This window comes from Tasmannia lanceolata, unplaced genomic scaffold (genome assembly GCF_043159265.1).
Source record: "Tasmannia lanceolata isolate RefF3 unplaced genomic scaffold, GAP_Taslan_0.1 ptg000021l, whole genome shotgun sequence".
In the NCBI taxonomy this organism is placed as follows: domain Eukaryota; kingdom Viridiplantae; phylum Streptophyta; class Magnoliopsida; order Canellales; family Winteraceae; genus Tasmannia; species Tasmannia lanceolata.
The window spans coordinates 6,380,197-6,524,375 of record NW_027518698.1 but is presented as its reverse complement, the minus strand read 5'-3'; the positions used below and the strand labels follow the sequence as shown (position 1 = coordinate 6,524,375).

The 144,179-nt window shown below is 39.8% G+C and overlaps 2 protein-coding genes across 11 annotated transcripts; one reads left to right on the top strand and one right to left on the bottom strand.

Moving 5' to 3' along the window:
- Positions 1–32,535: 32,535 nt before the first annotated feature.
- On the top strand, positions 32,536–108,566 carry LOC143855500 (uncharacterized). 10 transcript variants are annotated; one of them, XR_013237896.1, is made up of 7 exons: positions 32,536–32,708; positions 45,499–45,756; positions 82,833–82,920; positions 98,851–98,917; positions 104,487–106,465; positions 106,566–107,931; positions 108,014–108,152. XR_013237896.1 is itself a non-coding variant. In XM_077365629.1 (6 exons), exons 2-6 carry the CDS (start codon positions 45,612–45,614, stop codon positions 108,165–108,167), a joined length of 507 nt encoding a protein of 168 aa, XP_077221744.1. In that variant the 5' UTR covers positions 32,551–32,708; positions 45,499–45,611; the 3' UTR covers positions 108,168–108,566. The 10 variants fall into 10 exon arrangements, 4 of the variants coding, with proteins under 4 accessions (XP_077221744.1, XP_077221748.1, XP_077221745.1 ...); XR_013237895.1 differs by having other exon boundaries at positions 104,487–107,634; positions 107,785–107,931; XR_013237898.1 differs by having other exon boundaries at positions 45,504–45,756; positions 104,487–107,931.
- A 3,135-nt stretch (positions 108,567–111,701) lies between these two features.
- Positions 111,702–127,150, bottom strand: LOC143855518 (ACT domain-containing protein ACR10-like). Its single transcript, XM_077365664.1, has 6 exons — positions 126,581–127,150; positions 125,728–125,949; positions 124,701–124,806; positions 113,948–114,293; positions 112,523–112,807; positions 111,702–112,006 (listed from the first exon to the last, which is right to left on the bottom strand). The coding sequence occupies exons 1-6, from the start codon at positions 126,732–126,734 to the stop codon at positions 111,869–111,871; spliced, it is 1,251 nt and encodes a 416-aa protein (XP_077221779.1). The 5' UTR covers positions 126,735–127,150; the 3' UTR covers positions 111,702–111,868.
- Positions 127,151–144,179: the final 17,029 nt, after the last annotated feature.

Sequence of the window (144,179 nt, the reverse complement as noted above, 5' to 3'; positions counted from 1 at the left end):
CCAAACAATCCTGGAAAAATCTGAGAATCGTGTACCTACTTGTAGTCGAGATCCTCGCCCAATCCAAGAGCCGAAAAATTCGAAAGTCACGCCGCCGCTCGATCCGCTCCGTTTCCTTCTTCTCTTTTTCCTTTTTTTTTAATTTTTCCCTCTGTGGAGAGAACGAGAGAGATGAATAGAGAACAAGAGAAAGTGAGAGAGAAAGGCCAAGAGAGGTGGAGTGAGATGGGATGAAAGCCAAGGAACAGAGGGGTAACAATGGAGAGAAGAAAAAGAACAAAATAAGGAGGGATAGGCACTCTGTTTTTCGAATGGGAGAGGGTGAGAGGGGATGGTGTGTGAGAGGGATCGTGAGAACGGAAGATATAGAGTGAGGGAGACAGAGGGAGGGTGAGAGGGATATAGAGAGAATGAGAGAGAGAAGCCAGAGGGTGTGAGAGTGAGAGGGAAACACAGAAGTGGTGAGAGTGAGAGGGAAACACAAAGGTGGTGAGAGTGAGAGGCTGTGGTGTGTGTGTGTGTGTGTGTGTGTGTGAGAGAGAGAGAGAGAGAGAGATAGAGAGAGAGAGAGAGGAAGAAGAAAAACAGAGTATCGGTGAAAAACCGATACTCTGTTTTTTTCTTTTTCTTTTTTTATATATCGTTTTTTTTAGAGGCTGCTGTTGGGGGGTAAATGAAGGAGAGTGACGGAGAAAAGTTAGAGGGATGGAGGAGAAGCCGAATGGGAGAGTGTGAGGGAGAGGGAAAGAAGAGAGAGAGAGGACCGTTTGCGCTCTGTTTTTTTTAGCGTGGGAACGGGTGAGATGGAGAAGGCCGTTCGTGCTCTGTTTCTGAGCGTGGGAGAGGATGAGATGGAGAGGGGAGACCAGAGTTGCAGTGGGCAGCGAGAGAGATGGCCGAATCGAACAGAGGGAGAGAGTAGGGGAGAGCCAAAACCGTGGGAGTGAGAAGAAGGTGGTGGGAGCGATCCTATGGTGCCGCTGTTCCGAACAGAAAACAGAGCCAATCCCTCTTTCTTCCTTTTTTTTTTTTACTTATGGCCCACCTCCCCTAGGAAAGTTGCCGAGAGTTCCATGAAATTATATGCCTCTCTTCCTTAAAACAGATTCTTTTTCACCCTTTGTTTCTTATTTTTCTTTTATTGCGATATATTTGCATCAATCTAAAAATAGAATTGTTTGCAAAAATTTCTTGTTCCCACGTACACTGACTTAGCAATTGCCTTATGCCCATATGATTCCATCCGATTCTTAGAAACTGATCCTAGCCATCTATTTAACCACGACAAATTGGGTTGCGCCCTCATAAATCAATCGCATGGGCTGATCCAAACCGCCCAAATAGTTAGCCACAATATAAATTGGGCTATGGTGTAAATTAGGCGCGCCTCACAGTCTTTGTAGGATGATCCAATCCATTCAATTCGGCCTTATCCCAAGTGGGTCCCATGTTGTATGGTTAATTCCTACATCTTGCCTTGTTATTACTATCATTTTAAGAAAATGGTGGGGCCCACTCCATAGGATAACCTGAACCACCCGATTAATAAGTCACTAATGGGATATGCTCAATAAATCATTTCTTATAGATCATTCATAGGATGATCCGAACCGTCCATTTCAAAGGGCTACCGAATAAATGATTTGCTCCTCTAATTCATTGTCGCAAGCTGATCTTGGCCGTCCAATTGATAGGCTGCCATGTGGATCGGTTACACCTCCTCGTGAATCACTTCATATTGTTTAATTGGTGGCCCACAAATCTTTTCCGTTAGATTTAAATACAAACCCCGAAGAATAAGATTGAATTACCTCGGGTGGGCCCCACACATATTTAGTGGGCCACTCCATTTTAAATCCCTCAACCACATGCTAGGCCTACTCCTTGGCTGAATTTTCCATGAGATCCATTCATCAAAATTAGGCTGGTCCGCTTGCTTCAACCTAGTGAACCCCACCCCATGTTGGGCACACTTATTTATAAAATTTAATCGTTAATATCCATGATAAACTCCGCAGATAACTTGAATACTTCTTACATAGGCTAACTTTCTCGATCCCAATTTAATCCAAATGCTCAATGCTGGCCCACCAAACGGGTCCCAATTTTCTCTTGCTTGAATTCTTCCAAATAACCCCTCTCAACACTTAGCGGAAATATGCGAAACACGACAGAAATGACCGAAAAAAGATCAATAAAGCATACGAGGCGGACACGGGAATGAAAAACACTGAAAAACTGACAGCGAAAAAAACTAACTTCTTTGTTGATCAAAGCAGAGCAAAATGGGGGTGTCTACACATGTATTTAAGGTTACTTTGATACATTTTGCTCAGTGGGTCCCACTTATATGGACGAATCACTTTTGGGGCTAAAAATGCCCTAGCAGCCCCCACTTCATAGGATGATCTAAACCGTCCATTTGATAGCCCCCAACAAAATTAGTTGTGCCCCCCACTTAATCATTTCCGCAAGATGATCCAAACTATCCATCGGATGGGCCACAATACAAATAGATCGCACCCCCTAAATTTTTCCCATTGGATGATTTAAACTGTCCAATTGATGAGTCATGACTTGAATTTATCGTGCCCTGCACATTACCTCCGTAAAATGATCTGAACGGTCCATTTTATTGGCCGCGGCATAAATGGGTTGTGCCCTCAAATTATTTTTCAAAAATAATTTTAACTATTCACTTGAATGAGCCATGGTGGAAATTTAGCCGCGCCCCCGTAATCATCTCCCTAGAATGATCCAAACAGTTCGATTGATGGGCTACGATGTAAATTGGGTGCGCCCCCCTAAATTGCTTTAGTGGATGATCGTGAATCACTCCGTTGATGGGCCGCCACCTTAAGCTTGAATTACGACAATAATGGGCCCATGCTAGAGTAGTTGAAATACACTACGCCCACCATGGAAATCGGTTTTGCTTATTAGATCCAAAAAAGTTCAAAAACTCATGTTTTTCATGAAAAACAATGCAGGGCTGTAGACACCCCCATTTTGCTACGCTTTAGAAAGCGAAAGGTTTGTTCGGTCTGTGTCAGTCATCTAGATTAGGTTAGACATTCTTGCACTTTAGGGTGAATTTCACCTCACTTAGGTGCTTTAGTGTTGATTCGCAATCCTAAAAGTCTCTAGGGGTTCCATTCGCCTCTGAAATATGAAAATTTAAGTTTCCGATCATGTATGAAAACCTGCTATTTTTAGAATTTCTCAAGGTTTTTCCTATTTTTCATCATTTTTTTTTTGCACTACAAGAGTATTTTGGTCATTTCCAGTATGTCCCATTTGACACCCAAGTTGTGTCTGAGAAATCTTGAGTGATTACCTGAATTTATAAAAACCTTCTAAATTTAGAACTTTTCAGGGGTTTCACTTGATTTGGAAATTTTGTGAGACGAGGGCATTTTGGGCATTTTTAGGGGATTCCAAGTGATCCTGTTTGATATCACCCACTAAAATGAGCCAACTAAAAAACTTTCTATTTTAAAAGTTTGACAATGAAGACTTTTCATTTTTTAAATTTCTCCTTCAAGGGCAATTCGGTTTGAGGGCATTTTGGTCACTTTTTGATATGTGTTTATCAAACGAGGTCATTTGGGCAAAAATAATTTTTTCAATGGGTGAATAAGGTTAGGCCATGTGGGTAGGACCCACCATGTGCATCACATGGTGTGGGCCCACCATTATAAATTTCGAATTATTCTTTGAAATGGGTTGGATTTCATAAAAGATGAGAAAGAGAAAAGTGCTAATATGGTCAGGCTACTAAAACGGCCATAACTTTTTAACCACTAGTCTTGGAAATTTTTTTGTGTACTTGTTGAAAACATCTCGAGAAGCGCTATAACTTTCTAGTTCACAACTTCTCGTGATTCTTGCACAAAACAAGTCAAAAACGAGCTTTAAAATCAGGCAGTGTCATTTGGATGAAAATTTCAGCCCACTAAAATTGTTATAACTCTTCAACCGATTTACCAAATTTAATGTGTAAATATGCGTTGGAAAGGCCTTTCAAAGGGCAACAACTTTTTAGTTTACGACGTTTCCTGATTCAACCTCTAAATAGGTAAAAAATGAGCTCCAACGTTGGGCAGTCCTTTTTGGACAGAAATATTTCATTAAAGGGTGTGTTTCCCATATGTAAAAGCTTCTAGAATAATCTTAAAAGATCTCATTTGGTATAATTAGAATGGAATTCTTGCTTAACAAGAAATTCTATTTAGAAAACAACTCTATTTTAAAAAGTAAAGGAAAGAAAGAAAGAGGAAAATATTAGAAACTTATTAAATATGGAGTCCTCACAAAGGAAACTTCTTATTCAATTCAAACTCTTGATTTTCTACATAAACAACACACCAAATCTTAGATGGGGAGCTTGCAAAAATGTCCAACTTGGCCTCCTTCTTTTAAAAATGTCCCATCTTGATTAGGGTGTGGAGATCATCTTCCACACTTCATCTTCTTCAAAGTTCAATATCATTTCTTCTATCCTTCATCTAAATTCAATATATTGGAGATTATTGGATTGTTCTTCGGAGCTTTTTCAGCATTTATAAGGGTGTGACAAAGCGAATATCCCGGATATACACACCCTAGAGACAAGGAAAGCAATCAACGGTTAGTATTCGTCTCTCATGTAAACTAGGAACTAGAAAAGCATGCTAGATTAGATTTTTGGTTTTCTTTGGTTTCATAATGCATATGGATGTGTTTCTAATTGAATTTTTGATATGATCTAATGTGAATCATATTCTTTTTAAATCCAAATTATTGTTGGAAAATTAGTTTTTCTTGATTTAAGATCAATTTCTTTCAAATCTCTTTTTATATGGGTTTAAACACGATTCTCAAAGTAAGTGGTTTAAATCAATAGTTTTCTTCAAATATGATTTTTTCTGAAATTAAAACATAATAAAAAAATTCTGCAAACATAAATTTTCAGCTAAGTTTGACTCGTTTTGACACGGATTTCGCTCTTCGAGCAATTGCCGAGAAAAATGAGATTTCTCAAAGAGAAATATTAAATATATAGCAAACCAAGTTGGAATTGGTTGACATTTTGACTCCATTAGTTTTCTATTATTTCTAGATCACACAAAAAATTTTGAGATTTTTTTATTTAATTTAATACCTTTCAAAATTATTTTAAAATTGAGTACATTATTAAAAATACCAAACGAATTCAAAAAGCTATGAAACTTTTCAAATCAATATTTTAAATATATTTGGAGGTTTTTATTGAGAATTTTTTAAAAAATCACTTTTCTTCATGGTTTTCTATTCGAAGCATCGTTCTACGTGCGATTAGGATCTTCCATGTAAAACTGAGATTTTTTTAAAAAAAAAAATTTCAAACCAGTTACTTATGTTACTGGCATGATGTAGAAAAATTTTAATTAATTTTCACAAAGTTTTAATTTAAATTTCGAATTTTATGGTCTTTTGAGTTTAAACTTTCTAGGAAATTATTAATTTTTCATTGAAAATTAAATCTTCAAAAATCTACTTATCTTCAAAGGCTGAAATTTGGAAAAACAATAATATGATTCATATTTGATCATCTGTGAATTGTTCATAATTTTAGGATTACAGTAATTATTTGTTTTTATTTTTCTCTCAAAACAGCCAGATTTTGTTAGATTTTAAATTGGTATCAAATCAAAATACAATTTGATGAAACTTTTACAGTAGGCGTTTAATATTCTTATTGCATTACTGTAAAATTTTGAACTGATTTTGTGCACGTTTTTCATGTGATGTTTTGTAATGTTAACAACCTAGCTTGATTTTGATTAAATCATTAAAAATTGAATTTAATCCCAAAAATTGTAAAAACTTTCAGAAAATCTAACTTTCTAGTATGTATGTAATCGTGAAGCCACATAGACAGAAACCTTAAAAATCAATAACTTCCTTCACAAAATGCTAATTTGGCCTAAATTTTGAGAAAATCATTAAAAATTGAATTTAATACTAAATACCATGAAAATTTTCAGAATATCATAATTTTTCAGAAAGCATGTAATTTGTAAGTGACTGAAACAAAAACCTTAGGAATTATTAATTTCCTTTGTAAACTTGCTATTCGAGATGCAAACATTGTATTCATAATCGTATCCTAATTGCGATCAATCCTTAACAGTTTAAGCATTTAAATTATAATATGTTGTTGGCTTCGAAGTCGTTGTCCACGAAAATCCTGAGAATATGCCAGGCAATAATATATTATAACTTATGTGCCAAATTGTATAAGGATGGAAAGCACAATTCCCTTCCATGAATGCAACCCAAGCATGAGACTTGTCAGCTTTTAGAGCCTTAGATTCTCCCTGAATTTTAGGTGTTAGGAACTCTTAAAAAACAGAAAAATCATTAACTTAATAATAATTTTGGGTTGGGCAAACCTAAGTTTAAGTTGATCTTGGAAGCGTTGGATTACGGTCCCACCTCTTAGAAACCCTTAGAGCCCCTTTAGGAACACTTACATTACGTTGTGCTCTAGGTCTTAGGGTGTCCTAGAGTTAGGAGTCCAGCCTCATCACGGCCGGTTGCTATTGATAGCAACTGCGCCTTATATTAGATTTCACTAGTTAACATCTTTTTTCCTATAGGACATGCCTAGTTAACCTAGGATGTAGGGCCCACTTGCATTAGTCTAGGTGATGTTTTGTACTTAGATAGGACCATATAGCATTTTAGATGGAGTCATAGGATAATAATACCTACCCAACTTGAATTAAATAATTTATCTAAAACTGTTGAAACAGTCTATCAAGTCTAGGTCGGTGTTCTAGATGTCTTAGGCATGTAGCTTAGTTTAGGCCACTGAACTACGTCGACTCTAATCCCAATGAGGCTTGGGTACGTAGGCACCTTGGATGTTTGGATGGCATTCCATGCACGAGTCAGCCCTACACACTTCAATAGGGTTTTTAGAGTTTTATTTTGTTTATTTCTTTATCATTTTCAAACCCTAAATTAACTTGATTAAATCACTTAGGATTTTCTATGAAATTTGATTTTATGAGAATTTTCACATAGATCGAATTAAACCAATTTAAGAGAATCAAAAGACGCATCTAGGAATCACATTGAGATTAGATTTTAGGATGCATGTCACGTAGATCACATCAAAAGAGTTTAAATGAGCATTTTAAAAGAAATTCAAGAGAGTTAACCTTTGAAATTGAAGACCGAATTATTGGGCAAGAACAGTGCATGTGGTTGTAATTCTCGTACCTTCTATTCTCGTAATCAGGTAACGAATCTAGACTTCTGGGATCGAAGATCATTGCAGTGTCACTCATGGGTCCTAGGTCTCTTACTTAGGTGGCGACTCTGGTCATTCTCTTTTGAGTGAAATTCGGATTGCTTTTGTGATCCCAAGTCACGAAAAAGATGATTTATATCAATAATAAAAAAACACACGTCATTCGCATGGGTACGAGAGACCAAGAGAAAGAGAGACGGGATGCGCCCCTCTCGCGGGATCAGGTTCCACAAGGGCATACTTGCTTGATCCAAATTTAATCAAAATATTCAATGTGATCCCACCAAATGGGTCCAAATTCTCCCTTGTTTGAATTCTTGCAAATAACCCTTCCCAACACTTAGCGGAAAAATATAAAATATGACGGAAATGGCCAAAAAGATTGAGAAAATGTAAGAGACGGACATGAAAATGAAAAACACTGGAAAACCGATAGAACAACACTAATTCCTTTGTTGATTAAAGCAGAGCAAAATGGGGGTGTCTACACCCAAGAGGGAGGTGAATTGGGTTATTTAAAAATTTCTTATAAATAACTACAAGTAGTGTGAGATTTAAACCTAGATTATGCTAAACCTTGTTCAAGATAAAATTTCAAGTTAAGGAAAGAAATTACCAAACACCAAAGAGAGGAGAAAAAGAGTAAAGAGACCACACGGAGATTTTTATAGTGGTTCGGTCACAAACTGTGGACCCCGATCCGAGAGAGGCGGGGGACGTGCCCCACACTAGGTCTCACTGGATCATCCACGTGAAAGGAGAGCTCTACCAAGGAACTCTCGAAAGAAGGTGCCCCTCACAGCATGAGTGGCGATAAAAGGTGAGATACATCTCGATTCGGGGACTAGCCCAGATTCGAGGCGTACCTTAAACAAAGAAGAGTCGCCATCCAAGGAAGTGGGCCAAGGATCCCATACTATGCTCTGTTGCAACGGATAACCAGAGATTATAAAAGAAAGGTTTGTGCCTGGTTACGAATTTGGAAGGTCCGAAGAGTACCTCGTCCGCCCAAGTGCAAGCACCTGGTCTCTTATGCCATTTATTATTGATTTTGAAGAGTTTTGAGCGAAAGTCATATGAAATGGGAACGAATATCTCCGAGAAGACGTCTATCTAATCATGCATGTCTCGGAGATGAATAATAAGCACACACAAAAGAAATGAAAGAAGTGTCGCCTAAAAATAGCTAGGTTATAAATGTCATACCTAATTGGTGTCTAAGTTCTGGTGTGCAAATACATGCATGCTACAGCTAAAGGTATAGGATCTGTACATGAAAGTAAGAAAACACAGCAAAACATACAACACAAATCAACTCTATATATGACTGGACAAGATGAATCCTAAAACTCTAATGTGACTTGACTCGGACCAAGATGGCCGTCCATCCCAGCTGCTCTACGTATCCCGGCCTCGGGAAGAATCGGAGTCAACGTAGTTCGATGCCCTATTCTAAAATACTATGCCTAACCATCTAGAACCGCTATCCTAGACTCGATCCACTAGACTCGACTGATTTTTAAAGTTTTTTTGCACGATTGCTTAAATTCCTGTGAATTATAATTTTTAGGACTCTCTATATGCCCTAACTAATGCAAGTTGATTAGCCTTAAGCTAATGCAGGTGGGCCCTATGTCCTATGTGTATCTAGGCTGTGCATCCTAAAGAAAACCATGGGCTGACTATATGCTTCCTAGTCTAGCCATCGGTTCGACCAAATGTCTAACCGATTAACTTGAGGCCTCCTAACTCTAGGGACACTCACACGACAGGACAAACCATATCAAACAAATCAGGACAGCCTCCTAACTCTAAAACACCCCAAATATCTATGACAGATTCTTAAATCTTGGGGAAGATCTTTTTGAAAAGGTTTTGAAGAATTTTTGTATTTTTGAAAATTTTGAAATATTTATTTGTAAAGGTTTGGCTGGACTTGGGATGTGAATCCCAAGCTGCACTACGTACCCTATGGGAATGGATCAAGCCAACGTAGTTCGGAAACAGAATTTCCTAACTACTACTAAATGACTCAGATTTTGAGAAAGCTTTTGGTTTTTTCAGATGTTTTTCAAGTTTTTAGAATTTTCAGATATTTTTGATGTTTTTAGAATTTTCAGATGTTTTTCAAGTTTTTAGAATTTTCAGATGTTTTTTATGTTTTTAGAATTTTCAGATGTTTTTGATATTTTTGACTCAAGAGGACAGCATCCTATCATCATAAGGGTAGGACAGACTCCTGATATCCCGCAAAGGTTGGACAGCATCCTATGCTTTGCGGGGGAAAAGGCAGAATCACGACTCTGCAAGGGTTGGACAGCATCCTATACCTTGCGAGAGTGGATAAAAAATCACATGATTTGATGAGAGGTTGGAAAGAATCCTAACCCCTATGATGATAGGACTGACTCCTGAAAGAATGACTGACTCTCTAGCTAAGGACAGACTCCTAGTGCACAACCCTAAGAGGGGAGTGCTGATGAGACTAGGTTAGTCTCCTAAAAGAAGAAGAGATAAAGAAGGGTGCTAGTGAGACTGGGCAAGTCTTCTAAACATCGAGGTAGACTCCAAGTATCCTTATCATTGCCTCTGCAATGAGGAAAGGATCAGGACAACTATCAGACCAAGTTGGTCTTCAACTAAGAAGTGAGTTTCTAATGATGAGGCTAAGCAAGCCTCCTACATGCGACTCACTAATGAGACAAAGCCTGTCTCTTAAAGAGTATGACTCTCTGTTGAGACATAGCTTGTCTCCCTAAAGGGAATTGACTATCTATTGAGACATAGCTTGTCTCCTTAAAGGGTGGGCTCAAGATGTCTCTTTCATTGCCCTTGCAATGATAGAGGGAAACCTAATGTCTTAAGGGATATACATCTAAAAGACTGAGCAATTTTTTTAAATAAAAGAGATGAGTGCTACTTGGACTGAGCAAGTCCCCTAATGATGGGCTTGGGCTAGTGCCTTCATCGCCCTAGCGAATAAAGGGTTACTAATCTCTAAAAAAACTAAGAAAAATCTTCTAAAAGAGATGGGAAAATGACATTAATATAACTATATTTTTATAGATAAACCAATTCATTTTTAACAAGATACTTTGCAAATTAAACAAAATATATGGTCGGAAGACCCAAAACCAAATCCTAATAATCATAATGACCCATCTAATATTTCTTTATCGTATACTTAATCATATTTCTTATGATTCACTAATTAAAAAGGACAAAGATGAGACTGAGAAGACCACATAAGGTTTGCATAGTTCCTGGACGTGACTATTATTAGTTTACTACAAACAACTCACAGCTGACCTGAACAAGGAAAGACTTTGTAATCTCATTAGCGTAAGATAATAATAACATGAACTGAAGAGTACTTATCTGCACACTTTTGTTTTGAAAAGATATTTGTCACCTACTCTCATGTTGATCTATATAAGCAACGTATCACTAACAGGATACACTATCTCAATAAATTGTGTAGCAAGTTGTCATAATTATCCATCCCATGTTCTTGTAATGTACACATGCTGTTTCATTCTAAGATCAAAGAATATCTCAACCTGGTATCATTCAATCATTCTCCCACAACCAACACAAAACTTCTTCTATGCCTTCCTTTAAAATGCTCATAGGTCATCATTTAATATAAAAAAATGATGAATACTTGTTGAAATTATCTTAATACTTGTGATGCATTCCCTGGTTTAATTCAACAAATGAAAACCAAAGCATCTATACGATTTGGGACATAGGCATATTCACTATGATCAACAGCTTGTATTTTAGCACAATCCTCCAAGATCAAAAGGCAAATATAAAACATAAGTAACCAACCTCCATTAATCACAAATCTACGAGTCACAGAACTATTGAATGATATTGTAGTAATCTACTATTTTGGAAATTCAAATAAAATTGAGGTCAAAGAAATGGAGAGAAGAAATACAGTGCAGCTATAGGTAATGTACATGGTAAAGGTTTGTATTTATTTATTTATAACACATGAAGCAAATTATAAATGAATAAGCTGACTTCTTAAACACATAAGAATAATATGGAATAAACTGCAAATATGTAAGCTAAATTTATTACACAGAAAAAGGAAAAAAAAAATTGGATTAAAGGTAAATGAATGAACTGAACATTGATTCTAAAACCACGAATTGTGATACAAATAAGATGAACTGATCTGAAATAGAATATGGCTGAGCTGAAATTATTCATGATACCGGAGACATAATTAGACTAAAATGAGATGTTATTCATGAGAATCTATTCTCAAAATCCCAGCTTTTCATCAATAAAATTGAAACTCTAATCAGCCATTCCCTCCATCTTAATTTTAAACATTGAACAACATAACAGACACAGTTTCTACTCTGATCAGAAAATACACATCTAAAACAGAAAATGAATATGTCTACTATCATGTTTATCCTCGGGTCATAATGATTCGATTGGAACTATTCTTGCACAATCAAGTTATTTTTAAAAAAAATAAACTTGAAATAGTGTTATGTATTGACACTGACTGACAATTCAAATGACACATTTTTATCAACATTTGTTAATCTTCATGGAACCAAATCATGGGAAAACCATTGTTCATTCACTAATGCAGAATATATTGACATTTCAAACTTAAGATTTGAATTAAAAGAATGTCATGGGAAAAGAAACCTAAGTTAAAGAATTCCACTAATATTCACACAAAGCAGAAAAATTAAACAAAAGAAAACACCATAGGAAATGCTTAAAACAAAGGATCCATACACCAAGAGATAAGTTCTAGACTAATTAGCCTTAATATAAAAGAGGAATAACTACATTATTTTATCTAATTTTCTTTAAAATATAACCACTTCTAACTCCTCTACATATATCATACGACCAAACAAACATTTCTAGATCAGAAAACATTAGACTTAAATGGCGAAACAATTCTTTATTAGCTCACATAAACCCACAAACGGTTCCCTTTCTTCCTCTCCATAAATATACTAGTGTCTGGGGCTAAAGAGAAACCTCAAATCAGCTTGAGACAAATCTCAAGTTGCAAGTTTTTGAAGTCATCTGTTATCAACCAAAACTTTAAAAATGCAAGTTTCATTCAAAGAATATACCACTTGGGTAATTAATTTTTTTTTTCTAAATTCAGTAAAAGGAATACACTTCAGTAAAGCATACAAGAATTCAACAGAAATAATTTTGTTGCTCCTATGAAAACGACTAGCCCCTTTTTTTTAAGAGGAATTCCTTTCATATATTTTCATTCACAAGAAAATTAGAATGCACCGAGTATAATTACATAACCATCACATTCTCAAATATTTAAGGACTACTTAGAATTTTTAATAATACAAAAGATATGTATTTCATGCTTTTCAGAAACCCTTTTTTTTTTTTTTTTTTACAAAAAAAAACTGGATGAATAATATCTTAAAGAAATTTCTGAACATGTGTATAATATCTTAAAGAAATTTCTGAACATATGTGTAGACACCCCATTTTGACCTGACCCAATTTTCGAAATCGAATAAATTCCCGAAAGCTGAGTCCAGAAATTTTTGAAGAACCGAGCCCTGAATGCGAAGAAACCCCAAAATTTTATTGACCCACAGTATTCACTAATTGATACAAATTTTCCCAGGATGGTTAACCTCTCCGAGAGCGTCCCTACAAATTTTAGAAAAGTTGGACGAGCAATAGACATAGGCCATAGGATCGAAAGGAGAATGGATGGCTGATATTAGGAGGAGGGTTTTAACCCTAGCTATAAAATAAATAAAAAATCTCGTGGACACCAGGAGAGGGAGAGAAAAAAAGGGATTTGCAGCCACCTCATCTTCTCCTCCTTTTACCACCGCCTCCAACCACCACCCCCAAACCCTCTTCCTCTTCCACCGCCTCCAACCACCACCTCCAAAACCGCACCACCCAATCACCACCACCCCTCAAAACCCATCTCTACCGCACCGGCCACCATCCTCAACCCAAAACCCGAAACCCAAAACCCATATCTACCACCGCCTCCAACCACCACGCCCAAACCCTCTTCCTCTTCCACCGCCTCCAACCACCACCTCCAAAACCACACCACCCAATCACCACCACCCCTCAAAACCCATCTCTACCGCACCAGCCACCATCCTCAACCCAAAACCCAAAACCCATACCTACCACCATCCTCCACCTCCATCTCCACCCCAACACCACCCTTCGAAAATCCTCCACCTTCACCTTCCTCAACCCCCAAAGCCGAAACCCACTTTCTGCACCTCCGAAAACCAAAACCCATACTCACCACCATCCTCCACCTCCATCTCCACCCCAACACCACCCTTCGAAAACCCTCTTCCATCCTCCACCTTCACCTTCCTCAACCCCCAAAAACGAAACCCCATTTTCTGCACCTCCAAAAAACTGAAACCCACCACCACCATCCTCCACCTCCATCTCCACCCCAACACCACCCTTCGAAAATCCTCTTCCATCCTCCACCTTCACCTTCCTCAACCCCCAAAGCCGAAACCCATTTTCTGCACCTCCAAAAACTGAAACCCACCACCACCAACCACCACCAAACCGAAACCCATCTCCACACTTCGAAAACCCTCTTTCACCCTCATCTTCTCCAACCCCCATCTCCAAAACCGAAACCCATTTCTACCCCAAACCCACCTCGAAAACCCATAGCTACCACCACCGGCCTCCCTCAAACCCTCAAACCCTCTTTTTCTTTCTTTAAAAAAGAAAAAAAGAAAAAAGAAAACAGAGCAAGAGAGAGAGAGAGAGAGATAAGAGAGAGAGAGGGGTTTTGCAGGATTCTCCTCTCCGGCAAGCTCGTCGGTGCCGGCTCCCCACCTCCGCCAAGGCCGCCCACCTTCGATCATTTTCCCTCTTCCCTCCTACCTTTGCTACCTACTCAAACCCATTCCACCTCCATTTCCATTTAATAGACCTCTCAAACCCAGAAAACCCTCTTTGATTTTTATCTCCACCATCAATTTCTAGCAAATTCCTTCCCTTGCCATTGATTCTTGTCAACCCAGCATTTTCTCCATTCTCTTATCTGGACAGAGAGCTCATTTGCAGCAGCAACAAAAAAAAAGCAGAGGGAGAGAGGGAAGGTCTGTGTAAATTTTAGGGAGAAGTAGAGAGGTTGCAGCAAAGGGGTTTGACCTTCATCTTCACCCATTTGGAGAAAATTTTACAAGAAGGTAAAACCCATCTCACTTTCCCTAATAATTCCTTTCTAATGTATCATGCTCATGTGGCTTTTTGGTTTCTTGTTGCCTGACTGATTTTTGGGCCCTTTGATGTGTGATTTCCAATTGCCTTAATTTTCTCATTGATGTATCCATTTTCCTAATCCCCCTGTAATTTGCTGAAATTTGATCACCTTGTGTTTCTCATCGGCAGAGGCATATGTTTTCTGAGTTTTGTCCGATTGATTTGCTTCTCTCGATTTTAAATCCCATTGGTCTCCTCTTCTTAATTCGATTTCAAGAGCCTATGGGAATTGTGTTCAATGAATATCAGGATGTAAGGGTGTTGATACCATATTCTCATGTCAATGGGTTTTCCTTTTAGCCATCCTTTAGGTTCTTCCTGAGTTTGATAATGCACATATGTGATGGGCCGTGTTGGCTGAATCGGTGGAACAGGTCTCCACCCTCATCCAAATCAAATCGGTTTGTCCATGGTGAAACAAACGGGTTTGAGTGATTCTTCATTGAACACAGTCGGGTTATGAAGTTATCTGCATCTGTTGAAGGAGAAATCAAGTGAAAAATGGCACCAGAGTTTATAAGTTTCATTATTTTGATTATGCTAGGTTGTTGGTGAGAGCACTCGTCAGGATCAGTCAAAAATCCGTGAGTCAGTTGACAAGTCAAAATACCCAAACTTCCTCATTCGGTTTGGCTTGGTATCCCCCCTTTGCCTTTCATGTCTACTTTCTTATCTCGTCACTTCTCATGGGCTTAAGGGTTCCATCTTTTCTTATATTTACCACCTTCTACATGGTCTGGGGTTTATTTCTTTCTTTTCTTTCGGGTTCGTTCTTCACGTTCCTTGGGATACTCTTTGCATTTCGGGATCCCATCGATTTTGGGAACATCTTGTCGGGTTTCAGGTGATGACGGACGGCAACCTCTTGAGCCAAAACCCCTCCTTTCAATCAAAAGGGATAAAAAATACATAAAAAATCAAATAACAAAAATCCAAAAAACAACAAAAGCGTATTTCGAAAAGCTTTCGAACTACGTTGGCTTGATCCCTTTTCACAGGGTACGTAGGCAGCTTGGGATTTTCGTCCCAAGTTCAGCCAAACTTTTCAATAAAATCATTTAAACCCTTCAAAAAAATCATTTCAGCATCTAAAAATATCTTTCAAGCTTTTTCAAAAATACAAAAACCAAAATGGGCAAGGATGGTGAATGCCAGGTCATTCGGAGCCTTCTTTTCATTTCATTTCTGATTTTGATCGTGGTTTGCCAGTTTTATCGGTTTTCCGACGTTTTATCGGGTTTTGGGATGGGCGGCGACGTAGCGTGGCCCCTTTACAGGGATTGTCCTCGCTGAGCCCAACGATAGACTATGACGATCGCGACACTTGTCCGATTTTTAGCGGATCAGGATCGCTGAGCTCGATTCCTTTAGAATCGCTCCCTGAGTCTATCGTATGTCCCATTTTCTTTTCCTTGGCATTTTGGGTTTGCACATACCGTCTATTTTCTGAGTCCTTTCTTCCCTCGCATCTTTTAGTTTATCGTGTGTTTGTCTTTGGTTCCTTGTGTGTTTACTTTCAACTTGCTTATTCCTTGTGCGTTTAGTTTCACATGCTTAGCTGTAGATATTTACTGATTTTCTGCTTATCATATCTGCTATTACTTGCTTAGCTGTAGCTGTGCATGCGGACGTTATTGCTTTCCTAGATGTGATGGGTTAGGAGTAGATGTGGTGAGTTAGGATTTGGATATTTATCTTCTTTTGCCCATCCTCGGGTCATGCATGCTTAGATAGACGTTTCTTCAGGGATACTCGTTCCCATTTCACATGATTTTAACCCAAAACTCTTCAAAATTAATTAAAAATGGCATAAGAGACCAGGTGCTTGCACTTGGGCGAATTGGGGGCGCTTAATACCTTCCCCATTCGTCATCAGGCACGGACTTTTGTATCTCTGGTTATCCATTGCAACAGAGTATTTCATGGGATCCAGGGCCTACTTCCTTGGATGACGACTCTTCTTTGTTATAGGTACATCTTGGTTCCGGGCTGGTCCTTGAATCGAGAGGTATCTCATTTATATCGCCACCCATGCTGTGAGTGGCACCATTTTCATAGTTCCTTGGTAGAGCTCTCCTTCACATTGTGGAGATCTTAGAGGACTGGCGCGGGACCTCATGTCCCTCGCCCAGCCGTCCTCGGGATCTGGGTCCACAATATGCCATTTCGAATATACTAAAGGGAGATCAATCAGAAAAACAAAAATAAATGCTTGTAGAACTTATGAAATCCTATAGAAATAATTTAAAATTAAACAAGCATCAACACATTTTCGTCCTAAATAATCAATGTACTGAAAAGAAAGATAATCATCTAATCAAATGTTAGAAACTTTTAACCAAACAGAGTATAGCTACAACTTAAGGAATGTTCATAAGAATACAATTATCATTAGATAAGCAGATTTAAGAAATTCTAATGCTAAAAAATCTACCTACCTCCAATTTCACCAAGATCCAAATGACTTGAAGTATTGGATTGATCTTTTCTTCCTTTTATGCCTCAGATCTGAACTCCAATGACCATAAATGTCTGAATCCAAAAGCTTTTCAATATAGAGAAAGAGAGAATTAAGAAGATCGTTCCTTCTTTCTTATTTTCTTATGGATTTCCCTCTTTTTGTGCAGATCTAGGGTTTCGAGACAGATCGGCGGTGAAAGATGACCGGAATCCAGTCGAAATCTGATCGGAGAATATGAAGCTTGGATCGGAGATCAGAAATGATAAATGAAGGTAAGGCAAAAGGAATAAACTGATAATGATGAGGTTGAAGAAACGACCGGATTCCGGTAGGCTTTCACCGGAGAAGATCGGAAAAGATGAACAAACTTAGGTTTTCTAAGATATGCAGTAAGAAAAGAGTGAAGATCGATTCTTTAGACACACAAGAGAGAGAATGGCCAGAGAAGTGACGGAGATTGATCGGAATCTCACCGGAGTTTGACCGGAGAAGAGGGAGAAATGGCCAGATCTAAACTCTCTCTCTAAGCTTTCTCTCAGATTTTCTCTCTCTAAGCGAAGATTCTCTCTTTTTTCTTAAAATGAGCTTAAATCGTATTTATAATTTTTTTAGGCGATGATATCGGCACTACTAACTTGATGAGCGTGTGGTTGCGCAAAGAAAATGATAGGCGCGCGGTTTTGCGCATCCTATATGGCTAAGTTCAGCCCTCCCCAGGATAAACTCACCCCCCTTTTCTGGTTTATACTACGGCATTCCCTCGGCTCGTTTGCCAGGCAAACGCGCTCGGATTTCGACGAAAATTTACAGGGACCTAGCTGGGACCCTAACCTACCTTGGGAGTGAAATTTGGGGTCTTAAAGCATTCATTTGATGGGGTTTTGCTCAAACATGGAGGGATTAGGGTACGGTCAAGATGAGATGTCTACACAAACGGACCTACTCCACTACCCAAGTACTTGGTCTTTTCCTTCTGATTTTTCTTTACTATATTGAGATTCCGCAGGACGAATCTCCGGGTCTTTACAACAAAATCCGCCTCCAAGGGAACAAACCCTCTTCGCAAATACTGCCTCCAAGGAATCAACCCTCTTTGCACATCGCCTCAAATGGTACAACTCCTCTTTGCAAATATAAGAAATAAAAGGAAATATAAAGCTCACAAGCCTCTAGATATGCAAATACAAATTACTCAAAGCTCTCAATCACTCCTAATGATTACAAATCAAAGGCCTAGGGAGTGCCTCTTGACAAGAAATAAATGCAAGAATAAATGCTTCAAGATGAGGAAGAAGAAACCTTTTGTTTTCAAGAGAGAAAGCTCTAGGGTTTGCAAGATCAATGTTCAAAGGTTGGAATGAAGGTCTTTAATGGTGTTTAAATAGCCCTAGCACATTTAAGACCGTTTGGGGGCAAGATCATAATAAACGGGTCAAGTTTACCTACCCTGCGCAGGCCCCAACGGCTCTTTTGCCAGACCGAGATACGACGATCGCCCGCCCTCATCGGGCGCCCTTTTTTTATTTTCAAAATTTGAATCGTCGCGGTCGCCCGCCAAGGGCTATTTGTTGTTTTAAAAATTTCGACTCAAAAACTTTTTGCGGTCGACCGGGTGATTGCGGTCGCTCGCCAAGACCTTACTTTATAGTTTCTTAACTTTAAGAAACTCCATCCGCGGTCGACCGTGTGACCTCGGAACTGGCCCGTCTAAGTTCAGGAGATGCTAGATTTCCAGCCATCATCCTGTGGTCGCCCAACCTAGCCCGGTCAACCGGCCCTGTTTTGAATTTTAGTTTTACAATTAAAACCATGGGGCAATAGGTTGAGGTCTGAGGGCTTTTATCCTATGTTTTCAAACATGTTTATAAGTTTGTCAAAATGTATTTTGAAGAGTTTTGAAAACATAAATCAAAGCAAATGACTCCATGTCAAGAGGACTCTATTACACACTACTTGAACCTTGAGTCTTCTTGAGTCTTTGTCTTCTAGGCACTTGCATGAGATGTTCACTTGGAAGAGTCTTCTATCTTGCTTTAGGTCATGTGGTTTCCTTGAGTCTTCAATGCTTGTAGGATGACCACCATGGCATGACTAGCTCCAAGTTGAGCCATTCTTCTCTTTGCTTCTAGTGATGACTTTGTTGATTCCTGTCTTGATCACAACACTAGAGCAACCAATAGTAATCTACCATCAATTTGGGTTTGTTGATCATCAAAATATGGGTGGGTTGCACCCTTGGGCTTACATTGTGTAATCCACACATATGCAAGTGTTGCAGAGGTTCATGGAAAGTAGATGGTTGACCAAAGGGAAGCTTTTCCTACAAGTCAGAACGACGCAATGGTTTCAGTCAAGACTATAGGATCGTTTAGATTGACTTATTTTAGAAGTAGGGATTATTATTGATGGAGACTACTTATTAGTACCCTTAGGAATAAGAAATTGGATTTCTACTATTCAAAATGTTTTACTTTGGATACAAGATTGCTTTTGATAAAAATTATCTTTATATAAACAAGGAGATTTAGATGGTGAAGGGTACTTGAATATATGGTCCATCCCTATTCAAATTAGGTTAACATTACTGAGAGCATAGCAGTTAAACAGTGTGAGTGGCTCAAAAAAGGCAAGAGATGACTCGCATCAACCAAACAAGCATGGATTCTTTGACCTTGAATGATTCGGGTTCTCAACTGATTCGCCATGAGTCTCGAATGGCATATGCTTCTTTGTTTGGAGAAGGGGATTCTGAGAGTTTAATCACTAACTCAATAACTGACTTGGTTGCTAAGCTGATGCTTCAACAAAATTCCTTGTTGCCAGATGAGAAAGATAATCTTTCTTGAGAGGGTTGTAATGAGCCTATTCATTATATTACTTGCATATAAAGAGGCAAAGTGCACATCAACATTCTTGTAACCCCAAGGGTTCTCATGGGTTCAATCATTCACCTTTACCTTCTTGTTTTGATGCTAGCAAACCTAAATTGATTAGTCTTTATGGACTAATATGTTGTATTTGAGTGTTGTGTCTTAGACAGGAACTTGACATGTCATATCGTCATTACACAACTCAACATAACACATGGCTTGAGGATACACACACACAATGAACCAAGAGCTTGTACACACAATGGAGACATCATCCTTGGAAGATGTTCAAGTCAAGAGCTCAAGTCAAAGATCCCACAAGTTGCCTAGCAAAGTGCCAGTAGAAGCTTGGAGTTGAACAAGCATCGGTGACACCTCATGGACCATTCAACATGCTCAATGAATGGGGGATGTCATAAGAGCCAAAGCAAGTCGAAGAGTTCACTCGCAAGTTCAAGATGTCCAAGAAAGTGCGGAGGAACCAAGACAATCCAAGAAGACTCAAGGTTATACATTTTTATATTGTATTTGAAGTCCTCTTGTTATTTGCACTTTCAAAAAGGTTTTCAAATGGTTTTCATAAATAACTTTAACATCTTTGAAAACTATCTACACTCCCCAAAACATGTTTGAAAATCTTGGACAAAAGCACAAAGACCATGGCCCAAGCCCCTGAGATTTTTAACTTTAAAATGAATCTTCAAACAGGGCCGGTCGACCGGGGTTCCCCGGGCGACCGCGGTAAGGTGGCTTGAAATGCACCAAATAAAACTAAGCGGGCCAGTCGACCGGGGCATATCGGGCGACCACGGATATGTTTCTGTCGATCATAAACAAATCCAACACCGGGCGACCGCGGATAGGGATCTGGACAAAAATTAAATTTTTTCACGTTGTTCACCACAGGCGACCGCGCCAGTTCGGAAAAGTAGCCGTTGGGGCCTGCGCAGCTTGACTTTTTCAACCTAATTTTTTACAGTTTTGCCCCCAAACAGTCATATTTTCAAATGGACTATTTATACCCTATCCAAACCTAACTAAACAACCTTTTGGAAGATTATTTTCATATCTTTGTGAGCTTACACTTTCATACCAAGGGTTTTTCCTCTTTGAGCTTTGATTTTGCAAATCAACATTTATCAAGAGGATCTCCATAAGCTTCTACATTTGTATTTTTATTTGGAGAGATTGTGCGCTTGAATCTTTGTAATCCGCCTATGAAGAGGCTTTAGAGTTTTTCTTTTATTTGTTCTTCTTTATTGAGGGTCTCTAATTCGGCTCGGTAAGAAAGCCGAATCAACTTTGTGAAGAGGGTTTTCGCTTCGGCCTTTGAAGGAGAAGCTTGATTGTAAGAGGGTCTCCGATTCGGCCCGTTAAGAAAGGAGAATCCAGAGCTAAAGGGTTTGTCCCCTCGGAGTCGAAGAAGGTGCTTGTAACGCTTGGAGATTAGGCGTGTAAAATCTCAACATTAGTGGAGTACCCAAGGAGCCAACTTGGTAGAGTGGAGTAGGTCTTGTTGATAGACCGAACCACTATAAATCTTGGTGTCTCTCTTCTTCTCTTGCTTTTCGTCTTGCACTTGGTGATTGGTAATCCCTAACCTTCTTGTGTGTTTATGCTTAATTGAACAAGGGTTAGCTAATACACATGATAGTAATATCCAATCCCTAATTTTATTATCTTTATAATAGAACAAGGGTTAGACTTAAATAGATTAGCTAGTGATTAACTGGTAAATTGATTTTAATAATCCACCTATTTAAGCCAAAAGTTTTTAATTAACCAATTCACCCCCCTCTTGGGTTGCCTCACTTGCATTTCATTTGGTATAAGAGCTAAGGCCCTTATATAGATTTTTTGAACTATCAAATTTCTACTAGAGAAAAGATCTATGGCAACCCCTATGAATTTTGAGAAAGGTCAATCCTATCTTGCTCCTCCATTCTTTGATGGAACAAGCTATGGATCGTGGAAAGTGACAATGGTGTTCTTTCTCAAATCCCTAGATTTTGAAATAATGGATATAATTGAAGAAGACTTCACCTTGCCTAAAAAATGCAACAAGCTTGCTTTGAAAATATTTTCTTTGAATTCTAAATCTATGATTGCATTGTGCTTTGGAATTTCTAAAGATATTTTTGTAAAAATCTCTTCATGTGTTAATGCAAAAGAAATTTGGACTACAATTGAAAACATCTATTAGAAAAATATTAGTTTTAATTAGACCTGGCAAAAGCGACCCATGCCCGCGGGTCGGCACGGGTCTAAGTTTTAGTGACCCGTCAAAACTAACCCGCGGGTGACCCAACCCGCAAAAACACGGGTCGGGTCGGGTCAACCCGCGGGCACCCGCATTTTTACTGTATTTTTTAATTTTTTTTTGAGAATGTTATCAGCACTACAGTTTTTTATGAGGGAACTCCTCACTTTATAAAAAGTACGGTATGGCCCGCACCATAGGATTATCCAAACCGTCCATTAGATGGGCCATAGCCTAAATAGGTTATGCCCCAAAATTATTTCCATTGGTTGATTCTAACCCTCCGATCTATAGAGGGTTAGGATCAACCCTCTAACATTCAGATTGGATGGTGTAGGATCATCCTATGGAAATGATTTTTGGAGCATAACCTATTTAGGCTATGGCCCATCTAATGGACGGTTTGGATCATCCTATGGTGTGGGCCATACCATACTTTTAATAAAGTGAGAGTGCGCTCATAAGAAAACAGTAGTGTTGATAACATTTCCTTCTGTTTTTTATTTTATAAGAATTTGCTACCAAACTTCTCCTATGGCAACTTCTCGGCATGTGGCCATCGTGGTGCAAAGATGCGCACATGGCAAATGTTGCTAGCAAACAAAAAAAAGTAATCATTATACAAAAAAAGTAAAATAGCTAAACTTATAAAGTTTTAAATGAAAATTACCTAGAAATGGTTATAAAGTTGTAAAATTACGAAAAAAAATACCAATAAAATATAGAAAGTTATGACAATTACGGAAAAAACAGATGCGGTAAATCAGGAGAATTATTACAATCCCCATATTTGCGGGTGACCCGCGGGTTGACCCGGCCCACGCGCGGGTCACCTAAATTCTAACCCGCAAAAATGCGGGTCATTTCCTCACCCGACCCGTGGACCCGCTGGTTGACCCGGCCTGACCCACCCGTTTGCCAGGTCTAGTCTTAATGCATCTATTGATGAAAATAATATTTGTGGACAAAACAAAGTTTCTCAAAACTTTTTTGCAAATGAAAATAATTTCAAAAAGTCAATTTTCGATTTGCAAAATCAAATTGAAATTTTGAAAATGGAAGTTGATGAAATTGTTTCAATAAATGAAAAATTAGGTCAACTCAACAAAATTTTGATAAACAAAAATGTTGACTTAGTTTAAAAATATAAAGATTTAAAAAATGAAAATATTAAGCTTATTGAAATATTTAATTTCTTGAAAGAAAATGAAGAACAACTAAGAACTAATTCATCTCATCAGAGAGATCATCTTGAAAAAAAAATAGAAGAGATGAAATTAGAAAATGAAAAACTCATGTTGGAATATAAGAGACTACAAGATGAAAATACTAAATATGTTTGTAAATGCTCTTGTAGTTCATCTTTATATTCTTTTAGTCTATCTACTTGGTCTTCAATTTCATGTAATTATTGTGGTAGGATTGGATATTATAAATCTAAATGCAAATTTAGACTTGTAAATAGTTCTAAGTTTGTGTGGGTTAGAAAAGACTCATTACATCACACAAACTTAGTTGGACCCAAGATGGTTTGGGTTCCTAAACCCCCTACTTGATCTATTTATGACATCTAGTAGATTTAGGGGATGTGTTTAAATTTTTTTGTATATATATCATGTGCTTATTCGTGTGTTAATTCCCGTGTATCTATGCATGTTTATATGCTTAAACTTGTGTACAATGAGACTTTGACATGTTGTACTTAATTGCAATATCTATTGTAAAAGGTTCCCTAGATATTCCATTTTGATATCTAGTTTATATTTGAGCTTTAATGTGAAAATCATTAGAAAATATGTTTCTAGATACATGTGTTCATCTTAAACTATCTCTATGTATCTAGGTTGAGCCTAATGATGACATCATTAGAAAATGAAGTATATATACAATAGACTTATGTTGTTTGATTGGTACATATCTATATGTATAAGTGCAAACACCATAACTTATGCCACCTTGCACTTAGTATTCATCCACATGACAAGTCATATTAGAGAACTTAATGTGAAAACCATATCTATACTTAAATGATTATCAACCACTCCATTAGCCCTTGAGTTCAACTTAAACTAACAAATACATTTTCTTCATATTTGAACTCTATCTTGGACAATATGGCATTTGCTAGATCTCATCTCTAGCAAAAATTAATGAGTTAAAATTCATGTCTAAGAAAATCCATTCAAATCCTTTTTTAGACATCTCATGTGCCCTAGGTGAGTAAATATGTTTATTACTATACACCTAGTTGTCCTTCAAACCCATTCTTGCGTGCTTAATGGTTATCATTAAATGGATAAGAAGTTATAGATGGGTTAAAGTAGACGTGTTCCAAAAGCTTAAAATGGATATCTTCTCATGACTAAGATGAACCTTGAAAATTAGGTGAAATTATCTAGTCATGGTAGTTCATTTTGGAATACATGTGTCTAAGGTGTTCTCAATTGATGAATATTTTCTAAGTCCTTGGATCATTCCCTAAATTCATATAAGGATTCAATGTATGAAACTCATTTGAGTAAAATTAAAAATGTCATAGGAATCTAATATCATTATTGGGCATTTACTCATTATGGTGGTTGGCATACAATGCTTTATGATGGGAACACTTGTCTCCTACACATTTTGGTTTTCCATAGGCTTATGTACTTTATGCTTAATGCCGTATCTTTATATAGGTGGTTTGTAGATGTAGACATAGATGTTTGGACCATGAACCTTATGTGTCATGTTCCTTGTGTTCAAACATGGTAGACTATCCATGAATGCTTTAAAATGTCATATCTTACTCATGATTTTCCGTAGTGATATGCTCTCACTTGCATGAGCCATGGATGTCTTTCTCAGACATAGTTCTCTATAGTCTATTCCTCCTTTGTCTGAGTCTTATAGATTTGAGCTAAATTGGCATATTTATATAATCTATAGTTTTAACCCCTTGTATGGTATTAGCTGAATGGTAAGATGTTGAATCTTAAAGTTAAAAGCTACTCAATTGGTGCTTTTAGTCTTCTTACTTGTTAAGAAGGAGATTGTACCATCACCTTTAATTAATCCATCTAATTACTTTGGCTTCTTGCCACCATCTTCACCATGATAAGTCATATGTGCTTTTAATTGATATATATATATATATATATATAGTTAGGGGGAGCATATGCTGCTAGGATGCCTCACCATCTGATTTGATATCATTTGAGAATCCTTAGCAAACATGCAAATGTAGCCTAAGGATTGTTTTTCAATTATCCACCTCTCAAACCCTTGGTGACTCTGTGTTAGACAGACCTTTGGATTCATACCTTGCTTTTATCTTATCATATGTTGTTTGATATGTATACTTCATTACATATGAGAAGTACACTCTTGGAGCCCCATTGCTCCATTTGTGTTGTAGATAGGGATTGTCTTATGCTTTCACTTTGAGACTGTTTCTCACTTATGACAAGTTCCCTTAGCCTGAGCCTCAGTGTCACATCCTCTTAGGCTTTATACTTATCTTGGATGAACTCATATCGTATCATCATTTCCAATGATAAGTATCTTGTTCTAGAGTTCAGTTTTGAAAACTCTCTAGAACTCCCTTCATAGGATCTTATCTCACTTGATTAATCCCATTTCCTATGAATTCTTTCTCTTATTATGTGCTTTTGAAGGTAAATACATCATTTTTCATGATAAGATCCATTAGCTATGCATTCACAGTCATATCTATGGCCATTCTGTATTGTCATGCCTTACCATATTAGCTTTACCCAAGGCCAATGACAAATACTTAGGGGGAGAGCTTCATGGTATTATTTTCATGTTAAATGGACCATAGTGATGTGCTCACAATGTCTATTTCCCCATTTGTTGTGCTTAAAATGTAAATCTTTTAGATTCAAATTAAAAAAAAAAAAAACTTTTAGATTTAAATTAAAAAAAACTGCTTATCATGCACTATACTTAATAAGCAATTAGATGAGCTTCAATGTCATATATTCATTAGTTTCATGGGTTATAGAAGTCATTTGTAGTACATTTCCTTTCATCTATGCCCATTCGCATAGCAAACATAGAAATGCTTTACACTGCCATCATGTTCTCTATGTTTGATTGCTCTTATCATGTATGTTTACTTTTAATTATTTCATATCCATGATAAGTAGATAGAGGGAGTAAACATGGCACTAGTTTGAACCTTCACAGTCAAAATCCTTCCTTTTTGCTGCTGCCAAAAGGGGAAGAATTTTTAGAATTGATTAGGCAGTCCATAGTCTATATGCATTGTTTGTTTTATTGTGTTATATTACAATTGTGAATATAGTGAGGGAGAGATATGCTTCATTGTTTATATCATGTGATGCTTATTTATCTATTGTTTTGATATCTTCTGCCTCCTAATCAATTTTTATTTGCCATCATCAAAAGGGGGGAGAACGTAAGGCGAAGGGTTCCCATGGGTTCAATCATTCACCTTTACCTTCTTGTTTTGATGCTAGCAAATCTAAATTGATTAGTCTTTATGGACTAATGTGTTGTCTTTGAGTGTTGTGTCTTAGACAAGAACTTGACATGTCATATCGCCATTATACAACTCAACACAACACATGGCTTGAGGATCCACACACACAATGAACCAAGAGCTTGTACATACAGTGGAGACATCATCATTGGAAGATGTTCAAGTCAAGAGCTCAAGTCAAAGATCTCACAAGTTGCCTAGCAAAGTGCAAGTAGAAGCTTGGAGTTGAACAAGCATTGGTGACACCTCATGGACCATTCAACATGCTCAAGGAATGGAGGATGTCATAAGAGGCAAAGCAAGTCGAAGAGTTCACTCACAAGTTCAAGATGTCCAAGAAAGTGCGGAGGAGCCAAGAATATCCAAGAAGACTCAAGGTTATACATTTTTAGATTGTATTTGCAGTCCTCTTGTTATTTGTATTTTCACTTTCAAAATGGTTTTCAAATGGTTTTCATAAACAACTTTAACATCTTTGAAAACCATCTACACTCCCCAAAACATGTTTGAAAACCTTGGACAAAAGCCCAAAGACCATGGCCCAAGCCCCTGAGATTTTTAACTTTAAAATGAATTTTCAAATAGGACCGGTCGACCGGGGTTCCCCGGGCGACCGTGGTAAGGTGGCTTGAAATCCAACACCTACCAAAACTAAGCAGGCAGGTTGACCGGGGCATGCCGGACCACCGCGGATATGTTTCTGTCGATCAGAAACAAATCCAGCATGGTTGGACCGGTCGACCGCCTTAGGGCCGGGCGACGGCGGATAGGGATCTGGACAAAAATTTAATTTTTCCAGGGTGCTCACCACTGGCGACCGCCATACCTCGGTCGACCGCGCCGGTTTGGAAAAGTAGTGGTTGGGGCTTGCGCAGCTTGACTTTTTAAACCCAATTTTTTACAGTTTTGCCCCCAAACAGTCATATTTTCAAATGGACTATTTATACCCTATCCAAACATAACTAAACAACCTTTTGGAAGATTATTTTCATATCTTTGTGAGCTTACACTTTCATATCAAGGGTTTTTCCTCTTTGAGTTTTGAATTTGCAAATCAACATTTATTAAGAGGATCTCCATAAGCTTTCACATTTGTATTTTTATTTGGAGAGATTGTGAGCTTGAATCTTTGAAATCCGCTTATCAAGAGGCTTGAGAGTTTTTCTTTTATTTGTTCTTCTTTATTGAGGGTCTCCGATTTGGTCTGGTAAGAAAGGTGAATCAACTTTGTGAAGACGGTTTTCGCTTCGGCCTTTGAAGGAGAAGCTTGATTGTAAGAGGGTCTCCGATTCGGGTTAAGAAAGGAGAATCAGGAGCTAGAGAGTTTGTCCCCTCGGAGGTGGAGAAGGTGTTTGTAACGCTTGGAGATTAGGTGTGTAAAATCTCAACATTAGTGGTGTATCCAAGCAGCCAAACTTGAAAGAGTGGAGTAGGTCTTGTTGATACACCGAACCACTATAAATCTTGGTGTCTCTCTTCTTCTCTTGCTTTTCCTCTTGCACTTGGTTATTGGTAATCGATAACCCTCTTGTGTGTTTATGCTTAATTGAACAAGGGTTAGCTAATACACATGATGGTAATATCCAAACCCTAATTTTATTATCTTTATATTAGAATAAGGGTTAGACTTAAATTGATTAGCTAGTGCTTAATTGATAAATTTATTTTAATAATCCACCTATTTAAGCCAAAAGTTTTTAATTAACCAATTCACCCCCACTCTTGGGTTGCCACACTTGCATTTCAATTCTTCTTCTTCCTCTTTGTAAAAGAGGGTCTACGATTCGGCCCATGAAGGAAGGTGAATCCGGCTTTGTAGTGAGAAGGGTTTGTTCCCTTCAAGAGTTGTGGTTGAAATTGTACAACTTGGGGATTTGGCTATAGTGGAATCCTACCTTAGCGGACTGCCCAATGAGATAAACTTGGAAAAGTGGAGTAGGACATGTTGATAGACCGAACCACTATAAATTGACGTGTTCTTCATTGTGTGGTTTTTATCTCTACCTCCTTTCATCCTTTCTAGTTGTGCATCCTCATTTCTAGTTAGTGTGTGAACTATCGTCACATATCTAAACTTGCTAATTAGATAATCATCTGAGAATCAAATGTTCAATCTATAAATAACACTAAGGGATTATTGAATCTACTTGATCTAATTCAACTTGATTTGCTAAAGATTAAAACTAGGGCGATTTCAAAAAGTATTAAAAAGGCAAAAAAATTTAATTACAACCAATTCACCCCCTCTCTTTGTTGCCTAACCTGGATTTCAGAGAGAGGGAGGGTGAAATAGGGAAATTTTATCAGCACAACCATGCTTTTGTAGTTGCAAGGTCCCAATTTTTTTTTTCTTTTTTAAATTGGCTTGTGAGAGTTTTTTGGGAATTGTAATAACCTATTGACATCTCTTTAAATACTAAAAGACAAGATGCTTTCTGGAAATATCAAAACATGATTGTGCTCATATCATTTCTCATGAAATATTGTTGTGTTTTCAGTAGGGTTAGTAGATGTTACAAAAATACACCTCATGAATAAAAAATGAACAAAAAAAATTGAAGAACCTTTTCATAGATTGTTGACCTCCATCTTGATCTAGGATACCCCATGGGATTCCGCGCCAAGTTTGGCTCGCAATCCAAATTAATTTCATACCTTATCATATGAATCTAATGGATGTAGTTCGGATCAGCTATTGTACCCAAATCTTATCCATTAATGTTCAGATTCTTTGGATCCATCGGGCGTCTTGGTCCATTGACACTCCATGTAGGAGATTTTAGGAGCTTTATAAAGAGCATCACCTAAAATCCCGAACTTCAGATCATGGATTCTTCAAGTGTCCCCTGTTAGCTGATCTCTCCTTTTTTCATCTTTTCACTTTATTAGTGTAGGTGCCACATGCTAAGGTGTAGCCCACAATTCAATCTCATGCCAAATTTGATTGTAGTCATTATATCAAGAAGCGAACCTATACATTCTACGACATGATGTCACCATTTTTAGAGGACCATTTGATATGGGATTTGAAATACGCCAAAAACATTTTTATGTTTTTGGGAGGGTATTTTCATCCCGTATAGAATTAAATTAATAAGGAAATTTGTTTAAATTAAAAATGTAATTTAATAAGTTTTCAAGTTGAGCCAATTAGGGTTTCCTAGTTAAATTTAACAAAGACTCATTATTAGAGTCTATAAATACTCGTTATACCATAAATTACACATCAAAAAAATTTACCCTAGAAAATTCCTGTGGAGGCTTGGAGGAGCAAACATGTGGAGTTTTGGGAGAAACCAACCACTAAAGTTATGTGACTTGATTAAGTCTAATTTCCATGAGTTTACTCTTTGATTTCTCCATATCTTGTGCAAGAGTTTTCGGAAGATTTGATCAATGGTTTGTGATTTGGTTGGAAAGATCCTCATCCAAGGGACTTTATCTTGTTTAGATCACAAACAATAGATCAAACCTTGAGTTTTCCATGAGAAAACTAGGTTCCTTGGAAGAGAACTTCAATTGATTAAGGGTTTGGGGTTTTGTGCGTGGTTTTGCAAGAACCCCATCAATCTCTTCATGTTCTAATCACCCTAACCAAGTAGGGATTAAAGAGAAACTAAATTGAGATATTTCGTGTGTTCTAAAGAATGGGGAAAATAGGATTTTTGGGTGAAAAATACTTGAGAAGTGAGGCTCTCGCTCGTTTTGGAAAACCCAAAAATTGCGGGTTCAAATGCCTGAAGCGTCTGGGTCGGACACTCAAACCCATGCACCCAACCAAACCAGAGACATGAATTTTTACAGGGTGGATGTTCGGACGCCTGAATGGGGACATTCGGACGTCCGAACCCACTATGTTGGGCAATTTTTGGGGAATATTTTTCCGGGCAGATTTTAAGCGTGTAGTTCCTCCCGTGGGTTTAGAAGTTATTTCATAGTGTTAACCCAAGGATAATATGGATTGTACGGTAACTTTACGCAATCATACAAGTGTCTTATTCGTGGGAAAATAACTTCTAACGACATCACATGTGAGTAGACATGTTCTAATTCTTATTGTTTATGCAAGATTGCATGTGATTGATTATGTTAAATTGAATCAATAACGTATGGATCTCATGAAGCTCTGTATTTTTGGACTATATTGCATGACCCTAGTCTACAAGTGCTTGATAATTAATTCTAAATGTAGAATTAATTGAATTGCATAGATATATATTATACGACATGGGTATGTCCAAGTGAACTTGAGAACAATACGGCCTATTGCCAAAGTTTAGATCTGTAGGATTGTCACAGTTTGAACCTAGTTTACCCTTTGGTCTATAAGTAGTCTTGGCATAAGTCACAGATGGAGTCTCTCACTGGTTTAGCAAGGACTAGTCTCTCGCATGTATGGCGAAGAAGGGCAACCGCAGACAGTTGTTTACTATAAGTATTGCAGGGACTGGATTAATCGTAGGATTGCAAACAGTATTTTTCGCGGGAATTGCCGGGATCTCTCACAAGTTTGGTGAGGACATAGTTGCCTCTCACATGTATTGTGAGGACATGATCTTCCACAGGTTTGGTGGGGAATGGGTCTTCCACAGGTTTGCTAAGGGCTTGGCTTACCGTGGGTATAGCGGACCTAGACTAGTAGACCATTTGGGGCAGTTGAGATGCCAGTTATATTTATTGCCATTTATTGCACTAGTTTTGTACAGCCCTGATGTTCTAGTTTTACAGTTGTTGTATGGATATGCCAGTTATAGTATTGATTGATTATTAATGCTCGTCATGCTTAATATTCATGTTTATTTTAGAATTTGTCTATTCATTGAGCGTTAGCTCATTTGTTGTTAATTATGTTTTACATATACTAATCAGTAGGAGATTTCGTCTTTCGAGACTGGAGAGAGAGCAATTCGAAGGATTTAGGACTTAGTTTACCTTTTAATTATTTCAATTACAGATAGTAGTTGCTATTTGGATTGCTTAGTATTCTTGTAGCGCTTGGGGCAAGTTGGTTGATCATAATTTATTTCGTACTTTGATAGTTAATAGTTGATTAACAAAATTAATAATTTAGTTATGCTCTCTTTACATCATAATCATTGTGATGCCTTACATATTCGTGATTGTGATCATGAATGTGTGACGCTGTTATGTGCCTAGGTTGAATCTCAATTCGGGGGCATGATAGTTTTGGCGACGGATAGCCCACCATATCATGAGTTAAGGGAAACGATAAATTCACCACTTTTCTTTACATGGCCGGAACAGCCAGCTCAAGTGTATGTGGCAATCGGGCATGTTGAATCCTTCCCACATGAAGTACATTAGATACACGGGAGCTGGCTGTCCCGAGTGAAAAAAGGGGTGGATATATCACTTCTAGGGAAATAATATATTATCCCCCTTTCTTGCCCGGGCCACCCCTTGCAGTGTAAAAAATTGTAGCCATAGATACACTAGATGGGGGTGGCAGTGGAAGTAAAAGGGACGAATATATCACTTCCCTAGTTAATGATCTTGGGATTTGCTAGCGTCCATCGTAAAAGGCATTTCGCGGATGGGCTGTTGAAAAGTGAGGCTGTGTGGTTGCTCTCACATGTAACAACCCATATGCGAAATGCCTTTTGCGATGGAGGCTAGCAAATCCCTCTTATAGGACTGTTGTCTCCACCAAGTAATTGCCCGGTGTGCATAGTGATCAAACATCATCACAGTTCCCACGATGAGGAGGTGATCTGAACCGTCAATCAGGAAGGGTAGATGTTTCTCTTAGTTAAAAGTTTGATCTTTACCTACCAAAAAAGTTTGATCGTCAATAAATGCTGGCACATATTAAGACGACCATATCTCTGTTCAAAACACAACTGTTGGCCCTTCATTATAACCGTACACGTGTCATTCCACTTAACACCATAACTTAAATAACTACTAATTACATCCTAATCCAAATAAGCGAGGAGTGGGTCACATTACTTGCAGAGACAGCAACCTCAAAAGAAAGCAGAAGGAAACAAAACCGTCTAAACAATCAAGAAGAGGTATGGATCCAATCCATAGCAAAATCTCTCCATTCTATTTACATTTTGAAATGGGTTTTTCTCTGGTAATCAAATTTTGCTTGTAAAAGAATGGTTTCTTTATTTGTTTAGGGTTTTTTGCTTGGATTTTTGTTTCTTTATTTTTTCCAATGTTCTCTAATGTAATTTTGATTTGGGTAGATGCAATTTTGTGAGATTGGATTTTATCTGGGTCCATGTTGTAAAAGTAGAAAAGGGAAAAAGAATGCCCATTTTGTATCATTATTTGAAGTTGCTTATCGATGACCTGATTGGCTTTCTATACAATGCACCTCATTGGGTTAAGGAGTATGGATCATATTCCTCTTTCTCTAACAACAGCTTCACTAGTTTTATGTAATGTAAGGATTTCCATAGATCGAAATTGAGCAGAGACTGTTACTGTGCCATAGATACTATTTGAAGTAGGCAGATCACCAGAGTCCAACAATTCAAAATTATAAATAAAAGTAATATGTGTTGGAAATTGGAAATCAAAATCAATGTTTATAGTTTTGTGGAAAGTCTTTGTAGTCTTCTAGGATAGATATTATCTGTGGAAAATGTAAAAGTCATTGTATGTTTTCTAGAGTTATTAATGTCTAGGCTATATTATCAAATAGTCAATGGGGAGCTCCCATGATGTTGCTTAGGATACGTAAAGGACTCATGAAGACTACAACATGGTGTTTAATGTATTTAGCCATGAAGACTACAACATGGTGTTTAATGTATTTAGCTGTTTTAGGAGTGTCTTGTGTCTATAAGTTTGAAGTGATTTCTGTAGAGATTGCAAGCTTAAAGCTTCAAGGGTAAGCTTCATGGGTAAAAGTTCAAGGGAGAAGAAGTGTAGAGATTTTAAGGAAAAAGGGAAAAGAAAACCAAGTCTCTTGTAATTTGTTTTGATATATAAAAGTTATTTTATTTTGGTGGTTTATTTGTGCTTTTAGTGGAGCTCTACACGGGCCCTTTGGATGTATATCTCCCAAGCTCCCTTACCTTGGGGAGCTCTCTTATGATCACAACAATGCATAATCGATCCATCCAATTGGGGCCAGCAGTACAATGACTGTTTCTGGATAACAGTTCTATTAAACTAATAACAGTCATATTAAACTATACATAACTGGAAGGTTTGGATCAAGAAAGGAGTCGTAAGATAATAGAAAACGTCACAACTACACTGAAATTTTCATTTTTACTGTTTTTGGGAAGTGCACCCGTCTACCTAAGATCAAGGTCCTTCACGTGATGATTTGTTTTCCAGTAACATAGATTTAAAAAACTAAACTTTTCCTCTTTTTAGAGAGGTTTTAGGTGGTCTTTGGCTGATTTTGTTGTGGACCAATAAAGAAGAGTAATCAAATGTCTGCGTTGTGGGTTAACATTTCAACCATATGGGGCCAAATATGGTTACGGCCCTGGAGAGTGGTCCCCCATAGATGAGTACGGAAAGATCGGGATCTGGTTGGATAATTGATGTGGGGACAAAACACTGAAGAAAGAATTTCCATCCGTATTAAAGGCTTCATGCGCAATGATATTTTGGTGGCTGATTCTTATTGATGGGTGAACAATCTAGTCGACTGGAACTTCGGATTCAAAAAGAAATTTCTTTGAGAGAGAATTGGGAGAAGTTTCAACTTTTTCTTTCTAGTGTTAACTCAACCTATATAAAACCCACCAACAAGGATAGAGTCTGGAAATTTAATCCGATTGGCACATTCAGTCAAATCTTTTTATGAACATTGGGTTTTGAACCTCAGAGCCTCACCTGCTTGTCTAGTCTGGAAAATCAGAGTCCCAATGAAAATTAATGCCTTTTGTTGGTATACAGCATTTGACAAGATTTTCATAGTGGATCACCTGCACAATAGACGGACCACATAGTTTTAAAACTTCCCCGCGTCATCGTGTACTCCCCCAAGTCGACTACCATTTCCCTTGTCCGAGTTTTTCCCTACAAGTCAATAAAAACACTTTTGACTCTATCAAGTGATGACCGCATCAACTGAGTACTTAGCCGCATCAACCGCATTCTTGGCCTCGTCTGTGCTGAGTTGACAAGAATTTTTGTTGGCCACATTTTGACTTGCATCTGTGTTTTTAAACACTTGTTAACCATTGTGCCTTTTCCCTTGCGGAGGCCTAGTCGGTGGACCACACCTCCTTTATTGCCAGTTTTACTCGGGAGTTATGGTTCTTTATCCTATTTTTTTTTGGAGTGTATCGTGTTCTTCTAAGCAAATTGCAAATTATATTGAGTAGTGGAGCTTTTCTACTTGGTCCTCAATAAGTAGGACTTTGTGGAGCCTATTCCTAGCTGCCACTCTTTAGATTTTATGAAGGAAAGAAACATGAGAGTTTCCAAAAGTACATCCAGAGACATGGAAAGCATACAGAGACAAATCTTCTCAATAGTGGCTCGGTGGGTATAGCCGTATAGGTACTCCCTATATTCAGTGGAGTTTCATTGACTTCCTTCCATAGGTCATGGAAGGTGATCTGGCTGAGTAGAACTCATTTGGAGGGCCCCAACCAAAATGGAACCCTCCTCTTGGGAGACTGAAGTTGAACTTTGGTGGTTTGAGTATTGGCACTCCAAGCCTAATTGACATTGGGGGGTTATTGAGAAGCGTAGACAAAGAGGTGGTTTAGGCTTTTTGGGGCCCAATTGGTGATAGGGACTCTTCCAAGGCAGAGGTCATGGATCTTCTTTTTGGGATAGGATGCACCTCCATTGACCAAATTCATCAAATGATCATTGAAGGAGACTCCCTCAGTGTATTAAGAGGGTGAGAGATGGGACTAGAATTCTTTGCCTCTTTGCAAATGAGATAGTGGAAATGTGGGATTTATTGGAAGGATTGATACGAAAATGCGACATGTTTGGAGATCGGTGAATACGGAGGCTGATTCACTAGCTTGATTGGGAGTGGGGAGAGAGGAGACCATCTTTCTAGATCACTTACCACCCTGAGCAGTTGGTGGTAGTTACTCTTTTGTGGTGTTCATTTAACTTTTGTTACTTCTACATCCTATTTTCCTCTTGTATATTATTAATGCCTTGTATTATGCCCCTAGACCATCCAGATCTTTGTGTTTTTCTTTTTATTTGCTTAATAAATCATTCTCATTTCGCCATTAAAAAAAGTAATACAGCAGGTGAAGCTAGTAAGAGAGATGAGCATACCTTTTTTGTTTCGCTATTACCAAATCACAAGAAAAATGTCAAAGATGCAAGTCATGATTTGACCAAGCAGGAAAGGGGCGGAGGGTAGTGATTGGGGGACCATCCCTAAACCTTTCAAAATTTGGGTGTCAGTGTCATTTTTTGGGGCCCTAGTAGCATTAGGGTGTCCATATCAATATTAGGTGTCATTATCAAATTTGGGTCATATTTTCGTCAGTGTGTCATTACTAAGACTGAGTGATAATATCACTGTGGGGCATTATTATCATGGGAGTTCCATTATCAATAGTCTTTATTTCCCATCAAAGATGTTTGGCATAAGTTATGTCACTTATGTGAAAGATGACCAAGTTTCGGGCTTGTAGCTCAATGGTTGAGGCTTTGTTTCTCAACCTTGAGGTCGCAGGGTTGATCCTAGCTTACCTACCAAAAAAGTGAAGGATGACCCACGAGCAATTTCCGTACTTTAATAGAAGTCCTATATGTAGGAGAAGTTATTAGATGAGTTGTAGTAGGATTATTTGGAAGTCCATGTAAAAGGACTAGCGGTTTAGATTTAGTAAGTTGAAAGAATCTTTAGACACTAATCTTGATCCTATTGGTAGATTTTAAGAGATTAGATTGCTTGTAGGTGGTGTCCTTGTAAAGGGTTATTTAGAATAAAAGTCTTATTGCAAGTAGGGGTCTTATGGTTGTGCAACCAGGTGTAGGAGTTATTTTGCAACAAAGATTGGGATTCATACTCCTATTTCTTCAAATTTTTGGAATGCTTGTATGGCCCATAAATTTGACATGCCTATTGCCCCTAAATAGAGTTACATATGAATGAAATTTGATGCTTTCTTATGTTGATTGGGTGTGTGGTGCCTTTTCTGAAGTGCGATGCTTCATATCCCATGGTGGGATGCCTAGATCTCTGATGTGATGTCAGGTCATCTCTCTGTCCGTATCCCCTTTTTTTTTCTTTCTTTCTTCTTCTCTCCTTCCCATTGTTCTTTTATTCTCCAAACCTAAGACCTATCTGATTCCCCTTATGAAACATCCCTACACCCTTTACCTTCACCTTCCTATTAAAGCCCACAAATCCTTCACCCAACGAACTGTCTAGAAATCTCAAACAAACCCACAGCCTAGGTCTGGCCTTTGATCTTTCTGGATCTAGCGCCAGACCTATAGACCCCTGTTCTCAGACTACTGCTCCTTCAATCCGTCACCTGTAGCACCAAACTATTCTCAGTCAATGTACACATAGTTCCCCCATCCTTTTGGTCCATTAAACCACAACACGCCCCTCTCAAAAAAAAAAAAAAAGAAAAAAAAAGAAAAAAGAAAAAAGAGAAAAAAAGTCCATCCTTTCAGTAAAAATCATGGGCCTGTAGTCCACCTTTTTATCTTCAATTACCCCACTAAAAACCCTTGGGGGTCCTAGAACTTCACCTTTGAACCCTTCTTCAATTAACCTAGCATAAACGTAATCCTTTAGAAGACTGTAACAGATTTGTAATCTGTTTCAGATTTTTTTTTGAGTGGTTGTAATCTGCTGTCCTTTGTATCCGTCACAACCTGCCTCCCAGTCCCTCGTTTCAGCGAACCCAGTCCTTCCTTTCAGTTAACCAGCATAAACCTCTTCCATCATTTGCATTTGTTTCGGTGTATGACCTGTGGGAAGGATGAAAGTGTGTATGGGCATGGAGAAGAAGCAAACGGTAGCTAAAACATGGGAACCCCTGCCTGTAGGATTCCTCAAGCTAAGTTTTGATGGATCTAGCTTTGGAAATCTAGGTCCAGCTGGAATAGGGGGGTGCTAAGTGTTAGAAATGGAGTTAGGGTTAGAAGAGAGGAAGAAGAAGAGGAATGAAGAGTCTCTACTAAGGGAGCTCATATATATATATATATATATATATATATATATATATTATATTTATATATATATATATATATATATATATAGAGAGAGAGAGAGAGAGAGAGAGAGAGAGAGAGAGAGAGAGGAAAAGGAGTGTGCGGTCGACCGCACCAAGCTTAGGTGCGGTCGAGGGCGCCAAATTCATGTGGGCTCACTTTGTTAGGATGATCCAAAGCATTCATTTGAAAGGCCCTTGCATAGATGGGGTATGTACAAAAAATCAGCTCCATAGGATCATCCGAACCCATCCAAAAGTGGAGGGCAAAATGGACAGACACCGTTTGCCACAAATCTGCCCATTTTTTCCCTCCACTTTTGGAGGGGTTAGGATGATCCAATGGACCTAATTTTTTGTACACACCCTATCTATGATGGGACCTTGCAAATGAATGGTTTTGATCAGCACAAAAAATGTGGGACCCATGTGGTTGGGCTCTCGACCGCACCTAAGCTTAGGTGCGGTCGACCACACAATCTTATTCCTCATATATATATATATATATATATATATGAGAGAACGGTTCCTACACACATGTGTAGATAAGTTATCTACACACTAGCTTAAAATACAGTAGGGGCCACATTATTTGGGTGATCCAAACCATTCATTTTTAAGGCCCTCTCATAGATAGGGTGTCCACAAAAAATCAGATCCATAGGATCATCCTAACCATTCGAACTTTGGAGGCAAAAAATGAACTAATTTGTGAAGGTTTAAAGACATCCATTTTGCCTCCACAAATCGTAGGGTTGGGATGATCCTATGGATCTGATTTTTTGTAGACACCCTATCTATGTGAGGGCCTTTAAAATGGATGGCTTGGATCACCCAAACAATGTGGGCCCCCACTGTATTTTAAGCTAGTGTGTAGAGAACTCTCTACACATATGTGTAGGAACCGTTTTCTCGATATATATATATATATATATATATATATATATATATATATATATATATATATATATATATATATATAATACCTCGGATAGTGCCACAATCTGTTCTACGTACAACAATGTGTTGAACTACTTCAACAAGTCGACGCGTGAGGTATCCAGCATCTGATGTTCGTACAGCAGTATCCACAACTCCTTTGCGAGCTCCGTAGCAAGAAATGAGATATTCCGTTAAAGAAAGTCCTTCGCGTAAATTGCTTTGAATGGGTAAATCAATCATTTGTCCTTGGGGATCCGACATTAATCCTCTCATATCGACTAATTGGTGTACCTGAGATGCATTTCCCCGAGCTCCCGAAAAGGACATTATATGGACTGGATTAGAAGGATCCGTCATCCTAAAATTAGGAGAGCCGTCGACTCCAACTATCGTCCATGTACGATCCATACTACATCTGACCAACTGCCCATCCTACCTCCTCTACGTTCTTGACAGCCCGTCTTTGTCTCAGTAGAGTCTTTCAGTGGCATGTTTCGGTCCTCTTCCCCATTACTTAGAAAAAGTGAGCCACCGGTTCAGGTACAAGATACTATCATTACTGTCTGGACATATATATATATAGGCCCAAATAGGGCATCCAATGTACAATGACTACAATACCAGTAACACTACAAGTAATACCTAAACTACTACCCTTACATGATATTCAACACTACCTTTCAAGCTGGAGTGTATATGCCATGGAACTCTAGCTTGGTGCAAAGAAAACTATAACAACAATTAAAAATAGCAAAAAAAGTACATAATCTCATACACACATCTAGCTTGATATAACACTCCTCAACCTGATGTGGTAAATACATGATGAAAAGCATAACCAAAAGACAACGGCCACCATGAACATCACCGAGATCAACAACCATAAGAAAAAGAGCAGATCCCCTTGAAGTAGGGTGACGGTGAGAGCGATAAAAAAAATAGGGCCTCCTCCTGAATTAGAGCCCAAAAAATACATCTGCAAACCACGAAGGATCGAATGGTGATACCTCGGTATGGAAAATAATAGTGATCCATCGAGCAAACTAGGCACACCAAGGGTGCGCACATAAGCAACAACGAAGCACCACAAGTAGGGACACCGACTAAGCAGCACAACGCCAAAAGAAGATAACCACTGATGGGGAAACCATCGGAGACAAGGTTGACGGGGAAACCGTCACCTGGAGAGAAGAAAATGAGAAGATAACCAACCAACGATGGCGAAACCATCGTTTGGTGACAAGGTCGACGGCATGAACATCGTCGCCTGAAGATAAGAAAAAAAAGAGGGAGAAGATAACCAACCAATGATAGGGGACACTATCGCCTTGAAAAGAAGGTTGATGAGAAACAAATCTGTCGTTTGTAAAAGAGCCGACCAACGATGGGGAAATCATCACCCGGAAAAGAGAGGTCGACGGGAAAACGAAGCCGTCGCCTATAAAAGAGTCAACCAACGATGGGGAAACCATCGCCCGGAAAAGAGAGTCGACGGGAAAACGAAGCTGTCGCCTGTAAGAGAGCCGACCAACGATGGGGAAGCCGTCGCCCGTAAAAGAGAGGTCGACGGGAAAAAAATGAAGCCGTCTACTGTAAGAGAGCCGACCAACGATGGGAAACCATCGCCTGGAACTGGAAAAGAAGGTCGACGGGAAAAATGAAGCCGTCTCCTGTAAGACAACTGACCAACGATGGATTAACCATAGCCCAGAAAAGAAGGTCGATAGGAAAAACGAAGTCATGCCTGTAAGAGAGTTGACCAACAATGGGGAAACCATCGCCCGGGAAAAGAAGGTTGACGGCCTGAACATCGTCACCTGAAGAGAGGTCGACGAGGAAACCGGCACCTGAAGAGAGCCAACCAACTATGAGGACACCATCGTCTGGAAAGAAGGTCGATGGGGACACCATTGCCTGTGAACTGACCAATGATGGGGAAACCATCGCCTGATGAGCCGAACAACAATGGGGATACCATCACGCGGTGAAGATAAGGTGTAAAGACGGAAAAATAAGATGAATGCGTAAAAGCTGAGCCAAGAGAAGACATCAAAGAGGAAACTATGTACAAGAAACTGGCAATGGAAGAACAACCACCAAGGAGACAGACGAAGAACATAAAGAGAAGACGTTAACACTCCCCCTCGGGTGAGACATGAGCTCGGAGATGACAACAAGACACACTAATAAAATAACAGTATAACACTCCCTCTCAAGAAAAGACAACAAAAGAGGACAATCACAAGAAAAAGAACAACATATCAACACTCCACCTCAAGTTGAAGGCCAAATACCTTCAACTTGCAAAAAAAAGAAGACAATCAAGGTGCCAAACCTCTCTTGGACATTTCATCGAACATTTGGTGGGCACCTTGAAGATGAAGACAAAGGCCATGCGCCAAAAAATATGAAAAAGAGAAAATAAAGAGATTTACAGTTGAGATTTGGGAATGAAAAAGGATTTTTGGAGAGTAGATCTACACAAACACAAGCGATGAAGGCCTAAAAAATATAGAAAAGATAAAATAAGGGACTTGGGGTTTTTGGGGAGTAGATCTAGGGTTTTGGAGGATGCCAAAAGGGATTTGGGAAGAAGATTTCTTCCCAAATGAATTCAAAAGAGAAAGAAAGGGAACGGTAGTTAGTGGAGGACACCCAAAATAGGTTCTCAACAAAAGAGAAAGGAATAGAGGGTTGCAGATCTAAGTTTTTTTTGTTTGTTTTCAGTGGATTTACGACAAACAACAAAGGAGAACGGTTTTGGCAAACCCAACAGGGTTTCATGCAAATCTGGTAATAGAGAGAGAGAGAGAGAGTAAATACGGCAAACCCAAGAGGGAGAATACACAATGCACAACAACGCACTCGCACGAGAGTGATAGATAGGGATGCGAGAGAGATTTTCTAGGGAACATGAGAGATTTTTGGGATTTTGGGTGAGATAAATTAGGGAGAGATTTTAGGGTTGCGCAAAACAAAGAAAAATAAAGAGGAACAGGACGCACGACACATGCGGACGAGAGATATAGAGAGAGAGAGACATGGGAGAGAGATAGACTCTTCTTCTTTCCTTCTTCCCTTAGATCTTTAGCTCTGATTAGAAATGGAGTTAGGGTTAGAAGAGAGGAGGAAGAAGAAGAGGAATGGAGAGGATGGAGTCTCCAATAAGGGAGCTCCTCATGTATACGATGCATATAGGCCCAAATAAGGCATCCAATTTACAATGACTATAATACCCCTAACACTACAAGTAATACCTAAACTACCCTTACATGTTATTCAACACTGAGAAATGGCCAAGGGGGGTATTGTTTGGGCTTTTATGGGTCCTATTGGGGTAGCGGATGCATCGGAAGTAGAGGTCCGGGCTCCCCATAGCAACCTCTTATCATCGAATGGGTTGGATCATGTGGTGGTTGAAGGCGATTCCTTAAACGTCATCTAATGGCTTAAAGATCCCCCAGAACCCCTTGGAGGTTTGATAGATTTTTTGATGAGATCTCATACTCTAAAAGAAGTATGGCTCTATCCTTCAAGCATGTTCGGAGGGTCGGCAAACGAAGTGGCTGATAGTTTTGCTAGACTGGAAGTCTCGAAAGAAGATTTGGATCTTTTTTATTCTCTTCCCCCATAAATTCTTTTGGTTTTTTTGTATCTAGCTTTCTTTTCTCTCTTTTGTTTGTACTTTGACGCTCTCGGTCCCCCCTTTTTTCAATTAAATTGGCAATCATTCAAAAAAAAAAAAAAAGACCCTCCAAAATTCTGCACATGAACAATCCAGTCTTTAACTTCACCACAACTCGCTTAAGCCTAACCCTTGTTGAATATTTCTAATACCCAAACCTATCTCTTATTCATGGTTGACTGTCTCAAAATTTACATTTTGTTACATCCATGACAATCCTCTTTATACCTGCAAAAGTCAGAGTTTGAACCTTAATCATCTATCTTTATGCCTACTGATACCCTATCTTACCCATATTTATTTTACTCAGTTACTAATTATCTGTCCAGGCTTATTACATGTCCTAAACTGACATAAGTTCTAAATATTTGAAATTTCCATTTGTCTAAACCTGTTTCCATTTAATCTCCTCTAACAATTTCCAACTTGTAATTCCCTCTATTAAATTTCTCACCCTTAAATTTCTCAATCCATTAACTATCTCTCTCTCTCTCTCTCTCTCTCTCTCTCTCTCTCTCTCAAGTGAAGCGGAATATTTTTATCATAGTTATTGTGGCAATCCAGGTCCTGATATTTTAAGCTGATTATTGACGATCATGATTAGTTGCTTGATGGGAGAAGCCCTCTTCTAGTGTTTACTGAAATCATAGTTATTGTGGAAATCCATGTCCTGGGATTGCGAGCTGATTACTGATGAGTGTCGTGAGATTGGCTTGTGCTAGCCTTATTGGAATTAACAACTGAATTGAAGCATTTAGACGTAGCTCTTTTGGAAGGTCTAAATGTTTTGAAGCATTTATTTTTGTTCCGCTTAAAAGGAAGGTGACCCGACAATGTTTTATGGAAGGGGAGTCATACGGTTTTTGGCACGACAAAGATTTGTTGACCCAAGGTTTCAAGTCTTTCATTTGATGACCCAAGGTTTCAAGTTTCAGTTTTTGTTCGGTCTCTAGTCTCCACAAAAGTGGAAGTAGTTCGTGAAAGTCTATGGATGTCCACGAAGAAGTCTATGGATTAATGGATGTCCATGTTACATGGATTCTTCTAAATGGATGAAGAATCCGTGTTGGACACGTCTCGGATTCCAATGCTTTAGGATTCTTTGACACACTTCTAGATCTCTTTTATTTGTTTTTTCTGAATACTACGATCACAACTATACAATTACTGCATATTTTGAGTTTTACCCATCCTAATAGTAAGTCTCTTAAATGAAAATAAAATATTACATCTACTTAATGTATTAAAATTTTCAATATATCACTTGCTGTAACCATATTTTTATGTTAAAAAACTAAAATTTGAGAATTGATTAAAATATTTTGGCAAATCCACGAATCATTCTTTTTGAGGTTTGAGAATCCAACACTTGATACCCGTGTCGGATTCTGACACTCGTATCGGTACGGATGCAACATAGATGGATGTTCATGGAAATCCTGTAAAAATCATGGAAGCCCATGGAAATGATAGAAATTTAGGATAAAACCCCCAGAAATGCTAGAATAAGCACAAATACAAAGCTAGAAGCCCCAGTTAAAAAAAAAATACAAAGCTAGAAGCCCCAGTTAAAAAAAAAATACAAAGCTAGAAGCTATCAAATAAGCAAGACAACTATTCATAATGGTTTAACAAGATCAAACATGGTGACATGAGCTGTTGTGCACGTCTGAAACAGTAACGTTTATTCTAAACATAGATAAACGTAGATATTTTACATGTTTTACAAATTGGTGATTGTGCCATTTTTTTTCAACTTATCTTATTAAAGGAATGTAATATTTCCTGAATATATAGGATTTTTTGGATAGGTGGGTGCTCCACAAAGAATCAAACTTTGGATTTCAGTCCGGACTTAAGTCCCCAAGGAAGTCGACACATGTCAGTGGAAGTTTAAATCCATCCTCATGTCCTAAGATGATCACCTAATATTTAAATGCTTATTTAACTCTCAATTTTCCTTTTCTCATCAGTAACTTCCTAACAATTTTTTCCTATAAGCTAATAGATGTAAACATGTTTTATGAAGTCACTAAAGTTATTTGGAGGCATGGAGTGTCAAGAGTTATTATTTTATTGATTAAAAATTACTACTAAGGACATGGAGAGGGAGGAGTTATTTAATTTATCTGGACTACTTATTATATGTACTTGAGCTTACAAAAAGATATGAAAGTCTAACTTAATTTATCCTTTTTGAAACTTGTTTCTTATGAAATGAGTAGACAATTAAAAAAGAAAACTGAACTGTCCAGTCATTTCTAGGAAAATTGAACTGGACCACTTCTTATGAAATAAGTGAATGGTCCTGTCATTTACCATTAAAAAAAAAACTGTCCAGTTATTAGCTTGCGTTAGTGGCATTCCTTACCTCTATAAATGATGTCCATCCGGGAAATCGTAAACGTGTATTCAATGAAATGTTTGTTTGATTGATTTGTTCCATGAGTTCGATAAATTGTATATGAGATAATTTGGTGTAATTATATTTTCTACTTTATTGTTCTATGCACCATGGAAAACGTATTTATTAGTGCTTCATACTTTCATAATAATACGCTTTGTGCCATTTTCGTTTCCTAATAATTCAATTGGATTAATTACATTTTCTCCAACACATCAATATAAAGTTCTTTTTTTTTTCAATCATGTTTCTTACGATATAACTTTTCATAGTTCGGGATTTTGATGCTGACCAATGGAGCAGGAAGGATTCAGTTAGCTGCTTACCAATGGCTGCTAGACAATTACGTCCTTGCTCCTTTGTTCAGATTGTTGTTTTGAGAATATGAATGTCCAATGGATAGTTCTGTCAAATAAATATTTTGTTAGCTTGCATGGCGTAGGTGCTTTCTCTGCCTTGGAATCATCAAGGTATTAAGAAAGTTTTTAGCTATAAAAGAACTGTTTATGTATTCCTTATCTAGTTTACAGTGAACTTGGAGCTCTTTTAGCAGTTAAATTCGAATGCCCTTTAATATTATCATATGTGTTTTTGACAAGATGTTCCTTGTATGAATGGTCCTTCTCAAACTTTTTCTTTTTGTACAGAACAGTGTCGTTGGAGCTCTGGCTAAATTTAAGTTGGTATCCTCTGTTGATAGAAAATTGACAATACTACCAGAGAGAAGCAGAGGCCAACTATCTCGCCATAGGAAAAGGCAATGGTCAACCATTTCTGGAATATGGAAAGCAATGTTGTCAACTCTAATTCCCATGAAACAAATCCATCAGCTGGCTCTACACTTGTTCGTGAGGAAATACAGTTAACAGAGAAAAGTGTGAATATTTCCCCTTTTATTAACCAAGGTATGCCTCTCCTAAAATGAGGTTAATATGAATAAATATTAATTGATATCAGTTTGGTTCTTCAGAGATTTTCTTTATACATTTTTATTGATGAATGTTTCAACATAACCAGTGAAAAGCTGGGTGGGAGGGAATCTCATTGAATCTACCATGCCGTCTTCTTTTTTCCCTTCTCTCTGCTTTCAGAATTCATTCTACAACTGCTGAAATCCGGGTTATATGGTAGTGGACTCTTTCATTCATGATGCTTTTGAGTTGCATGCCTATATTTTTATTTTTCTTGTAGAAGATTTTCATAAAAAAAGCCCACTAAAACAATGAATAGAAGCAATAAAAGCAGAGTAACAGAATTAGTTGACTTTGGAAGCGCATTATTAGCCAGTTCTTTGCAGATTGAGTCAACCACCTCTTTGTGATTCAGCTGAAAGCAACCTGGAGACCCAAGAATTTAAATTTTAATCTAAGACGTGATGCAAACGTTCAAGCCCTTTCAGCCTCAAGGATTTTTCCATACATATGTTATGGAAAACTAGAGGCATGTTGCTGTTTTGTGGGCTTCAAAGCGGATTTACTGATATCAACAATAGGGGCCAACCATATCAAAAGGTTCTAGAACTCAGCCATCCTGTGTTTTTTTTATTTTCCATGAATTTTAAAGATCATTCCAGAATTTTCGGGACTAGTTTTAGAAAGATTTAGAACCTCCTTAAATTTCCAAACAACTTGTGCCTTTTAGGTTTCCTGGATGAATACAGAGGCTATTTGAGGAAGGACTTTAGGAGTTTAGGGGACTGTTTTAATGTTTGAAAGAGTTCTAAATTGCATAGGGGACCTAATCATGGTTTTAAATTTTCACCGTAACCTACATGAAGGACTGAAATATTTCCATTTCCATCCCCACCATAATAAAAACCGAATGACTGAAATGCATAAACCAAAGTCGTAAGGGTAATAGTGATATACATGATTATATATTGGGTGCGAAATGTAATGCATGGTTTTAAATTTTCACCGTAACCTACATGAAGGACTGAAATATTTCCATTTCCATCCCCACCATAATCAAAACCGAATGACTGAAATGCATAAACCAAAGTCGTAAGGGTAATAGTGATATTACATGATTATATATTGGGTGCGAAATGTAATGCATGCATATATATATATATATATATATGAGAAAAGGGTTTCTGCGCTCGAGCGCAGTTAGGCTTATCTGCGCTCGAGCACAGAAACAGGGGGTGGGGCCATTGGGGGGGGGTTGATTCTAACCATTCAGTTGGAAGGCCTGATCATGGATAGGGGGCCTACGAAAAATCAGCTCCATTGGATCACCAATGGGTGTCCATTTATGGGGCCAAAAATGGACAGATACTGTTTGTCCACAAATCTGTCCATTTTTGGCCCCACAAATGGACGCCCTAAGATGATCCAATGGAGCTGATTTTTGGTGGACACCCTACCCATGAAAGGGCCCATCAAATGAATGCTTTGGATCCCACCCAAAATGTGGCCCCACCCTGTTTCTATGCTCGAGCGCAGAAACCATTTTCTCTCTCTCTCTCTCTCTCTATATATATATATATATATATATGTTCATATCTATATATATATATATATATATATATATATATATATATATATATATATAGAAGAAGAGAAAAGGAGAGATTTATTTGAATTTCTTCCAAAATTCTAATAGAATTACACATCACTTTTTTTTGCTTTAGTTAACAAAGGCCCCCATTAAAGCCCCATATATTCAATCCTACCCCTTCACAATACCTATTTTACCCTTCTTGATGAATTTTTTGTCCACAAAGTCAACATGGTGGCGTTTTTGCTTTACAAAATTACGGATTGGGTGCATATGTTTCATAATACTACGGATTTTTGTGAACATATTACATAATACTACGAATTCAGGACACCTTTCAAAATATTGACGAATTCCGGGCATCTTAAGTGGAACAACATATGATGGAAACCTCTATAGATTGGAGGGCTAGGATCAGCCTATGGAAATGATTTTACGGGCACAACCTATTTCTATTGTGTTCCATCACATGGATGGTTTGGATCAACCTATGATGTGGTCCGTACAGTTCTTTGTCGGCCCGTGCATCGCACAGGTTTTTTTTACTAGTGTGTGTGTGTATATATATATATATATGGGACGAGGTTTCTGAGCTATAGCTCTGATAGCTTATCTGAGCAAGCCACTATAAATACACCATCTCCCATGTTGTTTGACTCATCCAACCCATTCATTCCATAGAACCTCACATAGATAGGGTGTTACTAACAAACCATCCCCATACAATCATCCTAACCATTTGATCTGTACAAGCACAAAATGGACCCATTTTCTAGGCGTCCATTTTAAACCTCCACAAATCAACGCTTACCATGATCCTATGGAGATGATTTCTTAAGGACACCCTATCTATATTAGGTCCTATAGAATCAATATGTAACATAACCCAAATAGCATAGCTACCTATCCTATTTATATGAGCTTGCTCAGATAAGCTATCTGAGGTATTGCTCAGAAACCTTTATCTATACTAGTAAAAAACCCCGTGCGATGCACGGGCCGACAAAGAACTATACGGACCACATCATAGGTTGATCCAAACCGTCCATGTGATGGAACACAACATCAATAGGTTGTGCCCTTAAAATCATTTCCATAGGCTGATCCTAGCCCTCCAAACTATAGAGGTTTCCATAATTGAAAAAGCATAAAGGAGGGGGGTAGGATTGAAATAATGTGGCTTTAATGGGTGCCTTTGTTAAAAAGCATAAAGGAGGGGGTAGGATTGAAATTATGTGGCTTTAAGGGGTGCCTTTGTTAAAAAGCATAAAGGAGGGGGTATGATTGAAAATATGTGGGTTGAATGGGTGCCTCTGTTAAAAAAATTTAAAAAAAGTGATGTGTAATTCTCATAAAATTTTAGGAGAAATTCAAATAATTCTCTCCTTTTCTCTTCTTGTTTTGAACTGTTTTGTCCTGATATATTGCCAATTTCAAGTAAAATTTTATTTTAGTAGTGTTTTATGAATTTTTAATACATATATGTTGAGAGAAGGGAGAAGAAAGAAGAATGAGAGAAGGGAATGAGTTGGAGACTAGTTCCCCATCACTTATGTATTTATATAAAGGGGATTATTACAAAGACCAACGTGCATTAGGCAGATATACACATCTAACACTGCCCCTCAAGCTAGAATGTAGATATCATACATTCCTAGCTTGTTACAAATATCACTTATCTTGGCTTTACTCAAGGGCTTGGTAACTACATCAGCCAGCTGATAGTGAAAGTGTGCATATGTCCCCTTTTTGGATCCGTTGGCGTATGAAATGAGAGTCCACCTCTATGTGTTTGGTTCGCTCATGAAAGACTGGATTGGTGGCAATATGAATAGCAGCTCTATTATCACAATAATGTTGAGCTGGAGATGAGGAGCAACCATATAAGTTCTTCGCCTGTGTGTGACACGGCACGATATTTTGCCTCTAAACTCGACTTAGCTACCACATCTTGTTACTTTTCCATGACACCAAGTTACCCCCAACAAAGGTGCAATATCCTATGGTAGACCTCATATCTGATGGTGACTCTGCCCAGTCTACATTGCAAAATCCTTCCAACTTCTCATGCCCGTGTTTCTTGAGTAGCAACCCTTTGCATGTCACTCTTTTCAAGTAGCGAAGGATTCGAATCACAGCAGCCTAGTGGGAGGTGCGTGGGGCACTCATGAACTGGCTAACCACTCCCACTGCATATGAGATATGTGGGCGAGTAACTGTATGGTAAATCAGCTTTCCAACTAGTCATCTATATTTGTCAGGGTCATCTAACAAGTCTCCTTCTTCTGGACGTAGCTTTGTATTTGGGTCCATGGGAACAACAGCTGGCTTCATCCCCATAGAACCAGCCTCATCTAACAGATCTAGTACATACTTCCTCTGTGAGAGGGAGAGACTGCTACCAGAATAAGCTACCTCAATCCCTAAAAAAATTCTCAGACGCCCAAGGTCTTTTGTGGAAAATTCTTTTTGAATGATGGCCTTTAGCCTCTGTATGCTAGCTGTCACTCCCTGTAATGATAATGTCATCCACGTAGACTATGAGAAGTACATGCCCAGCATCAGGTCGCTGACTAAAAACTGAGTGGTCAACTGCACACTGTGTCATGCCAAATCGTATAATTACATCACTGAATCTCCCAAACCATGCCCTGTGAGATTGTTTGAGCCCATATAAGGATTTGCGCAGTCGGCACACGGAGGAGGACATCTCCTCCTGTGCAACATACTCTGGAGGTTGCTCCATAGAGACTTCCTCACTCAAGTCGCCATGAAGGAAGGCATTCTTGAAATGAAGTTGATATAAGGACCACCTCGGTTGATAGCAAGGGAGATCAATACTCTTACAAAAGGAATTTTTGCAACATGGGAGGAAGTCTCGGTATAGTTAACTCCAAATGTCTGAGTATACCCCTTGGCAACCAAGGGCGCCTTACAACGCTCAATTGTCCCATCTGGTAGATACTTTATGACAAAGACCCAACGACAGCTCACTGGATGAGCACCATGAGGAATGGGAACCAAGTCCCAAGTGTGATTGGACTGAAGAGCGGCCATCTCAAGATCCATAGCATCACGCCAACTCGGATGACCAAGGGCCTAGGGCACTGACCTGGGCAAAGAAATAGAGGACAAGGAAGATACAAAGCTGCGAAAGCAAGGAGTAAGATGATCATAAGAGACAAAGTGAGAAATTGGATGGGCTATAAAATGGGAACGGGTCCGTAAAACAATAGGAGAGTCTACAGCCACATCTGGAGAAGGAAGAAGTGCTACCTGAGATGATGGATCCGGGATCTCCGGCTGAGAAGACGATGCCTCGGGAGGAGGGTGGGTAGCATCTGGCCTCGGTCTCCGCTGATTGACCTGCATAGGAGCTGAAGATGGTACTGAAGGAGATGACAAAGGGGAGGAGGTCTGTGGGACATCAAGATCAGGGAGAACAGGAAGAGGAAGAGGTACCAGAGGGTAAGAAACTATGGGTGTGCTCTAAGCAGAAGCAGTAAAGAATGAAACAGACTGGAAGAAGGTGACATCGCCTAAAACAAAGAAGCATTGTAGCCGAGGGCTATAACAGTGGTAACCCTTCTGGGTACAAGAGTATCCCAGAAAGACACCGCTCTGCCTGAGATCCAATTTATCCGAGCCAAGGTTTTAAATTTCGGCCGAAATCTGAAATTTCGGACTGATATTTCGGATTTCGGTTTGGACCGAAACTGAATAATTTCGGATTTCGGGTTTGATATCGGCCGAAATTTGGTCATTTTGGCCGAAATGGCCGAAATTTAAGAAGGTATCGTATCAAAATTTCCATCCATGATCCGAGCCGAGTGAGAGGTTGTGAACAAAACTGACACACCCAAAGACTCGTGGGATGATAAGAAAGGGATCCCCCTGAGGGTGTAGGATGGGAGGCGATTGGTCAGGAAACAAGCTGTAATGAGAGCATTGCTCCAATAGGATTTTGGAACCCGCATTTGGAAGAGAAAAGCACGGGTTACATTAAGAAGGTATCGTGGCTACGCCATTTTGCTGAGAGGTGTAGGTGCAAGAGAACTGATGGACAATGCCATGGTAGATAAAAAATCATGAAAGTGAGCTGTAAAGTACTCCCTAGCATTTTAATGCACAAGCATTTAATATTACAACCATATTGGTTTGTGATCTTAGCATGAAATGTGCGAAAAGCATAGAAGACTTGAGAGCGGTTTTTAAGTAAGAATAACAAAGTCACACGACAGCAATCATCCACAAAAATGATAAAATATCTATAGCCAGAAAGAGACATAATCCTCGAGGGGCCCAATACATCCGAGTGGACCAAATCAGAAGGACGCGAGACTCTACTAGTGACTCTGAAGGGAAAAGACATACGATGGTGTTTCCCAAGTTCACAAGACTCGTACTGAAACGGTTGAAGAGGACCAGAAACAATAGATGTCTGCTGAAGGCGTTGGAGAGTGGATGACCAAGACGACAATCCCACTAATAGGCTTCGACGGAAGTATGCAAAATGGTACGCGAAGGGGTGTAGTCAAGACGGTACAGGCCATCAGCCTCGCGGCCTGAGCCAATCGTCCTCCCAGTCGAGAGATCTTGGAACAAACAATAAGAAGGAAAAAATGTGACATAGCAATTAAGATTTTTAGTAAGCTAGTTGACAGAAAGTAAATTAAAAGGATTCTTAGGAACACAAAGAACTGAAGATAAATGAAGGCTAGAAATAGGGGAAAGAGTACCAATATCAGAGACGGGAGCAGTGATCCCATCGGTAAGGGTAACAGAATGAGAAACAGAGTGAAAAGGCCGAAAGGAGCTAAGGGATGCAGAATTACCAGTCAGATAATTGGAGGCTCCAGAATCAATAATCTAGGAGCTGAAGCTAGAAAGTAGCGAGGCAGGTGAACTACCTGGCTATGCAAAGCCCATTGTAGGAGGGCGACTGCTCAAGCGAAAACACTGAAACTCCTCATAGTCTGCCCTGGACAGAGTGAAAGTATCAGTTGGTGCTGCTGGGACGTTGAAGGAGGATGCTGAGACATCAGGAAGACCAGCTGTGGTGAGATGCGCCGAGCGGGAGGTACGGAGGTCATGATGGCGGGCAAAGCACTTATCAACTTGATGGCTCTCTCTCCGACAGTGAGTGCAATAAGGGAGGCCACGCCCACCATTACCACGGTCCCCACCAAAATCACTGCCACCACCACGGCCTTTACGGCCCCTACTACGGCCAGAGTGATCACTACTGTCATATGCAGCCAGGGTAGAACTATCTACTGGAATAGTATGAGAGGAATCATCCACGATACACTGCTAGGCATGCGAGTACGCCTCCGTGAGGGAGGGAATGCACCTAGAGCCAATGATCTGTTGTTTGAAATGCACAAAGTTAGGGCCCAAGCTGTCAAGATAGTGAACAACTCGGAGATGGTCCCATTGTCGAGCAAGAATGGTCAGGTCATAGGTGAGAGGCACAAACATATCTAGCTGTTGACAAAGAGAGACAAACTAACTTCAATGAGTAGCAAGAGAGGTATCGTCACGCCGGATCATAGCCACTCGGACTAGGTGGCACAAATGCGAGTGAGGTTGTCAACCCCTGAGTAAAGAATAATAGTGTGATCTCAGATTTTCTTAGAGGTCGAAAGGCACATCTTAGTTCCGGAGATATGGGGCCCATGCTTCACCATGGGAGAGTGCGAATCAGCGCGTCATCCTGCTCCCAACGAGCATAGGAGGGATTCGTGGTAGAAGGTGGATCGTGCCGAATGAAGCTAACCTTGCCTCAAGCAAGGAGGTAGCTTCAACCGCCATTTTCCAATTCGAATAATTGGACCCATCAGTTTGAGTGCGGTTATCTGTGGGAATGAAACCTCCATAGATGGAAAATAAGTAGAAGAAGAGGAGGCCAAAGGTGGAGGAGGTGCACGAACCCCATGGGTCGTGTTGATAGAGGGTCCCTCAATGACGAGAGGCTCATGAAGACAAAGAGAGAAGAATACTCTCAACCACAACAATCGGCAAAGGGATAGTAGAAAACGGAGAAGAGGAACACTAGACGGGGCCAAGCACCATATCGCAGCTCTGAGGAGTACCAATATGAAGACGAGATGTAGGGCTACTAGCCAACGAGAATGGAGCCGTGGACAAGGTGAATAAGATGAGGGAGATGATCTATGTCATGGAGGAAAGAGTAGAGAGAGAGAGGGAGAGCCTCAGCTTAAGCTTAAGCTTTTAGAGTTGTAAAAGAACTAGGCCTTTCGGGATTTATGTAATGTGAATGAGGGTTGAAGGCTATGGAAAGGTGGAGGGAGGGAGGAGGTTTGGTGCGAGAGTGGAGAAGATAAGGTGAGGAAGGCGAGGGAGGACTGGTGCGAGGGTGGAGAGGTAAGCGAGGGCTGGTGCGAGAGGGTGTTCCACGAGGGAGGTGGAGACGAGAGGTAGGGAGGTGGGAGAGGGTATTTCGAGGAGGGAGAAGGAGGCGAGGGGGGCTGGTGAGAGTGGGGAGGGTGGGCGAGAGTGGAGAGAGAGTAGGGAGGTGGGACAGGGTGTTCTGGCGAGGGAGAGCGAGGCGAGAGGGATGGTGAGAGTGAGGAGGGTGGGAGGAAGAAGAAATAGAGAGAGGGGGGGCTGCTATGGTATGGACGAGGTGGAGGAGGAGGAGATGGAGGAAGAAAAAAATGGAGATGGGTTGGTCTCCAATGGTGGTCCCTAGGGCACCACAACCCTAGGGCTCTGATACCATGTTGAGAGAAGGGAGAAGAGAGAAGAATGAGAGAAGGGAATGAATTGGAGACTAGCTCCCCCTCATGTATTTATATAAAGAGGATAAGTACAAAGAACAAAGTGCCTATATATACACATCTTAACAAAAATTTTAATATTGACCACCAATATATTGCCTATAAATTACCAATATATAGCTGATAAGTCAATTTTTAGCAATATAACATTTCTTATTATGTGTTAATGGTACATAAACGAACAGTTTTTGAGATTTCCTTGGCCTCTTTGTCAAAGTTCTTTCACTTTTCAGTTTGGGATTACTCTAAAGAATTTGGTTTGCTAAATTACCGTTTTAAGAGTTTGGAATTGGATTATTCAAATGATGAGACAGTACTTAGTAGTAATAGGCTTTTAAAGGGGCTATTATTTATTGATGGATAGATACATTAATGTTCTTGCGTGCAGCCTAAGATGTATGGAATATTATTGCCCAAACATAAACATACTCCCATAAGCATGATATTTCTATAGTCTATAAGCTACATCTATAGTAAATCTTGCTCATGGGGAAGTATATGTTGAGAAATATTACGATATTCCCATTCGCAAATTGGAAAAGTTCCATCACTGCCAACTCATTCCTCCTAGAATTGAAGATATGAAAAAGCAAGCAAAGCAAAGAAGGATCTTTGAATTCCTAACAGCCTGAAATATGATCTTGAACTACAAAGGGTTCAACTTCTATGAAAGACTCTCTGCCACCACTTGAGGCTGTCTACACCTATAACAAAGGTGAGGCCAGTAGGAGAGCATATACAAATGCCTTCCAAAGGAGGTACTTCTCGGCCTGAATGGTATGCTTTTATTTCTGACTCAATTGGTGGAGCTAGATCTAGTGGTATTACTAGTAGTGGGGTAAACCAAGGAGGCATGGTATATACAAAGAAGGATAAGTTGAGATGCAACTTTTGAGAAGAAATGGCATGATAAAGAGATGTATTTAGATCTTCACCCTCACATACATCAAAGATTCAGAGGACCTAGTGCTCATACAACTATGGTTGAGGAGAGACTTTCATATATGCTAACAATGGAATTAATTACACACCTCCACAGTTAACCTTAGCTAATTATTCCTTGGTCCCAGAGATCAAGTCATCGATGATCTTCATGACTTACTGAATTAGAGACATCTTCAAGCTTTAGGACCACTGTCGAGCCATCATGTATTCATGCTTTCACCCATCATCCCTCTTGGACGTCTCCTTTCACTTTTATTATCATTGCACATATATTTATTTTTAATTTTTTTTATTTTGCATGCATTCTATCTTTATTTATTTATTCAATATTTTGTATCTTTTAAATAATTTTATTTTTTCATGTTTTTTTTCGATATAAACTCAATAAAAAATACAAAATTCCCTAGATTTTTCCTTTACTAAAAATCCTCGTGAACGTTATTTGTGACCTTGGTCGTATGAGTCAAAGGAGTTTTGATTGACTTGATAGGGTAAAACATAGACTTAGACAAGAACTCTGCCAAGGTAAACAGGAGCCGACTCTAGTGAGGCGAGGATTGACTCTGGAATTTCAAAATAGTGCTTCAGACAGTAATGTTTAGACCCTTATTGAGAATACAAATACCCTAGGAAAATTTATTTTATAGCTTATATTTCCTACTTTTTCTCTACCTTCTCCCAAGATGAACAAAGCGTATACATCCAAATACCTTAGGATGTATAGAGTTTTCAAATGGATCTAAAAAAGAGCAGCGTTTCTTTTCATCGAAGTCATCGCTTTGACGATTTCATGGGTCAAGGTTCTTCCTAGCTTGAAATTTGTCTCCGCCTATGACTTATGGGGAGGGTGGAGAGAAGTGAGTTATAGCATGGAGACCAAACAAAAATTAGTGCAAGAGTGGGTGCCCCTTGCACCGTTTTTCTTGAAATTCAATTTTGATGGTTCTAGCTTGGGGAATCCTGTTCAGCTGGAGTTGGAGGGGTTCTGAGAAATGAGATTGGGGAGGTGATTTGGGCCTTTTCATGCCTCATTGGGGAGCAGATGCCTCGGAAGCAGGGGTGCTTGCAGCTCACCAAATGATAAAGTTGTTGGTAAGATGCCTCGAACCGAAATTTCGGTTTCAGGGGGAGTTTCAATCCTCACCGAAACTGAAATTTTGAGCCGAAATTTCGAAATTTCGGGCAAAATCCACGAAATCAAATTAAATACAACTTTATTTCATAGAAAATTTCGGTTGAAATTACCGAAATTTCGGCTGAAATTACCGAAATTTCGGCTGAAATTACCGAAATTTCGGCTAAAATTTCGGGAAAGTATTATTTAACAGAAAAAATCTAATTTTTGGGTGAAATTCCTTAAATTCCCGCCGAAATTTAGGGGAAAATGAAATTTTGATTGAAATTTCGAAATTTCGGTCGAAATTTTATACCGTTTCGGGTATACCTGATTTCGGTTTCGTTCTCGACCGAAACCCGGTCTGAAATTTCAGATTTCGGTCGAAATTTAAAACCTTTGTTGAAGGGGACTCCATGAATGTCATCTGTTGGCTCAATGGCTCGCAAAAACCTCCTTGGAGGTTTGACGGGTTTATTGATGAGATATTGATTGGATTGGCTCCTCTCCTCTCATGTGGTGTTTCATCATGTGCCCCGCTCTGCTAATAAGGAGGCAGATAATCTAGCTAGAGGAGTCCCTAAGGAAGCTTTGTAGTTGTTTGACTCTCTCCCCTCTTGAGAGATTGCTGATTTCTGTAGTCATTAGCTTTGCTTTCTCTTGTATTTTTTTGTTTCAGCCATTCAATATATCAAATGAGATGAAATCAAGACAGCTTCATCTCATTAAGACTTTAGGGCAATCAGTCACAGAAGTGATGACCTAGTGACTGAAGAGATGACAACTTTTCCTTCACATACCATTCCAAAAAAAAAAAAAAACTTTTCCTTAACACCATTTTTGTTGTGGGGTATAAAGATGGGAACTTTGAAACTCAATACCATTCTCCATTAGATAATCTTGGAGATCATGAGAAGTTTTTGACCCCCATTATGAGAGTGGAGAATTTTTGTATTTTTTTAAAATTGATTCTTGATTATCTTCTTGTTGCTGAATATGTTAGAAACTTCATCACTAGTCTTCATAAGATATATCCCTGTGGCTCCAGAAAAATCTTCAATAAAGGAGGGAAAAAGCGAAACCAAACACAAAAACAATTGGGGACGGTCCCCATGCTTCAAATGGAACAGTAAGAAACAAAATTAAACTTTTATTGCTACTGTGAGAAAACCTATTTCTACAAAATTTTGACGATTTGGCATCTCTCGCAGTGAAGATCCATTACATTTTTAGATTTTTTAAAACTAGAAAACAAACTATGTAGACTCGATAAGTTAATGTGACCAGGGAGAGTGTCATAAAATTGCTCGATCTTTACTAGTGACAGATATTGAATGAAGAGCAATTGGAGAATAAGGTCAACTTGGTCCAGAAGGTACAAGTCACCACTCTCACTCACCACCAATCATCTTCCTCGTTTCCAATTATCAAAGAGTTCAATACAAATGAAAGAAACACTATAATTTAGTTATTTATAAGACTACTCAGATAACAAATTTGAAGAAAAAGATGAAACATGGAGAATGGGCGATAATATGAGGATGAGATCTTAAGGCCTCACCTTCAAGACAGAAGAAATTGAACCATTAGTTATTTTAATGTTACTTTACAAGGGCAGGATGGGAATGAGAGAATAAAAATGGACTAAAAATGCTATAACAATGTTGCAAATTACAAGCCCCAACTTTTATGTTGTATAAAATGCGGATAACCAATCAGGAAAACACATTGCAACCGCTTATATTTTCAAGAGGAAGCTTGAAAACACATTGCAAACCCCAACTTCGAGGGATCCCCGTTACTTTATTTTTTTTGAATCGTCGAGGGATTCCTGTTATTTTCCAACATTGTCTCCCAAATTTGCAATATCAGTAATAGAATAACTATTTCCATGTTTGGATCCCTAGACTTCGAGGGATCAGATGATAGTTTCAGATTCTTTTTCCATCACTTGTCCCAGTTGCGGACTTCCGGTTTTGATGTTCAGCCTTCTTTTCCAGTCATCTTTTCTCTGTTATCTTCTCCTTTTTTGCTGTTTTTGTGGTTTCTAGTGCTGCCTTGGCTGTAGGCCCCTTTTTGTTTTTAATATATGTTTGAGTAAGAAAATGAGAATTAGAAGAATGTGAGTTAAGAGAGTTGTCTCCCTCTCACTAATATATATATATATATATATATATATATATATATATATATATATATGTGCGCGCGCGTGTGTAAATACTATGACCAAAATACCCTTAAGTACATACAATGCATCTAACACTCCCCCTCAAACTGGAATGTATATGTCATATATTCCCAGTTGTTACAAATATCACTCAACTTTGCCTTACTCAATGGCTTAGTAAACACATCAGCTAGTTGATCCATTGATCGAGTGAACATTGTTTTTATCTCGTTTTGAATCCTCTGACAGATGAAGTGACAGTCCACTTCGACATTTTTGGTTCGCTCATGAAAGACTAGGTTTGTAGCGATGTGGACAGCAGCCTTATTGTCACAATATATCTGAGATGGAGAAGAGGGAGGAATACCAAACTCAAATAAAAGAGAGCGCAACCAGATAAGTTCTCCACTCATATGTGCCATGGCTTGATATTCGGCTTCTGCACTTGATTTGGCTACCATATCTTCTTGCTTCGCCATGACGCCATGTTCTTCCAACAACGGTCAATATCCAGTGGTTGATCTCCTATTTGATAGAGATCCTACGCAATCTGCATTACTGAACCTTTCTAGTTTCTCATGACCATGTCTTTTGAACAACAACCCTTTCCCAAGAGCACCTTTCACGTATCTAATAATCTGAATCACTGTTGTTCAGTGGGAGGTACGTGGTGAGTTCATGAACTGACTGACCACTCTTACTGTAAATGCGATGTCTGGACGAGTGACTGTGAGATATATTAGCTTTCCAACCAACCTGTACTTGCCAGGGTCTAAAATAATCATTACATTTGAGTCCATGGGAATAGCAGTAGGTTTTACTCCCAAAGAACCTGTCTCATCTAATATATCCAGCATATATCTCCTCTGTGATAGTGAAAGGCCACTGCGAGAATAGGCTACCTCAATTCCCAGAAAAAGAAAATACCGTAGACATCCCAGGTCTTTGGTGGAAAATTTTCTCTGCAAGAAAATCTTCAACTTCTGTATGCCTATCGTATCACTCCTAGACAGTGTTCAAAATTTCGTTGATGCAACAAGGAACTCGCCCGAGTGGACAAGGATTTTTCTTGGCCGCGTTCCGCGTTGCACCACATCCGCATTCCGCATTTTGCCCTACAGAGTCAATAAAAACTCTTTTGACTCTCCCAAGTTATGACCACATCAACCGCATTCTTGGTCGCGTCCGCACCGAGTCTACAAGGATTTTTCTTGGCCAAGTTCTGTGTCACATCCGCATTTTTAAACACTACTCCCAGTCCCAGTAATGATAATATCATCCACATACACTATCAAGAGAACATATCCAGCATTAGACTGATAGCTACACTGAATGGTCAACCGCACACTGCTTCATGCCAAATTGCATGACAGCATCACTGAATCTCCCAAACCATGTTCTTAGGAGATTATTTAAGACCATAAAGTGATTTGTGAAGACGACAAACTGAGGAGGACATCTCCCCCTTAGCAACATACCATGGAGGTTGCTCCATGTATCCTCAATGCGGTCACCATGGAGAAAAGCATTCTTAACATCTAGCTGATATAATGGCCATCCCCGCTTGACAGCTAAAGAAATCAACACACGAACCGAGGGAATTTTTGCTACCGGAGAGAATTTTTCAGTGTAGTCGACACTGAATGTTTGAGTGTTGCAACAAGAAGGGTTTTATGGCTCTCAACTGTCCCATCTAGCAAGTACTTAATATTAAACACCCAACGACAACCAACTGGCTGACCACCAGGAGGGACGAAACCAAGTCCCGATTACAATTGGCCTAAAGGTCACCCATCTCAATATCCATGGCTGCACGCTAACCTGGATGAGCAAGAGCCTCTACCAGAGACATCAGCAAACTAACAGTAGATAAGACACAAAACTAGGAAACAAAGGAGTTAGATGATCATAGGAAACAAAATTAGAAGTACGAGAAGCAATGAGAGAAGTAACAAGAATAGGAGATGGAGTAAGATCAGGTACATGAGAAGTGTAGATGGATCTGTCTGATGGAGAAGAGAATGCTTTAGGCGTAGAGCTATGGACAACTTGTCCCGAACCATGCTGATAGACCTGCATAGGAGATGGAGTAGAATCCATAATCACTAGGAGAAGGGGAAGAGGTGGTCGAGTGTCAGCCACAACTCCATTAGCCGAGGAGGTAAAGAATGGCGTAGGCTCAAAGAATATGACATCGCAGAAACGAACAACCTACGCAAACGAGGATGGTAACATTTGTAACCTTTCCGAGTACGAGAGTACCCGAGAAAGACGCATTTTTCCACATGAGGATCCAATTTGTCCAAGCCATGAGATAGGTTTTGGACAAAGCAGATACAACCAAATACCTTAGGAAGTAAAGGGAATGGGTCGCAATCAAGATGCAGAACAGAGAATGGGGACTTATCGTCTAAGACTGAGGAAGAAAGGCAATTAGCTTAGAAATAGGACTTGAGAACAGTATTGCCCCAATAAACTCTAGGGACCCACATTTGAAACATGAGAGTTCTAGCCATATCCAACAGATACCATAGTTTCCTCTTAGCTACACAATTTTGTTGAGAGTTGTAGGCACAAGAGGACTGATGCAAAATACCATGGTTAGTCAAGAAATCCTGAAAGCCACTAGAAACATAGAAGTATCCACGTGCATTATCAATGCGTAAACATTTTAGAGTGCAATTATACTGGGCGGTCATCTCAGCATAAAATCTACGAAATGCAGTAAATATTTTAGAGCGATCTTTAAGAAGAAACAACCATGTCATTCGTGAAAAATCATCAACAAAGACCATGAATTATCTATAACCAAACATTGACATAGTCCGTGAAGGACCCCGTACATCATAATGTACCAATTCAAAAGGACTAGAAATACAATTAACAACTGTAGAGGGAAAGGACACCCGATGGTGCTTTCCGAGTTCACAGTACTCGGACTGAAACAAACTAATAGGGCTAGAAATAAAAGAAGACTGCTGAGGCTTTTGGAGTGAAGGATGGTCGAGACAACAGTGCCACTGAAAGGAGTCGACAGATTGTGTAAAGCTGCGCCAGTGGTACCACCCACTCAAGGTAATAAAGGCCGTCCACCTCACGACCTAAACCAATCTTCTTCCCAATCGATAGATCCTGAAAAACAAAATAAGAAGGAAAGAAAGACAGAATAGTTAAGATGTCACGTTAGTTGACTAACAGAAATTAAATTAAATGGAAACTTTGGAACACAAAGAATAGACAATAATCTAAGATTCTAATGAGGAGAAATAACACCTATACCAGACGCGGGTGTAGTGGTCCCATCGGCCAGAGTACATTATGAGAAGTAGAGGCAAAGGATTGAAAGGCGCTAAGGGAAGAAGAATTACCAGTCATATGATTAGAGCTCTAGAATCTATGAGCCAAGACTTGGAGATAGAAAGAAAACAAGAAGGTGAACTACCTTGCTGGGCAAATCTAGCAATAGTTTGCTTGGTTTTGTCAGAAAGGCACAAGAGCTCATCATACTCAGCTCGAGATACAAGTAGAGAATCATCTTGTGCAATAGGGTCAGAGGAGGATGGAGTGGACACCTCAGGAAGGCCGGCAGGGGCATGGTGAGCAGAACGAGAGAGACGGAGCTTGGGATGTAAATCATAGCAGAAATTATTAGTATGGCTCATATGACAATGGGTACAATAACGAGGCCCTCGTCTGCCTGTGCTACGGCCTCCCCCTGAATCACGACCACAGCCTTGGCCGCGACGCCCATGCCCACGGCCAAATCGACCACCACCACACCCAGAACGATCACCTCCAACATAAGTGTCAAGAGCTGAACCATCAATACTAGGGTCACTGGTCCTAACAACCCTCATAGAGCGTTGTACACGAGAGAAGACCCTAGTGAGAGAGGGAAGGGACCCTGCGCCAACAATCTGGTATCGAATTGGTAGAAAATCAGAACCCTATGCATCAAGGAATTTAACAACCCGCAAGTCCTCTTGACGCTTGTCAAAGATGATAGGATCCACCGTAAAGGGCATATATAAATCAAGTTGTTGACATAGGGCATCGTACTGACCGTAGAAGAACGTCATAGACTTGTTCCCACGCTGGAGGCCCATCCACTCAAAATAGACATCACAAATACAGGATGAACATTAACGCCAGAATACAAGGTCTCAGCATGCTGCTAGATGTTCTTTGATGACTTAAGATTCATCATCTTTCCAACCATTTGTGGTTCCATACTATTCCATAGAAAAGTCCTGATTAGCGCATCATCCTGGCGCCACTTAGCATGGGATGATTTATCTTCAGTAGAGGGGGTCACGTTCAATAAAATCAACCTTACCATGTGCAATCAAATAGGTCTCAACAGCCTTATGCCAAGGAGGGTAATTTGACCCATCAAGTTTGATGGAAGTCATATGTTTGAAAGTGGCCTCTACCAAAGAAGAACTAGAAGAGGGAGCGGACGTCGGAGTGGTCATGATGACACCAATCAGCAAGGTCAAAGAAACAAAATCTAATTAACAACAACAGAGAAAAGGCGGCTGAATAAGGAGAAGGGTGATCAGCACCCGAGCCCACTCACCATGACGCGGCTCCGTAACACAGACAAACCGAAAAAACACGAAGAACCACGAAAAACAATAAGGAAAGAGGTCATCATACTGGATCGGAGTAGCAAGACAAATAGGAAAAAGATGGAATTGAGAATTTATGTCATGAAAGAGAGAGGCTCCGTAACATAGACATACCGAAAAAACATGAAGAACCACGAAAAACAATAAGGAAAGAGATCACCATTTTGGATCGGAGCAGCAAGACAAATAGGGAAAAAGATGGAATCGAGAATTTGTCATTAAAGAGAGGCTTTGTAACATAGACACACCGAAAAAACACAAAGAACCACGAAAAACAACGAGGGAAGAGATCACCATACTGGATCGGAGCAACAAAACAACGAGGAAAAAAGATGGAATAGAGAATTTAGGTCATTAAAGTGAGAGTTGTAGATTTTTTTTTTGAATGGTAAATAGGATTCATTCCAAAAAAATAGATTGAGAAGGTCCCTAAGCATATTACAATCGATATAGGAGAAACAAACTTACAAACCAACAACTATGGGGGAAGAAAATCAAACAGCTCAAGGCTATCTTTGAGAACCCCAGCTCTTGCTAGACTATCCGTTTCACCATTGGCCGATCGCCTAACATGCTTAAAAAGAGATTGACGACACCCCAATGATATCTTCAATTTCGTCAAAATAGGCCACAAATCTCCAAAGCACCGGCTTTGGACCCCACAACGATCTAATAACGTTGAGAGAGTCCCCTTCCACCACCACCTTATTCAAGTCAACATTATGGAGCAACTTGAGGCCCTGAAGTATTGCATGAACTTCCACTTCATTTGCGTCTGCTATTCCAATGGGTCCTCTATAGGCCCAAATCACCTCCTCCTCATTCCTCAATAAGCCTCCAATGCCGGATGGCCCAGATTTCCCATACTGGAACCATCAAAATTCAGTTTAAGCAATCAATATGTTGGAGGGGCCCAAGTTTCAATCACTTTGGTATCATTTCTATCCCCCACACACATCTCTCTCCAGCCATACCATTGGTCATAAGCAGATACGAAACTAAAGCTTGGTAGTGATTTCACCCAAGATATAGTTAAAGCAAGTGCTTTATTGAAAATACAACGTGCTCCCTTAGTGAAACCCTTGAAGATCGTGGCATTTCTTTCTTTCTATAGTACCCAAGTTGTAGCTAGGAAGGAGATTTGCCACAAGATCTTCCATTTTCCCTTCCATGGTGCCATCGCCCAACTTTCGTATAGCTCCAAGAATCTTTCTGGTACAACCCACGCAATACCAAATCTATTGAATAGTCTACCCCACACCTCAATGGCGACTTTGCAATGTTCAGAAAGATGATCCACTGTCTCTCTCGATTCAATACATAGTGCACAGTAGTCGATGAACCATATATCCCTTGCTCTTAGAAAATCAATGGTTTGAATCCGATTTAGGAGCGCCGCATAGCCAACTATGCATACTCCTTGTAGCGCTTGAATGTCCCACACTTTGGCTACTTTGGAGGAGGTGGGGCAAGGTAGGAGCTGATGATAGAAAAAATCTTTTCCCTATCAAAAACATTCCTTTGAAACGGAGGAGACCACACAATCCCAATATCAGAGCGAGTAAAACAATCTTTTACCATTGCTTCTTGACTTGACATTAAAGCAAACAGTTGCGGGAAGGCCTCCTTCAACGGAATTTCAGAAAACCATTCATCCCTCCAAAAAGTCACTCTATCTCCAACATACACCTTGAGTCTGACCCCTTCTAGGAACTTCACTTTAAAAGACATAACGTCCCTCCAAATAGTTTTACTTAGTCTTCTGAATTTATCCTCCGTTTCCCAATGACCACGGTAGGACCCATACTTTGTATCAATAACTTTTGCCCACAATTGAGATCCCTCTTCTCCATATCTCCATAACCACTTGCCTAGAAGCACTTGGTTAGTTTCCTTTATTCTTCTAATCCTTAACCCTCCAGCCTTAAATGGTTTACATACTTCTTCCCAACACACCAAAGGAATTCCTTTCTTATCATTAGACCCTCACCATAGGAATCGCCTTTGAATCTTTTCTATTCTCAGAATGATACTCATGGGGCATTTGAAAACATTTGAAAACCGAAAGTTGATATATGCGTGATGTTGGCTAAGAAGAGAATAAGGAGAGGAAGAAAGAAGAAGAAGGGAAGAATTAGGGTTAGCATAGAAGAATTTAGGGAGAAGTAGAAGAAGAACTCAAAGGGAAAGAAATATTACTCAATTAATCTCAATAATCATCAAAAGGTAACATTAGAGTTGTAGCTTTGCCTATAAATAGGCAATTAACAATCCTAAAATAAAGAAACTTGTTAATTTAAGAATCTCTAAAAGACTAAAGTACCCTAAAGCAATAAATACTAAAATAACCCTACTAATATCAATTAATCTCAAAAATATCCCTAAGACAATAATATAATAATAAAAAGATCTCTATGGGCCTCCTCGTGGGCGGCCCCGCCGAGAATAAACTCGCAAGGGACGTCGATCTCCATCATTTCCCTCCTGCTGAAAAGAACTCTCCTCTGGAGAGTGAAGAGTCTGGTACTGCTCCAAAATGCCAGGGTCCAAATGGTGAAGCTCTTCCTCAGTAAGCCAAGTAGCGTCGGAATCTGGTTGACGATGCCACTTGACAAGATAGCGCTGAAAACCACCATGGCGTGATGAAACGATCTCATCGGCAAGTATAGCATCAATCTGGTCGGCATGAAGTGGTGGAACTGGCGGAAGTTCGACGGCAGGAAATGGGGATGTTGGCTAAGACCGCCTTAATGAGAGTCAGTCCACCTCCTCTAGACACCAAGTTCCTCTTCCATGTCTCAAGCCTCTTTTCCACTCTATCAACAATAGGCTCCCAGCTTTCTTTTTTTTTGGTTTGCCAATTGCAAGGGGTAACCCCAAATAAGTAGAGGGTAGGGTGCCCACCATGCACCCCATAATTTTGGCTAAGCCACTTAATGTTTCAACTGGAAGATTGATACCAAATACACTTGATTTGTGAAAGTTTGTTCGTTGTCCCCTGATCATTTCATAACATCTAAGGATTGCTTTTAGGTTTGCCACTTTGAGGATGTCCAGGGAACTGAATAAGAGAGTATCATCCGCAAATTACAAATGGGATACCTCTAATTGCCCTTCCCCTAATTTAAATCCCTTAATCAATCCTTCTTTTCCTTTAGTGATTAACCTGCTCAAGGCTTCCGCTACCAAGACAAACAGGAAGGGAGAGACGATCTTAAGAAACGCCTTCTTTATTCTTTCAGCTAATACCTTGGCTAGCACCTTATATAAGCATCCAACCAGACTAATTGGCCTGAAGTCAGTCACCTTTCTTCCCCCCTTACCTTTAAGCACCAAAGCTATGAAAGTAGCACCTGTCCCCTTGTCTAATTGAAGCCCCTCATAAAGCTCCTTGTAGAAATTCATTCTGTCCTCGTTCACATATCCCCAATATTCTTGAAAGAAAGCTATGCAAAAACTGTCTGGCCAGGAGCCTTATCTCTTCCGAGAGAAAATACCCCCCTTTCTACTTCCTCCTCTATAAACGGACGCTCTCGAGAGATTCTGTCCTCCACGGAAAGACAAGCAAAGGAAACACACTTTGGAGAGAGACATCTAGTACTTTCAGCTAAATACAAGCCTTTGTATTAGTCAATAATTTCTTTGGTGATTCTCTCCTTATGATCCACAATTTCCTCCCCCACCTGTAAGACTTCGATACGATTCCTTCTCCTCCATGCATTGGCCATGGCATGAAAGTAGGCCGTAGTTTTATCTCCCTCTTTCAACCACTTCACTCTTGATTTTTGCATCCGTGATATCTCCTCCTGTAAGACAAACCGATTGTGCTCTTCCTTCAATTTACCAGCTTCCTCTATCTCTTCTGAACTAGCTTCCCCAACCTCCTCTTTATTAACTATTGCTCTAATGGGGGCTAATAACCATTCCTTCCTTTCCTTTGATTCCTTTTCTCCCTCCAATTTCCACTCTTTCAGCTTTTTCTTGACAAACTGAAGTTTACTACCAATCACCATATCTGCTGGGCCGTGCACCTTATGATCCACCCACTAAAAGCCTAGCTTTTCATCCATTTTAGGCTGCTCTAGCCATGCTAGGTTAATCTGAAGGGAATAGAACCCCAAGATTCTAATCTTGGGTCTAAAAGTATAGGACAATGATCCGAGACAGAGTGTGGGCGAGCCATCTGATACACATCCTGAAACCCCTCCAATCATCTTGGGGAATTTAAGAATCTATCGAGCCTGCTTCAACTTTCGCTCCTAGCCCATGTAAATTGAGCAACCGTGAGGTGAATATCAATAAGTTCATTCACCACAATGAAGTCTGCAAAGGCTTCCATGTTTTGACTGTAATGGTTACATCCCACCCTTTCCTCAACAAATCTGATTTCATTGAAATCACCACCAAGACACCAAGGGAAAGGCTATCTGTCACTGACTTCCTGCAATTCCGGCCATAATAGACTTCTTTCTTCCCTTATAACTGGGCCATACACGCCTGAGAAAGTCCATTGAGTGCTGTTGCTACGATTCTTTAACACAATTGATAGAGAATAACGACCACACCAAGAGTCAGCAAGCACCCATTTTCCATCATTCCAAATAATCAGTATTCCTCCCGATGCACCCACCGCATCCAATGATAAAAAAGTCCCAACTTCCACAAACCCCCAACCCTTTAACAGATGCCCTATTAATGGTGGACAACTTTGTTTCTTGAAGACATAAAATATCCGAAGCATGTTTAAGAACCACTTCCTTTACATGAGCTTTCTTATTGAGGGAGCCCAACCCATTTATATTCCAAGAGGGTATTTTCATGATCCTTGGGTTACACATTTGGACTTCCCCTTGGGAGTGCTCCTACTACATCGAGCAGTCCCCTCATAATTGATCTCAGACTTGAGCCTAACAAGCTCCCTCATCATCTTCTTAGACACTTCCACTGAATTGGGGTCTTATACGTATCTCAATTTCAACTCTCTTTCCTCTGCTTCTCTGAACCTCCTGATAAGTCTTGCTGTTAGACCATGAAATCATAGCCCCAGTTCCTTGCTTGTCTCCATCACATGATTTTTACGAAAGGTTCAATTGCGTCCATCTCCGGGCACTGCCACTCTATTGGTACTACGTCCTCCACATCTTGTAACAACGAGCATTAAATTCTCCTGCTCGCTCCCTCTGTTTGAATCCCTTTCTGCATTCCAATCCCTCTCAGAACTATTAGTATTCACAGGCTGTGGAGGATGCTTCGACACTCTGATATCTGAGGTACCACTATAACTAGGAAATGGGTCTGGAAACTCAGAGATAGGGACACCAGGCAGACATATATTGATGGATGGATCTTGCCCCAAATCCTTCAAAGTGTCAACCTGTGGAGACACCTCTGTTAGAAGTAATCTAGGGTTAGAGAAGAGAGGAAGAAGAAGACGAGTGAAGGAGAGTCTCCACTAGGGAGCTCCTCATGAATATGATGTATATATAGGCCCAAACTAGGGCAACAACATACAATGACTACAATACCCCTAACTAATACAAGTAATGTCTAACTAACCTAATACATTATTCAACACTCCCCTTCAAGCTGGAGTGTATATACTATGTAGCTCCAGCTTGCTACAAAGAACTACGTCAACAACTAAGAAAGTACAAGAAGCTCATGCACATCCAGCTGGTGTGGTACATACATCCTCAAGCTGGTGTGGTATAACACTCATCCTCAAGCTGGTGTGGTACATACATAATGAAAAACATAAACAAAAAAACAAAGGCCACCATGAACAGCATCGAGATTAATGTCCATCAAAAGAGTAGCTCCCCTGAAGTAGCACAACAACGAGAGCGATCAAATAGGGCCTCTCCCTGAATGAGAGCACGACGAACATATCCGCATATTGAGGGCAATGGAGGCGCCATGGCAAGAACAGCTACAATTCAGCAAGCAAAAGAAGCACACCAAAGGTGCGCACAACGAACATTGGCGAAGCAGCACAACACCAAGTGAAGAGGATAGCAACTGATGGGGAAACCATCGAAGACAAGGTCGATGGAGAAACTGTTGCCCGGAGAGAAGGGATAGAGAGAAAGAGGATAACCAACCAACGATGGGGAAACCATCATCTGGAGACTAGGTCGACGGCATGAACATCGTCACCTGAAAAGATAAGAAGATAGGAAGAGGGTAACCAACCAGCGATGGGGAAACCATCGTCTGGTGACAACGTCGATGGCATGAACATCGTCGCCTGAAGATAAGAAGAGGAAGATAACCAACCAACGATGGGGACATCATCGCCTGGAGACAAGGTCAATGGCATGAACATCGTCGCATGAAAAGAGCATATCAACGATGGGGAAACCATCGCTCGGAAAGGAGAGGTCGGCGGGAAAAGACAGTCGCCTGTAAGAGAGCCGACCAACGATGGATATGGAAGCCATCGCCCGGAAAAGGAGGAAGAAGATAACATGAAGGGATAAGGCAAAAAACCGAACAACACGAAGAGACATGAAAAACAAGACATGAAAACAAGACAACACTCCCTCAAGAAGACAAAGACAACACTAACAACACTCCCCCTCAAGAAAAGACAACAAAGTGGACAACACTCCTAAGAAAAGACACAAAGAACTAAATGAAAACACTCCCCCTCAAGTTGAAGGTCAAATACCTTCAACTTGCAACGAAAAGAAGACAAATAAGGCACTACACCGCTTTCGGACATTTGATCAAACACTTGGTGTGCGCCATAGAGAAGAAGACAAAGGAAAGATGACAAACAAGGCACCACACCTCTCTTAGACATTTTATCAAATACTTGGTGCGCGCCTTGAAGAACTACATAAAAGACATAGAAGGTAATAGAAAGAAAGAGATGATAAGAAGACGAAAACAAGACAAGCACAAGAGAACAACAAGAAACAATACAAGACAACACTCCCCCTCAAGTTGAGGCCAAAGGCCTTCAACTTGAAACAAAAAGAACACTTTCAAGGCACAAAATCCCTTTGAGACATTTCATCAAACACTTGGGGTGCACCTTGAAGATGAGATGAGAAAGACAAAGGCCATAGGCCAAAAAAGCTATAGAGAAGAGAAAATAAAGAGAGCTTCGGAGTGGAGGAGAACCCAAAATGGGTTTACACAAGTAATACAAACATGATTTTTGTTTTGTTTTGAGATATACGATAGAGGGAAAATGGGTTAAAAACGAAATGGGTTAAAAACGAAATGGGTTTGACGAAATGAAAGAGAAAGAGTGAGATTTTCTAGGGTATAGAAATGATTTTTTTTATTTTTTTATTTGGGTATTGTAGCAGGTACTGTAGCGATTTACTGTAGCGTACTGTAGCGTTACTGTAGCAGTTACTGTAGTGGCTTACTGTAGCAGGGAATGGAGGGGTTAGGGGAAAGGGAAGATGGGCAGTGGGAGGAGGGGGAGGAGGAGGGAAGGACACGAGCGAGGAGAAGAATTGAGGGAGAAACTATAGAGAGATAAAGAGAGGAAAACGAGATACGAGAGAGATACGAGAGAAAGGGATGATGGCATGGAGGGAGATACTCTTCTTCTTTCCTTCTTGAAGGATCAGCCCATTGGCTCTGATACTATGTTAGAAGTAATCTAGGGTTAGAGAAGAGAGGAAGAAGAAGACGAGTGAAGGATGGAGAGTCCACTAGGGAGCTCCTCATGAATATGATGTATATATAGGCCCAAACTAGGGCAACAACATATAATGACTACAATACCCCTAACTAATACAAGTAATGTCTAAACTAACCTAATACATTATTCAACAACCTCAAGCATAAATTTGTTAGAAATCGAATTGAGAGTACCTGGAGAAGCGTGCAGGGCCTGATTCAACAGCCCAGGGGGCTGAATATGCACCGCTGGAGGGATTCCACGGATTATCTCTACTGCGCCCTGACCTCTTTCGTCCTGATTTTGTAACGCCTGCATCAAGTGAGTCCTGAGATCATCCACAACATCCTCGAAGTTAAGCGAGATAGCAAATATGATTCCTATCATCTCTACGGGAACGAGGCACTGTATCTGAGAGAGACGGGGCAGATTGTTCCAGAGAGAGAGAGAGAGAGAGAGATTAGAGGCGGGAAGGCGCAAGTTCTTTCGCTTATCCTTTCACTGTTACCTCTCATCTGCTGGGTTCCCGTCTTGAGCCCAAGGATCCATGACTCAAACGATGGCCCCCACCTCGGAATTGGGCCTGAGCCAATATTTGGGCCCCCAGGCCTTGTAAAAAAATTTCGACCCAAGTCTGCAACGAGCCCATTACCGGGTCCGAGTTGTTAACAATAGTATTAGGGCTCGAAGACTGGGCCACCGCTGATTCCCGATGACCAAGACTTCCTGCCCAAACTAGATCCGGTAAGGATTCGGAACCCTCCAGAAAAGCCAAGCGTCTTTTCGTTCTGACTTGCTCTATTACTGAGACACAGCTGTCCTCCACTTGAATTTCAAATCCATCCTGCGCCTTCTCGCTCATGTGAACCATAGCATTGGTGCTATCGTGCACTGAGATTCTATCCGACGCTGTCTCCTTCCTCGTTCCTACAATACCCCGCCGGTGACCCACGCTACATTGAGAACTGATAATTCGAGCACCGCCTTCATCTGTGGATTCCGATGCACCACTCTTTTTCATTATTCTGGAAATCTACACCCATTGTACATCATCCTCTATGAAGACTGGAATTTTCATCTTCTCTGGTATCTCTTCGGATGTCACAAATAGAATCTTCCCTTCCACATATCTACTCCCTTCCTTGCATGAATCATCAATGGCTTGAATTCTTCCTATTCTACTTCTGATCCTCTGGAAGTTTTTTTTTTTTTTTGATGATGATGTAGGGTGTCCCCACGCCACTTTGTAGAGTGGGACTAATTCCCTCCGGATGCGTGCAATCATCCGTAAACCACGCGCATTGGGCAAGCCCATTGGGATTCGAACTCTCGTCTGGGGAGCATACCCAAGACTTCAGGCAAAGAGCCACACCTGTACAGGTTAAACCTAGTGTACCACATCTATAACTCTTTGAATGGGTTTCCAGGATCTCTCTTCCATTCATTTTTCTTCCCCTCAGCATCTAAGTCCTTTGATAAAACCACCAGTACTTCCATTTCATTTTCTTCTTTAATGTCACCTCCCCTTGAACTTTATTCTGGATCCAATTCTCAATCATTCGATCTTCGGCCGTTGAACCTTCTTTAAGTCTTCCCCAAATTGCTCTCTTGATATCCTGGAGGGATTGAAGTTCAATCTTTTTAATCCATGACTCCTCAGCCTCTGGTTTATTTGATATTTCCTCTGTCTCTATGCTTTCCCCATTTTGATTGTCTTTATTACCATTTTCAGCCTCCTCTGTTTGCTCAACCACTACCTCAGCAGATGGATTGGGGATTATTGGCCTCCATCTTCTAGCATTTGGTAACATGGGGCAAGGTAGATTTCTATCAAATCCGGACCAAATTTTAGAGCATATCAGTCACTACAGGCATCTCCTGAAGTTTTTGAAGTAACATCTCTAGCATATCCAATCCCCGAACTATCCCTCTTTTCTTCTCCTCTCCACGTTCTTCAGCCTTTTGTCTTTCCTTGACCTCTGGATCTCCCACCCTCCCTCCCTCACTCAATTACTTTCATGCGGAAGTCTAGCTGGGCCGATGCTATTGTTATCTAGATGTCTTCTTCCCTGAGCTCGCCGCTAGTTCTCTGGACCACCTCAACCTTTTCCTCGTCCTTGAGCCATTGTTGAAATAAGAGAGAGTTGTAGATAAAAAAGAAATCAAAGGATAGGGTTTTGGAGATTTACGGCAATACGGATATGATTTAGGAATTTAGAAAAGGATTTTGGATTTTGGGTGAGGGTCGATGGATTTACAGAAGTGGATATGGAAATTTAGGTATCACTTCAAGGGATTTGGAGGATTGGGGAATAGGAATGGAAATGGGAATGGATTTCTGTTAGAAATGGAAGTGTGGTTTAGGGTTTGGGAATATGAATGGAGAATGGATGGGGAATGGGAATGAGAATGGATTTCTGTTAGAAATGGAAGTGTGGGTTAGGGTTTGAGAATAGGAATGGAGAATGGATGGGGAATAGGAATTGATTTATGTTAGAAATGGAAGTGTGGATTTAGGGTTTGGGATTTGGGAATGGGGATTTACGAGAGGGCATACGCGAGGGAGGGAGGGCATACGCGAGATAGAAGAGGGTTGGGAGGGGATACGCGAGGGAGGGGTGTTTTTTTTTTTTTTTTTGGGGGGGGGGGGGGGGGGGGGCGCTCTGCGAGAGTGGGAGTGGGGGTTATTATACGCGTTGCGCATGTGGAGGGAGGGGAGGTGTGGCGTCGGGTGAGAGGGTCGACAATGGAGGAAGAAGGTTGTCTTCCAAGCATGGTTTTAAATTTTGGCCGGCCGAAATTTTTCATTTCGACCGAAATATTTCGGTTTCGACACAAACCGAAATGAAATACACATGAAGTCGTTTCTTTACAAGATTTCGCCGAAATTTTAGACATTTCGGTCGAAATTAAAAAAATAAACAAAATCATAATCGGCCCGAAACCGAAACATTTCGACGGTGGCCAAAACCGAAATTTAAAACCTTGCTTCCAAGGGTGGTCCCTAGGGCACCAAAAACCCTAAGACTTTGATACCATGTTGAGTGAGAAAATGAGAATGAGAAGAATGTGAGTTAAGAGAGTTGTCTCCCCTTCACTAATATATGTGTGTGTGTGTGTGTGTGTGTGTGTGTTAGAAGTGTATGTGTGCCTAAGGGTAAGATGGTCTTTGTACTATGTTCTCTTTCTATATAAATACATAAGTGAGGGGGAGCTATCTCTAACTCACTCTTTCCTTCTCATTTCTTCTCTTCTAATATGTTATCAGAGCCGTAGCGCTGTGGTGCCCTAGGGACCACATTAGAAGACCTTCCTCCCTCTCTCTCTCTCTCTCTCTCTCTCTCTCTCTCTCTCTCTCTCGCCTAACCCTAACCCTAATACCTGCCACTCCCTACCACCGGGTGCCCTCCACCCTCTCTGTCTTGCCACCCTCCACCCAACGTCACTACTCCTTTCTCCATCTCTATTTCCCGCCACCCTCCACACTCCACTCCTTAACACCCGCCACACCTCCACTAGCTTCCTACCACCTCGCCTCCCTCCCCTAAATCCTCTCAAACCCTCATCAACTCTTCTCTAGGCTCTTGTACAATTTCCATCTCCTTTCTTCACTTGTCCCCTCCCCAAACCCTCTTTTACCCACTTTGGAATCCTAAACCCTAACTCTACAACAATAAGGGTTCCCTACTTCTTCTTTTCTACCCTTTTTTCCCTTCTCCTTAATGGCCTAAATCATCCTAGGACATTTTTTTATCCCTCTCCGTGGCTCCTACTCCTGGTCCTCCTCCTTCAGCTGCTTCGAAGGTCTATCCGCTACGTCCAAGGCCCGATGTCCATCACCCTATGCCCGAGGCGACGTCTTCTCAGCAAGAGATACCAGCCCCTTTATCCCAGGTACCTATTTTACCTCCTCCTGTTGATTCTGTCGACTCTCCCATTGTTTCACATACTCGCTCACGTACAACTGCACATCCTATTTCATCATTTGTCTCTTATGACCATCTCCTCCTTTGTTTCGTAGTTTTGTTTCCTCCTTGTCTTCAGTTTCTTTGTCGAAGTCTGTGCCCGAGGCCCTTGCTCACCCAGGTTGGCATGCTGCTATGGATAGTGAGATGGCCACCCTTTAGGCCAACCATACTTGGGATCTGGTTCCTTTACCCCCTGGTGCTCAGCCTGTGGGCTGTCGATGGGTTTTTGCTATCAAATACTTACTCGATGGGATAGTTGAGCGCTTGAAAGCATGCTTGGTTGCCAAAGGCTTTACACTGACATTTAGAGTTGACTACATAGAGACTTTCTTCCTAGTTGCCAAAATTCCATCTGTGAGTGTTTATCTTGTGAGTGTTTATCTCCCTCACTGTCAACTAAGGATTGCCTTTATATCAGCTTGATTTCAAGAATCTCTTTCTCCATGGCGACTTAACTGAGGAGGTCTATATGGAGCAACCTCCTGGGTATGTTGCTCAGAGGGAAATGTCCTCCTCAGTGTGCAGACTTCGCAAATCTTTATATGGGCTCAAACAATCTCCTAAGGTATGGTTTGGGAGATTCACTGATGCTATCATGCGCTCTGTTTTTAGTCCTCATTCTGATGGTGGGCATATCTATGGTTTTAAATTTCGACCGAAATCCAAAATTTCGGTGGAGACTGACACCGAAATTACACTTAACCGAAACGGTATTTCGTTTTTTCCGAAATTTCACCCAAAAACCGTTTTTTTTTTTAATTATTTTAATATTTTGTTGAAATTTCGACCGAAATTTTATATCAAATATAATACTGTTTTCTTTGTTTCGCCGGATTTCGGCCGAAATTTTGAAATTTCGATTTCCGGGGGTTCCGAAACCGGTATCGAAACCGAAATTTAATACCTTGGGCATATCCTTCTCATAGTCTATGTGGGTGGCATTATCATTACAGAAATGACTGACACGTGACACATCTGGCATAAGGGGTTGAAGGCCTTCCTGGAGAGAGAATTTTAAACAAAAGACTTGGGGCGTCTAAGATATTTTCTGGGAAGTGAGGTAGCTTATTCTGATAGTAGTCTCTCCCTCTCGTAGAGGAAGTATGTGATAGATCTATTGGAGGAGACAGGTTCTATGGATATGAAACTAGCTCTTGTTCTCATGGACCCAAACACAAAACTGCTTGCAGAAGAGGGAGACTTGATGGATGACCTTGGCAGGTACATACGACTTGTTGTTATGCTTATTTGTCTCTCATTTACTCGGCCAGACATCTCATATGCAGTGGGGTAGTCAGCCAGCTTATGAGCGCACCACACACCTCCCACTGGGCAGCCATCGTTACTTGAAAAGCCTGCCAGGAAAAGTCCTGCTATTCAAGAAGCACATGCATGAGAAGTTAGAAGGTTTTTGTGATGCGGATTGGGCAGGGTCTCCAGCAGATAGGACATCCACCACTGGGTATTGTACTTTTGTTGGGGGTAACCTAGTGTCATGCCGTAGCAAGAAACAAGATATCGTTTCCAAATCTAGTGCAGAAGCAGAATATCGAGTTATGTCACATACGATTGGAGAACTCATCTGGTTGCAATATCTTATATCTTAGATTAGTTTCCCTTCATCTCTTCCAGCTCAGCTTTATTGTGGTAATAAGGCTGCTATTCACATTGCTAAGAAAATCAAGCACATAGAGGTAGACTGTCACCTCATATGCTAGAGAATACAAAAGGGTGAGATATGCGTTTCCTTCACTTGATCTATGGACCAACTAGCTGATGTTTTCACCAAAGCTTTGAGTAAAGCTAAGCTACATGATATTTGTAACAAGCTAGGTGTGTATGATATCTACATTCTAGCTTGAGAGGGAGTGTTAGAAATGTGTATGTGCCTAAGGGCAAGATTGTCTTTGTACTATGTTCTCTTTTTATATAAATACATAAGTGAGGGGAGCTATCTCTAACTCACTCTTTCCTTCTCATTTCTTCTCTTCTAACAATGTGTGTGTGTGTGTATAGGAAAGTGATTGTGGAGGGTCAAGCAGATAATCTGGTACGCTCAGTTGGGTTAAAAATAGTGGGGGGCCACATTGTTTGGATGATCCAAAGCATTCAGTTGATGGGACCCGACATAGATAGGATATGCTCGAAAAATCTGCTCCATAGGATCATCCTAACCCTTCGATTTGTAGAGGTTAAAAATGGACTGATTTGTGGAAATTTATACCCGTCCATTTTAACCTCCCCAAATCAAAGGGTTGGGATGATCCTATGGAGCTGATATTTGGGGAACACCCTATCTATGTCAGGGCCCATCAAATGAGTGGTTTGTATTACAAAAACAATGTGGACCCCCACTGTTTTTTGCCCGACCGAGCAGATAAGTTATCTGCTCGACCCTTCACAATCATTTTTCCCTATATATATATATATATATATATATATATAGAGAGAGAGGAAAGTGTTGGTGAGCTTAAGCGCCCAATCACATTGGGGCCTACTTTGTTAGGATGATCCAAAGCATTCATTTGAAAGGCCCTTACATAGATGGGGTGTGTACCAAAAATCAGCTCCATAGGATCATTCTAACCCATCCATTTGTGGAGGTCAAAATGGACAGACATTATTTGTCCACAAATCTGCCCATTTTTGTCCTCCACAATGGAGGGGTTAGGATGATCCTATGGAGCTGATTTTTGGTACACACCCTATCTATGATCGGGCCTTGCAAATGAATGGTTTGGATCACCACAGAAAATGTGGGACCCATGTGATTGGGGTGTTTAAGCTCACCAACACTTTCCTCATATATATATATATATATATATATATATATATATATATATATATATATATATATAGAATTGGTTTGTGTGCAGCTGCACAGATAGCTTATCTGTGCATGGCTGCCACAAACCATGGGGGGGCCACATTTTTGGAGGGATCTAAAGCATTCATTTGGAAGGCCCTTCCATGGATAGGGTGTGTACCAAAAATCAGCCCTATAGGATCATCCTAACCTTGCCATTTGTGGAGGGAAAAATGGGCAGAAACAGTGTCTGTCCATTTTCCCCTCCAGCTTTGATTGGGTTAGGATGATCCTATAGGGCTGATTTTTAGTACACACCTTATCCATGGAAGGGCCTTCCAAATGAATGCTTTGGATCCCTCCAAAAATGTGGCCCCCCCCATGGTTTGTGGCAGCCATGCACAGATAAGCTATCTGTGCAGCTGCACACAAACCATCTCCTCACATATATATATATATATATATATATATATATATATATATATATATATATATATATATATATATGTGTGTGTGTGTGTGTGTGTATATATATATATATATATATATATATACACACACACACATAGAGGAAAATGATTGTGAGCTTGAAGCTCATATAGCTTATATGAGCTTGTGGGCCCAAACACATGGGTCCCACATTTTTGTGGTGATCCAAACCATTCATTTGCAAGGCCCCATCTTAGATAGGGTGTGTACCAAAAATCAGCTCCATTGGATCATCCTAACCCCTCCAAAAGCGGAGGGCAAAAATGGGCAGATTTGTGGCAAACGGTGTCTCTCCATTTTGCCCTCCACTTTTGGATGGGTTAGGATGATCCTATGGAGCTGATTTTTTGTACACACCCTATCTATGTAAGGGCCTTTCAAAAGAATGCTTTGGATCATCCTAACAATGTGGGCCCACATGTGTTTGGGCCCTCAAGCTCATATAAGCTATATGAGCTTCAAGCTCACAATCATTTTCCTCATATACATATGCATATACATATACATATATATATATATATATATATATATATATATGTATGGAATTGTAGCATATGTATATGTATATATAGGGGGGAAAAAAATATATCCATACATATATGGAATTGTAGCATCAAACAGACAAAAAGCCGCTTGATACTACACGAAATTTCATTGGTACAATGCAGCATAAGAAAGATTGATAAATCCGTCACTTTCGTCTCATTCCTAAATTGTCGTCCCTTGCGGTATTTTATTTTTTATTTTTGTTCTTTCTCTCTCCTGAATCTGTGTGATAGTAACTTTGCCTATTTGACGTCTCTCTCTCTCTCTCTAGAAACGAGAAGACCCCTTCAACTGGGTTCACATACCAGAAACTGTTGCTTTATTAGGTTGGAGTTAAATGATGAGGTATAGCTGGAGATTCGAAGGAGAGAACCCCGATTTGAAAAGAAGAAACCCAAGTTCTCTGCAATCTTCAGTGTTATGTAGACCCAATTTGAAAAACAAGGGCAGAAACAGCTCAAGGTTTCTAAGGAAGAGAATGGAGTCTTTGAAGGAAGAGGTCCAACAACTCTCCGCAGACATTGGGTAAATGCATGTTTCATCTATGTCAATCCCTCCAATTCTTCGCTTACCGGAAGAAAGAGGAAGAAGAGGACTGAGGGCCCCATTCTCCAGGATAAGATCGAGTTGAGATCTTATTTGAGCAAGTTGAAATCTGAGAATAAAGAGAAGCGTAATCTCCTTCACAAGATTTCTGGTGATCCGGATCTTGACCGTCTCGGAATTGATGAGTTGAAAGATATTTTAGGCATGATCATTTCGAAGATGATGGCTATAGAGCCAATTCTATCGTTGAAGATGAAGGGGAGCTTGAAAGAGGAAGGAAAAGAAACACCCTGAGGACTGGGATCGAGAACACAAGAAAAGGGGATTACTGTAAACCCTGAAAACTAAAGTTTATTCAGTTTTTGGTGTTCGAGATTCAAACATCACCTAGGTTTGCATGAAACAATCCATTTTTGGAAGGAAAATATACAGCGAGCTGAACCTGCGTACAATCTGGTTCAAGAGAAAAGGAAGGGATGCTGGAGGTTTTAGATGAGAAAACCAGCAGCCTCTTTCTATTTCCTTCTCATCAAAGCCGTTATTTCCTCCCCAAAACCGAGTTTCTGTGATACCATTCCCCTCTCAAAACTATGGTCCACAAAAACAATTCTTCTCCATCTAATCATCCTAAAAACTCCCTCTTTAAACATCCCAAATTCTACCCATTGCTGAATCATGTCATATACCAGTAAATAGGAATGAAAAAGTAATCCTTTTTAATCATCCAAAAGTTCTCTCACCCTTCTAATGACTCATGCCTAAGGTCAGGAGAAAAGAAACTCTTCCTCCCAAGATGAGCAGATACAGAATTGAGAGATAGATAACATCCGTTGGAATAACAAATAAATTTGTTGGAGAGAGAGCATAAAAAGGAAATAGTTGCTCGCGCAGATTGAGGGAGAAGTGGTGAGAATGAAGTAATATTTTTTTTACTTCCGCACGATAAATTTGGAATGAGATGAAAGTAGACGGATTTTTCAATCTTTACTATGCAGCGTTGCACCAATGAAATTCCGCGTAGTATCAAGCGGCTCTTTGACCGCTTGGTGGTAGCATTCCTCTCTCTCTCTCTCTCTCTCTCTCTCTCTCTCTCTCTCTCTCTATATATATATATATATATATATATATATATATATATATATATGAGGAAAATGATTGTGAGCTTGCAGCTCATATAGCTTATACTTGAGGGCCAAATACATGTGGGCCCACATTGTTAGGATGATCCAAATCATTCATTTGACAGGCCCTTACATAGATAGGGTGTGTACAAAAAATCAGCTCCATTGGATCATCTTAACCCATCCAAAAGTGGATGGCAAAATGGACAGACACCGTTTGCCACAAATATGCCCATTTTTGCCCTCCGCTTTTCGAGGGGTTAGGATGATCCAATGGAGCTGATTTTTGGTACACACCCTATCTATGATGGGGCCTTGCAAATGAATGGTTTGGATCACCACAAAAAATGTGGGACCCATGTGTTTGAGCCCTCAAGCTAATATAAGCTATATAAGCTTCAAGCTCATAATCATTTTCCTCTATATATATATATATATATATATATATATATATATATATATATATATATATAAGCTATTTGAGCTTGAGTTCAGAAACCACGCCCCCTATTTGAGCTTGAGCTCACAAACCGCTTGATGGTTTGTGAGTAGCTGCTCAGATAAGCTTATCTGAGCAGAGCTCACAAACCATGGGAGGCACATTTTTTGGGGGATCCAAAGCCTTCATTTGAAAGGTCCTTCCATGGATAGGGTGTGTACCAAAAATCAGCCCTATAGGATCATCCAACCCTGCCATTTGTGGAGGGGAAAAATGGGCAGAAACATGGACACACAGTGTCTGCCCATTTTCCCCTCCACCCTTGATTGGGTTAGGATGATCCTATAGGGCTGATTTTTGGTACACACCCTATCCGTGGAAGGGCCTTCCATATGAATGTTTTGGATCCCCCCAAAAGTGTGGGCCCCCCTATGGTTTGTGAGCTCTGTTCAGATAAGCTTATCTGAGCAGCTTCTCACAAACCATTTCCTCATATATATATATATATATATATATATATATATATATATATATATATATATATATATAAAGGGTTTCTATGCTCGAGCGCAGTTATGGTCCGACATTGTTGGGGGGATCCAAAGCATTCATTTGGAAGGCCCTTTCATGGATAGGGTGTCCACCAAAAATCAGCTCTATTAGATCATCTTAGGGTGTCCATTTGTGGGGTGAAAAAATGGGCAGATTAGTGGACAAACAATATCTGTCCATTTTCACCCGCACAAATGGACACCTTATGATGATCCAATGAAGCTGATTTTTGGTACACACCCCCACTTGGAGTGGAAAATGGACAGACACTGTGTGTCCATGTTTCTGCCCATTTTCCCCTCCACAAATGGCAGGTTTAGGATGATCCCATAGGGCTGATTTTTGGTACACACCCTATCCATGCAAGGGCCTTCCAAATGAATGCTTTGGATCCCCCAAAAAATGTGGGCCACGTGTTTTTTAGCATGTGCTTAGATAAGCTTATCTAAGCACGTGCTTAGAAACACTTTACTCATATATATATATATATATATATATATATATATATATATATATATATATATATATAGAGAGAGAGAGAGAGAGAGAGAGAGAGAGAGAGAACATTTCCTACGCACTTGTGTAGGTAAGTTACCTACACACTACCTTAAAATACAGTGGGGGCCCACATTGTTTGGGTGATCCAAACAATTCATTTGAATGGTCCTCACATAGATAGGGTGTCCACAAAAAATCAGATCCATAGGATCATCCCAACCCTACGATTTGTGGAGGTAAAATGGACGTGTATAAACCTTCACAAATTAGTCCATTTTTTGCCTCCATAGTTTGAATGGTTAGGATGATCCTATGGATCTGATTTTTTGTGGACACCCTATCTATGTGAGGATCATTCAAATGAATGGTTTGGATCACCCAAACAATGTGGGCCCCCACTGGATTTTAAGGTAGTGTGTAGGTAACTTACCTACACAAGTGTGTAGGAAATGTTCTCTCATATATATATATATATATATATATATATATATATATATATATATTGTGTGTGTGTGTGTGTGAATACAATGACCAAAAGCCCCTTAAGTACATACAATGCATCTAACAATATAATTACCATTTTCAAAAATATAAATAACATAAATTTTTTTATTATATCTTATTTTGCATTAAAATCATGCTATAGTACATCATGCAATTTGACCTAGCCAAAATCTGGTTGGATTGATTTATGTAAGACTCACGCCCTTGCCAAGTCAGATTGAGCATCTCAGTATTCATTTTAGATCAAGATCCCAATTTTCACGAGGCTGATCTGGCAGCTAAAATCAAAGTGCACATGTGAGGCAGTCTGACTACAACTGGGTAGCTGATGGAACATATCAAAATAAGTGAGCTGATTTAGAATGTCATCTGCCACATCCAGCACAACCTCTTGTCCTCCCACAAATGCCTTGCATGTTGTTCTCCAATGCCTTCAGTATCAGTGAATTAAATGATGCTAAAAGACTTGTCTTTCAGAAATATCACAGAATTAATGGCTTGGTTGAAAATTACAACGAATGCATCACCAATCTTTTTCTTTTTTCTTTCATATTACTAGGTTATTTTTGTCTTCTTGCATATTTAGACTATACCTTAAAATGTGTTTCTTGTATCTTATGAGATTGATTTTTGTTTGTCTTATATTTATGGCTAAGAAGAAAAGAAAATCTTGTTGTTGAACTTAGTATGTATCATTATAATGTGTAGCTGCAATATCTTGGAATGAGAGAAGAAAAGAATGGGTCGGAGATCAATCTCAAAAATCGCACAAAATGCCAAGAGAACAGGTTATAAGGTTTGCTTCTTAACCACTTAACTGCACATTACACTTTCACATCTATAGTTTGTATGCGAAGCAAGAAATTCTGTTGATCGTGTTCAATGCTGAAGAATTATTTATGTTTCTTGAAGTGCTTGAGAATATGCTTGATTTCATCTGATCTTATTTTTAAGAGGAGTGAAACACATGTATCTTTTACTGCCCCATAGATGTGACCAAGGTTTTATATTTTGGGTTTGGTTTCGGACATAGCCGAAATTTGGGATTGGCCAAAATTTCGGTTTCATGTGGTTTCGGTTTCGGTCCCGACCGAAATCTGAAATTTCGGTATTTCAGCCAGAATTTAAAACTATGGATGTGACTCCTCTTCTGTTGGCATGAGCCACGACCATATCACCATTGATCAACTCTGCAAATGGTTTTACTGTTTTTCCTAGGCATGGCCATACTGTCTTTAAGCTTCACTGCAAGAACAACTGTGACTCAATTTGGATATTTTTCTCGCCACACAGGTTATACTTGATGAAACATACAGGTCAAATAATCTTGGCAGTGGAGTTAATATGCATTCTTCTAAGAGGTTTCAAATGCTATTAAGCGCATAAGTATGCCCTCCATTTTGAGATTATAAGTTGAGCAGCTTCCAGATCTGCACCATAATGCAATCGGGTTTAGAGGCCTGATCTTGATATCCCTTCCACCGATGGTCTAGATCCGTTGCCGTCTTATCTTCACTTTTTTAAAGCAATAGAAGTATAGAAGGGGTGTGTACGTAATTTGCTAGAAAAATCAACATTTTCATCTCCAAGGGCAGCTGTTTTGTTGCCTTTTTTGGGCAAACCCCAACCCCAATATCTTTCCCACAGAAGCTAGCCGACAAAACTGCAGGGATAATGAGGATGGAATTATGAATAACAAAATGATATCGTACACTCTTAAGGGCAGGATGGAATTATGAATAACAAAATGATATCGTACACTCTTAAGGGCATCGAGGTGTTACTGATACTCTCCAAATAGACATCAGATACCCTTTGATGGGATGTGAAAAGCAACAACCAATTAGCTGTCACCACGTGGCCCACGAAAGGGCCCACCCGGGTAACCAGGTAATCCACCTAGGGCAGGTAAAATTTGGCCCACTCATGAGCTGCCACCTGTCTTGGGGCAGGTAATTCAACTACCTCAGGCTCTCACTATAAAAGGCCTCCTAAGGCTCAAAGGTAAGGATCGAATCCCCAAGAGTGAGAATCCCTAAAATTGGCTTTTCTCCTTTTCTGTGCCCATTACTGACTTGACTGTCGAAGGGCCCGTCCGAAGCACGACTCCGGGTTGGTCTTTTGACCGGGTGCTCCCTTGCGCAGGTCACAGTTAATTAGCCAGCTCGGACTATCAGGACTCGCCAGATCAGCTCTTTCGTCACTACCTCATCTGTTAGCAATTTTGAGACTAACAGATTGGTGCCATCCGTGGGACCCTGAACTAAAAGCTATTCGGGATCTTATTTAAAATGGCGGGACAGAGGACCGCGCGGGTACCGACTGCCCGGGCAGCCCGAGCTGAAGTGCCTCGCAGGATTCGGAGCGAACGAATTGCCTCACAGATAGTGGCTCCTTCAGCAATAGCGGAACAAAGCCCGGCCCATTCGGAACACCTGAACCCTGCTCCTACTCCAGAGCAAATCCAGGCCCTCTTTCAACGGATAACTACTCTTGTTGGTCAATACCATGATCTGATCCAAGCGCCTCCCCAGCATCCCCCGGAAGCCTTCTGACCTGTGCAGGAAAGGTCTAATGGCCACAGGGGAGAGCCTGTGCCCTCCGGCAGAGATCAGACCTGCCACTCCACAAGGCGAGTCCATCACTCCCGAACCAGGCATGCCCAGACGAAGCCTTGTCACCGTCGCAAGTCGCGGTCTCGTTCAGTGCAAAGGCATCTAGCTAAGGAGGACCGTGCCCGCGAGAAAAAGATCGGCATCATCGAAGGAGCTCAGAAAGCCATTCTGGCTCTGCTGCGAGCCCCTCCGTGGAGAGAAACATCTCCGCGGGCCGAATAGACAAAAGGACCAATCCGATGCTACAGAGGATCGAGGAAATAGACCACAGAATAGAAGAGCTGGCGAAAGATCAGGGCCGACCTGTTCCGAAGGCTTTCTTAAGCAGATCCACGTTCACTGATAATGTCCTGAGCGCACCGGCACCCAAAGGGTTCAAGATGCCACCGGTTCCACAATATGATAGAACCACTGACCCTGTAGACCATTTGGAGACGTTTAGAGCGATGATGCTCCTTCACGGCGCTTCTGATGGGTTCCTCTGTAGAGCTTTCCCGACTACCCTAACGGGTGCAGCCAAGGATTGGTACTCGCGGATCAAGCCAGACTCCCCCAGCAACTTTGATGATTCGGGGACGATCTGGTCCGACACTTCATGAGCTGTCGGAGGCCAAGGAAAACAACAGCGTCCCTAATGGCCTTGCGACAGGAGGATAATGAACCTCTAAAGGTGTTCGTGAGCCGTTTCAACAGGGAGGCCCTCTAGGTGCCGAATTTGGACCGTTCAACCGCCGCGAATGCACTCCTCATAAGCGCCAAATCCAACGATTTTCGGCGATCAATAGCTCGCCAAAATCCACACTCGTTGGCAGATTTGATGGCAGGGGTAGAGGAGTACATATCCATGGAGGAGACGCTTGCTGCCTTAGATTCGAATCAGAGGAGAACCTCAGAATAAAAGAACCCTAACAAGCAGCGTAGGGACGATAAAGCCTCAAGAGGAGAGAGAACCCCCTAGAGGAGGGAGGAAAATTACACCCCTCTCAACACTTTCAGGAGACACATGCAGGCTGCAATCAAGGGAGAAGACTTCGTAAGATGGCCGGCCAGAATGATCTCAAAAGGAAACAAGAGAGACAAGTCAAAGTATTGCCGGTTCCATCGGGACCACGGCCACGACACCGATGAGTGCAGGCACCTCAAAGAGGAAATCGAACTGCTGATTAACCGAGGGTACCTGAAGAAGTATATTAAAGATGACGGCCACAGGAGAGAGCGCAGGGAAAGAAGCCCTCAGGGCCAAAGCCCCCGACGATCTCAGCCGCCTCCTGCGCGGAATCAATCTCCTCCACCGGCAGGCTCACAGCCTGAGATGCGCTGATCCCAGCCTAACGAGGTCATAAACACCATTATGGGGGGACCGGCTGCCGGAGGAACATCGTCAACTGCTCGAAAGGCTTACGCGCGCCGAGTAAATGCCGTTCACACATGCAAAAAGAAGATGAAAACAAAGAATGAGATCTCCTTCTCAGACGCGGATCTCGATAACTTGATACTCCCACATGACGACGCCCTGGTCATAACCATGCTCGTTGCGAACTGGGAGTTAAAGAAGATCCTCATCGACAACAGGAGTTCGGCCGACATACTCTACTATCATGCCTTTAAACAGATGATGATAGGAGATGACCGTTTAAGGCCGGCGAACTCAGATTTATTTGGTTTCTCGGGAGAAGTTGTTATAGTCAAAGGACAGATTGTGAGGGCCACGTCGGTCTATAACGCTATCTTGGGACGACCTGGCCAGATTCTCATCCGTGCCGTTGCCTCTGCGTATCATCAGAAAATGAAATTTGTAATGCCAAACGGCGTGGGAGAAGTCAGAGGGGATCAACCACAGTCTAGGGAGTGCTATGCCATGGCACTCAAAGGCAAAAATGCGTCGGAATCGCTGCCTATTGAGCTGCTTGATCTAAGAGGTGAAGCCAAAGTAAATGAACCGGCTGAGGACCTCATCTCCATTCCTCTGTACCAAGACAATGTCGAGAAGGTTGTTCAAATCGGCTCCTCCTTAGACAGCAGCACCCGGCAGGACCTAACCCAGTTTCTTCAAGACAACGCAGACGTCTTTGCATGGGCTCCTGCAGACATGCCTGGCATAGATCCAGAGGTCAGTACGCACAAACTCGGCGTTGACCCCACCTACAAACCTGTGAAGTAGAAAAGAAGATATTTTGCCCCAGAAAGGCGCCAAGCGATCAAGGAAGAGGTGGAGAGGCTCTTTAAGGCTTACTTCATTCGAGAAATTCAATATCCGGACTGGCTTGCAAACGTGGTCATGGTGAAGAAAGCCAGCGGGAAGTGGAGGACCTGCGTTGACTTCACCGATTTGAACAAAGCTTGCCCTAAGGACAGCTATCCGCTCCCAAAAATCGATCAACTAATAGATGCTACCGCGGGTCACGAACTGCTGAGCTTTATGGACGCCTTCTCCGGATATAACCAGATCAGAATGTATGAATCAGATGTACAAAAAACATCCTTTGTAACGGATCAGGGCACGTACTGTTACCGCGTCATGCCTTTCGATTTGAAGAATGCAGGGGCAACATACCAAAGGCTAGTAAACAAACTCTTCGAAAAACAAATCAGCCGCAACATGGAAGTCTATGTGGATGATATGTTGATAAGAGCCAGAGCACACAAGATCATGTCTCCGATCTGAAAGAGACATTTCACATCTTAAAGCAGCATAACATGAAACTCAACCCAACAAAGTGCACCTTCGGCATTGGCGCGGGCAAATTCTGGGGTTTATGGTAAGCAGAAGAGGAATAGAAGCCAACCCGGAAAAAATCAGGGTGATAGTGGAGCTCACTCCACCAAAAACCATTCGGGAAGTGCAGCGGCTAACCGGAATGGTAGCCGCATTGGGATGCTTCTCAAAATCCGCACAAAGATGTCTGCCTTTCTTCAATGCAGTCAAGGGAATCAAAACAGCACCCTGGACATCGGAATGTCAAGTTGCGTTCGAAGAGCTGAAACTGTACTTATCCTCCTCGCCGTTGTTGACCAAACCAGAACCGGTAGAAGAGCTACTCCTGTACCTATCGGTAAGCCCCATGGCACTGGCAGCAGTGCTGATTCGAGATGAGCACAACCAGCAGAAACCAATCTACTATGTCAGAAAGGTCCTACATGATCCTGAGACCAGATACTGTGAGTTGAAAAGTTGGCATATGCTCTTGTTATGGCGGCCAAAAAGCTGAGGCCGTATTTTCAAGCCCACACGATAAAAGTCTTGACGGATCAACCACTCAGACAGTTCTCTATAGATTGGACACCTCAGGGCGACTTGTGAAGTGGGTCGTAGAAGTAAGCGAATTTGATATCCAATACATGCCCAGACCGGCGATAAAAGCCCAAGTGTTGGCAAATTTCGTTGCAGAATGCACCATCCCCTAGCAAAGCATCGCGTCCGAAACTGTCGAAACTCCAGTTGTAGAGGAGATAACTACACCTGGGGGACAAGTAGAAGCTGAGGTGGCTACCCCTGTAAGAACAGAAAGCGCCACTGTACCAGCGAAACAGGATATGTCGTCTGAGGCGCTCTGAGAAGTATATGTGGACGGATCTTCAAGCAGAAGCGGTTGTGGAGCCGGCTTGATTCTCACCGGGCCTGAGAACTTCGTTCTGGACTACGCACTAAGGTTCGGATTCCGTGCGTCCAACAATGAGGCAGAATATGAGGCTCTCATCGCTGGAATGAACCTGGCGGTCCAGACTCGTGCCCAAAGGCTGAAGGCGTATTGCGACTCCCAACTGGTCGCAAACCAAATCCAAGGAGTCTATGCGGCCCGCGACGAGCGTATGATTAAATATCTTGCCAAGGTCCGCCTTCTAGCCAGCAAATTCAAAAGCTTCGAGGTCATCAGAATCCCCAGAACGGAAAATACAGAAGCGGACGTACTATCCAAACTAGCAGCTTCTGGTTACACCGCTCTCGGGAGTATATGCATGGAGTTTCTGAAGAAGTCCAGTATTGACAACGAGGCCGTAGAAATAATGCAGGTCGACCACGAGCCGTGCTGGATGGACGAAATCATTGATTACCTACGTAGTGGGAAACTTCCTGAAGGAAAGAAAGAGGCCCGCAAAGTGATATAAAGAGCAGCAAGGTTTTCCCTAGATGGTGAGAACCTATACAAAAGGTCGTACACCCTTCCATACCTGAAATGCCTCCGGCCAAGCGACGCTGCGTACACTCTGCAGGAGACCCCTGAAGGAATTTGCGGAGAGCACTTGGGGGGGGGGGGGGGGGGGGCAAGGCCCTGGCCATCAAAGTGCTTTTAAGAGGCCTGTACTGGCCAACCTTGAGGAGAGACACTTTAGACCTGGTTAAAAAGTGCGAGAGATGTCAAAAATTCTCTCCCATTATTCATCAACCGGCAGTACCTATGGCCCCGATCATCAGCCCACTCCCTTTTGCAGTATGGGAGATGGACATTTTGGGCCCTTTTCCACCGGCCTCCAGAAGGCGTGAATTCATCGTAGTTGCTATAGACTACTTCACCAAATGGGTGGAGGCTGAACCTCTAGCCCAGATCACGGAGCAAAACATACAAACCTTCTTTTGGAAGTCCGTTGTTTGCAGATTTGGGATACCCCGCACTTTGATAACAGACAACGGCAGGCAGTTCGACTGCCGGAACTTTCGAAATTCCTGCTCAGATCTGAAAATCAAACAGAGATTCACTTCTGTGGCGCACCCTCATACGAATGGGCAGACTGAAGTTACGAACAGAATCCTGCTCCAGGGGATCAAGAAGAGATTGGATGAGAAAGCAGGCTGGTAGGCTGATGAACTTTATCACATCCTATGGGCGTATCGTACCACCGCACGCACCACGACGGGGGAGTCGCCCTTCAACATGTCCTTCGGAACTGAGGCAGTAATACCCGTTGATGTTGGTGTCCCCCATCTTCCCGAGTCGCCAACTTCAACGAGCAGCTCAACGGGGACGGCCTCTGTTCAAACCTTGACTTGCTTGAAGAAGTCCGGGAAGAATCCCGAATCAGAGTTGCGGCCTACAAGCAGAAAGTGTCCAACTACCACGACGTGAAGATACGCCCAAGAGAATTCCGAGCGGGCGACTTAGTCCTAAGGAAAGCCACTATCTCTCAGCCGAAGAAGGTAAGCAAACTCTCCCCGACCTGGGAGGGGCCGTACCGAGTGAAAGAAATCATTCGCCCAGGAAGCTACAAGCTGGAGACACTTGGCGAGCATCTGCTGCCCCATGCCTGGAACTTGAAAAACCTCAGAAAATACTACCAATAGCCTGCAACCTTTGAAGGTTCAGAAACGGATACCATTGTAGTCACGCTGGAATTTGTGGATAATGAAAAAGGCTACTATTTCTTCGTAAGCCCCGTGTTTTTCGGGTCAAATCATATCTGCTGCTTGGTTCACCCCGGTTCGTCTACAAAAAGATCGGAACGCACTTTTGGTCGGGAACGGACTAGGGCAGAAAACCAAACTTCGTAAAAAATCCAAGTTCCATAAAACTTGGGTATCTGCTGCTTGGTTCACCTCGGTTCGTCTACAAAAAGACCGGAAGCGCACTTCTGGTCGGGAACGGACTAGGGCAGGAAAACCAAACTTCGTAAAAAATCCAAGTTCCATAAAACTTGGGTATCTGCTGCTTGGTTCACCCCGGTTCGTCTACAAAAAGACCGACAACGCACTTCTGGTCGGGAACGGACTACGGCAGAAAACCGAACTTCGTAAAAAATCCAAGTTCCATAAAACTTGGGTATTTTCGCTGCTTGGTTCACCCCGGTTCGTCTACAAAAAGACTGGAAGCGCACTTCTGGTCTGGAACGGACTAGGGCAGAAAACCAAACTTCGTAAAAAATTCAAGTTCCATAAAACTTGGGTATCTGCTGCTTGGTTCACCCCAGTTCGTCTACAAAAAGACCAGAAGCGCACTTCTGGTCGAGAACAGACTACAGCAGAAAAACCAAACTTCGTAAAAAATCTAAGTTCCATAAAACTTGGGTATCTGCTGCTTGGTTCACCCTGATTCGTCTACAAAAAGACCGGAAGCGCACTTCTGGTCGGGAACGGACTAGTGCAGAAAACCAAACTTCGTAAAAAATCCAAGTTCCATAAAACTTGGGTATCTGCTGCTTGGATCACCCTGGTTCGTCCCTAATAAGATCGGAAGGGAACTTCCGGTCGGAAACAAAACGGGGTAGTAGGCCTTTGCTCTAAAATCCGACATGAAGTGAATCTTTTCTTTTATTTCGGTGGCCTAAAGTGCTAAGTCAACCAGTCTTAGATAAGACTAAGACGAACACAAGCAAAAGCAATAGATGACAAAATATGACTTTTATTCATAAAAAACCCGTACGGGCAAATGTACACAAAATGGGCCTTCAGGGGCCATTATAAAAAGAATTCATCAGTATTGCCAAACAGGAAAAGGGTGGGGAGTTCAAGACTCCTCGTGACCGTCGCCCCGCTGAGGATCTGCCTCAAAAGCATCAGCTGCTGGGAGGGTGTTCTGCTCATCCGTGTCCCCGGCCACCCTCTCAGGCAAGACAAGGCCTTTCAGAAAGACGTTTGGGTTCGATCCCTTCACTTGCTCAAGGCAATCCATGAATCCCAACTTGTAGGACTCAGTGGACAAACTGACGAGTTCGTCCTCCTTCTGCATGGCCTCTTTCTGCCTCTCCCGAGCTCTCTCCCTCTGCTGATTGAGGGCGTCAATGGCCTTCTCCTGACGAGTTCATCCTCCTTCTTCTGCATGGCCTCTTTCTGCCTCTCCCGAGATCTCTCCCTCTGCTGATTGAGGGCGTCAATGGTCTTCTCCTTTTGGGTGACCATCTCACTCTTAGGCCTAATAATCTCCTGGTCCCTCTCCTGAATGGCCCTATTGAGCTCGAGGGCTTCCTTCTTCAGTTTACCGTTTTCTTCCTCCGATTTGGTGATTGCAGCAGAAAAGCCCCGGCTTTTCTCGCGGAGGTCATTATAGTAACATCCAATCTTCGGATTAAGTGAAGGGTATAAGCAAAAAAAAAAAAAAAGGGTACCTGATAGACCGAGGAGAGCATAGCCTCATCGGCCATGTCCGGAGGCTCATTCAGAACCTTGAGCTTATCCTGCTTCAACAAGCCCTTGGTGACTATCTCCCTGGCTACCCGGCTGTCACCCAGGCCGGTGTCGTTCTTTTGAACGGCCCAGTTAGGCTGAAAAACATTGCCTGGGGGCCTTGCTGGGGGGATTGGACGCCAAGGACCACGTCTATAGGCCTCGAGGATCCAGCTACCCGGCCGTAGGCGCCCACGATCTTTACAGATGTCTTTTTTTTTTTTTTTTTTGAATGGCAATCTTTACCGATGTCTTGCTCCCCCTGGGCGGCGCGTCTTGCACTGGTGCAGGACTAGAAGTCTCAAGGGCCTTCCTTTTCTGGCCCTGGCCCCTCCCAAAGGCACTCTGCCTTACCTTCTCCAGTGCGGATTGCTTCTGCATCTCTGAAATTCAACAGGACAAACTGGTCAGTAGTAACAAAAGAGAGACTCAAGATCAAAAGTAGCCTAAAACCACATACGTGCCTGGGTCGCAGTACTAATGCCGAGCTCGACAAGAATCTCTTCCTTAGAGAACTCCACACAGTGAATCAGGCCTTCTCGTTGCAGCTCCTCACAGACCTGAGCAAATGTAAGCTTATCCTCGCCCTTTAGGACCGGCTTGCGGCTTAACACAAGCGTGTCCGGGGTGTCCCATTTTAAAGGAACCGGCCAAGGCTCAGTAGCTCCGTTGTCCTCGATGTAGAACCTGTTCTTCCATAAATGTATGGAGGTTGGAATGCCAGTGATCATCTTCACCTCAGGACGTTGGCTTATATAAATCCAACCTCCGTCCTTATGCCTCTTCAAATGCGCGCACGTACGGAACAACGGAATGGACAAGTTTCTTTGGAGCCGGCCCCGGACCAGGTACATAAATCCGATCAGTGTTCTCCATGAGTTCGGCGCAACTTGAGCCGGAGCCAGGCCGTAATATCGGAGAACCTCCGCGAAGAAGGGGTGCAGGGGAAACCTAATCCCGGCTCTTAGGGAATCCTCGTAGATACATACATCGGTGCTATCGTTACAAGCCCCACCTCCCTCTATCGCCGCCCTCAACCTGAATCGCTCGGGAATGCAGTACCTATCCCGAATTTCCCCCAATTTGGACTCTCAAGGTAGTTCTCGTAAAGAGCCTGAACGTTGTACGGGGATTGGCGTCCATCCGAGCCTCAGCTATGACCTCTGCAGCCCGGCCCAGAATGAATGTGGTGGACGCCTCAGCAACATCACTACCTCCACTCGCCTCTGCCCGGTAGAAGCTGTCCGTTTGGACCGGGATGGTGTTTAAGTCTAAAATCACCTCGTCCCCGCTACTTACGGGCTCGTCAAGAGCAACTACATTAATCTTAGGACCTGCCATGTACGGGCCGGGAACCCTGGTTGGATTGGCTTGGGTCCTTTCCGATGAACTAGACCCTGGACTGCTAGAAGAGGTGGATTCCTCTGAAGACGACCTAGAGCCCGTCTCAGAACTAGAAGTACTACTGGACATCGAGAACACAAAAGAAAAGAGAATCAAATTAAGACGCGCTAAAAAGAAGATTACCAGTCCAAAGAGAAAGGCTCCTAATTCACGGATGACTGCGACCGCAAGCTATCACAGCCGAGCAGGCAGAGCAAAAGAGAGGCAGAAATAAAAAATGAAAAGTGAAAAATGAAGGGTGAATACCGCTTCTTATAGCCTTGAGGCTTGAGGCGGTTGCATTCGCGAGCCAGGTGGTGCCACGTGCGAGGTTGAATATGGAAAAACTTCTAAGTGTTTGAGCCCATCCCAAGCCGGCCAAGATATGACACGTTTCATAAAGCGACAAAACTCTGCTCGTCCCAAGCAGGACAGAATATGACGCGTTTCGTAAAACGACAAAACTCTGCTTGTCCCAAGCCGGCCAGGATATGACGCGTTTCATAAAACGACAAAAATCTGCCCGTCCCAAGCCGGCCAGGATATGACGCATTTCATAAAACGACAAAAATCTGCTTGTCCCAAGCCGGCCAGGATATGACGCGTTTCATAAAACGACAAAACTCTGCCCGTCCCAAGCCAGCCAGGATATGACGCGTTTTATAAAACGACAAAAATATGCCCGTCCCAAGCCGGACAGGATATGACACGTTTTATAAAACGACAAAAATCTGCCCGTCCCAAGCCGGACAGGATATGACGCGTTTCATAAAACGACAAAACTCTGCCCGTCTCAAGTCAGCCAGTATAAGGCGCGTTTCATAAAACGCCAAAAATCTGCCCGTCCCAAGCCGGACAGGATATGACGCGTTTCATAAAACGACAAAAATTTGCCCGTCCCAGGCTAGACAGGATATGACGCGTTTCATAAAACGACAAAAATCTGCCCATCCCAAGCCGGACTGGATATGACGCGTTTCATAAAACGTCAAAAATCTGCTCGTCCCAGGCCGTGCAGAAGGGTTGGCCGGACAGATTATCACGCCTCACATTTCTGGTCGTCCTAGGCCGTGCAGAAGGCTTGGCCGGACAGATTATTACGCTTCACAGTTCTGGTCGTCCCAGGCCGTGCAGAAGGCTTGGCCGGACAGATTATTACGCTTCACAGTTCTGGTCATCCCAAGCCGTGCAGAAGGCTTGACTGGATAGATCCTTACGCTTCATGTTTCTGGTCATTCCGAACATCAGCTCATTCAACCAGGATTACAACCTCTCATGCTTCCCCAAGTCACCACAATGACTTGGAGAATCGGGGGGCAACTGATGGGATATGAAAAGCAACAACCAATTAGCTGTTGACACGTGGCCCACGAAAGGGCCCACCCAGAAGTTGACACCAGCGTCAGGAGTAACCAGGTAATCCACCTAGTGCAGGTAAAATTTGGCCCACTCATGGGCTGCCACCTGTTTGGGGCAGGTAATTCAACTACCTCAGGCTCTCACTATAAAAGGCCTCCTAAGGCTCAAAGGGAAGGATCGAATCCCCAAGAGTGAGAATCCTTAAAATTGGTTTTTCTCCTTTTCTGTGCCCATTACTGACTTGACTGTCGAAGGGCCCATCCGGAGCACGGCTCCGGATTGGTCTTCTGAACGGGTTCTCCCTTGCGCAGGTCACAGTTAATTAGCCAGCTCGGACTACCAGGACTGGCCAGATCAGCTCTTTCGTCACTGCCTCATCTGATACCAATTTTGGGACTAACACCCTTCATTATAAATGTTGTCTGTGGTCTTACATGCAAGAAATTAGTGCCTGCAATCCTTGTCATTTTTGTAAAAAATTAAGGTAGATTTAACTATTGAGAGACTTTTGCACACACAAGGATTTTTTTTAAAGGTAACAATTTTATTGCAATGAAAAATTATTGCAGTGGAGAGACAAGGTCCTTTTCCCACTAGTGTAACATGTTACATAAAGACCAACTACAGAACTAACTGCCCCCAGTCAAAAAAGAAGACTGCAAAACCCTCTAGATAATCCTTGACTAAAAAACGTGATCTGCCTGATAAATAACGATATCATCTCTATCTGCCCTATCTTTAGCGAGTTTGTCAGCCGCTTCATTAACCGACCAAACAATATGCTGAAACTTTGGTGATAAGGCTGCAACGAGGTCCCCTCTTTCCACTACAATGCCTGCAATCGCCCAAGGACCTAAGGCTTTGTTGGTGGCCCAAGATATAACACTAGATGAATGGCCTTCTATTATTAAATGGCCACACCCATGAATTGCAAACCACCTCAAACCCGTGCACATGCTTCCGCTTCATTAGAGTTGCAAATGCCTACCGTACCGTAGTTAGACAAAAGAGTGGATCCCCTAGAGTCTCTGAATAATCCACCAATCCCCGCACGACTTGGATTTCCTTTGGAGCTGACATCAAAGTTCAATTTAATCCAACCATTAGGTGGAGGGTTCCACTTAAGCGCGATGGGCGGCTTCTTCTTCTTTTCAAAGATTATAGTCTTCAAATTTCTGAAGACGTCCCCCTAGGCTGTAACTTGGACCATCCTTCCCAATACCACTCCACTCTATGATATTCGCTTTGACTTCAAAGGACCTCTAAAAATACGTTTATTCCTTTCCTTCCGTAAGTGCCAAATCAAAGAATCAGGAACAGGTTTCCACATGGCTCTACCAACATCTCCAAACGGCCCTGCAATCCATTCAAGTATGATCCACTTAATAGATCCTTGGAGGGCCCACTTAAGACCAAAAAAGCAAATTGTTCTCATCCAAAGCCGGAATGAAAAGGAACATGTACAAGAAGATGGTCCAAAGATTCCTCGCTGCAACAACAAAAAATGCATTGACTTGCCAATTGAACTTTCCTCCTTTCCAATCGATCACTCGTATTGATTTTCTTCCTTACCACAGTCCAAGCAAAGGCCACAACCCTGGGAGGAGCCGCTAATTTCCATATTCTTGAGCGTTGAGATGCTTCCCGATCTAAGGATGCCAACCTGTAGAAAAAAGAACGAACTGAAAAAGAACCAGAGGGATCAGGGGTCCAAACACGACAAAAGATGGGTGAGCAATAGCACGACTCAAGACGGGACAGGAGCAAGGACAAGCCATGAATTTCACAATCTTTTAGGTCCCACCTAAGTCGAAGGGACCAAACTACTTGCCCATCCCCCCCCCCCAACCCTCCATCCAAATAATCACTCACCCTCGCCTCCCTGTTGGACGCTAAAAGACCCTTAGCTAAGTGAGACGTTGTTTTGCACACACAAAGATGTACCCACATGACCATTAAAAAAAGGATGCACCCACATGTGTATGCTGTGGATGTGTGCCACTAATGTTTACTGATAGACTTACATGGGATTACCACAAGGAATTAGTGCCTGCAATACTTGTCATTTTCGCAAAAATTAAGGTAGATTGAACTGTTGAGAGAGACTTTTACGCACACAAGGATGTACCCACATGTGAATGCTATGGATTTGTGCGACTAATGTTTACCGATACAATGAAAATAGAAAAAAACGACTAATGAAGTATTTGGATTTTGAAAATTCTCTGGTAATAGTGAACATCAATAGATAAGAAAATAAAAGTTTTAAACTTACGATGGTAATGGACATGTAATTGCTGCAATTTGAATTGTGTGAATGTAGATAAGACGCACTGGCATAGGACAACTTCGGAGGTAATGGCTTAGGAAGAGAAAGGGATGAATTAGGGTGTTTTGGAAAAGCTTTCGGGAATCTGAAGTAAGAATTTAGGCCAAAAGAAGAAAGCTTGAGAAGTAAAATTTAAGTCCCAATTTGGATTTGGTATCAATTTCTATTTTAGTAGCTAGACCAGATGATTGGGACAGATTCACCTATTGGATCAAATCCAATTTTAGATGGAGGATCAAGAATCGAGGACACTGTCAAATTTTGAGATTAATCTGAACCCAAAAGGTTTTGATCTGATCAAAACACAGATCTGTAAAAAATTTGCATCACAATCCAGAATTAGGGTTTCCTTTAGATCTGAATCTAGGGCTTTTATCTTTGGGTTGCTAAGATCAATTCTATGTTTTTTTTTTTTTTTTGAAATGGCCTAAATCACGAGATCAATTCTATGGTTCGAGGTGATGTTGAAGATATGAGAAGAAATAGAGATAGAAAAGAGATAGATGGTTGTTGGAATCACTCCAAATCCCCCCTTGGCATCATACTTTGGGAATTCTTAGGCCTCACACCCTAGGGTCGTTTCCAAGGATCACACTAGAGAAAACAATGGAGATACTTTTTATAAACATTGAAGGCAACCAGCTTCAATAATTTGTATTGATTCAGTTGTCTAGAAAGTAGAATCTAAGCCCTTGGGCGTACATAAATAAATTGGGGTGACAACCGCATGAAATTTGATCTTGGGACTCACTCCCTTTCTTAGAAAACTTGTATATTAACCGTTCTCTTATTCTAGATTCTTCTTTGGCCAACAAGAAATAGGAGACAAGCCTACTTTATTCCCTTGGATGTTTTTTTGGTGAAGTTACATCCCATCATAGGCTAAATACATCCTTATGGAATCATGGACACATTCTTAAGCAAATCAATTAAAGTGGCAGGCTCTCTCTTGTATATGGATATTGTTCTACAATAACATATGAAATAAACTATCGTAACCAATTTCTAGGTAAATCTTTTCACTAATTCTTCTCTTAGACTTGATTTACTTAAAAGTCAGAGACATATTGGGATGCATTTATGAATATATTAACTTCATATGCAAAGATGGATCCCTGATTTTTTTATTTATATGCCAATTACAAGTTGTTACGTGTAGCGATTTTGCTCGTGGTTTTTCAACCTTTCTAGCAGTGCATGTAGGCAAGATAGATACTAGTTGTATACAGGAGGAGGTGTCCAACCTCAACCCCAGCTAGGAACTACTAAGGTCTGCAAAAACCAAAATCTCACATCTCCTTGCTCCCTAGGATCTGCGAATCCATGAGCATGGATTTCCTACTTTGCTACTTAAGGACAAGTATGTGTCAATAACAAGTAACATATCACAAATATTTAACTTTTAGTACCCATTAATTGTCTTGAAAAGAAACTTTTATTGATTAACATGCGAAACATACTGGGTTTTAGGGCACCAATTCTAACATTATCATGTGTTACTGCCTCTTGTTGAAATAATTTAACAGAAAATCTAGCCATTCTTGATGTAGTCAATGACAAAATCATCCTCTATCCAAGTCACATAGGGGTCCCATGGTCCTATAAACGGTTTACTTAAGCTGCTCAGTAGACTGTGCAACTGGGTCACAAACTCTTGTGTTGCCCACCAACTTTCAAGGGGAATCTGGACCATTTCTTAGGATTTTGTATGCACAATATTATACTCAGTGAACCTTTGCTACAGTACAAACCATATGTATCTGTGTGCTTTTTTTTTCCCACAATCTTACAAATGTTGTACAAGATCAACATCTCCACCATTACATCTATTAGTAACTGGTTGACTGAGGCTTTATTCAAGCAGGTTGTACCTTCCTTGTCATCTATTTCATCATTTTCGTTTCTTTTAGCTCATGGAATAAAATAACTGAAAATCTTCTCTTGTAGCTGGTCCACAACATACGATGATTTACTGTCAACCAATCAACCTTTTTCACAGTCAATTCCATTAACTGTAAGCTTTCTTATATCTTTATGTATATCTTCCCATATTTTCATATTTTTTTTATTTTTCCTAGAATTAATTTTCCTATCCAAAACCATTTGAAGGTTCTTAATTAATGGCATCTCATGGTGAGAAACATGCAGGAGATGGTAGATTTCTTAGTTGACATCTGGCATGAAGAAGGGCTTTACGATCAGTAAGACATAGTAGCTGTTGACTCTAAATTTACTGAATGATTAGAAGGAACTGGTTTTCTTTTTCGAAATCACATTAATTTAACAGGTTGACTGTAATGAAAAAACAATTTGTTGTAAGCATACTATGACACATGTTGGGAACGCATTTTTCTGCAAGGAGTGTATAACACCCAGTGTAAGACTTTGAAAACGAGGAATGAGTAATTAAGAGTGCTAACTTTCCAACTTCTCCAAAAGCTTAAGTTGTTGGAGAAAGGCGTTATTTATCTTTTATACTTTTAACACTCCCCCGCACGTGTGGCCCACTTGGCAAACACGTGGCACATGTGGTCCCACTTTGGGCCGACCATCGCATGTGGATTTTTGCTATCTGGGAGGTTTGAACTCGAGACCTTTGGCTTTGGTACCATGTTAACTTACCAACTTCTCCAAAAGCTTACCAACTTGTCCAAAAGCTTAAGCTGTTGGAGAAAGGCGTTATTTATCTTTTATACTTTTAACAAAGAGCATTGGGAGTTCAAAAACACGGAGCTTCAAACTTTTTACTTCAGTTTTTCCATAGTTGCTAGGGTGGGAAACGGATTTGGGAAGCGAAATGGGAAACGGAAACGGAAAACGCAAGAAAAAATATAGAGGGGAAACGAGAAACAGGAAAACACTAAAAAATGATATGAGAAACGTCTTAGGAAACACATTAGAAACGTTTCAGAAACAATAGAGAAACGTTAATGAAAACGCATGTGAAACACAAGGAAAACATGAAATATATGGTTTTGTAGATTTAAATTTTGTTAAGTTCAAATTTCTATTTGGATATTTCGTACTTTTAGTTTTTATTATGGTATATGCTATTGTTTTCCTTTGTAATATCTACTACACAATTTTTTATGTATGTTTTTTAAAATGATTTCCATTAGTTTCACACATATTTCCCACATGTTTCACATACGTTTTCTACAGGTTTTCCATACGTTTCTTACGTGTTTTATACAAGTTTCTTATATGTTTCTCATGCATTTTGGAAACAAGTTTCTCACCTTTTAGGGGAAACGAGTTTCCCACCTTTCCGAAATGCTCTTTAGGAGAAACGAGTTTCCCACCAGCCCAAGGAGATTCTGGCTACTATGAGTTTTCTTTTTCTTTTTCTTTTTTTTTTTCTTTTTTTGATGTGTTGGGATTATCGAATGATACTCAACTCAACTCAACAAAGCCTTTGTCCCAAACTAGTTGGGGTCAGCTAAATGAATCCTTTAGAAAAATTGAATGATAGGTAGTGAATTATCGAATGATGTGTAGGGATTATCAAATGATAGGTAGTGGTAATATTGAATTTACTTTCATGTAGCAGCCAAAATATTCACAAGAAAGGGCATATCAATGTTGATACATTTAGTTTCCAATGAATTGTTTTTGATCAAACAATGATCTTTTGCTTAATTTGATTGTATTGCCGTCTTTAGTACTAACAATCTACAACAGCTGAAACAATAAGGTAGTAGTTCAAAGAAGACTGAAAAGTGAAAGAGCTTTTGTTTTGTGATGCCTAAAAACCTCATTGACCAGATTATGCGAATGTAAATTCAAGTTTCAGAGCCAATCAATTATTGTTCCATCTAATATTTGTGGCATTTTATGGAACCCAATTAACATACCCATCTGATGAATGGGCGCCAATCATAATTACATAGTTTGGATTCAAGAACAATTCGGTAGAGAAATGTTTGAAATAACTGCGAAAAATTAGGGAAACATGTGTTTTAAATCTTGTCAATATTTTGGGTTAACTTCAGACTCTCTCTCTCTCTCTCTCTCTCTCTCTCTCTCTCTCTCTCTCTCTCTCTCTCTCGCATGTGTGTGTGCGCGCGTGTGCGTGTGTCCCCAACTAGTTTTGTTCACATTCGTTGACAAAAAAACGCATTATTTGATGTTATGATTGCATGATTAGCTATACATTGGGGCCATAGGTGATCTAAAGCAAGGCTCCTCAGATGAAAGTAGGGGTGCAACTTGGGTCGGGCTCAACCCAAACCCTGTGGGTTCAAGCCGAAAAAATTCGGGTTGAGTTCGGGTCTGGTTCGGGTTAAGGGTTTGGCAACCCGACCCGAGTGAAACCCGACATTTTTTATGATTTTTAATTTTTTTTTAAGCTTAAAAACTCGGATTGGGTCAGGTTGAACTCAGGTCGGGTTTAGGTTGGGAAAAAGGGTTCCTCGGGTCAGGTCGGGTTGGCGTCAACCGACCCGAGTTGCACCCCTAGATGAAAGGTAAGGAAAAATCAAAGGTGACCCCCCTATGAATCATTCCTCTACATGCATTGTGAGCAAATGTATATTTATAAAATAACTATACATAAAATATATGTTTTATATTCTTCAGATTTATAATTTTTTAAAATTTTTAATGAAATATTAAATAAATTTTAAAAGAAAAAACATTCTTTTTGCTATTTAGTGTATTATGTGGTATGTGATACTGGTAGTTGTTAAATAATTTTATTTATATGAAGTGTACGTGAAATGTGGTGTATGTGTACAATGTATAAATAGCTTGTCTTTATTTTTCTAGAGATATTACGTACTGTCAGATTGTCAAAATGAAGATATATTGGTTTGCTTAATGGGCAGACAGAAGATTATATGCAATTATTGTAGACAGAGGATTAGGCAACAATTCTAAGATTGAATTACCTTGTAAGTGGTTATGGAAAAATGTTGCAGTTCGTAACTAACCCTAAGGATGTTAGAGAACTTATGTGAAAAGATAAAAGGAGTTGATGTAAGAAAGAAACTAAGACCAAAATGCCTAGACAACGATGATGAAGATGGTGATATTATGTATCGATATGATGTCGAGACAGATAGATGATGGAGTGTATAAGCATCATGAGAGAGTAGTTAGCTAGTGGCCACTAGATGAGCCAAACCATCGTGCTTAACTTCTCCAAGCTAGATTTTGGCCCGTCTCGACTTGCGGTGGGTGGCGTAGTTCTAGGAAATGTGGGGGGTATTTGAAGGGCTAGTGGGATAGTTTGAGGGAAGATAAGCGTAGTTCAAGGCCAGCCGCATGTGAGGAGACTGATAAGAAGTACAAGGTAGAGAGATTGATGATGGATATGAGCTGGCTAGTAACATTATGGACGTAGAGTTGGGGTCCTTGGGGATGAGTGGTCATTGTCTTTATATTGTGTGGTTCACCGTCATTATGTTGTACTACTTCATTCTATTATACATTCTTTATGGAATTAATTAATTGAGAATGTTTCACTTCTTGAGGATAAATTCACCCCCTTCTTCCAAAATTCCCAACTGAAAGTGACATCTTTCTATCTATGCGGCAAAGGAAATGCATATTGAATCAAAATATGTAAACTTCATCCTCACTTTATTAAACCCTTTTTGATCGGTTATTTGTAGCTTTTTGAGATTTGTATAATCATTTAATAATAATTTAAAAGGTTATAAATTAGATAAAGGAAGAGTGCCTACCTTATTTCCCTATATCCAATATTTCTCTTTTGTTTAGAACCAATTTCTTTTTTTCAAAGATATTGCATTTTAGATTGGGCCATCCCTCTAATGAAATAGGATCTCGATTAATTGGAGTTTCTTTTGTGTGTTGCATAATTCTAAAAAGGCTACTGTTATTTGCACTATCATGTTTTGATGATGACACAAACTTAAGTTGTCTTTTATTATGAAACCAGCTGTCAAAAGCTATTACAATTCCCAAAAAGCACGTATGGTATTAAAAAAGGAAAAGACAATGTGAGTTTGTGTCATCATCAAAATATGGATGTGCAAATATCAGTAACCTTCTAAAAACTTCAAAGAATCAAATTTAGAGGAGAGATGATAGACTGAGGCGCCCTTCCAAAAACCAGTCACAAGGCGCCCCAATGGTCGATCTCAAAAAAGTGGCACTAAAAAACAAGAAATGTTGTTGACAACTATTAAATTAAAGCAGCAATAAATGCACTTTGTGGACAAGGATCAATAGGAGGATCTACACATGAGGTGACTGGTTTTTTAAAGGGAGCCCTTTAGTATATCATTCCTCAATTTAGAAAAGGGAAAATTACATTTACACCCCCTCTAGTTTCGACACATCCACTTCTACCCCTATAGTTTAAAACGTGACAACTACACCCCCTGTAGTTTCAGTGGGTTTTTTTAACTGGACCGTGCAAACGGCACGGGGGAAATGACCCATTTGCCCTCTATTTTAACTCGACTGAAAAATAAGAAAACAACTGTTTGGGTTTTTATCCTTGGGTTTTAACTCGATTGAGCTAGGGTTTTTGCCGTCTGGTTTGTACGAAGAGGAACTACGATTTCCCGTCATCTTCAACCTTGGAACCATCGATTCTAGGGTTTCTAAAATCAATCGTCTTCTCCAAACGTTTCAGGTTTGTAAGGTTTCTATATTTTAATGTCATGTTTATACTATATTGTAGAAAATGATTGGTGGGTATTAAAGTATTTTAGAAACTCTTGTCTCTGGATATTCATGAGGTTTCAATGGCTTTTTTCCAAAGTTCCCACTGAAAACGAAGTTTCTGTTATTTTTTTAACAGAAATTTGTCAGTTTAGGTGTTTTTTCCATGTAAACCGTAATATTAGTTAGGGTTTATCAGTATTTTATTGGTTATTGTGAAATGTGGAATTTTGTGTGCAGAAACCCTATCTTGTGGTCCCAATTTGTGATGTTATTTTCCCCCCTTTTTAGGGCTTTTTGTGGTATCTGTGCTGCATATGGTGTGACTGTGGTCCCACTTAGATGTAGATTGTTCACATTCAGTATGTTGCTTTCAAATGAGAATATTTTGGGTTCCCCCACTTGGAATTCAGTGTCTTTTGGTTTGAAACTAGGGGTCTCCCACTGCAATGGTGCATATGTTGTGGTCCCCCCCACTGGAAATTCCATGTTTTTTGCTTTGAAAGTAGGGGGGTCTCCCTCTGCAAATGAGTGAATGTTGTGGTCCCCCCACAGGAAATTCCATGATTTTTGCTTTGAAAGTAGGGGTCTCCCTCTGCAAATGAGTGAATGTTGTGTTCCCCCCCTCTGCAAAATCAATGGTTTTGCTTTCTAATTAGGGGTCTCCCACTGCAATTGAGTATATGTTGTGCTCTCCCACTGTAAGGGAGTGTATGTTGTGCTCCCCCTTTGCAAAGTCAATGATTTTGTTTTAAAATTAGGGTTGTCCCAGTGCAAATGAGTATATGTAGTGGTCCCCTACTGGAAATGATTACATGTTGGTTTGAAATGATTATATGATGCTTTCAAATGGTCCCCTTGTATCACTGGTAAGTCAAATGCAATGCTTATATGTTGTCCCTTTCAGTCATTCTAGTTTAACTTTGTTCTTTACCTTTATATGGCAGTGATGGCCCCTTGGTTTCTCACTTTCGAGGTGCATCATGGTGGGAAATTTAACTGTAATAAGAAGGGGTATAAAGGGGGAACTGTGAACCACATTGATGACATCGACCCAGATTTGCTATCATTGTTTGAAATGCAAGATATGGTGGGAGAGATAGTTGGTGTTCCTATCCATTTGGTTATGTACCATAGGGTCCCAGGGAGAGGTAAGCAATGTGGTTTTCGAATGATCGATTCCGATAGAGATGTCCTAGAAATGATAAACCTTCATAAAGGGCATTCTACAATTCAGATATATCTTGACACTCCCTCATTGCCAACGGGTGTAGTTGATGTCTTGGGAGGGACATCACAAAGACATGTCCTGGGAGGTGATGGAGGTTTGCATGGGCAAGTTGTGGCCCCCATTGAAGAAGAACAAGTTCCTCAGAGTTTGGGTAGGCTGACTGAAGCTAATGAGATTTTGGTGAGGCCATTGGATATCCCATCTCAACAGACTGATGTTAAGGATTGTGTGGTTAGCCAATTGGAAACCCAAATTCCTACAAAGGCAAATGAAGAAAGTATGGGAAAGGAAGTTGAGTCCCCCATTCAGAGAAATTTAGTTGATGATTCCTTTGCTAAGGAATTGCATACCCCCATTCCAACAGCTACTACTGATGAGCATGGTCAGGCTTTCAAAGATGGAGTGCACGCCCCCATTCCAACAGGTGCTAGTGACAGGCTTGGTGAAGCTGTGGGTGATGGTGTGCACACCCCTATTCCAACAGGTGGTAGTGACAGGCATGGTGAAGCTGTGGATGATGGAGAGCACACCCACATTCCATCAAATAGTAGTGATGAACATGGTGAGGATTTTGAAGACTCTGATTCAGAGGATGATGATTTTGTTGTCTCCAGGAGGTCAGATTAAAGCGGGAGTAGTTATGGACTAGGTAGTGAGTCCGATTATATTGATGACTCTTCTAATTTTTTTGGAGGAACTGAATTTGTGGGAGATGTTGTACATGAGGAGGAAGATGTGGCTGGGGCATGTCCAGATGAAATTATACCTGATGATCCTCTGAGGTCACATGCACGTGAGGATGAGGAAGATGAGTATTACCTTAGAAGTCCAATATCTTCTTCAGATGAAAGAGAACCCAAGATAGAGTTTAATGAGCATGTGGACATGGAGAAGCCACTGTTGGCTGTAGGGATGATTTTCAGCTCCCATATAGTCTTTAGAGCTGCATTGAAAGAGTATGCAATTCAGCATGGGTTTGACTTCATGTATGTGAAGAATGAGAGTTCCAGAGTTACTGCTGAATGCAAGAGCAAATGTGGTTGGAGAATACACGCATCTCCTATGCAAAATGGAGAAGGATTTCAAGTAAAAACCTTCAATGCCATTCATAAGTGCCCCAGATCATATAACAACCACCAGGTAACTTCTACTTGGTTGTCGTCAAAATATCTTGAGAAGATCAGGGATGACCCCAAATGGAATGTGCATGAAATACGGAAGAGTATTAAGAGAGATTTCAAGGTTGATGTTCCTAAGTTAAAGATTTATAGGGCCAAGAGGAAGGCTTTAGAATGAATTGAGAGAGGGTATGTTGAGCAATATGCTAGAATTTGAGACTACTGTGACCTTGTCAGGGTTAGAAACCTAGATAGTTCTGTGAAGTTGAAGGTCGAGAGGCCTAGTTTGGATGTGTTGGCAACCTTTCAGAGGCTATACTTCAGTCTCCATGCTATGAGGTCGGGATTCTTGGCCTGTTGTAGGCCTTTCATAGGTTTCGATGGCTGCCATTTGATCAGATGGCTTCCATGGGGAAGCCAAATTCTAAGTGCAGTTGGGAAGGATGCAAATGATTTAGTCTGTGTAGTAGTGGAGGCTGAATTGAAAGACCCATGAACTTGGTTTCTGACAACACTCCTCAATGACATTGGTCCAATTGAGACTCATGGTTGGACCTTCATTTCTGACAGACATAAGGTATACATCATTTATTTACAGTTTCAAGTGTTTATATGGTACTCTAGTTGTCTTTTAATTGTAGAATTCTATAATTGTACCTATCGCCTTGTTATTGCAGGGATTGGTTGAAACTTTTGAAGATATCTTGCCAAATACGGACCATAGATTTTGTGTCAGGCATATGTATAGTAACTTTAAGGCAGAGTTCAAGGGTAAGATTTTGAAGGATACTATGTGGGCAGCAGCATACGCTAGCACTCCGATTGAATTTCAGAGGAACATGGCAGAGATGGAGAAGCTAGATAAGCTAGCTCATGCATATCTTAAGAAAATCAATCCTACATTGTGGTCAAGATCAGCATTTAGCCCTAGGCCAAAATGCAATCTTCTAGTGAACAACCTGTTGGAGACATTCAATACCTTTATTCTACCTACTAGGGGTAAGCCCATTCTAACGATGTTGGAAACCATAAGAAGGCTTCTTATGGAGAGGGTCCAGAAGTAGAGTTCGGATATGGAGACTTATGGAGGACCTATTTGCCCCAAAATACAAGAGAAGTTGGAGAAGGCAAAGGTTGCAGGTTGTGATTGCCATGTCGAATGGTCTGGTGGGGAGGAGTATGAGGTCCAAAGGTATGGGAAGCAGTATGTTGTTAACTTAGGGCAACACTTGTGAATGTAGGAGTTGGGACTTGAGTAGTATCCCATGCATGCATGCTGTTGCAGCCATCTTCTACCAGTATGAGAGTGTAGAGAAATTTGTCCACCCCTACTACCATAAAGATGCCTTCTAGAGGAGTTACAAAGAATTGATTCACCCCATGCCTAGTATGGAGCAGTGGCCATCTTTAGACATGGACCCGGTCCGGCCACCTCCAATAAGAAGGGCCCCAGGAAGGCCAAAGAAGCTGAGGAGGAGGGATGCAGATGAACCCAGAAGACCTACAAATCCATTCAAGTTAGTAAGAAAGCATGGCTCACTAAAATGTAGTAAGTGTGGTCTATTTGGACACAACAGTCGCACTTGCAAAGGGCCAATCTAGGAAAAAAGGAAGTCTGCTTCTCGAGGGAGAACAAGACCATCTACTGGTGATACAGTTGGTGTTAGTACATCTGGTGTTGGGCATCGTAGAGGAAAAGAACCAATCACCAGGGGTTGAGGCAGAAGAGGTGGCAGCATAGAGCAGGTAAAACCCAAATCCTTCTCAAGTCAATTTCCTTAGAATAACCATATATTAGTAATTTTCTTCTAATAAACAACTGAGAATGGTACTTGTTTGGGGTTAAATCAATTGTTATTATTCTTTCTCATATATTTATCTCAATGATACATGTAGCCTACTATTGATATTGAAGGAAGTGGAGGAAGAGGGAGAGGTGGGAGAGGTACTAGAGGTAGTAGAGGTGGGAGAAGAGGCAGCAGTGGTGGACCATTTAGGGTTGGTCTCTACCAAGGCCACTTTTTCTCTTATCCGACGAGACAAGTAACCTGCCTAGTTCTTTTCTTTCCATATGAATCAGTATATATCACTATCAGCTAACTTCTTCTTCTTGGCAACTTTGCAGTCACCTCGCAAATCAAGTGCACCTGGTGCTAGTACTTCTACTATTGGAAGTAGTTTTGTACCTTACTTTGGGACCCAACAGTCATCAACTCCAGGTGGGAACTGATGTTTGGGTCCTCTTCATGCTGCATGTGGGTGTTTTTGATGGATTTTGATGGGCATGCTTGCTTTCAAGTTCAAGAGGGCCAGTGTTTTGGGTTCAAGCAACCATTTTGGAAGTTTAACCATGGATAGTTATGTAAACACTATTTTTTTTTTAGGTTCTACATGTATATTTGGGGGTCAAATACAAAATCTTGGTCGTAACTTTGTCCACCTGCCAGCTGACCAATTTCATAGTTATGTTGGTTGTAAATCTTGGTTGTAATTTTGGAAGTTTATCCATGGATAGTTAAGTTACCAGCTGATAGTTATGTTAACAATCAAGTGCTCTTGCCAGCTGAGCTGAGCTGGTTTCATAGGCCAATGGCATATGTGGTTTTGTAATGCAAATGATAGACATGTATTTCAGATGGGTTCTATTCAATGGCTATGGTTGTGTTGCTTGTATTGAATGGCTATGGTTGTATTGCTTGTTTTGAATGGCTATGGTTGTATTGTTTGTAATTAATGTCTATGGTATGGTATATGCTTTTATTACTTCTATTGATTGTCTATGGTATAGGGTTCAGATGGGTTGCATTCAATGGCCATGGTTGTAATGGCTAGCATATGGTTCGGATGTGATGTACTAATTGTCTATGATATATGGTTCAGATGGTTTAGATGGGTTGGTTCTATTGAATGGCATCTAGTTCAGATGGGTTGTATTGAATGGCATAGGTTTCATATTGGTTGTATTGAATATTGCTTAGCATATGGTTCAGATGAGTTGTAATGAATGTGTATGGTTCGGATGGGTTGAAATGAATGTGTATGGTATATGGTTCAGATGGGTTCTAATGAATGTGTATGTGTTCTTAAGGTTGTATTGAATGTCTATGTATGTGTTCTTATATGGTTATTAAGGGTTCAGATGGTATATGGTAGTGGCTGTTCAATGGCAACTTGGTAGTGCCTGTTCAATGACAAATAGGTAGTGCATGTTCAATGCCTTAGATGGTGGTAATTCAAACTGGTTATTCAATAGGTAGTGCATGTTCAATGCCTTAGATGCTAGTAATTCAAGCTGGTAATTCACACTGGTTATTCAATGTGTATGTATTCCATTGCCTATTGATGTTCATTTAATGACTTTCATTATTTCCAAATTAAGAAGTAAGCACTGAAATCAAAGCAAGCTTCATGATAAGAAAGAGATTAAAATCCACTTTCATTTCTTACATAGAGTTAGATTAGAAATCTTTCAAAACATCAGATCAATACAGACAAATCCATCGGTACTACATTTTCTTCTCACTGACACTTCCATTCAAATAAACTACACCCACTACGAAAACAGCACATAGAAGAGCACCACCCCATGACATGGCAAGTAAGGTTCGCAAAATCTTTTCCCTGCGGCGATACTTGTTGACTTCGGCGTCCAACATTTCAATCGCCTCCATCGCCTTTGAGAACTTCTCCATAACCTTTGGTACGATAGCACTTCCTCGAACACATATCGGTGGATTGACCCATTCAAAGAAACCACAGGAAGCACCCATCTGTAATCAGACGAGGATATTTAGAGTTATCCCATAATTCATATCCAAAGCATGACCATTAACAAAAGATTGCTCACCTCATACGCAGAACAGCCCAAAAACCTTCTCCCGAAGTTACTGCTAGTCCATGATGTCCTCATTGGCGCTCGTTGTCCACAGTGGCATGGTGTAAAGGCATAAACTTGTGAACGTTGTCTGCTCGAAGAGGAACCAGCTAATGCCATCTACCTAGGCCAAAAAAATACCCAACTGTCATCTTTTTTCCAAACAAAAATAACTAACTGTCATCTTTTTTCCAAACGAACCAACATGCATCAACTGCTAGGGTTTCTGTTCTAAAGACTCATTCCAATACACATTTCAACAGACGAATTCACAAGAAAACCCCCAAATAATCACGGCCATCTAAGCAACAAACATTAGGGTTTTTGAAGAAATAACATTAGGGTTTACATAATCACAGAGAAGCAACACTACATTGGATGAAATGGCAATGTTTTCTCCCAGAAATGTTAACAAACTTCACCACACAGATGTGATTAATACAAAATTAGTTCATTTGCACAAGGGGAAATGATGAAATACTATGCTCTAATCATCAACCATACATAGATGTGGTATAAAATCACAAACCCTACCCGTAACCACGTGGAAAGTATGTCCAGCCCAAAACCCTAACCCGTCGAAGTTCTTTCCTCCACAACGAATCTGTGTTTTCAAAACTTTTCACAAAAACGATCTGTAAATGACTTAAAGACAGAGACAGGGGTATTTTGGTCCAAAAAATATCAACCCTGGTTAGTTTCTGTGGTTCCGTCGGGTTAACCTAACGGCCAGTTGACGGAAGGGATAAACTTATAACAAAATGAAACTACAGGGGGTGTAGTTGTCACGTTTTAAACTGTAGGGGTAGAAGTGGATGTGTCAGAAACTAGACGGGCTGTAAATGTAATTTTCCCTTCAGAAAATTCATCAAAAATAAAAGAAAAATAAGTGTGTAGGTCTATAGACATCTCACTTTTTTCTTGCATGAGGTCTACGCATGACATCATCACCCCTCAAAAGTTTTCAACTTAGTTTAATTTTAATTTTACTTTGTTTTTTAAGTTTTCACATGTTATTATAGGGATTTGCTAGGGACTTCTGCAGAAAGGCGTTTCGCGGGTTTATTTGCATGGGAGAGCCACCACACTGGCTCACTTTCCAGCGGATTTTGTCTTATTCGTTTAATTCATCTGAGGTGGCTGCTCTCTCATGCAACAGCCAGCCGCAAAATGCCTTTCTGCGAAAGTCCATACCAAATCCTGTTGAAATAAATCTATTTAATTCGATACGCCATATATTAGAAGCACCTTTTCATTAGGCCACGTTTATCTTTAGATTTCCAAATCAACTGCAACAGTGGAAAAAAAAAATCTGATTTTCAAATTTGTTCTGCAAGACATTATTCGGAAATCAATATTTGTGGCAATTACTTCACCCTTGCTGCTCCTCAACCTTGCTGCAGCAGCAGCAGCGAGACCTCTCCGGCTCTCTCTCTCTCTCTCACACACACACAACAAGAGCATAAAGATGATTGATGTATTTTGTATCCAAAACTCAAATCCAAATCCAAATATAAAAAACATGAGGTATCCAAACGTGGCCTTAATTTCATAAAAAATCTTCACAACTTTATCGTTTTTTCTTTACAAGAATTCGGCAAGAGGGGTATACTCCCTTGTTTTGCTAATGTCCCTCATCTTATTAAACACTTCTTTCATTGTCTGTGCGTGGCTTTTGTGGAGTTGTAATAACCTTGAACAGATAATTCCACAGGTGTAAAATGTAGAGTGATATTCATAATGAAATCGTGTGTCGATATCAATCTCCTATTTAAAAAGGTAACCATGATATACAAACACTCCAGGAACAAAATTTTGAACAATTATCTTTTCTCACTACAATAAAACTACTTACTTTTTAACTTTTAGCACTGCATTCGTATCTAGGGTCCAAGCTTGTTTCATAAAATCTTAGTAAAATCAATACTAGACACAGGGAGAGATAAACACCATTGTGAACCCTTCATTCTGTTTTATAGCATGTATCTTACAATTTACATTCAAAAGCTATTAGTGAAACAGACAGTATGCAAAAGAACAATGTACAATGAAGGTTAAACTGAACAGAGCTCTCTCCTCATGAAGGATCTTCCAATTGCAATATCATCACTCCCAACCCATCAACATCTTTCTCACACCCTCTTCAATTGTGTTCCTGTCCTTGGAAAATTCGTGACCGTCCTCTAAGAGGATACGGTAAACTTCCCATTCCCGATCACCAATGACATGCCGTCCAATCTCAGCCTGAGAACCCGTCAACATACTTCATTTAGAATGGTAGGAGCACTAGTTCATAAAGCTCAAACAGGTACGAACTTATAAAGAGGGATGCAACCATAGTTAGCAAAACGTGATTCGGCAAAAAAAAAGGGGGGGGACGGGAAAATTTTAAGTTTAATACTATATTGGTTAAAAAAAACATAGTAAAAAAACAGAAATACAGACAAATGCATTTAAAATTTTGTCATTTACAAAATATAATGGCGGTAAAGTTGGAAGTCAGCAAAAGACGAATTTAATACATCTAAAACGTGTTTTAAATGTTTTCCACAAAAAACGGAGTTTTTATCACCATAAAAGTTTTAAAATGAATAATAAACGGCACACCAATAAAACATGTCTTTTTGTTAAAAAAAAATGGCGTTTAAAAATGAATTGGAATCAACCTGATCTGATTTTAATGTAAAAGTTCTACCCAAATTCCCAAAAATTGACCCGAGTTGCACACCTATAAATAAACAGATGAATGCAGAGACATACCAAGAAGATGCATCTGTTGAGCATTTTGAGAGCGAGGGTAATGTCGTAGAAAACAAGTGGCCGGCCCTTGCCAGACAATTCTACCGGATTTGCAACCAATAGTTCTGTGTCGGGCCCGCGGCTCACCACTGCTACTCGGAGAGGACGGAACAGCTCCATTCGCAAACGAGAGGACAATGCCTTCTGTTTGTTTGTATCAATTATTTTCTTCCCATCCACTTGCACTACAAACAAGTCCACTTCACAGTTTCCAATTCGATTTGCAGAGAATCGCCCATAAGAGATCTGTCACACACACAAGACTTACACTGACCTTAAGACTCAATACTATTTGTGTCAAGAAAGTAACTATTACATAAGCCTGGCATGCTAATATGAGTTCATACTTCTATCATAAAATTGATAATGTGCTTGTGTAGAAATGCTACTTGCAATACCGGCAGTATGACCAAAGGAAGCTTGGCACGCCAGCATGAATATATATTTTTGGCAATGCCATGTTTTGATGATTGCACTATCTCATCTTGTCTTTTATTATTTAAACAGCTGTCAAAGGTTTTTACGGTTCCATAAAAGGTCTCAAAAGCCAATTAAAAGAGAAAAGACAAGATGAGTTAGTGCAATCATCAAAACATGGTGGTGCCAACTTCAGTAGCCTGCTCTAAATGTACTAGTCTAGTGGGGTGCCATGAGTATATGCCTGCACTAAAATATGTCTTGGTCACAAATATATGCATCGGAAATTTCTTCGGAAGGGTGTCTTTGAACAAAATTTTAAAATTTAAATATATCAGGAAATAAAATATTTTAGATTTTTTACTTATTTTAAATATTTTTTATTTTTGAGTTTATATCAGGAAAGAAAATAAAATATTTAAATATATAAAAATTTAAAATTTAAGAACAAAATAAGTACAAGATATAATATAGTGAATTTATTGTGATATTTTTGTGATATTTTCACAATAAAAAGAAAATATAAAGATATCTCGGTGATTATTTAGAATCTTGGTAAAATTTAGGGATTTTGTTATTTTATCAAATAAACATAAAACTCAACTTAACTCAACTAAGCCTTTGTCCCAAAACTAGTTGGGGTCGGCTAATGAATCATTTAGTTAATGAATCCTTTAGAAAATTTTGATGAAGATCGAAAAAAAAAACATAAATTAGAGTGATATTTATAAAAAAAAATCTGAGACATTTGTGACTATGATATATGTACATACGTAAGTAGTGAGGCATATATGGTAAGAGATTATAATATATATAAGAATATTATTTATACTGTTGCACCACATAAAAATGAAGACACGAGTCAGCCATTGCAATTTCCATGAAAATTGAAGTGGCTGTCCTGGAACAAATCAGTTAGTTTGGTTTGTTTCTTTTATTAAACTCCCACATGGGTTTCAATATTAGTACCTGGATGTTGTAATCCTTCAGAGTTCTCATTATGTCATATAAGAGACCCTTGTGATCTTGACAATGGATTTGGATGAGTGTGTGAGCAGGGCTAAGAGAGTTGTCCATCATGACAGAGAGACTGTTGGCCGTGGACGTTCCAGGAGAACCCACGGGTGATTCATCGGGCAGTTCTAAATTGAACATTTCTTCTGTGATTGCAGGTGAGAGAAAAGATGAGCCTTGCAAACATGAGGTGAGCTCCACACTGGCCAATTCAATCTCGCAACTTATCATGGAATCCCCTAAAACAGCTCTCAATTGATCACATGTATCCTCCTGTCTCTTTTTAGTATGGAGAAGCTCTCTGATGAAAGGATGATAAGAAAATTTCAGAACCATAAAAAGAAAGAACACAAATCGAAGTGATCTAAAAGATTAGCAATACTGAAAACCGTGCAAAAAGATGCTGTTGAAAATGATATCTGAGAAAGAAGAATGAGAAGTGCAAGAATTCATATGCACAACATCAACCAATGAAAGATGCAACTCATAATAAAAAATTAAAAAAAATCCATAAAAAATTTAAGATTATTTTAACAGAAAACCATATTTATGGAGGAACATAAAATTAAATCTTTCAAATAAAATATATTATAGGGTTTAAGTCCCACTGGGTGTGCTCATTTGCCAGTTCAAAAAAAAAATTAAAAAATATATGATGGTATAAGAATGACAATAGGCACCCCAAAAAATCAATGTAAGGAAAAATGGTAAGTGTATATGTGAGTACCAAAATCTCTTGATAAAATATAGTACACACATAAATGAGTAATGAATGACCGGTCATGTACACTATACACAAGTATTCAGTTTATAGTCAACCATCAACTGATCATTCAAAACGGATCTTGTGATAGTACAATGGCCATGATTTTTTTAAAATATTGATTATACACAGGGTCCCAAGATCTTTTTAGGAATTGATGGTGGAAGATTGATGATAAACCAAATAATGGTTTATATTTATAATTTAAGTTTGGTTTTTCCTATATAAGCATGTGTTCTCGTGAATAATGATACTACAGATGCACCTATATGGGATATTACGTGGTTGGGCCTATCCATCTTAATCTGGATGATCTTGACTGCTCATGTAGTGGTCCCCAATGTTGAGATGCCACAGCCAGAACTTAATCACTGGATGATCCTAACCATCTAACTAGTTTCCAGCAAATGAACGTTTTAAAAGGAGACAGAGAACATCCTACATTTAAGTCCTAGAACGGTGATTAGGATCATCATAAAAGTACAATTATTAGTTTATGGCATCTCCATGGTTGGCGTCTCCAACAAAAACAATTTTGATGCTTCCATATCCATAATGGGCCCCATCGAATGAATGATACCAATCATCATGATGTCAGAAGAACGAGATCAAACAGGGGGCCCTCAATGTTGCACAGAAAAGCACTGCCAATGAGCTACAAAGTCAAGCCCATATAATTACATTTCATTTGTCTGTCATTCATGTATATACATATATGTAGCATTTAATTATTGTTAAGAAAGGTCTTAATGGTTCGAGAAAAGGAGTCCGATTAACAAGTATCCATTAGGCAATAATGTCCTCATATTTGAAGTATTATCCAGTTGGGAAATATTCAGCATATTATGTCTTTGTGTATTTTTCCATTATAATCATAGTACGGTAAAAATAGGGGGAAAAAGGCAAAGCAGGTTGGATAAGGTATATCTATGATACTGTGTTACCTGTTTCAATATGATATGACATGGGTATGTGTACCGGATACAGCAGCAAGATATGGATCCGTGAAGAAAAGACTCAGATTTGAATTAAAAAATTGAAAATATTTTGATCAATATATCTTAACATCAAACTTAGTTTTAGTAATATTATATTAATCCTCTCCATGTCCTTGATTTCACAAAAGTGTTTAATTGTACTAGAGTTCCCAAATCTATATTCACATCCATATACATGCTTTGTATCAGCGGTATATATCACTATAAATATATATACATAAAATTTAAAAAAAAATATATATATATATATATATATATATATATATATATATAGTCGGTCAACTAGAGAACCTTCTCTAGTCCGCCGACCAAAAACACAGTGGGCCCTGTGGGACCCGATCCCGCGAGAGGGGTGCGACCCGCCTCCCTCTTTTGGTCTCTTCCAATTCCTTCTCTTTAGAAAAGAAAACAATGGCAAACTCAGGGATAGGAACTTCTTCCATCGGGTCCGATTTGACAGCAATAAGTTCCTCTACTTTCTAAAACACAAAAGACGGTTCGCTTCCCAACTGAGTCGACGCACCCTTTTCTCATCCTCCAGTCAGGCCTTAAAGAAGGGAAGCTTGTAAACCGGCATACAAATATCCATAACAATACGAGTGCATGTCAAGGTAAAGAGCTCCTCAATATTTTGCAAGTAATCCTCCCTGAACTGATCCCATTGTCTTTTGATGAAGCATTTGACAATCTCTCTAGGAGTAGGTGATTCAATTGAGGCTTTGATTTCATCGTACCTCAAGACTTTTATTCCTTTTAGATTCTCAATCCACGTCGAGTAATCTATTATCTCCATCCTTGTTCGTTTGAAGGTACGAACTTCCGAGGGGATGGATGCGCTTGAATCCATTTTCAAACTGTACATGTCCATTTTAACCTCCACAAATCGAATATATATCTTAGTAGCTATAGCAGCCCCTTGTGTCGATTAATAGCTTTACTTGCAGTCCTATTAGTGTGGAGTTATTTGGCATCATGGGTAGTTAAAGTAAGCCGAGAATATCAAATCGAATGGTGATGCCAGTAATAAAACTTACTTCAATGAAGTTAAATGGACCTATCTTCTATAGGCTCAATTTGTGAAACTCACTCTAGTGCTAGAGGGAAACTACAATATTTGACTGAAGATGGGCCTAGCGAATAAGATAGTAGGAATGAAGAATGGTTGCAACTGAATTATCAGATTATGTCATACTTATAGAATAGTATGGAACCCCAAGCGAGTGCTAATGTATTGTTAGAAACTTACCGACTTCTCCAAAAGCTTAAGTTGTTGGAGAAAGGCGTTATTTAATCTTTTATACTGCAACACTCCCCCTCGCGTGTGGCCCCTCTTTTTAGGGTTGGCCTACAAGTGGCACAGGTGGGCCCTCTTTTGGGTTTGGCCATTCCATGTGGATGTTTGCTATCAAGGAGGTTTGAACTTTGGACCTTTGGCTCTAATAACATGTGAAACAACTAGTTAGTCCAAAAGCTTAAGCTGTTGGAGAAAGGCGTTATTTAATCTTTTATACTTTAACAGTAACATTAATACTAGCAAAGTAGTTTGAGAATTGCCCGTGAGAGATACTCTTCAGATGACATCTCACATGTTTATGAATTATTTGAGAATATATTCATATCTATTCGTGACTCTTTAGTTATGTGTGAAGAGTTAAATGTGTAGTAGTCTATATCTATTGATAGAGAAATTAGCCTATATATTGATATAGAAATTAGAAAGAAGCAATGAGAGAAATTTACAGTTGCAAAGTTTCTCTCTGGCCCCACCCAAAGTATCATTTAGTTTGTGGAAAGATTTATGCTAGCAAGGAGTCAACTTCTCTCAAAAATTTGTATTCTCAACTCCAATGCATTGAAACCTATGTTACATGGATATGGGTGTCGGTATTGGATAAAAAACACACACATCTCTCTCATAAAACAAATCAACACCTCCTTTCCTACATAACTTTTGAGAAAATGTTAAAATAGTTTCAGTCAGACATGGTGTGAATTTTGAAAAGCACATACATCTCTCTCATATAACAAATCAACACCTCGTTTCCTACATAATTCTCTTTAGCTCAGCATCTCATTTCCTTTATGCTGAGGAAGGGATCTGAGAAAACAAAATCTTACTATAGAGATACAACAAGGATCCAACATGGTGATGTGAGTGCACGATATTAGTAAGGAACTTTTGAGAAAATGCTAAAATAGTTTCAATAAAAAATGGTGTGAATTTTGAAAAGCACACACATCTCTCTCATATAACAAATCAACAACTCATTTCCTTCACAACTCTCTCTTTAGCTCAGCATCTCATTTCCTTTGTGTTGAGGAATATTAAAAAACAAAGAGGAATTTAGATATTAAGATTCCAAAGGATTCTCATTTCCTTTATGATGAGGAATATAAAAATAATAAAGGTACGCTCCAAAAAGTTCATCTTTCGGCATGTATGTCGCGCATGTCAGGAGGTGTTCGATGTTGTTAAACAAGTATAGATGATAGATTTATTTATTTGATGGTTTCAAAGCGTGTATTTGTGCTTATTCTAGAATTTCCTAAAGTTTCATCTTAAAATTTTGTCATTTGCGTATGTTTTCATAGTTTCTGTGATTTTACAAGATTTCCTCCAAAATTTCAAACCGAAACCAAAATGTTTCATTTCCGTGATGGCCAAAACCGAAGCCAAAACTGAAATTTAAAACCTTGACAAGGAAGTGTCGATGCATAAAAGACTGGTGTTAGTTACTTTGAGGCTCAAAGGTTGCGCAGCAGCATAGTAGCAATCGAGGAAACTTCAAAGGGATCATTTGTTCAAATTGGCAATTAATACTTGGGAGGAGATGGCGAGATTGATGGGAGCATGATTCCTAGTACCCTTCAATTAATGGCAAACCCTATACTAGTGGCTCCAAAAGCTTACTCAAGTACGCAAATGGTTGCTCAACATACAGATTTCTACAAATTACTTATAAGAAATCGGTAAGGTGACAGGTACGCAAATGTACTGATAGAAGAGACAGGTTATGATGTTGCTATACTGCAAGATTTATTAGGGGAAACTGACTGCCAATCGAAGAGATGACACATTGATAGATAGATGTAGGGAGGGAAGGCTTGAGAAGAAAAGGAATAGTTTACAATGGTGGAGGAACTAGAAAGCACCATAATTTATCACATAGGACCACTCATATGGTTGCTAACGTCAAAAAAGGTCCAATGAAGTATCTGAATAGAACAAATTAGTACACATGAGATCCAATGAAGATATCAGCAAAGTGAAGGTGCACACTATGGAACTTTATGATTACAAAAGGAATAGTTTACAATGGTGGAGGAACTAGAAAGCACCATAATTTATCACATAGGACCACTCATATGGTTGCTAACGTCAAAAAAGGTCCAATGAAGTATCTGAATAGAACAAATTAGTACACATGAGATCCAATGAAGATATCAGCAAAGTGAAGGTGCACACTATGGAACTTTATGATAACATGCGAAGAGAAGATGCATGTTTGAAGATACAGGAAATTTTGCAGATGTATCTAGCAAAGAAAGGTTGGAAAAATTTGAGTAGGTTTTAGGATATACGGTTTAGTGCTTAATGTTTAGGGTATAGGGTTTTAGGGTTTAGGGTTAGGGCTTAGGGCTTACAGGTTAGGGTTTAAGGTTTTGGGGTACGGGATTAGGGTTTGGGGTTTGCATCTTAGGGTTTAGGAAATAAGATTTGGGGTTAGCAACTTGGAGCTTCGAGTATACGATTTAGGGTTTAGGGTCTAGCATTTGAGGCTTAGAACTTAAGATTTAGCATAGGGTTTAGGTTTTAGGATTTAGGGCTTAGGGCTTAGGGTTTAAGATTTAAGTCGTAGGGTTTAGGACATAGCACCAATTTCTTCAGTGGTTGCTACTTAATGAGGTTTGCATAAAATAATCAACAGTAACTCAATTTTAAGAGACGCAAAATTTGAAGTTGTTATCGAAAGTCGGATTCTGTTAACACACAGCATGTCTACATTATTTATGGATAAAAATGGCGGTAATCGCTTCTTAGAGTGCCTACAGAAGCATAGTCAGGAGAGAAGTGCTACAAAAACTTTGGATGGCGACAGAGAAAACTAGTGCTCTACAAATTGTGAAGATTGAAAAAAATCATGACCGCAATCTGCCATACTTGAGATGCAACTTTAGTTCAAGGAAGCTACAACCCTACTGATAAAGGAGCAATCAGTTGTAAAAAGGGAAGCAAAGAAAGTTTATGAAACCAATCATTTTTTGAATCCACCATGTTCAAAACAGTTGCCTATCGTAGTATGTATAACTGAAGTGCTGATATATGTAGAATTGATGGGCCAATATTAATGTACGTAAAGTTGAAGGTCAAATTCTGAATTTCTATTACACGATAAAGAATGAAATGAATAAAGTAGGTGATGCTAGAGGGCCAGGTGAACCAACTTTTTATCAACCATAAGTGTCAGAGCTTAAAAAAAAACATCAAAGATTCGCTCGGTGATCAGATTACATAAGCATCTAGGTTGATGGAAGATAAGAGGAGATTTCTCCAACCCAAAAATTAAATTTGTTTTTTCATATTCATAAAGCCATTGAATAAGTTACACTTCAAGCATATTTATAGAGCTTTAGACATTTCATACTCTAACAAAGTTTCCTATTTCTTCTAGAGCTAGAAAAATAAAAAGAACAAAAAACTCCGAAAAACTCTCTCCTCTTGGACAACCAACTCTATCCTAGAATTTCTCTAAAATTCGTCCAATCCAAAAGCAATGTATAACTCCTAAAACAATTAAAACAAAGGCTACTTTCCAGCCAGTAGGAAATCTCTAAATAAAATTAATAAGCTAAATCAAACTAATTTATATCCTCAATGAACAAGAACGGCTGATTGTAATGTCATCCGATCTCCTCTGATCTATGGATGATCGGCCTCTGGAAAACATGATTTGGCGATCACTCGTGCATGATTATTGATCCGTGTAATCTAATGCTTGATCCAAGGGTCTGTAGTGTTCTGATCATGGGTCGATGCTCTTGGAAGCCAAAAGGTGTGATGCCTTGTGGAATTATGGTGTACAAACCCTAAGAAAATCCCTTCAATAATCCTAAATGAACCTTAAAACCCCATAACAATTCCTTCCCTTTAAAAAAAAAGGGCGGCCCAGTGCACGAGGCTTCCGCCATTGCGGGGTCTGGGGAGGGCTAGATGTACGCAGCCTTACCCCTGCTTTGCAGAGAGGCTGTTTCCGTGACAAGCAATTCCTTCCCTTTGTTCCTTAATTATCCCCCAACCTGTCCTACATCACACTCTTTGCTCATACGTAGATCATTGCCAATGAGTTTCAATGTGTCAATCCTGATCCTCATACTCGAGGGAGTCGAGCCTTTTTCAAGCAAGGGAGAATGATGGGGGTCATCCTTCACAAGAATCAATATGTTACCTAGGATGGTGGGGCCCATCATGAGTGTTAGGATATTTTTTTAGTTATAGAGTTTTAGATGAGTCTTTTATTCATGCTTAAAGAGACAGTGTATTATCAGCATTTTGAAAGTTTCTTGTGAGTGAGTTTTTTTTTAAACTATGGCCCACTCCAACCCCAGAATTGTTTTTTAGGATGGTGGAGGGCTAGTGCTTAGAATTTCATATAAAACGGAAGGGTTCTATTTTTTTGGGTTTATTAAGGAAGCTTATGGACAAGTTCATACTTGTCCAGATTGGTAGTTTTCTTCCTTGGACAAGGAAAAAATTTTCTAGTGCCCCTCCCACTCCTCTATATATGTAGGCATTTTGCCATCACTTTTACACTGTCGAATGAAAGAAATAAATCCACAGCCCCCAGCTTGTTAAGAAAGGAATTTTTCCTCTAGATCTTGAAGTAATTTCTTGATCGACCGTCAGAGTGAAGTGATTTTCTTAGTTCTCTAGTGATATGCCCTAAGATCTATTTGTTCTATCTCGTCTATCTTCTTGATATTTGCTGAAAAGAAAATTGTCTTTGATCTTTGAATTTACTTAGCGAAGTTCAAATCTTATTTAAGGATTTTGCTAACCAACTTGGGAGGCCAATATGATCCAATCAGATCTGGAAACCAACATATAGACTGATTGATATCAGCAATCGGATAGTCCACTTCTCATTTTTTTACGATTACAATGACCAAAGTTCGTGAGGAGAGTTGGGTCTTATTTAAAACACCAAACGGAACAATCTAAATGGTTCTGATCAATAATAAAACAGTTAGAATGACCAAATATCAACTGTTGGATTTTTTAAGTTTACTTCATCTCAAGATCCAACGATCAGATCTAACTGAATTCAATTTTGAACGTCAATCCTAAATCTAAGAAATTGTTGAACCTTATTGGAGGGTTAGATCTGATCTATTATTACGAAGGGTGTGAAAGTCACTTCTGACCTTCAATTTGAATAATCTTGATTATTGAATTAGAAATTCTCTATTAATCCTACATCATATTTGGTATCAAAGAAACAAGGATAAATATTGGATAATATTTTCAACAAGAACTAGTCAGTAGTGTCTTTTCCATTGGTCCTATATAAGTTTGATATCAAAGCAACTAAGATGAATATTGGAAACTAATTTTAACAAGAACTAGTTAGTAGTATTTGCACTATTAGTACGACATCAGGAGATAGATAAAAAGACAGAGAGATGCATTAATTATATGAAATGAAAAACAGATTAGGGAGGATAAATGACTGGAGAGAATAACTAATAGTTAGGAAATGGAAAAAATTGAAAAGAGGAGAAACGGATGATAGAGAGAGAGAGAGAGAGAGGTCATGCCAATTGAGGGGAAGTAATTGGAGACAGAATGGTATTTTTGAAAATACAAGACCAAAATTGTACAAAAAAGTAAAGGTGTTTGTGACAGATTACTCTTGAATGACATGGATATATTTATTAAAAGAAAGATAATAAGGCTTTTTCTATCTAAAATTTTTTAAGGAATAACTATCACAGGATTTCCAAAATTATCTTTTCCAACATGGAATTTTTCATCAAATTTCTTGTGCTCATACTAACAAAATGGAGTTGCATATTGCAAACACGGTCATCTCATTGAAGCTGCGCTTACCTTGTTATTAAATATGCATGCTCCCAAATTTTATTGGGGGATGTCGTGTTGACTACATGTTAATTAATTGTATGTCACCTTAAATGGACAATCATGCCTCTCTATTCTTTTTCTAGATTTTTGTTTACTATTCTACCTCATGCATTTTCTTGCATTTGCTTGGCTCATATTTAGGGTCCAGCCTCCAGGTATTGATAAGTTAGATTTTTCGAGTTTTCAAGTGTGTTTATCTAGGGTATTCTTGCACTCAAAAAGATTACCATTGCTTTCATCCTGGCCCAAGGAAGAAGTTCTGTGCGGATGTTACCTTCACTGAAGATGCTCCATATTTTTCCAATTAAGTATCTATACTAGAGATGGAAATCTTTTAGGGAGATGATTTTTTTTGCCCCCCCCCCTCCCCCCCCCCCATGTAGGATAATACACCCCCCTTTAACGTGATTTGTGGGCAGACTTTAACGCTTTTTGACATCAAATCACGTTAAAAGGGGGTGTATTATCCTACAGGGGGGACGAAAAAATCATCTCCCTACCTTTATCATGCTCAAGTAGAAACCATTAAAGAAATATTTTCCTTTCTCCTTTGTTCTTGTCCCTATGTCGGTTGATACTTCTTTGCCTTCACCTTCATTGTTTGTTCTTATTGAGGATATCACTACTTCTCCAAATAATGTGTCTTGTGTGTACCCCTATAAATTTATTCGTGAAGGAAAGTGACGGATCCAAATATTGTTTCCAATCCCATCAGTTTTGAACTTCAATGGCACTTCATGAAGGTAGTACTCTTCCTCACTTTGCTTCATTTGAAAAGTGATCTCCTTCCTATTAAAATTTTGTGCTGCCTCTTCTTTTCGTTTTCTTTTTTTCTGAATGGTATACCAGGAAGCTTGTTCTCATGTTGGATGGAAGAAAGCAATGAACGACGAAATGGAAGCACTCAAACAAAATAAAATGTGGGATCTTGTTGACTTGCCACCTGGAAAACATGTTGAAGTTCTATTAATATTCTTCTTCTACTTCATGTCATAAAGAGTGTACTTGTCTCTATGACTCATAGTGGCATACTTGTAATTAGCGGGTCTTTCAATATATTAACAATATTGTGCGGGAGTCGAGCAGCTCAGGTAAAGGGGTGCATCATTCATCCCCTACATCAAGTTCTTTCTCTCTCCCTCTTGTGCATGTCTCTATTTCCCTCTTTCTTTCTTCTTCTTTTCCCCTCTTCTCTCGTCTTTCTTTGTATGTCTTAGATTGATAGTCTAGAAACAAGAAAATGAAAAGCAAATGATCTAACCTCTTTTCATATAGTAAACACAAATCAATTAGGAATGCAACATCAACAATGAATGAGACGGTCAACCATGGGGATCTTATCGAGACATGCAGTTCAATAAAATGGCCGACTACTAGGGGGACCTAGTAAGAACAGAACCTAAACATGGGCACACTCATTGGCAGTAACTAAAGATCTATAGTAATTAAACTGAGAAGATCTAATTTGAACACCATTTGCAAACCCTAAAATCTGACAATTTACATATATGAATAGCCTCAAGTAAGGCAAATAACCTAATAGAGGATTCAATCTCATGAGACCCAAAAATCCTATAAAAGTGAATAGAAAGTATGTAGTAATTTAGGTCTTATTAATCTCCCACATCAGGTTTGCCTCTGTGAATTTTCCAAACATCTAGGTGATCAACTTTTATCATTTGATTGTAGTATTAATCAATGCAATATGTATCATTAATTTGAAATGACTAAAAAACGAAAAGAACATAAAACAAGGGAAATTTATATATAGAGGAAAAAGAGGAGAAAATGCAAAGAATAGGGAACCTGGTGTCTATGATGAAGAAAAGGTCCATCACTTTCCCATCTGGGGTGGTTGATACCTTCACTCTTCTTATTGTAAGCTCCAACTGGCAGAGAACCTCAGTCACATCTGCCGATTTCCAAAAGATGATTAATAAATATATATCTAAAATGTCCACCACATGCATACTCCAGAAACCTTTAAATTCACACCCGAACTCCGAACAAACAACTGGTCCAAAAAAATCACAAAAAGAGAGATAAAATATCCCCTTAGCTCAAGGAAAGTTATATACTTACCCAAAACCCACAAAAAATTATAAAACACATACCCAAGAAAAAGGAGAACTGAACTTTCTGAAAAAAGGAAATCACAATTAGAGAATGAAAGCGAAACAGTAAGCTACACACACCCATCCCAGAAGTAGCTCAAAAATTAAATTGAAAGAAAATCCCAAAACAGAAAGTGATATAAACAGCTCTATAAATCAAGATAAAAATAAAAACATTTAATAAATAAATAGATAAACCTCTAACAACAACATAAACTTTCAAGCCCAGGAAGAGAAGTTCACAATATTACACAAAATCAAGCCCAGGAAGAGAAGCACAAGAAACTTTTGCTTGAAAAAGAGCAAAATAGTTTACATCCCAAAATCAAGACTAAGGCCATGTTTGGATTGCAAGAAAAACATTTCTGATGGGGAAAAAAAGCATTCTTTACATAATTTAGAGGGAAATGATACAATTATGGCTAATTTAGAGGGATATTATCGTAAATTGAAGGTCCTATCTAACTAAAAATTGAATAGGCTGGGTTCAAGTTATCTTCTTCATGTGTAAAAAAAAGTTGGAAATTTTAAAAATATTTTTTCTTTTCCAAACTTTTCCATAAAATTCCAGCAATCCAATCAGGGCCCATCCTTTAAAGAGGGCAAAATCCAGAAGTAAGATCCCAAAAAAAAATTAAACTTCCCCAATAAAGAAAGAAAAGCAGAAAAAACTAAGACCCAATATAGAAAGCAAAGGTAAAGAAAAGATTGCAACTCACCATGCAAGAGTCCCCTTCGATCGAATGAACAGAATTTCAAAAGAAACACATCGGGGAGCTTAGGCGGCCGATCAATCTCGGGTCTGTAAAAATAAATCCCGGAAGCCGAAGAACACGAAGGGCATGCAGCCAAAAGCCTCTTCTTCAAAACACTCCACCGCGTCCTCCATCTCCCCACCACCCAGAACACTATATAACACCATTTCCCATCCGTCGAAACATCTTTAACCACAACCCAAAAGAAAAAAAAATCAGAAATCTTAAGTTATCCTACTCATGGAAAAAAATCCTACTTCATGAAAAAAAGAAAAGAAAAATGTAACCAGGCACCGTACCCTGTCTATGGGAGCGTAGACTGGAAATACATGTTCAAATATAAGTCATAGGCCTAATCCTAAGTGAGGACTCTAGTCTAACCCCAATTGGATTCAATCCATGTGGAGAAAGAGGTATAATTCACCTCTTAATCTTCGAATTCGATGGGAGGGTTATACCTAATTCTAGACAATGAAAAGAGGATGGATCGCTAAAATTGAGCAAAAGAAAGAAAAAAATCAGAAATCTTAAATTATTGACAAAAAAAACAAAAAAGAGAAAATGTAACCAGGCAAGTACCCTATCTATGGAAGCGTATACTGGAAATACAGAGTCCTAATCCTAGGTGGCGACTCTAGTATAATCCCCATATGGGGAAAGAGGTATAATCCACCTCTTAATCTTCTAATTCGAGAGGAGGGTTATACCTAAAAAGGCGGAAAAGAATGAAAAAAAAAAATCAGATAAGTAAAATTCTACTACTCCGCGAAAAAAGAAAAGAAATAGACTTAAATTCATCTACTAGTTTGATTATTACCTCCTCTCACAATGCTCAAACCGAAGAACAAGATTATCCGACAAAGATCACAGCCTAGACCAGTCTTGTCCGGGCAATTCACGGTAATAACGCTTGGATCTCCTGGTTTTTCTGATTGATTGATGAGAACTATGTCCTCAGAGGGAATACCCATTCCGTTGTTATAGTTCAACCAAATTTGGTACAGAAACTGAGAGCTTTTTGTTCTCTTTCTTCTTCTCGTTTTATCCGCCAAGACAAGGTAGAAATTTCCATAAGTAAGAATAGCTTTGGAATGAACAACATGAACAAAACCCAATGAGAGAAAAGGGGGTTTTCTTTTTCTTTTTCACAAGGTAGAAATTTCCATAAGAACAGATGATAAAAGAAGAACAGAGAAAGGGGTTCTCTTCTCTTTTGCTGAAATAAAAGATGAAAAAAGAGTAAAAAGGTCTCAGGTGATACAGGTTGCAAGAGGAGATAGATTAATTGGGAAACGCCTTGTGCCTTTTTAGTATCCAACTACTCGGAAGTGGTCTCACATAGTCACACCCAACAACCCACCCACAATCTCTTCTTTCACAAGCAATTTATCTGTTTTCGCAATTTTTAGAAATGATATATTCGCCCCCTGTTTTTTTCCTGGGACAGTACTCTCCATTCAGAATTTATATGGCGTAAGCCCGTATAGTCCAGTATTAAAGTGATGTATTCCCAAACCATAGGATGATCCAAACCATCCATTTGATGGGTCACAACCAGTGGCGGAGCCAGGATTTATACATAAGGGGGCAGGTTATACATAAGGCTGGGCCCAATTGAGTTGGGCCTATTAAGGAGTTTGGCCCAACTCAACAGGGCAGCAGCCCCCAACATAAATAGTTTGTGCTCAAAAAATCATTTCCATACCTCCAACGTATAAAGGTTTCTCAATATGTTGGAGGGCTAGGATCATTCGATGGAAATGCTTTTTTGGTCCCAAACTATTTACGTTGTGGCCAATCAAATGGACGGTTTGGATCAGCTTATACTGTAGCCTGTAAAGTACTTTTTGAAAAATACTAGACTATACTCGTACTTATGAATACTCTTTTACCCTGTACGGGGCTGTCCCAAGTAAAAAAAAGGGATTATATATTATTTCCCAGTTTAAAGGCAAATGATATCAGCACGATCATATTTTCATATTTTTTGCTAACCCAGCTTGTGTTTTAGTGTTTAAAGAGTTGTTAAATGGTTATTACATTTTCCATAAAGCTCTCATGAGCCAATTAAAGAAGAAAAGACAGCTGGGTTTGGCATACATAAAAATAGGGTTGTGCTGATAACATTTCTCATTTTAAGATCTTCGTGACCAGAGATATAGGAAGTGGGATACAATATCGGGCACTCCCTCCTTCCGATAGTGGCACGCCCCTCACTATCTCCTTCACTTTCTTCTGAGAAATGATTTCGAGCGCCCCCTCCTTTTCATAGTGGCACGCCTCTCTTCGTTTACACTTGTAGTTAGGTGTTAAACGGATGTGTTACCTACCAAAGGAAAGGTTATTATCAAATATCAATTAAGAACTCTCAAAAAGGGAAAAGATACCCCGCACTTCTCGAGTCAGATGTTAATGGTTTTAAGCTTATAATAGTCCGTCAAAGCTATCATCATTAGTCAATAATTAGAAGGAAAGTGATATATCCGCCCCTTTTGATTTGGATTTCTCACATTTGCAACCCCTTTTGCACATTGTGATTTGGATCAGATCAAATTCTTGGATTTCCAAATCAGAGACCGCTAGTGAAAAAAATCAAATTTTCCAATATGTTGCGGAAATAAGTAATTGGAAATCCACAGATATGGCAGTTTCCTTCACCCTCTTTGCTCTTCAACCTCTCCACTCCTGTAGGAAGTACCCCCTTCCCTCTCTGTCTCCCTCAACATGAGCTGGTTGATCTATTCATTTTGTATTCAAAACTCAATTCAAAATTCAAATACAAAAGATGAGCTGTCCAAACGGGCCCTTATTGTTGGGAAAAAAGTTGCCTTGTTTCCATATTTCCTATTTCAGTTAGGATTGTTGGTTGTGAAAAGCCATAACAAGAAAGGTTCTTGCGTTTAGGGATTGGAAAAGCTTATGAAATAAATACTCTTTCAACAACACGAGAGGTGGAGACAAGAATGTGGCTATGTAAAAAAGGAGAGAGGCTCAACTCGTGTGGCAAGTGAGAAAGACAAGAGGAAAGAGAATGAGAGAATGAGAGAAAGTGAGAGAGAGGAGAAACGTTTTTTGTCTTCAGGTTTAAACCTATTGAAACCATTAAGAAGGCCTCAGAACCACTATTTAGTGGTTAAATAGTGGTTCTAAGACTGTAAATTATGGTTCTCAAGTGGTTGGTACATTGTCATACTACTTTATTTGTTTTCGAACGGATAATGACTGTATCATTGGTGTTTGGAACATATTGGAACCATTACGTAAACCTTAGAACCATAATTTAGTGGTTTCGAGAGGTTACATAGTGGTTCCAACACTCTAAATTGTGGTTCCAGGAGTCCAACTTGTGTTTGGTACATTATAATAGTATCATAGTGGTTTTAAAAGTCATCATGGCTCTATCTTTGGTGTTTTAAACCATTAAGTAGGCCTCGGAACCACTATTTAGTGGTTAAATAGTGGTTCCAAGACTGTAAATTATGATTCGTAAGTGGTTGGTACATTGTAATACTATTTTATTATTTTACGAAGGGATCATGACTGTATCATTGGTGTTTGGAACCTTTTGGAACCATTACGTAGGCCACGGAATCACAATTTAGTGGTTCCGAGAGGTTACATAGTGGTTCCAACATTCTAAATTGTGATTCCAAGAGTCCAACTTGTGTTTGGTACATTATAATAGTATTTTAGTGGTTTTAAAAGTCATCATGGCTCTATCTATGGCGTTTTAAACCTATTGAAAACATAATATAGTGGTTCTGAGGTGTTAAGTTTTGGTTCCAATAGTGCAAGTTGTGGTTCTAACATTCTAATAGTATTATTTTGGTTATAAAAGTAATCATGAGTGTATAATATTAGCTCGGGTGGTTCTTATCCTAATAGGGTTTGCAAAAATGGTGGAAAGAAGGGCTTCTTTTATGGTACACATTGATGGGTACTTGAAGGATGAAGTATCATTCCACTATATAATAGTATGTTGGTACACATCTTATACCCCGGAACTACTAGGGAACTACATCTTATACCTGGAACCACATCTTATACCTCGGAACCACTAGAGAACCACATCTTATACCCCGAAACCACTAGGGAACCACATCATATACCCCGGAACCACTAGTGGACCATAGCTTATACCTCGGAAGCACTAGGAAACCACATTTTATACCCCGGAACCACTAGGGAACCATATCTTATACCTCGGAACCACTAGGGAACCATATCTTATACCCCAGAACCACTAAGGAACCACATCTTATACCCCGGAAGCACTAGGGAACCACATTTTATACCCTGGAACCACTATGGAACCACATCTTATACCCCGGAACCACTGGGGAATCACATTTTATACCCCGGAACCACTGGGGAACCACATTTTATACCCCAGAACCAATAGGGAACCACATCTTATACCCCGAAAACACTAGGGAACCAAATCTACTGCCTTCCGTCGGAAGTCGAACGTTTGTTCGGAAGTCTGAACAAACCTTCGGACTTCCAAATGGAACCAGTAATTTGGTTACGTATACTGGCTTCCATTCGGAAGTCCGAAGTTTTGTTCGGACTTCCGACGGAAGCCAGTAGAATAGGGATAATTCCAAGGATTTTTATCTTCAAATTGTAACATTGCTTTGATAAGTTTATCATGAATAAACCTTCGTGAATACGAAACCCTATTTAAAAAAATACCTTCACAGAGTTGGAAGGCAAATTCCGGCAACAAGGTGACGGATTCCGGCGAAAAAATTCATCCCGGCGAGAAATCACACTTCCAGGCGAAGGGGAGAGAACGATAAAGAGAACGGTGAGAGAGAACGGTGGGAGAGAGAGAGGAGTTAAAAGAGATGGGTTAAAAAACCCTTTTTCACATAAAAGGGTATTTTTGACATTTCCCCAAACATACCGTACCTGACAGCCCTTTTTTGATGATTTTGAAAACGCTATCCTTGATTCACAATAAATGTAAAACTTTACATTTTTTTAATAATTTTCCCAATACGAAATTAAAATAAAAAATGAGAAACAGAATCAGAATAATTGCCAAACGCGCCCTAAATTATAGGGATATTTCTAATAGCCCTAGTTATTATACTACTTACATAGTAATACAATAATGATAATGTCTATTAAAAAATGCTTCTTTCTTTCTTTTTTTTAATAAAATGATAAATATACCCTTATTTTGAATCAAATCTCAATACTAAGATGGTTTTTTTAGGCAACCCCAAGATAAACATTTCTTTTTATTGTATTTTAGGGAATTTTTGCAAAAGGTCTCTTATAGGGCTGCAACAGGGTTGGGTTTTTCAAAACCCTAGCCCAACCCTGGATCCCATTATCTCGGCCCTGACCCGCGCTGACCTTGAGTCAGGGCCGAAAACCCTCAACCCATTGCCCGCCCTACAAGGCTCAGTGCTGGCCCTGACCCGCCCTGATTGGGCAGGGCCGGGCCGGACCGACCCTAATTGACCCTAGTGCAAATACCTGTTAAGAGCGACAAAAATAAAGCAACCACTTATCATATAGAACAAAATGATCAATAAACAGAGAAAGGGAACAAAATTAGACAATATGAATTCAATAACATGACGGGCAACAGAGACAATTAATAATAAGAATCTAAAGAAACATCAATCCAAGATAATAGAAAACATTAGCAAAAGAAACATGCACAGATGGTTCAATTCTATAATAGAAAACTTAGGGTTGGGCCGGGTCAGGATACCCGAGGCATTAACCCAGAACCCGACCTGAGTCAGGGTCTAAAACAATGAACCCTGACCCGCCCTGACCCTGTTCGGGCTCAGGGCGTACAGGACCAAACTTGCACCCCTAGTCTCTTACATGTAAACTATCTCCTAGTTTTGTCCTTAAAAAATCTACTATTATCTAAAAATTAAGATTTTAAATATTAATTACCAAAATGTCCCTAAGGTGTAGCATTCGCTGCAAGCTCCACGGTCAGCCAAACTAGAAACTGGTTCGTAAGTGCAGTGTTTGACACTCATATAAGTTTTCTTACAGCTTTAAAATAAGGGCAAACATGTAATTTGACAAGATAGTTGGAAATTTGTCTCAAAATTTTGAGGGAAGATTCAAAATAAGAATCCCCCTTTTGCCTTTCAAACTTTCTATCTTTTATTGTTGTTTTGAAACTTGAACCTAAGACTCATCTGTGTGTTGTGTTCCTTGAGAATGTGTTTGAAATGCAAAGAGCTTAATCCTACGTTGAAAAGTTGAAGAAACTTTGGCCTCATAAGAGGTGATGTGGAGAGAAAGGCTCAGGCCTTTTGGGCGGCATTAAATTTGTTTGGATGAGCCCATTTTAAGGTGAACTAAATAAACATGTGTGCACCACGTCGTGGTAACTGTGTGAGTGTCGTCCCGCGTGCGTGGGGTCGGGTTCGGATTTATTATTTTCCGTCCTAAATAACCCGTTTTCCATTCAAAATCTGCGATTATTTTTTAAATATAAAGTCTTACAATTTTGTTTTTTGAACAGGCGTCATTTAAGAATCCATTTATTTCTACCATCTTTTTTATCATTTTCATAGGTTACTGTTCGGCTTCTTCGAATAGCCACGTGAAGTCACTGTTGCAGAGAAAGAAGCTTTCTCTTCTCCATGGGGTGTGTTCTTCTCTATAAATATAGAAGAGTTCTACCACTCAGAGATATAGAAAAAATGATCTATTCTTATTAAATTTTTTGCTCTTTGTTCCCCCATTGTCTGTTTAGTGTTTGAGTACAGTTGGAGAATGATTCGAAGATGACCAATAAGCGAGTGAACGCCTATTAAAGCCTACAAGCTATTTCATCTTGAAGGTCGATTTGCACATCTTGGTTGCACTATAGGGGGGATGAACACGATTCTTAAGCAGACTAACAAAGTGGCACGACTCAACATCCATCTCTCCTAGTCGTCATCTGCATCTTCTTCAACAGTTAGCAAAAGGATTTTTCACTCAAGGATTCTATCCTCACAAAACCAATTAGTGCATCAACCTTCTTCACTCGTATTCTGATTTACATAGATCAATTTTAAATTCGTAGTAGCCATATTATAATTCATCTTGAATTATTCTTTCCAACAATCTTAAAAATCGTGATTCGATCACATTACACGAAAAAAGCTCATTGGCGATGATACCAATCCATCACCAATGTTTAAAAATCATCGCAGTAGGTATTTCACGACGGTAATAATTCCATGTTGTATAAGGTTGTATAAGGCGTTGAAAATCCATTTTCGTGACAGATCTGATGACATATATATAACCATAGCCACTTTACAATATATAGTGGCTGATAGGTCCTTTGCTGAAATTATTTTCATCTATACTTTTTTTTTAAATCACATCTATAGCGACGAAATAATTCTATCCCTATAGCTTATCCGTCGCACATTAAAAAAAATAGCGACGACTGATATCTTTCCTTATATTTGAATTCATGATGGATAATACCATTGCTAATATCTGCAACAAGGGGGTATTGGCTGTAACATCTCACATCAGAAAGGAGAGAGAAAGTTCCTGGGCTATTCACTCACGCTCTCCTTATGTAGATGCGTTTTCAGCATCTCCAAGGGGCGCACCATCGGAGTGGGTTGAACACAATTAGTGATAAGGGAAGAAGAACCAAAACCGGTCAATATTTACACAATGGGGCTTTGGGTGTGATATAATGGTATCAGAACCGTACCTCCTGCACTGCGGCGTGCCAATAAGGACGCCAGGCCTTGAGGGGTGGACTGTAAGATCCCACATCAGAAAGGGAGAGAAAATTCTTGGGCTATATATGTGAACTCACCTTCTCCAAGTGTAAACGTGTTTTCAGCATCTCTAAAGGGAAGGCATCGTGGAGTGGATCGGGCATAGTTAGTACTGCTGGAAAACAAAACTGGGGAGGGTAGAAACCCAGACCGGACAATATTTACACAGTGGGGCCGGGATGTGACATTGGCGATGGTAATTTTCTGTGGCCACTTAGGAATAGCGATAGAAATAACCATTGCTATTTGTTTTTTAGAATTCTGACTAGCAATGGCTCTTTTTTCTCTCTCACCTCTTTCCTGTCTCCCATGCCCAATCTTTCATCCTATGGAAATGATTTATCGAGCACAACCTATTTACATTGTGGCCCAACAAATGATCAGTTTGGATCATCCTATGAAATTTGCCATATCAGTACTTTTTGAAAAATACTGGATTATACAGCCACAAAGGGTTGCAAATCGAGTGAAGGTGAGCGTCAATAAGAAAACTTACCTACCGAAAATAAGGATCAATAAGAAGAGTGCACTAATCAAAACAAGGGGTTGCAATTTATTGCGTCATTCCAGACGCTTCTAGTGATGCGAGCGACTACGATGTCAGGGGCGGAGCCAGGAATTTACATTTGGGGTGGGGGGGGGGGCAAACTAATTTATACTTGCTTGCATTGATCATTTAGGGGGGCCATGGCCACTAAACTAGCTTAGAATGCTTGTACTGCCAAAAACCATAAAAGAGGTTTTCCAAGTCATTGGGGGGCCATGCCCCCCCCCCCCTTCATGCTCTATGTGCCTCCGCCCTATATATATATATATATATATATACTGTTCACAAACACGTGTCACCTCCCTTTCGTACTTACGCTATATATATATATATATATATATATATATATATATATATATATATATATATATATATGAGAAAACGGTTCCTACACATGTGTAGAGAGTTCTCTACACACTAGGTTAAAATACAGTGGGGGGCCCACATTGTTTGGGTGATCCAAGCCATCCATTTTAAAGGCCCTCACATAGATAGGGTGTTTACAAAAAATCAGATCCATAGGATCATCCCAACCCTATGATTTGTGGAGGTAAAATGGATGTATATATATATATATATATATATATATATATATATATATATATATATATATATATATATATATATAAAATTTTAGAAGCCGCCATCACGTGTCGCACATTGTAGCCGGTCTCATCACATGTCTTTCGTACCAGAGGTTTCAAGGAAAGTCCCTCTTTTATATATATATATATATATATATATATATATATATATATATATATATATATATATATATATATATAATTTTAGAAGCCGCCATCACGTGTCGCACATTGTAGCCGGTCTCATCACATGTCTTTCGTACCGGAGGTTTCAAGGAAAGTCCCTCTTTCCCTTTCAGCTTTTCTTTTCTTCGTGTGTTTCTTACCATTTTCGATCACGTGTCATTCTGCTTTTTCTAGGTGTGTGCTGATGTAAATAAATACCAATGCTTTCTTAGGCTTTGTTTGGAAACCACGATAAATTATTCCATAGAATATCCATGGGCCCAATTGTGTCAGAGGGGCATTGGAGGAAAAAGGAAAAGAATTGAATTCTTAAGGCTCTATTCACTTGCGTTCCCGGGAAAGCAAATCCCTGGAAATAGGGGTGGCCAAAACCGAACCAGAACCGAAGAACTGAACCGGAACCGAAGAACCGAACTGTAAAAAAATATTTTTGGTCCGGTTCGGTTCCACTGATGAAGAACCGAAATTATTCGGTTCGGTTCCGGGTCTAATGTTCTCGGTTCGGTTCCGGAACCGAAGAACCGAACTTTGAATATATATATATATATATATATATATATATATATATATATATATATATATATATATAATATTTTTATATTTCTATTATACATATACTTAATAATATAAATTACTTATAATATTAATAAGTAATAGTTAATACTATTCTTATAATAAGAAAGTAACTTATATTATAACTTTAATTAAAAGTTTTTATAAATTATAATTAATAATTAATAATTAGCCATTAGAACCGAAGAACCGGACCGGACCGAACCGATTATGTTCGGTTCGGTCCTACTGTGTACTACGGTTCGGTTCGGTTCTTACGGTTCATGGAACCGAGAACCGAGAACCGAAAAAAAAGGAACCGAGAACCGAGAACCGAACCGGTTGGCCACCCCTACCTGGAAAACAACCTCTTTTTTCTTTGACAAGACAGAATTCTGGTGTTCACTTGCTTTCCTGAGAAAGTAACAAGCCTAGGTGGAAAATGTCAAATAATGACATGAAAATTGCCAAAAATGATGTGGAAATGTCTCTTTTCTCACAAGTGTGGGAAACCAAATCCCACTACTTTGGTAGGGTTTGCTTTCCCGGGAAAACTAGTGAAAAAAGGTGGGCAAGCAGTTTCTCAGGAAACCTTTTCTTGCACAGTTCCTGCGCACGTGAACAGGCGTGGGAAACCTTTTCCTACACAGTTTCCCTAGATTTCTTTTCCTAATGCCACGTCAGATTCCTGGGAAACCTTTTCTTTTCCTTTCCCGGGAAAACAAGTGAACAAAGCCTAAGAGTGGAGATAGCATGAAAAATTCTTAAAGACTAGTGGAAAAATTACCTATTTAGAGTTTTTTTTTTCTCATTTTTTTTGAAAGAGGAGAGTTTGTTTTTTTATTTTCATAGTTTTTAGAAGCTTTTCAATTGCTCCCCTCACTCCCACCCTTTCAAGTCTCTCCATCTCCCCCCACCTCTCACAATTAGCCCCAAGAATATTCCATGGAATATTTTTCCATTGCGGCCAAACATGGACTTACCAAGGAGTTTTTATTTCTTTGAGAAGTCATATATTAGCGCCCTTTTCTTCCCCAGGCTACCCTAGTGTACTTACAGTTACACCAACACTCTTTACACTAGAATGGGTGGCCTAGGGAAGAAAAAGGGGAAATATTCATTTCCCCGTGATGTAATTCCAAGCATGACGTCATCATGAACATAAAGTCCTAAGGTATAGAACCCCTAGAAACAGGCTGACCCAACTTAAATGAGATTTGGAAGCCACGTGTTACAAGTCCGTATCACCGTAGATTTTGGTGGGCCCATGAAGATATAGGGTCTTTATTGATTTGGATAGGTTGGTCTTGGCCCAAATTGCAGAACCCAACAAGGCTCGGCCCGTTAAGCCTTTCACTAAGTCTTATCCAAACGATTGGCTTGTGTTCACATCCCCTTATATTTATATGGTAGTCAAGTCACTGATCATACGTGTATCTAGTAAATGGACGATGGAGAACCAAACTATGTGGAGGTCCTTATTTGTTATTACAGGTTGTCACTAGCAAAAAACAAAGGGTGAAGATTAGGACAAACCTACCGGTGGAAACACCTATTATTTTCATACTCTTACTATAATGCCTAAACTATAGGTGTCAATATCAATTTCATATTTTCAAATTATATATTTATATTAAATATTATAGGTTCAGGTGATCGGATTCTGGTCCCCGTGCTCCATGGCTGGTTGCTTTGTCAAGTGCCATGCATGGGTCCAATTGCATCACTTGGCTCTGATGTACACTATGTTATGTCATAATTTTTTTTTACGAAGGAATCTTATTTAAATGAACGTCAATTTCAATTACAGAGAACGGTCATTGTTCAAGATGGGCTCACTACCACGTGTACGGTGGTTAGGTTTGTAAATGTAAATGTGAGCAATCCAATCTGAATGATCCTAGCTCCTTGATCAATGGTTCATATAACTTTATATATAACCGACTAAACATTAATGGTTTTTTTATTTTTTTTAAAAGCAATATTTATATCGCATTTTTGATTGGATGTTGATAACATCTTTAGTATCTGTTATGGTAATTAAGCCGAGATTGAACCTGCGAACTCAAGGTTGAGATACAAAACTTAAACCATTGAGCTACAAGCCGATGCAAAGCTCAAGTGTAAAACAAGAGCAGTATGGAGTTGAGGAGCAAGGCAATAGATAAGATAGAAGAAGGGGCCATGCTCCTGATGTAGCAAAGGAGACAGCTAGGGTAAGCCAGTGATGCATATGCATCTTGCTGTATCACATGATCAACGGCCCTCGTTGATCAAAAGATTAAATAGAGTTTTTTATTTCTATTTTTATTCTAGAATTTTTATTTATTAGGAATCTTGGACGAATTCCAATGGTCATTGAATTTAACTTTGAGTTGAGAAATTTTACAAAAAGTAGAGTTTTTTTAGAGATTTGATTTAGAGATTTTTTTAGAAATTTTATTCATTGTTTGAGTAGAATTAGGAAGTCTAGATTGATTAGGATTTTATCTTTTCAAAAAGCCTATAAATATGGCACCCATGTTTGTTTTGGATACCTTTATTGGAATAAAATTTAGTTGCCTATTGTTGCTTTTTGGAGAACGTACACTAGAGCCATCTGCTGCTCTTTTGACCCTCTATGAGAGAGCCACCTGCTGCTATCTCTACAAAAAACATCTGCTGCTTGTTTTTGCCACCTCAATTCAATCACCTGCTGTTGAATATTTCAAATACAAGCTTCCGCTATATGCCCATGCGCCATTTGGTATCAAGCATCAATCCGTTGCGTCGCCCTGCATTATTTAGTATCAGAGCTAAGGCTTGCAAGGTTTCTTAACTTTGCAGATCTTCGATTCTATTATCCACCAAGAGAACTTTTCCATGGAGATGAAAGAAGAGCTCAAAGTCATTGATTCCGATCGAAGTGAAAGCTACTTTCTGCCTTCACCGCCAAAATTCAAAGATTTTATCGAGGGCGAGCTTTCTGATCAAATTAAATTCATCCGCCTGTCGAAGCATGCCAGAATAATTGCTCGATGAAAATATCTGGTCCGTTAGAAAGGCCTCCAATTCGAAGTCGGAGCAAGAACCACATCCAAAGTACCAATTTTTACTTTCAGCGTCATTATCAACCTTGATCTGAACTCGTGGTCGAGTTCTTTTCAAGAAAGGGGGTCTGATGCATATGCATCTTGCCGTATCACAAGATCAACGGCCCTCATTGATCAAAAGATTAAATAGGGTTTTTTATTTTATTTTTATTTTAGAATTTTTATTTATTGTGAATCTTCGACGAATTCCAATGGTCATTGAATTTAACTTTGAGTTGAGAAATTTTAGGAAAAGTGGAGTCTTTTTGGAGATTTGCTTTAGAGATTTTTTAGGAGCTCAAAAGTTAGTAGAATTTTAGATAGATTTGGATGTTTTATTCATTGTTTGAGTAGAATTAGGAAGTCTAGATCGATTAGGATTTTATCTTTTCAAAAAGTCTATAAATATGGCACCCATGTAATCGTTTTGAATATCTTTATTGGAATAAAATTTAGTTGCATGTTGTTGCTTTTTGTAGAACGTACACTAGAGCCATCTGCTGCTCTTTTGACCCTCTATGAGAGAGCCACCTGCTCTATCTCTACAACAAGCCATCTGCTGCTGGGTTTTGCTGCCTCAATTCAACCCGTTGCTGTTGAATATTTCAAATACAAGCTTCTGCTATACACCCATGCGCCATTTGGTATCAAAGCATCAATCCGTTGCATCGCCCTGCATTATTTGGTATCAGAGCTAAGACTTGCAAGCTTTCTTAACTTTGCGGATCTTGGATTCTATTCTCTACCAAGAGATCTTTCCACGAGGATGAAAGAAGTGCTCAAAGTCATTGATCCCGATCGAAGTGAAACCTACTTTCTGCCTTCACTGCCAAAATTCAAAGATTTTATCGAGGGCGAGTTTTCTGATCAAATCAAATTCGTCCGTCCATCGAAGCATGCCAAAATAATTGCTCAATGGGAATATTTGGTCCGTTGGAAAGGCCTCCAGCTCGAAGTCGGAGCAAGAACCACATCCAAAGTACCACTTTTTACTCTCAGCGCCATTATCAACCTTGATATGAACTCGTGGTCGAGTTCTTTTGAAGAAAGGGGGTCTGAAGCATATGCATCTTGCCGTATCATAAGATCAACGACCCCCGTTGATCAAAAGATTAAATAGAGTTTTTTATTTCTATTTTTATTTTGGAATTTTTATTTATTAAGAATCTTGGATGAATTCCAATGGTCGTTGAATTTAACTTTAAGTTGAGAAATTTTAAGAAAAGTGGAGTTTTTTTAGAGATTTTTTAGAAGCTCAAAAGTCAGTAGAATTTTAGATAGATTTGGAAGTTTTATTCATTGTTTGAGTAGAATTAGGAAGTCTAGGTTGATTAGGATTTTATCTTTTCAAAAAGCCTATAAATATGGCACCCATGTAATCGTATTGGATATCTTTATTGGAATAAAATTTAGTTGCATGCATGTTGTTGCTTTTTGTAGAACGTACACTAGAGCCATCTGTTGCTCTTTTGACCCTTTATGAGAGAGCTACCTGCTGCTATCTCTACAACAAGCCATCTGCTGCTTGTTTTTTGCTGCTTCAATTCAACCACCTGCTGTTGAATATTTCAAATACAAGCTTCCGCTATACGCCCATGCGCCATTTGGTATCAAATCATCAATCCGTTGCATCGCCTTACATTATTTGGTATCAGAGCTAAGGCTTGCAAGGTTTCTTAACTTTGCAGATCTTGGATTCTATTCTCCACCAAGAGAGCTTTCTACGTAGATGAAAGAAGAGCTCAAAGTCATTGATCCCGATCGAAGTGAAAGCTACTTTCTGGCTTCACCGCCAAAATTCAAAGATTTTATCGAGGGCGAGCTTTCTGATCAAATCAAATTCGTCCGTCCGTTGAAACATGCTAGAATAATTGCTCGATGTAAATATCTGGTCCGTTGGAAAAGCCTCCAGTTCGAAGTCGGAGCAAGAACCACATCCAAAGTACCAATTTTTACTTTCAGCGCCATTATCAACCTTGATCTGAACTCGTGGTCGAGTTCTTTTCAAGAGAGGGGGTCTGATGCATATGCATCTTGCCGTATCACAAGATCAATGGCCCTCGTTGTTCAAAAGATTAAATAGAGTTTTTTTATTTCTATTTTTATTTTAGAATTTTTATTTATTAGGAATCTTGGACGAATTCCAATGGTCGTTGAATTTAACTTTGTAAGCCCAAGGGTTTCCATGGGTTAATCATTCACCTTACCTTCTTTTTTTGATGCTAGCAAACCAAATTGATTAGCATTTATGGACTGGTTTGTTGCTTTGAGGTGTTGTGTTGTATACATGAATTTCATGTCATAATCGCCATTACACAACTCTTCACAATACATGACTTGTGGATCAAGGAGCAAAGGAACCAAGAGCTTGCACCTACAGTGAAGACATCCTCATTTGTAGATGTTCAAATCAAGAAGCTCATCATGAAGATTCCATAAGTTCCCAACAAGTGTCAAGAAGGAGCTTGGAGTTGAACATGCCATGGTGACACCTCATGTACCTCAACATGCATTGAAGATTGGAGGACAAGTCACATGAGCCATATCAAGTTGAAGATGTTCACTCAAGCTGAAAAAGTCCTAGAAAGTTCAAAGGAGCGGACACATTCCAAGAAGACTCATGGTATTCATTTTTAGACATCTTGATTTTATGTTTAAATGGACTTTCAAAAGGTTTTCAAATGGTTTTCATACTTAACTTTTTACATATTTGAAAACCATGCACACACCCAAAAATGTGTTTGAAAACCTAGGACTTAAGCCCAAGATCATGGCCCAAAAGCCCTTGATTTTTAAAGTTAAAAATAGAATTTCACATAGGGTCGGTCGACCGCGAGATAGAAATTGGAAGTCCAGGACATCTCGAAATTTATCGGGCCGGTCGACGGTGCCAATCCAGTCGATCGCAAATTGATTTTCTGGAAATCCAAAAACATCTAGGTTGGTCTTGGCGGAAGACCGTAATGGGTCGGTCGACCGCAGATAGGTTTTTGAGCCGAATTTTTGAGTGGATAGGTTGACCTCGTCGGACGACCTCCATAGGACCAGTTGACCGCGACAGTAATAAATTTGAAAATATAAAAGGGCATTCGATAGGGGCGGGCGACCACGGTGGCTCGGTCGACCTCGACGGTCGGGCAAACTAGCTGTTGGGGCATTTTTTGCTTGACTTTTTCAAGCCAGTTATTTACAGTTTTACCCCAAACTATCATATTTTCAAATATACTATATATACATGATTAAAACCTATCTCTACATGCTTTTAAACATTTGAGAAAGATCAAATACCATTTCTCTTTGAGCTTCATCGTTGAAATCAAAAGCTAAAACTTATTTGAGTTTGTATTTTCACATTCTATCAAGAGGCACTCCATAGGGCTTTCATTTGTTTATTTCTTTGGAGTGATTGTGAGCTTTCAAAGTTGTAATCAGCCTATTAAGAGGCATTGAGAGTTTTTCTTTTTATTTGTTCTTCATGTGAGGGTCTTCTCTTCAGCCCATTAAGAATTGTGAAGACGAGGGTCTCCTCTTCGGCCTGTTAAGAAAGGTGAAGACGTGAGGGTCTCCGATTCGGCCCGTGAAGAAAGGTGAATCATGTAAGAAGGAGTGTCCCTCGCAAGGCTTCATGCGAAAAAGGTGTGTGCCCTTTTGGAGTTGGAGGAGTCGTGGTGTACGGCTTGGTGATTCGCTATTGAAGAATCCCAACTTTAGTGGAGCATCCTAGGAGGAACTTAGAAGAGTGGCGTAGGTCTTGTGATAGACCGAACCACTATAAAAATCTTGTGTCTCTTGTGGTTGCTTCCTCTTCTCCTTCTATTGGACGTGTGGTGATTGGTAAACTCTAAACGTAACTTGTATTCGTGCTTTTAATTGAATAAGGGTTAGTAAATGCACTTGATTGAAATGTTTAAACCCTAATTGTATTATAATATCTATTTGAACAAGGGTTAGCAAATGTGCATGATTAGACTGTCTAAATCTTATCTTTTATTAATATACTTATTTGAACAAGGGTTAGACTAATTAGTGCTTAATTAAATAGATTAATTTTTAATCTTACCTTAATTAAGCCTAAAATTTCTAATTGACCAATTCACCCCCTCTTGGGTTGTCACACTTGTATTTCAAACTTTGAGTTGAGAAATTTTAGAAAAAGTGGAGTTTTTTTAGAGATTTGCTTTAGAGATTTTTTAGGAGCTCAAAAGTCAGTAGAATTTTAGATAGATTTGGACGTTTTATTCATTGTTTGAGTAGAATTAGGAGGTCTATATTGATTAGGATTTTATCTTTTCAAAATACCTATAAATATGGCACCCATGTAATCATTTTGGATATCTTTATTGGAATAAAATTTAGTTGCCTAATGTTGCTTTTTGGAGAATGTACACTAGAGCCATCTCTGCTCTTTTGACCCTCTATGAGAGAGCCACCTGTTGCTATCTCTACAACAAGCAATTTGCTGCTTTTTTTGCCGCCTCAATTCAACCACCTGCTGTTGAATATTTCAAGTACAAGCTTCCGCAATATGCCCTTGCACCATTTGGTATCAAAGCATCAATCTGTTGCGCCGCCCTGCATTAGCCAGGCTCCCAATGTAGGAGAGGAGACATCTAGGGTAATGAGTAGCGATTATCATAATATGGTGTGTTGATATCAATCTCAATATGTACACTTATACATACAATACATATATGTGTACATATACTTGTGTATTTTTGGTAGGTAAGGGATCAACCATACAACCTCAAGGATGAGATACAAAGCCTCAACCATTGAGCTACAGGCCGAACTCCAGTACATATATTTGTCTGTCTCTCTCTCTTTGTATGTGTGTGTGTGTCTATATATATATAAGGAAAAATATATGCCCTTATATATATATATATATATATATATATATATATATATATATATATATGAGGAAAGTGTTGGTGAGCTTAAGCTCACCAAACTTATGGTGAGCTTAAGCGCCCCAATCACATGGGTCCCACATTTTCTGTGGTAATCCAAACCATTCATTTGCAAGGCCCTAACATAGATATGGTGTGTTCCAAAAATAAGCTCCATAGGATCATCCTAACCCCTCCATTTGTGGAGGACAAAAATGGGCAGATTTGTGGACAAATAATGTCTGTCCATTTTGACCTCCACAAATGGATGGGTTAGGATGATCCTATGGAGCTGATTTTTGGTACACACCCTATCTATGATAGGGCCTTGCAAATGAATGGTTTGGATCACCACAGAAAATGTGGGACCCATGTGATTGGGCGCTTAAGCTCACCAACACTTTCCTCTCTCTCTCTCTCTCTCTCTCTATATATATATATATATATATATATATATATATATATATATATATATGAGGAAAATGATTGTGAGCTTGAAGCTCATATAGCTTATATGAGCTTGAGGGCCCAAACACATGTGGGCCCACATTGTTAGGATGATCCAAAGCATTCATTTGAAAGGCCCTTATATAGGTAGGGTGTGTACAAAAAATCGGCTCCATAGGATCATCCTAACCCATCCAAAAGTGGAGGGCAAAATGGACAGACACCGTTTGCCACAAATCTGCCCATTTTTGCCCTCCGCTTTTGGAGGGGATAGGATGATCCAATGGAGCGGGTTTTTGGTACACACCCTATCTATGATGGGGCCTTGCAAATGAATGGTTTGGATCACCACAAAAAATGTG

What these genes read in the sequence shown, in the direction of transcription:
- LOC143855500 (XM_077365629.1), top strand. Translation starts at nt 45,612, where the DNA reads ATGGTCAACCATTTCTGGAATATGGAAAGCAATGTTGTCAACTCTAAT. An exon ending in CCAAGAGAACAGGTTATAAG is followed by an intron (nt 82,921 to 98,850) that starts GTTTGCTTCTTA and finishes CTTCTCTTGTAG; the next exon opens with CTGGTCCACAACATACGATG. An exon ending in CACAGTCAATTCCATTAACT is followed by an intron (nt 98,918 to 99,051) that starts GTAAGCTTTCTT and finishes AGAAACATGCAG; the next exon opens with GAGATGGTAGATTTCTTAGT.
- LOC143855518 (XM_077365664.1), bottom strand. Translation starts at nt 126,734, where the DNA reads ATGGGTATTCCCTCTGAGGACATAGTTCTCATCAATCAATCAGAAAAA. An exon ending in TTTGAGCATTGTGAGAGGAG is followed by an intron (nt 125,950 to 126,580) that starts GTAATAATCAAA and finishes TTGTGGTTAAAG; the next exon opens with ATGTTTCGACGGATGGGAAA. An exon ending in TGAAGGATTACAACATCCAG is followed by an intron (nt 112,808 to 113,947) that starts GTACTAATATTG and finishes TGTGTGTGACAG; the next exon opens with ATCTCTTATGGGCGATTCTC.